The sequence below is a fragment of the Oryza brachyantha genome, chromosome 5 (genome assembly GCF_000231095.2).
Source record: "Oryza brachyantha chromosome 5, ObraRS2, whole genome shotgun sequence".
Classification (NCBI taxonomy): Eukaryota; Viridiplantae; Streptophyta; class Magnoliopsida; order Poales; family Poaceae; genus Oryza; species Oryza brachyantha.
This window is the reverse complement of record NC_023167.2, coordinates 3703476-3831860: the sequence shown is the minus strand read 5'-3', so window position 1 is coordinate 3831860 and position 128385 is coordinate 3703476. Positions and strand designations below refer to the sequence as shown.

General features: G+C 39.0%; 12 protein-coding genes across 15 annotated transcripts; 4 read left to right on the top strand and 8 right to left on the bottom strand.

The window, feature by feature from the left end:
* The first annotated feature begins 10793 nt into the window (after positions 1-10793).
* LOC102717709 (stem 28 kDa glycoprotein-like) lies at positions 10794-12391 on the top strand. The gene is made up of 2 exons (XM_015837266.2): positions 10794-11245; positions 11701-12391. Exons 1-2 carry the CDS (start codon positions 10872-10874, stop codon positions 12083-12085), a joined length of 759 nt encoding a protein of 252 aa, XP_015692752.2. The 5' UTR covers positions 10794-10871; the 3' UTR covers positions 12086-12391.
* A 7080-nt stretch (positions 12392-19471) lies between these two features.
* Positions 19472-20822, top strand: LOC102717432 (stem 28 kDa glycoprotein-like). The gene is made up of 2 exons (XM_015837267.2): positions 19472-19900; positions 20172-20822. The coding sequence occupies exons 1-2, from the start codon at positions 19518-19520 to the stop codon at positions 20554-20556; spliced, it is 768 nt and encodes a 255-aa protein (XP_015692753.2). The 5' UTR covers positions 19472-19517; the 3' UTR covers positions 20557-20822.
* Positions 20823-29035: 8213 nt separating this feature from the next.
* LOC102717153 (acid phosphatase 1-like) lies at positions 29036-31089 on the top strand. The gene is made up of 2 exons (XM_006654068.2): positions 29036-29500; positions 30493-31089. The coding sequence occupies exons 1-2, from the start codon at positions 29109-29111 to the stop codon at positions 30875-30877; spliced, it is 777 nt and encodes a 258-aa protein (XP_006654131.1). The 5' UTR covers positions 29036-29108; the 3' UTR covers positions 30878-31089.
* Positions 31090-41367: 10278 nt separating this feature from the next.
* On the bottom strand, positions 41368-42955 carry LOC102714292 (leucine-rich repeat extensin-like protein 6). Its single transcript, XM_040524302.1, has one exon. It carries the CDS (start codon positions 42733-42735, stop codon positions 41476-41478), a length of 1260 nt encoding a protein of 419 aa, XP_040380236.1. The 5' UTR covers positions 42736-42955; the 3' UTR covers positions 41368-41475.
* A 4784-nt stretch (positions 42956-47739) lies between these two features.
* LOC102716870 (nodulin homeobox) lies at positions 47740-55083 on the bottom strand. Its single transcript, XM_006654067.3, has 17 exons — positions 55005-55083; positions 54087-54218; positions 53866-54021; positions 53284-53367; positions 53054-53179; positions 51894-52109; positions 51351-51482; positions 51130-51225; positions 50865-51026; positions 50436-50727; positions 50226-50348; positions 50073-50145; positions 49824-49884; positions 49389-49499; positions 48860-49309; positions 48744-48778; positions 47740-48581 (listed from the first exon to the last, which is right to left on the bottom strand). Exons 2-17 carry the CDS (start codon positions 54210-54212, stop codon positions 48023-48025), a joined length of 2802 nt encoding a protein of 933 aa, XP_006654130.1. The 5' UTR covers positions 54213-54218; positions 55005-55083; the 3' UTR covers positions 47740-48022.
* Positions 55084-57299: 2216 nt separating this feature from the next.
* LOC102716594 (sister-chromatid cohesion protein 3) lies at positions 57300-65415 on the bottom strand. Its single transcript, XM_006654066.3, has 22 exons — positions 65305-65415; positions 65047-65203; positions 64250-64362; positions 64082-64174; positions 63764-63927; positions 63445-63681; positions 63100-63244; positions 62815-62993; positions 62018-62163; positions 61794-61921; positions 61546-61719; positions 60510-60671; positions 60230-60430; positions 60022-60159; positions 59725-59925; positions 59468-59612; positions 59202-59308; positions 58899-59039; positions 58254-58519; positions 58050-58174; positions 57691-57954; positions 57300-57544 (listed from the first exon to the last, which is right to left on the bottom strand). The coding sequence occupies exons 1-22, from the start codon at positions 65335-65337 to the stop codon at positions 57531-57533; spliced, it is 3333 nt and encodes a 1110-aa protein (XP_006654129.2). The 5' UTR covers positions 65338-65415; the 3' UTR covers positions 57300-57530.
* A 7515-nt stretch (positions 65416-72930) lies between these two features.
* LOC102716317 lies at positions 72931-73525 on the bottom strand. Its single transcript, XM_006654065.2, has one exon. The coding sequence runs from the start codon at positions 73426-73428 to the stop codon at positions 73156-73158; it is 273 nt and encodes a 90-aa protein (XP_006654128.1). The 5' UTR covers positions 73429-73525; the 3' UTR covers positions 72931-73155.
* Positions 73526-81629: 8104 nt separating this feature from the next.
* Positions 81630-85166, top strand: LOC102716036 (derlin-1). Its single transcript, XM_006654064.2, has 7 exons — positions 81630-81775; positions 83393-83528; positions 83869-83942; positions 84053-84146; positions 84255-84383; positions 84490-84650; positions 84764-85166. Exons 1-7 carry the CDS (start codon positions 81759-81761, stop codon positions 84879-84881), a joined length of 729 nt encoding a protein of 242 aa, XP_006654127.1. The 5' UTR covers positions 81630-81758; the 3' UTR covers positions 84882-85166.
* An 11168-nt stretch (positions 85167-96334) lies between these two features.
* LOC102715757 (30S ribosomal protein S31, chloroplastic) lies at positions 96335-97347 on the bottom strand. Its single transcript, XM_006654063.2, has 3 exons — positions 97122-97347; positions 96849-96913; positions 96335-96751 (listed from the first exon to the last, which is right to left on the bottom strand). The coding sequence occupies exons 1-3, from the start codon at positions 97297-97299 to the stop codon at positions 96620-96622; spliced, it is 375 nt and encodes a 124-aa protein (XP_006654126.1). The 5' UTR covers positions 97300-97347; the 3' UTR covers positions 96335-96619.
* A 2884-nt stretch (positions 97348-100231) lies between these two features.
* LOC102715479 (pseudo histidine-containing phosphotransfer protein 2) lies at positions 100232-102824 on the bottom strand. 2 transcript variants are annotated; one of them, XM_006654062.3, is made up of 6 exons: positions 102460-102824; positions 101509-101639; positions 101323-101391; positions 101014-101085; positions 100844-100916; positions 100232-100737 (listed from the first exon to the last, which is right to left on the bottom strand). In XM_006654062.3, the coding sequence occupies exons 1-6, from the start codon at positions 102517-102519 to the stop codon at positions 100687-100689; spliced, it is 456 nt and encodes a 151-aa protein (XP_006654125.1). In that variant the 5' UTR covers positions 102520-102824; the 3' UTR covers positions 100232-100686. The 2 variants fall into 2 exon arrangements, with proteins under 2 accessions (XP_006654125.1, XP_040380539.1); XM_040524605.1 differs by lacking the exon at positions 102460-102824 and having other exon boundaries at positions 101509-102207.
* Positions 102825-108414: 5590 nt separating this feature from the next.
* LOC107304158 lies at positions 108415-110521 on the bottom strand. Of its 3 annotated transcripts, XR_001550207.1 has the most exons (3): positions 110196-110521; positions 109273-109323; positions 108415-109043 (listed from the first exon to the last, which is right to left on the bottom strand). XR_001550207.1 is itself a non-coding variant. In XM_015836950.1 (2 exons), exons 1-2 carry the CDS (start codon positions 110489-110491, stop codon positions 108924-108926), a joined length of 399 nt encoding a protein of 132 aa, XP_015692436.1. In that variant the 5' UTR covers positions 110492-110521; the 3' UTR covers positions 108415-108923. The 3 variants fall into 3 exon arrangements, 1 of the variants encoding a protein (XP_015692436.1); XR_001550206.1 differs by lacking the exon at positions 109273-109323; XM_015836950.1 differs by lacking the exon at positions 109273-109323 and having other exon boundaries at positions 110213-110521.
* A 4674-nt stretch (positions 110522-115195) lies between these two features.
* LOC102715205 (NADP-dependent malic enzyme, chloroplastic-like) lies at positions 115196-119005 on the bottom strand. The gene is made up of 11 exons (XM_006654061.2): positions 118838-119005; positions 118027-118374; positions 117837-117942; positions 117383-117448; positions 117199-117294; positions 117023-117094; positions 116840-116923; positions 116588-116734; positions 116234-116476; positions 116064-116141; positions 115196-115974 (listed from the first exon to the last, which is right to left on the bottom strand). Exons 1-11 carry the CDS (start codon positions 118924-118926, stop codon positions 115591-115593), a joined length of 1713 nt encoding a protein of 570 aa, XP_006654124.1. The 5' UTR covers positions 118927-119005; the 3' UTR covers positions 115196-115590.
* Positions 119006-128385: the final 9380 nt, after the last annotated feature.

Genomic DNA, 128385 nt, shown 5'->3' with positions numbered 1-128385 from the left:
TAGAGGAATTTTATGTATATTTGATACATATTGATTTATAATATTTCAACATGTCATAAGAAGTCGGATTAAGTCAAGCAGTATATCAAAATTGTAGAGCTTGGCGAGATTTACATCTTTGTCGTGACAATATTTTTTATTTAAAATCATTTAGGGTAGAAAATATTTATTACAAAATTTTATTGTGGTCAAACAAAATTTCATATCTACATTTCAAATGACCTTTCATAAATACGAGCTCTACGTCAAAGCTGTACAACTCAATAACATATACAACTTTATATTTCATTTTTCACCTAAAATTATTACTAGTTTTTGTACAAGTGAAAACCGATGGGAAAGACTAAATGTAAAAACTAATATTTTTGGAACAATGGTTTTCACTACTAAGATACTACTAACACTATTTGACACCATAAATAATTTACATTTCTAAAAATAAAAAGTTATAATTTTTGTCAAAATCTACAACTTTCGTATATAGCTTATGTCCAACAGATGTCGTTTGTAACGTAGATCTAATATATTATATTGAGAAATATATCTGAGATTTTGTAATTAATATTTGGACCTGTAAATAATTTTAAATGAAACCCTTGTCACTAAGAATGTTGTACAACTTATGGAGCTCTAGAATTCGTATATATAGTTTGACTCAATCTAACTTCATATGACAGGTTTAAAAATTATAAACAAAATATGAACTAAGCTATATAGGAAAATTTGCACCTAGAGGGTAGGAAGCGGTTCAAAGGTAAATGTTTCCGTACCACTGATAAATGTATATCCGCTATACTGCCACCTCATATTTAGTGCCCATTTAGAAGATGGTGGAAGTATATTACAGCTGCAGCGTTGAAACGGAACGTATTACTCTCTTTATGTCTAAGGCATAAAAATATATAACTCATACATATTTTTGCTCTCGCCTAGCAAACAGCAGACTATATATATATATATATATTTAGGGATGGCAACGGCTATATATATACATGTCGGGTATGTAAAGAACATTATCATCCCCGTATAAATATAATTGTCTCACACCCGTCCCCGTTAGTGGTTGCGGGTATAGTTTTTCCCTGTCCCCGTCCCTGTTCCCGATCGGGTAAAATAAACCCGACGGATAACCCGTACCCGAGTATACGCCCGAGAGGCGAGACACTTCAGGGGGAGACGCCGGTGGCCCGATAGAGAGGAGAAACGATGCCGCTTGGACGTATGGCGGCGAGCCGACGATGGTCGTGCGATGTAGAGGCGGCGGTGACGGCGTGGAGATTATAGACAGCAACAAACTTGGTCCGGCGGCTTGGGTTTGGAGTTGACACACACACATACATACATACATACATATATATATATATATATATATATATATATATATATGACTTAGAGACATAGGCTATCGGGCCAAAATAGTTAGGCATCTTTAAGGCTCATTTTGCTATATCTGCTAAAATAGTTAGTGGGGTTACCCAACGGATAATGGGAGCGGGTAACACCTGAACGTTCCTATACCTGATGGGTATGATATTGGGCCATTATAAAACCCGTGGGTATTGATTTTGTTCCATCCCCGTCCCTTAATAGATCAAATATCCGTCGGGTATCGGGTATTGGTGCCGTTGCCATCCCTAACTCTATACATATAGAATATTCATATAGAACATGAAACTGTCTTGTGGTCATGCTATACGCACGGAGACAAAAGGTAGTTAAAGTTTGTTTTCTTTTACTAATTCAAAGTGTGTATATATATTTGAAAATTACTGTGATAAATATCACTATGCTCTGTAGTGATTATTACTCAGAATTTAAAATAATTATTTTCATATTAATTGGATTTCAGAGAAAAAGGTATAAGTGAGTTTATGTCCCTTTGAAGTGAAGAATTAAAATCCAATATTGTCTGTGAACTCAAATACCCAAATAAAAATGTGTGTATCATAATCAAGAAGACAAGAAGTTATCATCGTCGTGTCTTAGTCATATTGCTATCCATGCATCGAAACGTTCGTACGTACGTACCTATATATAACATGTCGTACAACTCATACATTAATTTGCTTGATACGAAATTGACGTGGCAACCTTATTGGTTTAATTATAAATTAAGCACATGCATACACGTCCATATTAGGTCTAACTGTACAGAAACATGCAATTCTATCAGGACATTCATACGCTTTATTTGCAATATATATATAGTTGGTTGTCACAAACAAAATCCCAGGAAGCAATGAATTCTTTTGTATTCATCTTCAATTCTTTATATTAATTAGTGATGGACTATATGATCATATCATTGGCTGACGAGATCACATCATGGGCTCCATGCCTACACAGCTTGGTGAGGAAGTTTAGGTGGTGTTTAGATTTAGAAATTTTTGGAAGAAGTGTCACATCAAATGTTTGACCGGATGTTGGAAGGGGTTTATGGACACAAATGAAAAAACGAATTTCACGGCTAGCCTAGAAACCGCGAGACGAATCTTTTGAGCCTAATTAATCCATCATTAACATATGTTGGTTACTGTAGCATTTATGGCTAATCATGGGCTAATTAGGCTCAAAAGATTCGTGTGAAGATTTCTTTCATAACTGTGCAATTAATTTCTTGGTTTATCTACGTTTAATGTTTTATTTAGATGTCCAAAAATTTGATGTGATGTTTTTGGAAAAAAAATTTGGAAACTAAACAAGGCCTTATATGACATTCAGTTGCATCAACCTATTTAAGAGCATGCCCAATAGTTTATCTAAATTTAGTCATCCATATCTTCACTTGAATGATTATAAAAAAATTTCTCTTCCATGTCTGTTTGTACTTCCAGCCGATCATTCATATTATATTATTCGTATCACACGTAACTATAATTTTAATATATATCAACTATTCATTTTTCACTTAAGCATATACTACTCAAGAAAATAATCTTTGCATCGTTATTTAGAGTAAGGAGAGAAACTCAAAATTCCTAGTTTCTTTATGTGGCTAAAAATAAATGACGTGTTGGAGAAACTACCGTACTATACTTTTTTTTCAATTTTTTTATTTTGTAGATAGAGTAGGATATGAATGAGCTCCCCGGCATGCTCTAAGAGCAGTACAGTAACAAACTATAAGCTAGCTGTAAGCATATTTTAAAGAGACAAGAGGGGAGAGAAAAGAGAAGTGGGCTACTAATTTGTAGCCAGCTGCACACGAACTACAAAACAAAATGTGTGTATGACATGTGAGGCCATGTATTGATGTTTTGTAGGTAACTATTGTATGAGTTGACTATTATATTGACTATATATAAATTAGAGTCCGTAATTGGCTATAATACTGAACTTGCTCTAACCCACGACGTTATGCTTTGCGTCGCATTTATGGCGACATTAATGACCTTTTTCTTCGCAGGTCCATCCTTAACCAACCAAATTGACACGCTGACTGTCATTCTTAATTAGGCATTAAGAAGGCTTTGCATGGCAGACAACAAGAGCCAACCAATTGTTTATTTTTGCTATATATAATGATGATGTGATAATTAGTTGTGGCTCTTATATAGGATATAGTATAATTTGTTGGACAAACCAAATGGACGTGAGAAAAATACAATACAGATGCATACATGGCCTGATCGACTAACTAGTCCAAAAGGCACGGCGAGTCGGTGGACATATTCCGACAAAAATGGACGGCTGTATGAGCGCAGCCGCGCAGGCAGGAGAGCTATTAACGTTAGGGGCCGTCATAATTATAGTGATAAATACGTATGTACATATATATTTTCTGAGATTTGATAAATAACGTCGTTAATTTTAGACACATGTTTAGCTATTACTCCAAAAGAATTATATAACTACCATTTATTTTGTGATGACTCGATTATATGTACTATAATTATTTTAAACATAAGTTACATTATATATGTTTGCACAGACTTTTTAAATAGTACCAATAATTAAACGGTTAAAAAAGCCAGCGACGTTATTTACTAAATTTCTATAAATTGAAGATTTATATGATACATGAATATATATATTGGTTTGGGAGAGGTCAGGGGAATACCAAATAATAACACACCCTAGTGTTTTTAGCACAAGGGTGTGGTGAACAAGCAGAAAGAGCGCAAATATGGCAAAATGACATAGAATTGCTCAGATCTTAAATTTATAGTTTTAATCAGCGCAGCTTCATTCACTGTGCCTTTCCGTTTTTGCATACGGAAATAGGTATGTGAAATTAACTTTTCCTTAGGCGAGCGTCCTGTTTGTATGTAAAGATTGATCATCGCAGACAGACGTAATAGCTAAGCCAGTTGCAAAAATTGAATCTATAGTAGTAATTGGGTTCTAGCTTAATTAACAAACAAATGCAAGCTCATCATTCAGGTCAAAATTACAAACGTCAGTGATAGCATATATGATTTTTGAATTCAAATATGTCTTAAAATATAACTAAAAATTTAGTAGGGTATCTATCCATGATCATTAATAATTAGTCACAAGTCCTTGATTTTTCAAGCGAATGCATTATACAGGAATCAGACACAGGAACACTTTGTTAATACGAACCAAGCTTAAAAATGTATACGTCTATCATCTAACATAGATATTGTTGTTTATTATAGGTCATAGTTATAAACCATCACAAATGAGTGCTCTCATCGATAGCGGTTCATCGCACTATACATACCTCACAGATAACATGTCATCTATAGTTGGTCACAAAACGTGGTCATCCTGTCTAGCCAATATATAAATGATTTACTTTCTATTGGTTAAAGATGAGTAATCACAAACAGATTACATGATGCTTCATGAAATGACCTGCCACAAATGCACTGATCTAAAGTAGTACTAACAAAGCTATAGCTTATCAGTCAAGCCGGGCAGACTTTTGGCTTATTAAGGTAGAGAGTCTATTAGTGTCCCGTCAAGTACATTTCTCTGCTCGTCTCATCGACTAATGCATTAATTATAATTGTTTAACTTGTCCGCATCATCCATTATCGTCACCCTGGCCTGTGACATCGCACCTTTGGTGACATTTGTAAGAAAATTGCTATACGTACGACTCAACCAATTGATCAATGGTTGCAGCGCCACTCCCTTCACTCCCTTTTGTCTAATCAATGATTATAGTATTTTAGCCATACGCAGGTAGTACAATTGGGCCGTACGTATAGCGGGACTGTATTTGTAACATCGGGATGTTTCATGGTGTAAAAAAGGCCGGGCAGAGGGAAAACCACTCTGCCAGAAGTGATGATTGGCATCGAGCTAAGCGGTATTACTGTATTGTTTCTTACTCTCGTTGTCACTAAATATAAGCAGTTATAGATCGAGTTTTTTTTACCGAAATTAAAAAATTAGATGAAATTAAGGAGGAATAGTTATGATTGATTGAGACAATAAAGTAGTTGAAGAAATTGAATGAGAAGTAGTTTATATGGATTGAGATGAATATGCTGCTAGCTAGATGTAGGCTGTATTCGGCATGGAGGAATAAGGGGGTTAGTTATCCAGTGCAAAAACACAATAATAGATTAGTATAGGGTTAATTAATTATTAATTTATTAAAAAAATATAAAGTATATTAATATGATTTTTAAAACAACTTTTTTATAGAAAATTTTTAACCGTTTAGTCGTTCAGAAAACGTGCGGCGTGAAAAATGAGAAAATCTTATGTTATATAGGGTTGAGCCGATCGCGGTCGTAGTTCTATATTTTGGAATAGAGCAAAGGTGGATGAGACAAGAAAATGTAATTATTATGTGCAGTACAGGAGAGAGGAGAAGCTCCTATGTGGCATGAATATACCCTTCATGAGTTCTGTTATGGGTTGACATATGGTATTTTTCCCATGCTACAGCATCGATCCTAAGACACTCGGTAATAAACAGCTTGATCCGGCAGTGGCGGCCCTACCTACGAAAGCAATAATAAAGCTATGTGACGCGAAATGAGATGGACATTAGTGCTACTGTGCAAGCCAGTATTAGAAAATGCCTTCGAGAGCAAGCAAGGATGCATACAATTGGCCAACCTATTAATTAATTGTATGTTAAACGCAATAATTACAGTAGACTTAATTCCATGCACTGTGCGCAGTAAAGCAGTCCTAGCTACCATACCATCCATGGAGCTCGCATTCATGGCCTGGTTCATGTGCCATTTAGTCCATGATCAAATCTCTCACACTACTCCAGTTCAAAAGAAAGATCTTGTTCAGAGGACGCGCGCGTGCTTAACCAACTCAATTAATACACTGTCTATTAGCGTACGTGCTTCATTAAGCATTCGAAAAACGATAAGCAGCTATATATACGCGTGCTTAATCATGACAATGATGAACTAATGGACGCCCATGGGGCATGCAATGTCGTGTGAATAACTAAAACGAGGGGGAGAGAAGTACAGATAGCCATGGAATCAATGAGAGTAGAAGACCTAGGATCTATGACACGTACCATGCCCAAAATCTGTTGATGTTTCTTTTCTTAATTTTGCCCGTAGATATGTCTGTCAGTAACTTAGTTTGTGGTACAGTAATGAGGGGTTGGTGGTCAGAGTTGATAGCACGAACCGCCAGAGATAGAGAAGATAGACGATTGGGCAAGAGTACCTCACCAAACCGCTTGGGCTACGGAGGAGATCGGGACGAGGGATGAGGCTAGAGGGTGGGGCTCGCCACCGCTTGGTCATGGTGGCGGCATAGATGAGCACCAGAGTTGATGTGTCATTGTCATTAATAGAGAGGGACAGTAAAAGGGTAAAAAGAAGATAATATTACTATAACCGACATCCATGCATAAAGCAATCAACTATAACAACTCGGTGGATTGTTACAATCGCTTGGTGTTGTTGTTGTTGTTGCCATGCCACCATCGTGGTGCATGGGACATTGATGGAGGGAAAGATGGCGAGGAGATCAATGAGGAATAGCACTGGGCGGAGGTGCTGTGTACATGAAGGGGATAAAGGGACTGAGGGTGCCAAGGCTAGATCCATGGGTCCATTGCCTCTAAGGTCACCACGTTTATTGCACCAAGGATGCTCGATCTACCGTGTCGGGGCCACTTGATCCGCAGTCGTGGCCTCTTGCTTTGCCACTAAAACCACTAGATCTCCACTGTCTACAATAAGAGGAGGAGGGCATTGATGGAATCCATCTAGATCCGCCACACCCATTGTCCCATTGTTCAGATTCGTTGTGCCACCATCTATAGCAGGAGGAGGAGGAGGGTGTTAACGGTGGTAGTGCCATTGGCATTGTCACGGATCCATCACACATGCTTGCTCTCACTGTACCCATATCCACCATTGCAGAGGCGGCACCAACCATTGCCACCTGTGCTTGATGCCGAATACAGGATGAGGACGAGGGAGGAGGGTGCTAGTAGTGAAGATGGAGACGGATGTTGCCAACTAGGAGGAGAGAACAAGGGGCCAACAGGAAATATGGGGATGGAGGGAGGAAGGAAGGAAAGAAGGAAACAACAGGTTTTATCTTAGAAAGGAGGGGGAAGGCCTCCATATGACTCCTCATGGTGTGCCATTACAGATGAGGTGGCCGACATCTATAACGACTTCTCAACTGGAGACTTTATAAATGAGTGATAATCCATAATGACTTGAACATCGCCTATTATTTATACATAATTTGTGATAGCTCGTTGAGGCCGTCGGTGATAATCTATTATAGACGTGAGGACGTGTGCTAGTGCATTACACTACCTAAAACCGGATCAGCTCTGGGGGCCACTAATATCACTTGTGTGCACACAATATCCTATGGAGAAAAAAATTTGAATTTTCTTGACAAGCCTTTAATCATAAAATTTTGTAGTTCCCTGCATCTATGAAAGCCCATGACAAAAATGTACATCTTTCTTGACGGGGATGTTGATCAAAACAAAATAATTGGATATTCGTTACATAGATGTGGCTGCCAGAGAAAATATAGGTTTCATTGTCGGTGGGTTACTAATTTCACTTCGCACCAATCGATAGAGTGTGGAAAAAAAGTTGGTCGCTTCGTGGGTAGCCAATTTGATGGCACAAATAGAGCATCCCTAAATTTACATGTCGTATGTGGATGAACCAAATTGTAAGAGCTAGCTAACATCTCGCTCCCACTCTAGGCTGCTTTCTCATCTCATGCCCAACTTCTTCGCTTCTTCACCCTCCAATCTCGCCACTCCTTGGGATCCATCACTCACAAGTATCTCCCTAATTTTGGTGCCAATTTGTCCCTAAGGCCCAACGGTGGCAGGACATTCTCGTGTGCTAAATAACCAATGGCGGCGTGCGTGTCTCTAGCAGCTGGTGGTCTACAAACCTGTGTAATCTTTGTATATATCATGCAAACTATAGATGGTGATGTTTTGTGCATCATGCTTTAGTAATAAACATGAACTTGGGATGTGCATGTGAATGATCTAATATAATAACATATTCTTCTATGCCCATTGATTCGATCTGATGTTGGGTGTATATGTGTATGTATATGTGTGCGCTATGTATAGTAAAGCAATTGGTGTAGGTATTTTATTACTGTTAGAAAATACAATTTGCTTGTTCTAACGTGATCTATCATATATATAGCTGATGGTTTGGTCTGAAATTTTATGGTGCATGTAACGTACGTTAGAAAAATTATTTGTGACGTGTCATCCACATCAGGATATATTTTTCCTGACGTGAGTCCATCAGTCAAAGTAAAATTTCCATAACAAGCCAGTCCTTGCGTGAAATTCACCCAACATGAATTTGTTCTTCCCCCGGCGGTTTCTGGCTGTCAGGATGTACGCAATCCAATGTGTCGAAATTTGTGGATAATCTCGTGTGTTGAAAATAGATACTCTGACGAATTAATATGCACGCTCACGAATTAAAACAGACTGAAATCTCTCACTGACACATCTAAGGAAAACAGGCGAAAAACTGGAGTAATTATCTACCTATAGATACAACTGACGATGTCTTTCCTTTTTCTCTTTTTTCATATCCTATTAATGAACTTGATTTTTGGGTGATTCTAAAATTAGCGTCTAAACTTGTTGTGACAATGTTTCTGAAATTTGTGTATAAACTTGGTCTTGTTGAAATTACTGTCCAAACTTTAAAACTTGCACTTGCAATATGTGCTAACTTATAATTAATTTGACAAAGCTATGTAATCATAGTTTGCTGCTATTGTCAAAGTTTGTTTAGATAAAAAAAGTTACAAATACTTGACAGACAAACAAACTTTGAATGTTTGGTTTATAGGACTGCATTTGAAAAAAAAAAAGGAAATCTTATTTGCATTAGTAAATTAAGACATAGTGTTAGAATTGGCAGAATACTACTCACATATAATGCGTATACTTGGGTAGGTAAACGATCTTGGATAAAAATATTCTCAGCTATAAAGTTGCAGATCATGATGAGATATACGATTTTCATACAGGGCATATGTTCATCAGACAACATTTCAGAAATTCAAAAAAATTGAATTTTCGTTTATCTATGATGGGTTGTAACTACCACCCATTAGTGGTAACATTACCTATTAAGGTGGTATTTTATGACTCGTTAGATACGAGTGCTCTCATATGTGATTATCGATCCCATTACACCCTATAACAAATAAGGTGATATCTCCGGCAGGTCATGTTTGTGACTCGTTATAGATCACAAGATCACCTATGACAATTTTGAGCTACAACCTGTTAGAGTTGCCCTCATATATGTGACAGTTTATCTCAAATAGCTCTATCTCAAATGGTTACGTTTTAACATTTTAAGAGATAAGTTAACTATGATGGGTTTGTATTGATCTGTTACATAGGCCCCGTTACTGTTTGGCTCGACCTGTAGTAGTGAATTAGTGATTCACTCATCCAACCATGCATTCCTCAAATAAATGTGTTACATTGGAAAGTCTAATTTGCATGTAATTAAGTCTAATTTGCAATAGCCAGTTTATCTCCGATGGCCTCGTAAACTTGGGTGGCTTTATGAGCCGGAGATTCCTTGCGCGTGCATTGATGCATGAAATGGCGAAAACTAGTTGGACAGACTCTAGTTGCATACGTAAACACAGCTAATTAAGCTAGTACTACATCTACAAGCCTGTATGCATTAGCCAGTCCCATGCAATGCTGAATACTAATGGCTAATGCTACTCCGAGATGTACTAGGTATTTAGGATAGAATTTGGTCCCCCTAAAACTAGGAACTTGGACAAACGTTTTCCAAATCATCCTACATACAGCGCTGCCTCCGTCTGAGTTTATAGTATCGTCGAGATTCACATATAAATGCTAATAAATTTAAAGATATATATATATATAATTAACATACGTTGCTCAATAAAATAAATCTAGATATAGATACAAATATTTTAGAACGCAGAATAGTATGTACTCTACCGTGCATGCATTATTACAGCAACAACACAAAAAAATTATTTTGTAAGTGGTAACACTTGACCACTCTTGTCTCCTTTTTAATCGACCACGCCGCTGCATCCGTCGAGCTACAATGGATCCTTGGAGAGACCGAACGGCACCGAAAGCGGCCTCGCAATTAATCGGCTTGAAGTCGATCTCACGCCATGTCCGGCAGCACAAAAGCACGTACGTACGCATGCAGATTTCAGAGCTCGCCGGTGAGATGTTCATCTCGCTCGCACGTACGACGCGTCTCGACGACGTCGACGGCGCCTGTGCGAGTGAGTGTGATGCTGTTCATTAGTCCCCACACCAATTAATCTCTCCGCTCCTCTGCTGCTACATAAACCCCATGGCCTCCTCGCTGAAGCTCACACCCTCTTCTTCGATCTCACACATCTACAGCTAGCAGCTGTGTCCTCAGCAATCTCCGTTAATGGCGACGGCGAGGCTGCTCCTCCTCCTCGCGGTGGCGGCAGCGGCGGGCTCGGCCTGCTTCTGCAGCGGCCAGCAAGCGACGCAGGCGCTGGCGCCGGCCCCGCCACCGCCTCCGTACTGCGGGAGCTTCAGGCTGGCCGTGGAAGCGCACAACATCATCGGATGGAAGACGGTGCCGGCGGATTGCGCCAAGTACGTCGCCGACTACATTTCCGGCGAGCGCTACCCGCGCGACTCCGGCGTCGTGATAGACCAGGCCATCGCCTACGCCGAGAGCATCAAGCTCTCCGGCAAGGGCAATGAGGTGTGGGTGTTCGACGTCGACGAGACCGCCCTCTCCACCATGCCCTACCAATCCAACCATGGCTACGGGTACGTAGATATACACGTACCGTCTTCATCGTCAAACTTAATCATTCCTCAATCTGAAATTAACATTTACTTTATTTTTTATATCACACTATTAACTTTTGGATATATACAAATCATAGACATTTAACCATTGGTCTTACTTGAAAAAATTTCTCCAAATATACAAACCTGAACATAAAAATCAATGTCATCATATTAAAAAAAAATAGATGGAGTACGGATTTGTACCCACAATGGACTAATACTCCTCTATTTGTTTATTTCATTCCTATATTAAAATTTAACATTACCAAATTGTAATTGACGTGCGCTCTTCTTTAATATTACAATAGTTGTAATTGACGTGCGCTTTTCTTTAATATTACAATAGCTCATGCAATATATATAATTCAGAATAGCCTGTTCAGTACACTGGTTTGTGACTACAATTCTCAAACTACGAATCATCTCCGCAGAGCTCAGCCATACGACCAGACGAGCTACCTCCAGTACGTAGCCGGGGGGAGTTCGCCGGCGCTGCAGTGGACGCTGCGGCTGTACCAGCGGCTGCTCCAGCTCGGCATCAAGCCGGTGTTCCTCACCGACCGCACCGACGACCAGAGCGCCGTCACCGCCCACAACCTCCTCCAGCAGGGCTACTGCAGCTGGGAGAAGCTGCTGCTCCAGCCGGCCGGCCTCCAGACCTCCACGCAGGCGTTCAAGACCGGCCAGCGTCAGAAGCTGGTGGCCGCCGGCTACGCCATCGTCGGCAACATCGGCGACCAGTGGAGCGACATCCTCGGCTCACCGGAGGGCTGCCGTACCTTCAAGCTCCCCAACCCCATGTACTACGTTGCCTAGCTGATTGGTCGGTGGTGGCGGTACGTGCCATTGCTAGCTCCTCGCCTGGCGAGCTGGCTATGGATGGATCTCCATGACTTCGCGTGTGTTTCGTCTACATGGTTTCTATTTGTGAACTTGTCGGTAGAAGTCAATACGTAAGCTTGATTTTTCTTGTTGATTGTTGATGAGATGAGATTTGTAATAATAGTTGCTGCGTGGTTGGGGCCATTGATTGTTGGGTGTATTGTGTTGGACGAACTGATTGTATTTCAGTACTTAGTAGTGGAATTAATGGATAAAATATAATAGCATTAAATGTGTTCACTATTGATTGGATTTATCTTTGCATAGGAAATGTCACACCCGAGTTTTGTCCTAAGCCTTAAATCGTAACAAGAAATTCGTAAACAACAATTGGCTTAATTAACTCAGGAAAAATTCCTCTAAAAGAACCTAATTTAATTAAATCGAGGCTTGCAAATCGACTAACTGGATTTAAATTCAAATTGCAGAAGTATAAAATTTGGCTAAACAAATTAATTTAAAACACGGCAAAAGTGGGGTTTTCCTTTTTCCCTCCTTTCCTTTCTTTTTCCCTTCCTTCTCAAATTGGGCCGAAGTCCAATTTTCCTCCCTTTCCTTTTCTTTTTCCTTTTTCTTTTTCCTTTCCTCCTTCCGGGCCGGCCCAGCCGAGCCAGCCCACCACTCCCTCCAGGCCGGCCCAGCCGAGCCGGCCTCTTCCCGTGCGCGCCTCCTCCCTCTGCCTGGGCCACCGCTCGGCCCAGCTCCCGCGCCCGCGCTCGTCCGCGTAGTCCGTGCAACCTCCCTCCTCCCTCGCGCCACTAACAGGTGGGGAGCTCACCCGCGCCGCGCCGGCCGAGTCCGAGTCCGCCGTCGCGCCGCAACCGCCGCCGCCGCCGAGACCTCGCCGCGCCCGACTCGGTCTCCACCTGCCGCCACGCCCTAGCCGGCGCCGCTACCCTATAAATCCCCACCGCCGCTGCGCCGTCGCCCACTTTTTCCTCCCCGCCCAAGCCGCCGCTGTGCCCCGTCGTTCGCCGCCGCCGCTCGATCTCGCTGCCGGCCGCCCGTCGTCGCCGTCCAGCCGCGTCATCGCCTCCGCCTCGACGTCGCCAACCTTCCTCCGGCTCCCGTCGCCGTCGGTGGGCACCCCGCGCCCTTCGCCGCTCCTTCATCCTCTCCACCGCCGCGCCTTGTCGCCTCGCCGCCGTCTGCCGACCTCGTCACCACGCGTCGCCAGCCGCCGCTCGTCTGCGTCACCACCTCCGCATCGCCGTCGCCGACCCTCTGCCGCGTTCGCCTCTGCCGGTGAGCGTCCCCACCTCCCTCTCCTCCTCTCCTTTGTTATCGCCGTCACCGCCGGACCACCCGCGCTGTTGCCGGGCATCGTGCGCCACCTCTCCGCCATCGCTGTGTTTCCCTCGTCACCACCTTCACCACGCGGTCGCCGTGCCGCCGCTGCCGGCACCCTTTGCCACCTCTCGCCGCCGTGCGCGCGTCACGCGCACGTCGCCGTCGTGTTGGCCGGCCACCGCTCCCCCTCTCGGTCGCGCCCTTGCGTCGCCGATTTATGCGCGGTCGTCGCCGCGTCGCCGTCGTCGTGGCACCGCCGCCGTTCGCTAGCGCTGCCGTCGCGCCGCCGTCCCTCGGTCGCCGCCGCGCCGCCCGAAGCTCCCGCCGCCGGCCGCGCTCTCCTCCCCCTCTCTGTTTCCCCCTCGCTGACGAGCGGGACTCACCCGTCAGTTGCCCCGCGCCCCTCCTCCCTCTCTCCTCCCGTGGGACCCACGTGTCAGTCTCTCCTCTCCCCTCTCTCCCACCGACAGATGGTCCCCACCTGTCAGCCGTCAGCGCTTCCTCTCTCCTCGCTGATGTCAGCAGCCCCATTAATTGCGCAATAATTGATTTAGGACTTTTCTGTTTAGCTAAAAAAACCCAGAAAACTTCTAAAATTCATAAGTAATTCATCTAGTCTCCGTTTAGGTCCATTCAAATTTCATTAAATTCATAAAATTGTCAAGAATCCATTAAAAATAATTTCTTTTGCTGTTTCAGTAGAGTTTGTGCCTGTTTTATTTATTTTTGTGCTTTGTCGCTTAGATTCGGACACCGCCGAAGAGCCGGTTTACTTCGAGATCGTCGCCGAAGTTCCGCAGGGGCCAGAGCAAGGCAAGTGACACTCATCTTTGATCATATTGAACCCATTATTGCAAATTCCCCGCTTTATTTATTCCAATATGCATTGTTGTAATTAAAGTATTTACTGTATGTTATTTTCGGGTAAACCTTATTACTACGCCGTTGCTTATCCAACTTTATTCATTGCTAAACCAGGGGTAACTTGATTAATGTTAGGCCTAGGTTAATGCTTAGCCGTGCTTAGAACAAGTAGCTCATGGGATCACCTTTAATCATGCTTAGTTCTGAATAGTTGAGATATTGATTCATTACCCGGTTCGGGCTAATGTCAACAAAAATATTGATAATGGTGGGCTGTGGGTGCATGGTTTTGAGAGTCGCACCCATGGTAATCAAGGACCGGTTCACGGGAAACCCTGGAAGTAATTAAGTGCTAACCACATGCCGAAAGGGATAAGGTGGGATTTGAAGCATGACTTCGAGCTATTTGACGTACCGAGGCAAGGGTAGGTGTGATGGAGTATGGACGGGCAATCGTGGTGTAACGAAAGCCTCTGCTGCTTCCGAATCTACCAAGGCACAAGAGGGGACTGCCCGACTTGGTGTAAAGGAGGGGGTGAAACCTGAAGTATGGTGCGATTAAGTAGGGAGGGTTATGTGACGGGTCCTATCACGGTCTCCTTTTTGGTATACCATGGTGGTATATCGGCGCACGTTCAAGTGTAGTGGAGTCGTGTCTTGTGGGTACAGTAGTGCACCTCTGATCAGAGTATAATCTATTCGAATAGCCGTGCCCACGGTTACGGGCGAGCTCCCAGCTTCACTGTGATTAGCCAACCTTTAATAACTTGAGTAAACTGGCTTTCACTCGGGACTACTGCAACGTGGTGTAACGTTGAGTAGTGGTTGGGCCTGTTGCAACGTGGTGTAACGTTGGACAGTGTTGTGGTATTTTACAACTGTTATTTACTTATCCTTTACTGTATTCAATTACCTGTATTCTTTTTAATCTCTGTTATTTGTTTAACTGCTGCTTTACTGCAACTAACCCTAGCCTGTTCTTGATAATCCCTATGCATCATTTATTGCTCTCTTGTCCGTGTCACTTGTTACTCAGCCTTGCTTAACTTTCCCCACCAGAGCTGGAAATCGAGTCCGATGGAGGTGTCTCTCAGGAGTGAGCTGATCTACCGTCGAAGTTTTGCCTGTGGACTGGAGCCGTACCCGCTGGAGCTAGTCTACCTTTTTCTTTTCGCTGCATTTCCGCTAGAATAAGTGTAATTTTCAGTTGTTTCTAAGAACGATGGTTATGTAATCAACATTGTCTTTTTTATACCCTGGCTGGTCTTGGACAGGGATGTAATACACAATTAAGTTTAGAAATTCATGTGAGGAATTTCTGGGCGTGACAGGAAACAACCTGAAAAGTGATAAGCGTGGTAAGATCTTTAAAAAAAATGGCTTCAACAACTACCACTTTAAAGCCAACTTTCCTCGTACTATATTTTTTCAACATAAACAATGAAACAAGTATTTTTTTTTACCCCAGCTATTGAAATAGACTAAAAAAACACCTTGATACAGCTTTGTTTTAGTGGTTTGGTTAGAAATGGAGGCGAATTTACTATTTATACCTTTATTATGCACATCTTGTTGATGCAGATGCCACTTTAGGATCCACAATCATGAAAATTTTCTATTTTAATTTCATATCAACGAAAGCCTACTACCCCATATCAATAAAGATCACCATGAAATTAAATATGGTTAAGGGCATTGTTAGCGTCATGGGTACGAGGGTTTTTAACTAAATACCCACGAAACTAGTATGGAAGGATGGTGCCATCCCATCTCTAAAGTAGCCCGCATGTCCGCATGCAATCTCTATGGGCTAAGGATCTGTCCGCGAAAAACCCATTTGCAGTAGTGGTTCCTCCTAGCCCACTCAATACTCCGGGGTTGTAGAGAGTCAGATTCCATAGGAGTCGATATGTGGTGGTGCTTAGTAATTCTTGACCATTGTCAAAGGGTTAGCTAGTTCTTCACATGTGTCGATGCCATTGCAACATCAGCGAGATAGAGTGTAGGAGCCATGGACCACACACCTTGATGCCAAGGCATAGTGAAGGCGTGCTAGCACACTCCCGATCATTCCATACTAATCAAACATGCTCACAGTCAGTTAAGGGCATTAAATATGGGTGATATAGTGAATCACAACTTAGCCATGCATCTCCTGAATCCGATATGTTCCATCAAAAGAAGGCACCATCACTTTAGTGGGATGCTTCGTGGTATGGCAAATCAGCAAGGGAAAATTGATCGAGGAACAGCAGCTGCAGTATTGGAAATGATGTGTTTTGATTGTGCTTTGTCGGTGCCTAGCAGGTTGTATTAGGTACATAAATCAGAGATGGTATAGGTTCAGCGCGCCAAGGCGAGTTTGGAAGAGTTTTACACTCACTAGTACAGCTAGAAGCTTGTGGAGCACAAGACTTGGTTGTTGCATGGTCCTCATGCAGCGTAAAATCTTCTACTTCCTTCGTTTCGTAACGTAGGATATTTTAGTCTTGTGTAAATTTATATGGATGCTAATGAAACTAGATATATATACAAATGATATATATTGATCACTGAATAAATGTAGAGAAAGCTAGAAAGTCATATGGCCATATGAAATAGAGGGAGTACTACATTCCAATCAAGAAAGCAAGTGTAGGATTATTATCCTTCAGGAGGCCTACACCTATGTAAATCAGGTGCATTTGTAAGCCGTGCGATCATATCCACTTTTGAAACTTGATGATGAAAAATATATAGCTGGTTTTGTAGTTAGATGTTGAAAAATGAACTTCAAGAGTTGAACGATAAAAATAGACTTAAACCCAATTTAAAATCCATTCATTTTTAGTTAATTGTCTATCACATTCAGAGTTGTGCCATTGTTTGTGAAGTGTTGTCTAAGGAACTTTTAATAAATATGAAAGATCAAATAGACTTTTTTGTCACGATATGTCCCTTTCACAAATTTGTGGGATTGATTAATCCCATTGTTTTTCTTCCATAAACACGCAGGATCAAAATTTGATATAAAAACTACACATAAGAAATTGAAATTAACAATGTAATCCTACTACGAATTTGACTGAAACGTTTTGTAGTCTAATTTTTTTTCAAAGATTAGAATGTAATCGCCTATGTTTTCTTTTTATTCAAATTATTTTTTAATTACTTTGACTGCATGCAACAAAGGAGGTCTCATACCCTGGAAGGCATAAATTAAATAGTTTTCCTTCAGACATATTTCTATATATATCATGTGACTATCAAGGAAGAATTGTTTGAACTTTCTAAACTTATTGAAATGGACTTTTTTAGTGTACTCCAAATAGTATATGGACCATTCATTATGCCTTAATCCAATATAGTTGGCAGTTGTCTTACCTCATTGGTAGTAAGATCTCAACATAAGGAAATATTTTACATGTCATCAAAACATCATTTTGGATATGCATGTTAACTATTAACAACAAATCTCATATACTATCTTTTCAAATTTAAATTATGAACTACAAAGTTTATTTATAAAAATATTTATCCACCGTCTTTCCAAATCATATTTAAAAACTATCATGAAACTTGATGCTAAAATGTTAAAATTTTAAATTTGATAGTAACTCAAGTTTGAGGATCATGCAAAAATAAATGACTTGTCATTTAAAACTGCAGTAGAAATGTTGATGAACCCATATATTTGAAACATGTTTATTTGAATAGCACGGATTTAAATTAGGAATTAAAATTGACATGCAAAACCATTAATAATAGACCGGATGGTGCTAGATTTATTTTCCTTAATTTCAGCCCTGCATGATTAATTTTAGGAAAATATCTATGTTTACTTTCCATTCCTACTTTCCCCTCACTAATTGACAAGAAAATACAGTTTTGTTTAGAAAAATAAAATTAACAACTAATGATTGAGATTTATTGGTGCTCCTAGCCCCATGAAGGTAAGATGGAGCACCTTGGAAAGGCTAGAAATGGACTTTTTGGAGGTCTAGATGCATGCAATGAAACCATCACCGCTCATATGGCTATAGGTTTTATTTGTGACTGAAAAACAAACACCTCATTGCAACCCTACAATTGTCCTCTTTGTACTGTTCTCCAACGACCAGCTTGTACACATTATCGGGTAGTAGTTTCACGGGTGATTTTTGCTGCATATATACGTGGGAAACAGATTGGTCCCTACATTCTTGATTAGCTATGCCTGTAAAGAACAACTTGCTGATCTGACCCTATGCAGGTAAGTGGTAGCCATTGAATGATACATATATACACTTTCGTGCACGCGTACGGTAGTTGGACTGAGATATCTAGCTGACCATCTTTCGGTATAGTACTCCTGATGCATGTGTATTTATTAGCCGACAGAATAATACACAATATGTGCTACGTAGTACCTCCATATAAAATTATACTTGTTCCAGTTTGATAATCTTTATCGTTTAGACAATTAACAGTACAACGGTCTTCTAAATGTATCTTTGAATATGATCGATTTTCTATTAAAATATATAACAGAACAAATAAATATTACTATTATTAAATACTCTTAACTCATCTATAACTTTTGTTCTACTGTTTTTAAACTAATTAAATATTTTAAAAGTTATTGATAGTAAAAGTTTTAAAAGTTTGACTATTTGTTTGTCTAAAACGACATGAATTATAGAACTGAAGAGATTAATGCCTACTAATTTTTTACACCGTCTACAAAGTAGAGTTTTCAATATTAATTTCTTCCATAATATACATTTAACATCTAATAAAAAATACTTTTAGAAACGTATCTAATGGCAAACCCATCCATTTAACACTAAATATGATCAGTAGCTTAGTCATAAATTTGTAAACGCCATTTTCTATAGACGCGTTATAATTTGAGACATCCATTAATTACAACAACAACAACATTATTTCTAACACTTAAACACGCTGTCTCCTGGCATGCCGTCGCACTCCGGACGATATCGCGTAATCTGCTTGAATTCGATCTCACGCCAACTCCATAGATCCGGCACCAAGCAAGCATGCAATAACGTACGTACGTAAAATGTTGAGCTCGTCTCGATGAAGTTGAACAACTAATCTCCCAGCTCGATCTCCTCTCTCTTCCTCAACTATATAAACCCCATGGCCTCTTCGCTGGAGTTCACAGCTGCCTCCTCGTCTCGCACCTCCTCTGCAGCTCTCTGCTCAATAAGGGTGGTGTGTGTAGGCGACAATGGCGACGGCGAGGTTGCTCCTCCTCCTGGCGGTGGCGGCAGCGGCGGGCTCGGCCTGCTTCTGCAGCGGCCAGCAAGCGACGCCTGCGCCGGCCACGCCCCCGCCCCCGCCCCCGCCGCCGCCGTACTGCGGCAGCGTAAGGATGGCCGTGGAAGCGCACAACATCGTCGGCTGGAAGACGGTGCCGGCGGATTGCGCGGAGTACGTCGCCGACTACATGTCCGGCGAGCGGTACGAACGCGACTCCGGCGTCGTCGTCGACCAGGCCATCGCCTACGCGGAGAGCATCAAGGTCTCCGGCAAGGGCAAGGAGATCTGGATCTTCGACGTCGACGAGACCGCTCTCTCCACCCTGCCCTACCAAGCCAAGCATGGCTACGGGTATGTGTACCCATGTCCTAAGCCAACAATTAATTGATTTTATTCATAATATTTAAACAATTTATACATTTAGAATTAGTAATTATGAAACACCTACCTTGGACTCTTGTTATAGTATTCCATTCATCAATTCTAAAACTGATAAATTACCAGTTCTAAACTTCTAATTGACATATAGATCTTCTGTTAAAAATCATAGGAGGCGTGTATAATTAGAAAATTTTCATAATTACAACATAAGTAACAATATAATTACCAATCATATCGACAGAGCTCAGCCATACGACCAGACGAGCTACCTCCAGTACGTAGCCGGGGAGAGTTCGCCGGCGCTGCAGGGGACACTGCGGCTGTACCGGCGGCTGCTTCAGCTCGGCATCAAGCCGGTGTTCCTCACCGACCGCACCGACGACCAGAGCGCCGTCACCACCCACAACCTGCTCCAGCAGGGCTACTGCAGCTGGGAGAAGCTGCTGCTCCAGCCGGCCGGCCTCCAGACCTCCACGCAGGCGTTCAAGACCGGCGAGCGTCAGAAGCTGGTGGCCGCCGGCTACGCCATCGTCGGCAACATCGGCGACCAGTGGAGCGACATCCTCGGCTCGCCGGAGGGCTGCCGCACCTTCAAGCTCCCAAACCCCATGTATTACGTTGCCTAACTGATTGGTTGGTGGTGCCATTGCTAGCTTGGCGAGCTAGCTAGAGTATACAGTTTATTGATGGATCCGTAACTTGCGTGTGTTTCATATTCTACGTGATTCCTATTCATGAACTGTCTGAAGTAGTTAACATGTATGCTTGATTTCTTACTTTGTTAGCTGTTGACGAGATGAGATTTAAATAAATTTGTAATAGTGCTTGTTTCGCAGTTGGCCATGGATTGAAGGATGTATTAATGTATGTATTTCAGCAATAAATAGTGGAATTAATCAATGGATTAAGCTGCTTCTTAATTACATTAAACGTACGTGTTTAGTATTTATTGGATCAGTCGTCGCCTTGCATATGAATCAAGGAGAAAAGTGATGGGAGTGGTAAGATCTTCAGAAAATGTATTAACAAATTCAGTGGTCATCACTCTTTTATGAAAATTTTAAATTTATTCTAATATGCCCACCTTAGCCACACATAGCTCTAATAAGTACTCCCTCCGTCCCACAGAAAACCAACTTTCCGGTTTTTGTGTCCAGCGTTTGACCATCCGTCTTATTTAAAAAAATTCAAGAAATTTTTAAAAATTAAAATTATTAATATTGTTTGTTGAATAAGATGAAGAATTGTATCTAAAAACTGAAAAGTTGATTTATTTTGGGACGGAGGGAGTAGAAATTTAAAGCCTTGAACTTTGTTCAATGTCTGTTTTTCACCCTCCTCAGCAAAACCAGTAAATTTTCACCCCCTAAATTTCAAAACCGGACAAAGCAACTCCTTGATTCAGATTTTTGTAATGGCTTTGTTTGAAATAGAGGTGATTGATTTTACTACCTATACCCTTATTATGCATATTTTGCTAATGCAAATCCCATTTAATTAGGTCCAAAATCATGAAACTTATCGACTTTTAGTTAATATTAAACAAAAACTATTACAATGTCAACCAAAACCACCATAAAATCAAATAGTGCTAAGGGTTTGTTGCCAACATAGTCCCAAATATCCACACAACCATGCCAGAATGATGGGCACCTATAGATGGCCATATGGGCCGCCCGGTCCAGCATGACCCAGGAACGGCCGGGCTCATGCCGAATTCCATCGAGCCGGCACGGTCCAATCAATACAATGGGTCATGATGTGTCGGCCCACAGGCTGCACCTAATGTCCAAGAACGGCCAATAACACTAGAGCCATGTCGAGCTGGTCCGAAGGCACGATGGCCCATTGTGCTTATTTAGTAAAAAAAAGGTCTATATTCCCTACCTCACCTTTTTAGGCTGCATGAATAAGTCTATTTTCCGTCCCTTTTCTTTGGGCTGAGTCTTGTATGGCTAGAATAAGTCTATTTACAAACCTTCCCTTTTGTGCTAAGGCTTATATAACTAAGTTAAGTCTATTTTAGGTCCTTTAGTAATTTTTTTTCATCCTTACTAATTGAACCAGGTTGTGTAGGAACAGCCCATCTAATACGACCCAAGTAGAGGTGATGTCCCGATCTTCACGTCGTAGGATCAAGAACTGATAGCTAGCCTCAAAGAGACCAAGATAACTAACTACAAACAACCTAGATAACAGTGCAACCTAACGATGGTACTCGAAGCCAAGCACCATCTCTAGCTATCACGGCATCCTGAATTGATGGTTCGCCAAACCGCACTCTAAGTTACCAACCAACACAACCTGAAATCAATCGAGCAAAAATCCTCAAAGGGACTAGGAGCACCAATTGGGGGGCGTCGAACGCCACTTCCATAATCTCACAAGGAAATCACAAGAGCAAAGGGGTAAGATCTCTCTCTGGATTTGTTAGCACATAACTGAACAAAGGATTCTATATTCTCAATGTCAAAATGTCTTCCAAATGATAAAACATAGGGAATATTTATACTAGGAACAACCCTCCTAGATAGGAACGAAAGGTATTGGGAGTTTACTGGACATAGGCTAGCTCAAAGGTCACAAAAAGTTAATTCCCGAGAAGACTCGCATGTCTATTTGCTTCTGAGCAGCCCTCAATGATTTATCCATTACTCCTTATTTGGAAGTTGAAATGACGAGCCTTTTGTTAGAGGTGAAACTAGACTTGATTATCTTTCCAACCATATATATTAAGCTTGATAAAGTTGACTGACTGGTTGGGTTGCACATTCCTTGGAAGTTAGAGCAAATGTTTGGAGACAATGTACTCCAAAAAGAACATGTCATAAATGGTCGTGGTCTTCACGTAACATATCATCACTGTGATCTTGTACCTCATCGTCAATGTCCATCAAGTAACTATGCATGTGTAAACCTAAGTAATAGCAAAGTACTTGATTTAGATAGTATATAATTCTCGTCAATATTAAAATATGTTTCAGCTAGTAGCGAGTTCACCTCTTGTTGTAGTTTCTTTGTACGGCTATGTGTGGTCGGTTCTTGAAATTAGACCTCACCAGAATATATGTATAGAGCGTGTGTGTGCCCGCATGCTTGCAATTTAAAATTGGTCGATATGTAATTATGTCACTCCACATAGACTAGGTTTATATTCATATTTATTTTTTTTCTCAACTTCTATAAGTTGCCTAGTTTCGCCGCCGGCGCCATTTCTAGTCTAACATCAATGGATCCTTATTTCGTGAACGATTCTTCAATTCATGACTGTTTGTATAAGTTTATCTTGACGTAATTGCTCGGTTATGTTTTTCCTTGTTAATCGTTGATGGGGTGAGATATAAATTTGTAATAACGGGTTGTTCGTCAGTTGGCTATTAATTGATCAATGCGCTGTGTTGGGCAAGCTGGTTGTATTTATTATAGTAATTATTAACGGTATTAATGAATGAAGATTGTGTCTTAAACTGAACATGTTCCATGCACAATATTGGATTTGTTTATTTTTATTACAATACTCCCTCTAGTTGATAACTAATATCGTTTTGGACAAAGACACATTCTCCAAAATCTATATTTACTATGATTTCATGTTATAATATACAAATTAAAATAAATTAATAATCTTTATTTCTATTAAAATATTTTTAAGGCTTATCCATACGTGTTTTTTTTATTTTCTTCAAACTAAATATTTTAAGTTATTAATAGTTAAAGTTCAAAAATTTAACTTCAACCTACTACCCAAAACAATGTGAATTATCAAACTAGATGGAGTACTTAATAATGGAATTAATGGTAAAAAACAACACATGAAGAATAAAAGTAACTATATATCTCAGTTAAATTTAATCTAACATTTTCATTGTACGATTTTAGGCAGCCGGTCCAGCCTTATGTGATTAATCATCACGAGTTTGAATTGTGCTAGGCAACTTGTATGGGATTTTCTTACTCATCGCAAGCATGGAGGACCTACAATGAAGCAAGTCAAAATCGGCTACTTTTGGTTTAACCTTGCTTCCTATTGTATCTTATCAGCCGTAGAGTCAAATTGTGATACGCATATTATCAATTGATTCTAAGATTTAGTACTCGCATTGAAGCAAAGCAAAACTTGATCAGCGAGCCACATCAACGGATTTGGCATCAATAGTACCCTTGCAAAACATATATATATATATATCCATGAACACACCCTTCAATCATATAGGTGGTATATAGGTGGTGTTTAGATTGAAAAAATTTTTAGGAGAAGTGTCACGTCAAATATTTGATCGAATGTCGGAAGGGGTTTTCGGACACGAATAAAAAAACGAATTTCACGGCTAGGCTAGAAACCACGAGACGAATTTTTTGAGCCTAATTAATCCGTCATTAGCACATGTTGGTTACTGTAGCACTTATGGCTAATCATGGACTAATTAGGCTCAAAAGATTTGTCTTAAGATTTCTTATATAACTGTGTAATTAGTTTTTTGGTTCATCTATGTTTAATGCTTTATTTAAGTGTCTAAAAATTCGATGTGATGTTTTTAAAAAAATAATTTGGGAACTAAACAAGACGATAAAGAGAGTGGTTGCTATCACTGTTGATGTCGTAGACATGTTTTTCCAAGAAACAGATCTTATTTAAAATGAACACATCACATCAACCCTACAAATTGTCCTTCTTGCACTGTTCTCCAGCAACCAGCGGCATAACCTTTATGGCTTTATTATGTGTAGGATTTCCTAGCAATTTGCACTGCATACATGGGAAATTTGAGGCTACTATACTCACAACGACATCTTTCTGTAAATATAAGACGTATTAATATTCTGTACTACCTCCAACCATATTCTTTGACAATTAAATTCTTTTATAATATATTACTACCTCCATTCCTAAATGTTTGATGCCGTTGACTTTTTTATACACGTTTGACCACTCGTCTTATTTAGAAAATTTATATAATTATTAATTATTTATATATCACTTCATTCGTTGTTAAGTATACTTTTATGCATATATATAGTTTTACATATTTTGTAAAAAATTTTGAATAAGACAAGTGGTCAAACGTATATAAAAAAGTCAACGGCGTCAAACATAACTTATATAAAATAAACATCATATGAAGATATGTTCAAAACGAATCAAATTGTACGATATGCATCAATGCATGGCACATAACACAATATTGTCAGTCAATATTTTGACTCTGTAAAATGCAATGATGTCTTATAAACAAAAAAAATGTGTTATATACGTACGTCGTCCTATATTTTAGAATCAAGTCATCTTATATTTCAGAATTGAGTTGTTATGCACGTAATGAAGAAGAGATAATCCCTTGAATACCACCAAAATTTTAGCTAATCCCTTATATGCCTCTGAATTTTTCTTACATCTTTGTATACTCCTAAAATTTTATTTCGATACTTTCATGCCTCTCCTGTCAGTTGATTTCTTAATTTCTATAAAATTAATTATTTTACCCTTTATATGAACTATGAACATAGAAATTTATGAATTAAATTATCTAAAATGTAAAAATTAATCGCATGAGACTATTAATAGTTATAAGTTTATTGTGGGATACATTATGTATGACAATTAATTTTTAGATAAAGAAATAATAAATATTTATTTATTTTATTTTTCAAAAAGTCATAAAAATGAGGAGCACTCATACAAAGATAGGACCACAAATGATCGTGATATTTTCTTAAGAATACTCCTGATCAAAAAATATTATCCTATTAAATTTCAAATAAAAATTTTAATTTATTATATTGTTTTATTTTTAAAATTTATCAAAATTTTCCGCACTAATTATTTAGTCTCATTAGTTACTTGAAATGCACACACTATGCATTCAAACAAAATTTTCGATCGTTTTTCAAGCTTAAATTCAAATCTAAATCATCAAGAGCATTAAAAACATTTGCCATAAACTTAACAGTGAAATGAGGGAAAATATAACGGCAGAGGTATGGAATGGATCAAGTTGAAATTTCAAAGGTATGGAATAGATCTGGTAAATTTTAGAGGTATAGAAAAGATTGATTGAGTTTTAAAGGGTATAAAGGGAATTTAACCGAAGAAGAACATGACTGTATGCATGGTGTTAAATGTGGCCATTAAGTGACCTATGCATGCATGGTGGTTAGCCCGAGATACGTGCCTTCCAATCTTTGAATTATAGACCACTGAGTCATATACATGTGTATTTATTATCTTGGATGACGTCAGTCTAATATGGTCCTCTCTAATGAATGATTTGAGGACATATGTAAAGGATGATGCTCACACATGTTAACACTCACATGGAGTCCACATGGGACAAATGCAAGATAAAAATGAGTACAAAAGCACTCTACGAATAGAAATAATTAATATAGTAGAAAAAGGTGGTATACTACATAGTTTCAGGAATGTTAATTTCCGTGTTGTGCACTACAGTTAGCACTTATTATTTCCAAGTATCTTCTAGTTCAAGCAAGCGCAACAACCGTTACTACAAAATACCTAATGCGGTGATGGCTTATGGGTATCGGTTTATTTAAAACCCATACGTATTGATGGATTCATGCCTTCATGGGATGGAAAAATACAGAACCAACACTTTTGAGTAACTCTAGGTACTAGATATAGAGAAAAGGCAACACCTATAACAATTGAATCAATGGGTCACAGGGTGGGGATCTCTTTTAAGTGTCAATCTGGCCTCTTCCACTCTGTGCCACTCCCATCACTCTCCTCTCCTCTTTGCCACGCTTTGTCTTACTCTCCTCATCGCCGACAACGCTGACTTGAGGTGACTACTGCGGCAGCTTGAGGCAGCGATGGTGATGACTCTACTTGGTATTCCCCCTCCTTCCACCACCGGCTACTGCCTCGACCTAGCTCGTAGGGTTCATTAGTAATAGCGAGGGAAATGGGACCAATGCCAAATCCAACGTCGAGAGCTCAGGGGGCCACCTAATCTAGATGCCTAGGGGTCATGTGTCACTACCCTCCTCAACTTCATGTTATTGATCATCATGCCTCCCTCCCTCGGCCTCTACCTCGCCAGATCTGGTTGCATGGAGGTTGAAGGCGATAGTTATGCCACGAGCTCACCTTATCTTGCACTAGACTAGGGCAGAACTAAAATAAAATACAGAGGGGTGCTACTCACTTGTTTTTAGTGATTTGAACCAGATTTAGGCTGTTACAGGTGTCTGAATTTGAACTGGGATGATGCAACTGGGTGGCTGGGAATCCTCCAGGCTCTACATAGCTCCGCTGGTGCCACCGGTAGCGACCGATAGATGTCTCCAACAAATAGTACCCCATGGATCTCCCCCTTCCTAACCCTAATATGATCACAACCTCCTTGACAATCGGTGCAATGGCGTTGGTGATGAGTTCAGCCTCTAGTGAGCGGTAGTGGCAACTATTGACTCAGTGTTGACAATCTTCAAATTAAGTTAATTTGTAATTCTTTCGTGATGAATGTTTTTATTCTATTACTCTATGATAATTCTGATTTGTATCGGAATTGGATGATTTGACGTTGCCTAAAGCATATATCGGGTCGATTCGAGCCAAGCTCAGAACTTTTCTTTTCCTCCTAGACACATACATGTCAGTCTCCCACTTCATAGATGCCGCTATCCAGGTACCGGTTGCCAATCCAGCACCTATGTTGGGTTGGCAATCAACACCTATATATAAGGTGTTTTGTTCTAGAGTACGTGTGTTATTGCTAGTTGTTTGTACGTGTAAAACCTAGAACTTAATTACATATGTACTACCTGGATACTTGACTCATAGATAGTAGCACTACGACGGTAGAAATATAGAAACTAGCTGGTATTACTCCTATACCATATTCAGCTACGTGGGGACAATTAATCGTCGTCTCTACTTCGCATTTATGCGCCATTAAGTCCATCAGATCTCTTATATGTACTGCTCCCTGATCAAAATAGAATTAAAATCGTCATTATATTGGGCCATGCTTAACCAACACAATTAACACACTATATATAGCAATACTTCATTGGGCTTTTGGACCAAAGGATAAGAAGCTATATGTTCAACTGGTCCAGAACCTTACAATTGGTTAGTGATGAATGATGACACTGATGACTTAATGTCCATGGTAGAATTTCATCGGAAGAAGACGGAGGGAGAGAATCACAGGCCCAAGGAGAAAGGAGATCTTTTTAAAAGAAATCACTCGATTTTTTCTGATCTTTCAAGCGATGGTTTTTACGTGATGTGTGATGGGGAGAGGATAAGCAGTAGATTAGTATACTTGATAAGGAAAACAAAGAAAGAAACTTAGGGCTCCATAATCTCAACCATACGTACACGCCGGACTCTATCCATGCAATCGCCAACCGCATGGACAGTTGGACTGCTCCCTATCTGACGCACGGCTCGATCAACTTGTGTGAATTGGACGGTCCTACACGTACACCACATTGTCCATAGCACTACTTGATTCATTAATTCCTACTACGTAGGAGCACTATTCTATACATGCAACCATCGTCTTAATTTTCGCTTCTGCTTATTTTTATAAGCAAAAAATTTAATTTTTAACCTTAAATTTAAAATTAATTAAGGTTATTTTATCGTACTTTATTTTTTAGTATTTGTTTTACATCACTAAAAACAAAACTTTTATTTACCAATTATGCTCCATTTGCAATTATACCATTTTTTTTTCTTTTTAAAAGCCAAAAGATTACTTTGTAAAACAATAACACCAATAACATTATTTCGAACAGTGACCCCTGTTGTCGCCGGGCGCGCCGTCGCAGTCCGGTCGGCCAGCTGCGGCCCCCCCTCCGGCCTGTCCTGATGAATGCATGCATGCACAGCTACCCATGAAATTAATCGACGTCGCTGCATCCAACTTGCTGTGATCAGAAAGCTAGTTTTTTTTTTTTTTAACACCAAGCTAGGTGCAGTCGCTGGCCAGTGAAATGCATGAAATGTTGAGCTTGACGCGTTGGCCTGTGATGATGTGAATCCTCAACCAATCAACGCAGCTCAGCTCGATCGTCTCCTCTACTATATAAATCCCATGGCCTTCCTTGTTGCAGCTCACCGCCTAGCTAGCTAGCTCCTCAAGCCTCTTCTGCATTGCAGTTTACATCTCACCAATTAGTAGGCTGGTGTAAGCGAGCGGCGATCATGGCGACGGCGGCGAGGTTGCTCCTCCTGATCACGGTGGTGGCCAGCGTCTGCTTCTGCAGCTCCCGCGGCGAGGAGGTGATCGTGGGCCTCGGCGACGAGCTGGCGACGGCGCCGCCGGGCGGCGGCGCGCCGTTCTGCGGCAGCCTGAGGCTGGCCGTGGAGGCGCGGAACATCGTCGGGTGGAAGACGGTGCCGCCGCAGTGCGCGGAGTACGTCGCCGACTACGTGACCGGCGAGCGGTACCAGCGCGACTCCGACGTGGTGATCAACGAGGCCATCGCCTACGCCGAGAGCCTCAAGCTCTCCGGCAGCGGCAAGGAGATCTGGATCTTCGACGTCGACGAGACCGCCCTCTCTACCCTGCCCTACCAAGCCAACCATGGCTACGGGTACGTACCAATACCCTACCTCAAGTATACTTATTATGCATTGCATGCACAACCAAAATACGCATACTTATTATGAATTGCATGGACAACCAAAATACCAAATGCATGTATTTATCTGACACTACGTATCATCAGTAGGCTAAAAATTAAGTTAAGAAATATGCACCATAGTTGTTTTCACTTTAGCTTATGCATATAAGCCAAAATTAAATTTTAATATTAAATTTAGAGTTGATTTTAGGGTTTTTTCCACCGTAGTTTATTCTTTAGCATTTGCTTGTTAGATCACTAAAAATATGTATATATATATGCAAATACCACTATACTCTACCTATAAAAGTAGTAAATTAACTGTTTGAACTAGATGTAGTAAACCATGGTTGTATAAAAAACTGACGGAAGAAAGATTTTCTCTGGAACATTTATATAATCACGGAAAAGTGTGTCTATATGTTCTAGAAAAAAATGTTACTATATAGACCAATGGTGCGTAATTAGGCAGATCGCCCAAGTAACATTTTTTCACATGTTTCATTTGTTAATATAAAAAACTATGGTTTATTCGAATCATCCCTTGCATTAATGTGTGTTAGCAAAACTATGTATCCAAGCATTTCTCCTAGGATGTATAGTTAGATCATATAAAAACGATCGCCGTACAAAAATATATATTTAAAAAGATATCCTGGACTCTTTAATTTCCTATTATTTATAAGTTATTATGAATTTTAATAATTTCTAAATTCAAAATTAACAAAGATGAATTGTGATCTTATTTTAGTATTTTATCTCTTTACTTCCGTCATTAGAAATTATTAATTAGGATAATATAATGCGTGGTTTCTTTTAATCTAAACCACTATAGTTAAAAAAACAAGCAACGAATACGACATAGTACTAAACACTTTAATATCTCTAATGCCAAAAATATATTACATAATATATGGATAGGCGACTAGGGTTCTTACACTAATTGCTAACCCTCCTCCCAGAGTTCAGCCGTTCGACAACCCGAGCTTCCAGCAGTACGTCGCACAAGGAAGCGCGCCGGCGCTGCAGCCGACGCTGCGGCTGTACCGGCGGCTGCTCCAGCTCGGCGTCAAGCCGGTGTTCCTCACCGACCGCACCGAGGACCAGAGGGCCGTCACCACCAGCAACCTCCTCCAGCAGGGCTACTGCAACTGGGAGAAGCTCGTGCTCCAGCCGGTGGGGCTCCAGGCCTCGACGCTGGCGTTCAAGTCCGGCGAGCGGCGGATGCTGGTGGACGCCGGCTATGTCATCGTCGGCAACATCGGCGACCAGTGGAACGACATCCGCGGATCGCCGGCGTGCGGCCGCACCTTCAAGTTCCCGAACCCCATGTACTACGTCGACTAAACTCTCGGCGGCGCCGCCGCCGGTGAAGTTCACAAACATGGATCTCTGTAGTTCATGTGTACGTACTGTTTCGTTTATTCTCCTTGTGTTTGGTGAAGTGTTTCTTGTAGTAGTTTAATCTTATTCGATACAGATGCTTGTTTATTCGGTGAGGTCGATGCGATTTAAGTTTGTAATAACGCTTGTTTGGCAGTTGGAGATTGATTGATCAATGTACTGTGTGTCGAGCAAGCTTCTTGTATTTATTAGAGTAAATAATAATGTCCGGAGTTAATGGGTCAAGATCGATGGCGTACGTCTTGCAGTGGACATGCTCCTAGTAAGTTGATTGAATTTATGTTTTCTTTTAGAAACAGAAAAGAGATTTTAGTGGTCAAATCTTCAAAAACAGTAACGAATATTGAGCCAGCGTCTCTCTTTAAGGTTTTTTAAATTTGTTCTAGTCGACAATCGACATTACTTTGGCCGGATATTCGCATTAATAGTGGCAATCTAAAATCCATCCTTTTAGAATTGCATCACATCTTGGAGATAGAGTGCTGATTTTAAGCCCTTAACGACTTAATCTATTATTATGATGTCTGTGGAATTTAAAAAATGGAGAAAAAGATAAGATAGATTATTCTTGTTTCACAATATGTCCATGCAAAAACATAAGAGCATATACTATAATTACATATATTCCTCCACAAATATGCTGCAGGACAAATTTTGTTCTGAAAACTTTATATGAAGGGTAGAAAATCCCACCATAAATTTAACTGAATGTTTTTGTAGTCTGACATGTTCTCTCACTACTTGGGAACAGGTCATCCTGTTTAGATCCTCATCTCTAATATTCTAATAGATAAATAAACCTCTAAGAGATGTGTGGTCAGTGGTGACTAAAACTATGTGTGACATGTTATAATTATGACACATCACAGGTGGTTGATGGACACCTGTGATCGAGGAGTTACGATCAAACATGTGCATTATGGTGAAAAAAGAAAATCCAATTTTGCAAGTCACCACCCATCGGTAGGGTACATTACTGGTTATAAAAAAGCCAAAAATGTTGCCTGATTGCTCGTTGCTATCAGGAAAAACCATGATACACCAAATTAAGAGATATGTCTGAATTTTAATGGCTCAATCGACTGACAAAATTCTGATGGAATCAATTTAATCCAACATGAGAAACAGTAAACACATTCTTGCATCAAAGAACCAACTATATCAATTATTACAACGCACTTAATGTTTCAACAATCTCAGCATCCACCTTTGTTAATTTCACCATCCAACTCATATACCTTGTGAGCCATGCACATGTGGGTTAAGCTTCTTGGTCAAGTAAGATGCAGATCTAGCACCCCCTCCCCACCTCAGGAGAGCCAGATCTAGCTCAGGGTCTTTAGAGATCGGATGCAACGGAGATGGAGCCAACGCTCAACGATGGAGGATAAAGAGCAGGTGCATGGATCTAGCCACCAAGAAGTCAGAGGCTGGCCTGCAGGCAAAGGGGTGGAGTTTACTGTCGGCGCTCAGGGCAGAAGAGGTTGCGGCCAGTAGCTGCAGCGAAGGAGGCGGCCTTCGGCTCTTGAGGTGGAGGTCAGTTGACCCACCAGTGGAGGCAGAAGCTGGTGTGCTGCTGGGGATCAAGAGAAAGAGGAGAGACAACCGGAGAGAACAAGAGAGAGGACAAAAAAAATTTTTGATTGGATATTGGGGTATTGGATGGCAGTGAAGATACAAGGTGTTGCAACCTCATTATCCATGATGGATTAGATCGGAGTCATTTGATGCTATTTATGACCTCTGCAGATAGAATTTCCAAACTATTGTAGATAGGAGTGCTCATCTATGACGGGGAATAACTAATATCCATCAAAAATGATGGTTTGTGTATCCAATCTCAATTCTAAGGGATCCCCCTTTAGATATGAGGTCATGTACAGGCTAGGTCAGCCTGTCATGGATGCATTGTTACCTATAGGTGAATATGTGGTAGTGACTATTATTTTCTTTGAAATATTTGTACTTTCTTAGACCACATGAAACAAATCCTCAAGGACTTAAATTTGTTTCCATTGGAGACACAAGATTTAAATTAGTTTCCATTAGAGACATATTTATTTTGTCACTGAATATCGATATAAGAGATGCGAGTAACAGCACCCTTGAATGGTATACACTCAAAAACCTGAAACACCTGCAAAGGGCCAGATGTTTTCTAAGAAACATATAAATAAAAATGAACACCTTGGATTTATCCACAAAGCATCCTCTTTACACTGTTCTCCAGGAATCATGAGCTTGCACACATTATTGTGGTGTAATGTATGGTCTTTTGTGCTCCATGGGCCAAGACATACTATCTCTATTCGTCCCATGTGTTATTGCTTTGACGTGCACTTACAATGCAACTTGACACTAGTACACGTAGGGTATTGCTTGTAGTGATTGATTTGTGCATGGATCCATGCATGGTGGTTGGCTTGAGATGTGGCTTCTCGTCTTTGAGTACACTTAGTAGGCATGTGTATTTACTTTATATAAGAACGCTGACCTCATGATCTTAGTGGCCAAATGGCCATTTGTAATGAATGATCGTAGGACAGGTAACAAGATGGAGCTTAACACCCTCCTTCCCTCCCACTCCAAGGGGAAAAAACAATATAGAAATACTCCCTCCGTTTTATAATGTAAGATATTTAACTTTTTTGTTTGCAATGTTTGATTATTTGTCTTATTCAAAAAAATATAGAAATATCATTAATTTTGCCTGTGACTTACTTTATTATCAAAAGAATTTGACTTGTCATTTTTTTTATATTTGTACTAAGTTTTAGAATAAGACGAATAGTCAAATGTTAGAAAAAAAATCAAGCATCTTTCATTATAAAACGGAGGTAGTAAGTAGGAACACATCCACTGCCATAAAACCAACTTTTCCTTGATGGTGTGAAACTGACGGTAATAGGAGAATGCCACCACGATAAATCTTCTCTGCAGGTCACCATCATTCTTTTTTGTGTCAGCAGACCATGAGGACAACTTAGGGGTCATCTTTCCATTTTTTTAAGGTAAAAGCCAAATGGCTTATTTATAAACAAAAAATAATCTATAAAAAAAACTTTTATGTAAGTGTTTTCAGTGACTAAAAAGAATATGCTAAAAAATAAACTACGATAAAAACCCCTAAAATCAACTCAAAATTTAAGATTCAAAATTTAAAAATTTATTTATATGTATAAGCAAAAACGAAAATGATAAGGCTAAACAATCCTTATAATTGTCCACCGTGATCCTCCAAACCTAACAGCTATCCATGTCGACCCTCGTGCCTTGCAAGGGAATTGTCGGAAGTAGTTGGGATTCACTGTCAATGATTAGTCCTGATTGACCAAACTAATTCAACAAACCAAAGATAACCTGACATGTACCTCAGTGATAAAACTATCATTGTAATCCACCAAACATCAACATTCTTCACGTTCAAGATGCGAGGGAATAACCGAATAAGTCATCCTCGGCAGGCTGCAAATTTATGTCCATCATGAATATCAAATAATTATTTTATCCGCCCATCTACATATATACTCTAGTGCTTGGTTATAGTTACCCTACATAACCAACCTCTCTCGAACATAGTTGGTACTTGGCACACAGTTAGTTGTCTGGATGGGAGCAAAACCTCTATTAAATATCTACTTTATCCAACCGATATTTATTGGATGGTACATTTAAGAGCAACGTGATAATAGGAGTGTCAATTTTCAAATTAAAACGGTGTGATCCTAATTAAAGAATAGTAGGATAGATGAATCGATCTGGCCCATTCTAAGGGGAGACCGATTAATGTGACTGAGAGGGCCAGAGATGGTCGTGGGTCAAGTCGCAGATAATTTGTTGCCACATGTAGTACATAAATGAACAAAATGACACTTGGATTTTTTAGACCTTAAAAATAAAACTTAATTTATTTTGTTGACATAGTTTGTTTAAATAAAACTTGGTAGATTTAGTTGGACTATAGCTAGCCCTAAATTACTCGTAGGACAACCCGTGTCCATCTCTAGGAGGGTCCGTGTACAATAATACTAAAGGAGCTACGATTACAAGCATGGGAGTAACAAAAAATGGCAATGGCAAGACGTACTCGTGGTGATCTTTGTGGCCTACTCGATCGTCTTCCTTCCCGGCGGTGGTATGCATGCAAGATGATCTGAGTTTACGACGCCGACGAGAGAGACCACCCTAATTAAATCACTCTCCCGGTTGGCGCCTGCCTGCCCTGCTAATTAAATTAAATAATACTCCATGTACGTAGTTAAGCACCGCTCAAGTGGACACAGCATGCAGCTTAATTTCATGCATGGGCCAGGCAGAGTTTATTATCACATGGGCTAGCGTATAGAATGAATGATTCAATATCAACAGGTGACTGTAGCTATCTATATGCATCGCTAGAATTGGGGGCCTGCATGCAGAATTAGTAGGAACAGAAAATGGTTAATTGGCATCCATGTCAATATATAGGCCCAAGACTATGCTTCTATAGGAATACTCTACTCTACTATAGTACTGCTCAACCGTACGTGTATATATATACATAATTAGTACGTATATATACCCTGCTATTATTCCTAGATGTATGTCTTTGGTATTGTATTATACGTGCATGTTTCTGCAGGTATATATAAGAACAGTTTGTTCATCCATGTCAGCAAGTTTGCCCAAATTCCAAGCAGTTGCGGGTGCAGCTCCGAAATATATTTTTATTGCAATGACATAAGAATTGAGAAATGGATTGCGATCAATAAACTAAGGCATGAAAGAACATCCAAAATGATACCTATAAATTGTTTGAAAACAAAACACAATAATGTATGCACCGGAGAACAATCATCACCATGTATCCGGTGTGTCTTAAAGATGAACGAGCGTAGTCACCGGAAGAAAAACTATATGGGTATATTGGGTGATTATTAAGATGTTAACGACTAAAGAAGCATTAGACAAACGTACGGGTATAGAATTCTTCCTACCAGAGTGTTTAAATTCTGGTACCAATAATTATATGCGTAGAAGGTGCATTTCTAATATATGATTTTACTGAGGTAGTGGTTTAGGTGTGTTTGTGATGTTCCTCAGTTTTTTTCTTCTGTTTGTGCTTATATTTATAAGAAAAAAAAATTGAACACTTAAATTTAGAGTTAAGGTTGATGAGAATATATATGTGTCATTGCTTGCATATATATATATATATATATATCATGTGGGCCGGATAGAAAGAATACATGATGATAGCTCTTCTAATTGCTCATTCTCAAATCATCCCATCTTCTCCGATTCAATAACTCCCATCCCACCACCAAATTAAGATAGCAAAAATCACCTATTAAGATTCTTTTTTGGCTTTTGTTCTCTTAATAATTTGGTGATGATTCAACGGTCCAAATAAATTTCAAGCATCGTAGCAAGTGTTGCACACGGGGGATATATAATATGGCACAACGGCGGTGACCTCGGCTTTCCAGTCTCGTGCAGAGGGAAATCGCACATGCTGTTGCGGCCCACCAAGAGTTTCCCTGTGGACCGGCTGTGCTGGGGTGGTGTACGTGGAGAGTTGATGGCCCGGTACCTCTGATCCTGGACCAGGCCCTGGGCCCACGACAGGTAGGGCCCATGACAGAAATATACGATTTTGAGTAAAGTACATGGCCGCCGGTTCTTAAACTTATGCCGCGGTACCACTTAGATCCATAAACTTAGAAAATACACGTTTAGATCTATGAACTTGTTTTAATGTACCATCCAGGCCTATAAACTTGTTTTAATGTACCATCTAAGTCCATGAACCATCCACGTCCATGATTTTAGACGTTAAAACGAGTTCATGTATCTAAACGTGTATTTTCTAAGTTTATGGACCTAAATGATACCGCGCCATAAGTTTAAGGACCGACCATGTACTTTACTCACGTATTTTTTACGACCTCGTCCCAAAATAAACGAATTTCTGTATTTTTGGATAGAATTTTTGAATCTTAGTTTTATTTGAAAAATTTTTATAATTAATATTTTTATTGTTACTATATTATATGATAAAGCATGAATACTACTTTACGTGCGACTAATTTTTTCAATTTTTTAATAAATTCTTCAAATAAGACGGATGGTCAAACGCTGAAACTAGAAAACAATGTTTTCTTTGGGACATAGTACGTAGAAGAGATAAAGATAACTGATCCAAGCACGCCTATTCAGGAGCTGTAGAGGCTTACTCCATCCATCAAAACTAGTAGTCTACGTTTAGTTAATGAAACCTTTTCTTTGACAACTTATTTCTATTAGACCATGTATTTTTAAAAATACGATGTAAATAATCTATCTGAGAAATCCTGGTGATCAGCAGAAAAGAATGGGGGCATGGTGGCCTCCTACGAAATGCCCCTTCAGCCAGTCATGCAGTTGGCATCTATTCCCTATATTCAAAAAAAAAAAGATCAATCTCAGAGAATGAATAGACAATTGGGTGTTCAGATTTATCCGTACAAGTAGTACGGATTTTTTGGAATTTTAATTTTATTTATTAAATAATTCACAAAATTGATTTACAATTTTTCATTTCAAAAAATCAGTACGCTCAGTGGTTACCAAGCAAAAAATCAAACAAAATATGTTCATGTGAGGATTCAACCTTTGGTCTTCAGAATAGAAAAAAGTGACGGTGACCACTAAGTTAAGGTAATACTCATGATTAAACTTATGTATCAAACCACGGTTCAATCGAAAAGTTTTTGGGCGCGAGCCACATTTTGCATAAAAGGCAAAATGCAAAAAATCACTGAGCGTCGTCATCCCGTTCACCGCCGTCCGCCGCGTCGTGTGCCACGTAGTCTTTCTGCTCCTAAAGAGCGGCATGAGGTTAGATCTGTGATTTTTTTCAAAATAAAAAAATCAATTTTGTGAATTGTTTAATAAATAAAATTAAAAATCCAAAGAAATCCAAGTTGTACATGAGGGGAAGCAAATTTCACATATGGGTCGAGCAGTGGTAGTACTTCGGCCTAGCAGGGTGAGTAACAATCAGCATGTGGGCCTATATTTTGGAGTTGGACCAACAAGAATTTATTGGGCCCAACGCTTGCTTGCTGTCAGTAGCATGCACATTACAATTGGTGTAGCATGGAATCTACTTTAAAATTAAAGTAGTTGAATTTTACCAATTTTACTACCTATTTTGAATTTACAATTGATACCAATGAGTTTATAGTGAATTATTGTTAATTTTACAGTGAAATTTATTCAAATATTGCAGTGGATGGTTACCAGCATTTACAGTGATATTTATTGGGCCTTCGTCACACTGGATGATTTCAAGTTGCCAAACAATCCGTAAGAGCTACATTAGCGCCCACATTTGTTCTCTGGTGAGCAAAATCTTGCACAATCTACGAAGCTTCAATTTCCTTCCAAATAAAACTAATCGATCCTAAATTTCAAGGAAATCCCGTGTTTGCAAAATAAAACGATCTTAAATTTCAAGGGAATCCCACGTTTCAACCAAATCCGCCATAAAAGATAAAGAAAATTCCCTACGTATCTCTAGAAATTTGTTCAATGCTTTATATATCCTGAATTTTATCAGATATCTTACGTGTCCTCAAGTTTTCATCTCAATCCCTTATGTTCCATTTCCGTTAGTTGTCCATCGGTTGACTGTTAAATATTTCTAAAATAATTGTATTGCTCATCTCTCATACTTATGTGCTGATTACTCTATAATTTTTCATGTCAAAAAATTGACTTATACTAAAACAGAAAAGGGACATAATTATTTAGTGCCAAAATTTTCATGCTGATTACTCTATAATTTCATTTATTTATTTTTTAAATTAATATTAAATCCATACATTATTCTCAGTTTAATATTGAGAACTAAAACTATATGTTCTTTAGGTTTAAATTGTTGGGAAGATGTGCGAAATTCATCAAATTTAATTCAAAATGTATTTAAAAACTTTAAATATATTTTTAAATTTTGATAAAATAATTTCATCACCTTTGTTTTTTACATTAAATCTTTTTTCACTACATATTCGTCGAAAAGTAATTTTCAAATTTGATGCAGAGCATGATTTTCTTACAATAAATATTTTTTGAATTCTTAATGAAATTATGGTTCATTTTTTTAAAATTCATAACAAATATTTAGTAATTTATCTGTTATTTTCACAACCCAAATATTTTATACATCAAACATTTCTATATTTTAGCAATATGCCAAGGATAATAAAGTCATTTCTATAATAACTAATGCTCAAACTAGTGATTAACTAACGGGATGGGTATATAAGGTATCCAAATAAAAACTTATGATATATAAAAGATCAAGTAAATATCAAAGACGTAAAAAGGATCGGATGAAATTACAGGGGCATTTAGGGAATTGGCCCTAAAAGATAGGGCTTCGTAGTAACTCCGTTTGATCGACACCAGATGTTCACTTGAAAACAAGGACGTATGAATGCACGAATGATTTGAAAATTGGAAATCGGAATATGTAACTTGAGTTATTATAGAAGTGTCATAAATTCTACCATTTTCAAATGGGCCTCAATGTGAGTTTGATATTTGCCACGGCAAAGTGGTAGTATAGTGCTCCAGGAAAATGTCACTCGACAGTAGTGATTGGTATTATCACTCTCATCTTTCATTATGTTTATAAACCAAAATTTAAATTTTTATTCATAAATTTAGAGTTGACTCTAGAGCTTCTTCATCGTAGTTTATTTCCCAGTATTTTGTCATTTGTTTGCAAAGAGCCTATCACATCAGAGGAGTTCGACAGGGCTAACACCAGTGTAGCTCAGTTTTGATAGGACATTGTTGTTCATCATCTTTTTGATATGGCCCTATCAACCATGCAAAGTCCGATATAACCCCATTTTCATAATTTTTCTAGGATGTAGAGGCTTGCTAGGATGAATGAGAAAAGAGAGAGGGAGGGAGACATTTCAGATAATAAGTTAATTATCAGATTTAACCTAGCTAATTTCAGGTGGGAAAACCGATGTTTAAAGCATTCTTAACCGCTCATCCAAATTTGTCATGCACATTACCATTTAGATTATCATTTAAAATAGATTATCTATTCATATCAGTTATCACTCCACCGAAACATACATATTGCATCATCGATATATACTTTATTAATATTTTATAGCAATATCCTCTTATACTGTTATTGCTCTCTCCTCTTGCGATTCGATGGTGAGATATAGATAGAGTAAAGAGAACATCTATACTTAAAGTTTCTCTTTGTGATGTTTTATTTTTGAAAGATGGAATGGAGTATCTGCTAAAACAATATTTTTTTTCCCTTGCATGCTCTATTTTCAGCATAAGGGATGCTCTACTAAGCAATATTTTTTCCCTTGGCCACCGGCATTGTCGTCTCATGAGATCGTTTATTAAGAGCTTCTCATCAAATCTTTATACTGCCTAATACAGCACAGTTACTACTGTCCACTCATTCAAGATATATGTCATCTGTTGATTGTCCAAAAACAAATTTTAACCGTGAATCTCTTACACTATTTTGCTTACCGTTACAAAATCGTAGTAAAAAAAAAGTGCTTCCAAACAGAAATCGAACAATATCATTATAATGATAAGAACTAAACATTATTGAATTAATAGCTGGTCAAAACTCAATATGTTTTTAGTTGTCCTACACTATACTAAATATTGGCTAAATATTCAATATCAAATTCCACACTTTTCGGTTGACAAAATGAGTAATTACAATCTTGTATAACTGATATTTATTGAAGTGGGACTTTATTTACTACTACACTCCCATATTGCCAATATCCAATTTTCTCCGATGTAAAAACGGTTGATGGATCCAAAGAGCAGAGCAACCCCACAGGTAACAACAGTACACCAGTACAATGCAAGACTGTAGGAGTTCTCTGCATTTTTCTGCAGGCTGCAACACATCACATGGCCGGGGCTGCACCTGCACTGCACGGCTACACGGGTGAGCTGAGCAACAAGACGCTAGCAGTTGGCGCCACCACCTCGCATTCATGGCGCCATTAAACTCATGCCACTCTCTCCTCTCACTCCAGCTCAAAAGCAAAAAAAAAAATGCTCACACCTCCTATTAATGCTTAATCGATGGCTGATTGTTTGGTTTTGGAAAATTTATAAACAAAAAATAATTTATAAATAAAACTTTGATATCTGTGTTTTTTACTAATCTAAAAGCTTAGCTAAAAAATAAACTCTGATTAAAAGTCACTAAAATCAACTTCTAATTTAATTAAATATTTAAATTTTGATTTATAAACATGAGATGACAAAAGGACGAGGTGCGTTGGTCACTCGAATTCTTTAAGCAACCAAGAATTGAGCCAAAACAATTGATTAGTACTAGTAATTAGCTACGATGATGATGATGATGATGATGATGATGGTGGTGATGGTAGTGAGCTAATTTATGGTCCATGGGATTAATTTTCGTGACAAAAAAAGGGAGGGAAAAAATACAAGACGCGCGATCGATTGGTTGATCGATCGTTTGTTTGTTTGTTTGTTTTTCAGGGGACGGTGACGGTGACCACGCCGCCGGCGCCGAACGACGGTAATGAGCCACCCACGGTGACGCCGACGCCGACGGAGACGGAGGCCTGGGTGGTGCAAGGGACGGGGCGGGCGACGGGGATGCGCAGGCAGCTGAGCCCGGCGTCGCCCGGCGCGCCGTCGCACTCCGGCGGCGGGCGCTGCAGGCCCCGCCCCGGGATGCAGTTGCCGACGAAGTCGAACACGCTGCGGCCGGCGAGGCGGTCGCAGTGCTGGCTGATGCCGGAGAAGAAGTTGAAGGAGACGGAGAGGTTGGTGATCCGCTTGAGGTCGCAGACGAGGTCCGGCAGCTCGCCGGTAAACTGGTTGTGCGCGATGTTGAGCACCTCGATGCCGGAGAGGCAGGAGAGCGTGGTGGGGAGGTGGCCGGAGAGCGAGTTGTAGCTGAGGTCGAGCACCTCGATGTTGGGGAGGAACCCCAGCTCCTCCGGGATGCAGCCGGTGAGCTTGTTGTTCAGGAACAGCACCTCCCGGACCCGGCCGCCGGCGCCGTAGCCGTACGCCGTCGGGACGGGGCCGGTGAGGCGGTTGTTGGCCAGCGTGATGACCGTTGCCGGAGACGACCAGAGCGTCTCCGGGATCTGGCCGTCGAACTGGTTGTTGTTGAGGAAGAGCGCGTCCAGGTTCTTGGCGAAGGCCTCGGCGGGGACCTGGCCGGAGAAGGCGTTGAAGCGAAGGTCGAGGTAGACGAGCGACGGGATGAGCAGCGTCGCCGCCGGGAACGGCCCGGAGAAGAGGTTGTTGCTGAGGTCGAGCTCGGTGAGGTACTGGAGGTCGCGGAGCGAGTCGGGGACGGCGCCGGAGAGGCGGTTGCTGTTGAGGTGGAGGAACGTGAGGTGGGCGAGGAGGGAGACGGCGGCCGGGAGCGTCCCCCTGAGGCTGGCGCGGTTGAGGTCAATGCCGGCGACCACCGCCCGCGCCCCCGCCGCCGCCGCCGCGTCGTCGGGCGGCGCCGAGCAGTACACCCCCTTGTACGCGCACACGTTGGGCCCCTGCCACGACGCCAGCGCGCCCCGCGGGTCCTCGACCACGGCCGCCCTCACCGCCTGCAGCGCCGCGTACTCCTTCCCACCGCCCTGGCCCTGCGCCGACGACGCATCCGGCGAAGGCGGATCGCCGTTGATCCAGACGCCGAACGCCGCGGCGAGCTGGGACGACAGAACCAGAAGCAGCAGCAGCAGCGAGAAGACATGGAAAGGTGGCAGCTTGGAGGTCATGGCGTCAAGGCGGCTCGCTCGGGAGGAGCAAAACGAGATCTTTCAGGTGGATCGCGACGAGACGGAGGGGGAGGGGACCGGCCGGAGCGGAGAGCGGAGGAGGAGGAGAGTGAGGAAGTGAAGAGAAGCGCAGCTGCAACTGAGCTGTGTTGTGCCTCCCTGTGCATGCATTGATTGATTGATTGTTTTGGAGGAGAGGACGGACGACGGACGGGGCGGGACTGTTTGTTTTGCCTGCTTGATTTCTTCCGAGCGTTGGATTGGATGCATTTTGGCAGAAAGGTGCCTACTCTCGTCTCCTCAGCGACAACTGGAGCTGGGGCCGGAACAGGATCCTCTGCATCAGAGAAGCTTCAATCCTATCTATCCATCTTCATCCAATGGCTAGTATATTTTTTAGCTTTATCGCTTGTTTCCTCTTCCTTGTGCTATCTATCAATCAGTACGTACATGACCATTCCATGATATCGATATTTTAACTTCTTATGTAAAATTACTAATGGTAAACTTCAGCTTATGTTTAATTTGATCTAGCAAATATATAGCCTACTCATGCACGGTATATATTAATATACTCTGATCATTCTTATGGTTAATATCGTTCTTATGGTTAATATCATTGATTTTTAGACACATATTTAACCATCCAATCTTATTTATTTTTTTGCAAATATGAAAAAATTCATGCTCAAATTTTCTTAATGATAATTATGTAATAGTTTTATTTTTAATATGGTGAGTGGTCAAATGTATGTTTAAAAACCAACATCGTCAAACATAACAAACCGGAGTACATCATAACGTTTGGTGAAGGCAAAATATTTCAGACACCAGAGAGGTGGACTTGGTGATGATGTTACAACCGCTTATAAAACAAACTTTAAATTTTATATCTTAATTTTAGAATTGAATTTGTCATATATTTTCATCATGGTTTATTTTACCATTTTTCAATGGGTCACTGTGGGCACATGTATAAAGTTTTTTTCCGTAAATTATTTTTTATTATAAAGATAGGGTTATCCTTTTCTAAAAAGTGAAATGATGGGAGCCCACATTTGGTCTAAGGTCTTAAGAATTATGCGGTTATCTTCCTTCCTAAGATGCATTTTGTACTTAATATCTCAATATTACAGTTATATAGTACTATTTTCCTATATAAATTACCATATGTACCTGGGGCACATTCAACGGTTTATTTTTGGCTCATTAGTCGCACACAAAAAAAACAATATGATTGACATGGTTAATTGAGTAATAATTACTAGAAATTAAGAAATGGACTTTTTAAAATCAACTTATTCATAGAAGTTTTCACACGAAACACATCATTTGATGACTTAAAAAAATATGTGTCAGTGAAATACAAGGAGTAGCCAAGCTATTTTTGGCAGACCAAACGAAATACAAATATTATGATTAATGAGAAAATGAGGACTAGTAAACTAGTTTATTCTAATAACGGTACAGTAGAACAACAAAGGTAATAGAGAAGTACCAGATCTAGCTGCAGCCGTTGGATGAAGATTGAATGGTCTAGATTTGAGCTAATGCCACCCTCTGCATTAGCTTCTCTAATGCAGAGGATCCGGTTCCTGTCCGGCCTCCCTCTGTTGCAGCTGTAGGGCTATATGTATAGGTGGTGTTAAGTTACCAAATTTTTTTTTTTGTTACATAATTCACATCAAACGTTTGACCGGATGTTGAAAGGGGTTTTTGGACATGAATGAAAAAACGAATTTCACGGTTAGCCTAGAAACCGCGAGACGAATCTTTTGAGCCTAATTAATCCGTCATTAGCACATATTGGTTACTGTAGCACTTATGGCTAATCATGAACTAATTAGACTCAAAAGATTCGTCTCAAGATTTCTTTCATAACATAACTATGCAATTAGTTTTTTGGTTCACCTATGTTTAATGTTTTATTCAGATGTCCAAAAATTCGATGTGATGTTTTTGGAAAAAAATTTGGAAACTAAACAAGGCCATACTTTGGCCACGTTTAGGCTATGTTTAGTTTCCAAAAACTTTTTTTAAAAACATCACATCAAATTTTTAGACATTTAAATGAAGCATTAAATATATATAAACATTAAAACTAATTACACAGTTATGGAGAAAACAGTGAGATGAATCTTTTGAGACTAATTAGGACATGATTAGTCATAAGTGCTACAGTAACCAACGTGTACTAATGACGGATTAATTAGACTCAAAAGATTCGTCTCGCGGTTTCCAGGCGAAATCTAAAATTTGTTTTGTAATTAGACTACGTTTAATACTTCAAATGTGTGTTTAAAGTTTTGATGTGATGTTTTTGCAAAAAAATTTTACAAACTAAACAAGGCCCTAGTTTGCAAATTTTTTTGGAGAAATGTCACGTCAACGCGTACGGTCACACATTTAAAGTATTAAACGTAGTCTAATTACAAAACAAATTTAGATTTTGCCTAGAAACCTCGATATGAAATTTTTGAGCTTAATTAATCCGTCATTAGCACATGTTGGTTACTGTAGCACTTATGGCTAATCATGTTCTAATTAGGCTCAAAAGATTCGTCTCATGATTTTTCCCATAATTGTGTAATTAGTTTCAGTGTTCATATATATTTAATGCTTTATTTAGGTGTCTAAAGATTTGATGTGATGTTTTTGGGAGAAGTTTTTGGGAACTAAACAGGGGCTTTGTTACCCATGGAAGTGTGTAACTATGCCGTGTAATTGTAGTTTGGAGCTCTGCTATTTTAGATAGAGAAAATCTAAGAAATATCATTAATGAAAACGAGTTCTAAAAAAAAGTCACGATATAAACGAATTTATTCGAGAAATATCATCGTCGTTAGAGTTCCGTCCATTTCTACCACTATCGCTAAATACATTGTTCATACTATAGCACTTAACAGAAAAATATTGACGAAACCTTAACGGTAATAGTATTTCTTAGATAAATTCGTTTGTATAATGGCATTTTGCAGAACTTACGTTCGTCGATGATAAAATTAAGTTTTTATCAATGGAATTTGTTAGATTTTCTCTTTTACATAATCGTGGAGGACTTACCCCAGTAACCAACATGTTGGTTGGGATAGGATTTCAAGTTTAATTTGTAAAGATTTATGCCTTCGTATCATTTTAAGTACTGCAACACCTAATGAGAGAATTCTTTGCGGTGTTGCGGTATTATTTGGCTTCTATTGTATTGTCACTAATATAAGAACCATCACGGTTCTTCAAACCAAGTTCTCACCAGGGTTCAGCAAACCACCACCAAAACCTATGTGGCTATCATGATTATCGCGGCGCAAAACTACAGAAAAACCGCAATGGTCAGACCATCTCGAACCCTATCGCTTGAGCAAGAGGGTGCTAAGGCCATTGCCCGACGCCCACCATCAGGGCACGCTAAGAAGGCCCCCTCAATCTTGTTGTCGTCATCATCATCGTTCACAACAGTCGACGAACAATGTCAATAGAGTCTAATGGCCACTAGTCGCCTATTCTCCTTGATGGGTGAGGACCACCACCCGGAAATCTTACGACATAGGCGATGAAGGTTTACCAGTCACGTCCACGTCCTAGAGGACATGGCTACGGTTAGCAATTTCCACTACGGGGGCAAGGCACATTTTGGCCCCGCGGGGATTCGGGGCTAGGGCCTCAGTTTTGGTCGGAGGTGAAGGCAGGGGAGGGTTTATACCCACGGAGACCCAAGGAGGTCTATTAGACTTTTAAATTTAGTAAAATGAAGGACCAAAAGACAAAAGCTCAATAAAAATCTAACTAAACCCTAGCTTACACACTCTCTCTCCCTCACTATATCTCTCTTGATCCTTCTCCCTTTCTAGGCGACAGCATCGACCCCGTGTGATGGCGGCGTCCGAGCACAACGGCGCGGCATGGCCACAGGGTGGTGCAAGGATATGCTTCGACGCGGCGAAAGGGGGGCGTGACGTGACGACATGGCAACTGCGTGTAGCGCAATGATTGAGCGACGCGGCGGCCACCATCTTCACGTCGTCTTTAACGGTAGGTTCTCTCTGTGCATGATTCCTCGAAGGCGTCAATGCCCCGTCTGAGTCTAGGGATCCATCGAGGTAAGGTTAGGGAAGGATTTCGCCCCATTTTCTATTTCAGGGCTAGGGTCAAGGATGAAGTTTGGAGTTGGAACTAGGGTCGTTCTTGCCCAACCCGATCCCGACCCGCCCCGTTGCCAACCCTAGACATGACTTATGAGAATTGACAGTCTATCACGTTTACCACTCACTCCCAATGCTACCGGTCACATCATGGATTCCATTAAGAGAGATAAGGCGTGTACATTAAATATCTTCCCTAGAAGACGTAGGACATATTTATTGGGCTCTATAGCCATATTCTCTTCATGATACCATGATATTCTCTTAAGGCTATATAAGAAAAACTTTGTCAGGAGTTCGAGCTCTTAGTTCAAGACCTCTCAATTTATAACTCACCAAATCATAAGAACACCACCAAAGCCAAAGTAGAATATTACATCTCCACGTGGCCAGACCTATGTACTTGTCATAGTCTGTGCTCTTTCTTAACACAGTTTCACTGCACCTCATTCGAGCTAGCGACCTCTACCATGACCCCTGGATCAAAAACTCAAAAAGGGGTCACACGATCTCTCGCTGATGGACGGAAGGAGTTCATCCTCCAACATGTATGAACATGTTGCAGAGGATCAATGTAAAACAGCATGTCTCATGATAAGAATTAGGGTATTCGGTTTAGAGAAATGCTGTAGAATTTAAGGAACTAAACGGTTTCGTGTGAAAATCCGTAGCCCAAATCTTACCGGTTTATCTTACCGACAAAGCCAAGCCAGAAAAGCTACTAATGTACTAGTGCAATACGAAACTATCTGTAAGAGGTAAATTTCGACTAAACAATCTGTCCTAATGCAATATGACAACTAAGTGAGATATTTATTTACTGGGGAGAAAACGCATAATAAACAGCAGCTACTTGGAAAAAATTTTGCACCTAACAGAAGACGAATAGCATAATTGAGTAACTTTGGGTGTATTTCTAACTAAACAAGTCCAGCATTCGATCGATGGATACAACAGTCATCACATCAGACAGGGCTACGGCTTGTACATGATATTAATTTACTTGAGCAGCTCAGTTGCTTGCCATAGAAACTGCTCCAGAAGATTCATGGCTTCTGATCCTAATTTAAACATGTTTTTTTTTTCTACTTCTTGTACTTTCTTGGTGTCACAGCATCTTTCTACGCACTACAAAGAGAAGTTCGGACTTACTGCACCACTGGAGAGAGTCTGATGACATCCCACGCTACCCGCATCACGCCACCGTTCCTTGATTCTGCCTCTTGGAATGTTCTTCCTGATGCTTCAGTGGGATGAGGCAGCTCCCTCCATTTCTCAATCTTAAGCTCAATAACATCGACGACGCAAACACGACTATCTTGCAGGCCCTTCCCTTGTATCCTCCCCTCAACTTGGAAGATCTTACCCCTGCCGACCTCCTTCCCATCGTTATCAATGAGCGAAACAAGACGCCCAGGTTCAAACGAGAACGATCTTGTGAAAGGGCGACTGAGCATGATATTTTGATTGAACTCTGCTTGCGATGTTGTCTCACTGCCATCTGGGCTCACAAATCTGCTGCCCTTGGATATACCTAGAGCACTCATGACCCTCGCAGGTGGCAAGTAGCTCTCTTCGCCAGCACTTTCTGAGGAGTCACAGAGGTGGGGAGTAACTGGTGTAGAAGGCTTATCTGCATTCTCACCCTCAGATAGTACACCTCTTTCTTTCGCAATACGAGCAAGCTTAGCTTTTCTATTGTTCAGCCTGGAATTTAAAGAAAATGGTTGTCACAAGCAAGCCACAGACTGAGTCGTAAGAACAGTACAGAATTAAGGTGTGAACTTAACGAATAAAAAGTTAGTTATGCTATGCAAGTAATGGTAAAATGCTAAGGAAAAGGAAGAACAAATAGAGCTTCAGGGTTACCAATTCTTTAGTTGAGATGATGTGATCTCCGAGCCCTGAAAACACATTTTCATGAATGATACAAGTATATCTAAGATTTTGATCTAATAATAGAATAGCCAAGTGAAGGACTATACCTGCGCACTCAACTTATCTGACCATGCCTGCAGCAAAGCGGCATTCTTATGCATCTCAGGCTCATCAACCAGAGCCTTTTCAATTTCATTTATTTGCCTATCATTCATAATGGTCCGCTTCCTTCTCTTAGGTTGTCTCTCATCATACATGCGAGTGTCTCCTTTCTCATCATCTTGAAGACCATTTTCCTTTGTATCTGGTGTTTTGAAATGGTCCATACTGCTGGATGGAGGGTCAAGATCCATTTTGCCGCGCTGGAGCCCTGTACCAATACTAGTACCTCCCCCCAGAAAGCCTGTGCTAGTTCTTGCAACACCGAGATGGACTAAGTCCTGACCAACTGAATTCTGCAGGAACCCACCATTTAAAGTGGCAGTGCTTCTCGGAGTCTCATCCCTGGCATTTCCCTCTTGCTTCATTGAGGGTGTTGGTGTAGGCTCTTCCACATTCTGTGAATTACTTTTGTTGCGATCAGATGAATTACCACGTCAATGGCTAACATAGTGAACAACTGAACTATATACCTACCTTCGAAAGGTTATTCATACTGGAATCTGGAGCAGCAGTACTTGTTAGCAAGGGTTGCTGCACTGGCTTAAAATCTTCATTGCTTTCTGATGACGGATCAATCTTTACTGCCTAAAGCATCCCAGGATGAGGTCAGATCGAATCATCGAACATTTGATTTTAAGTATATTGCTTAAAGTATGAAGCGACTATCTGGTGTAAGGGTCAAAACTATTTTTCCAATCACCTACCATACAAAAAAATGATTAATATTGTTGATTAAAAAAGCTTGCCAGAATGCAAGCGATATACTTGGACAGTTTAACCATTATTGTTCGAATTGACATTTGTAGGTGATCCCTCAAGGAATAGAAGGGAACCAGAGACCTTAAGCACAATGCTTTGGTATGCTGGTGGTCACTATGATTCTAAAAGTATTGTGAAAAGTAAACAAACCTGGGGTGTTCTCTGTCCAACATGTGATTCACACCAAGTGTGCAACTTATAAGCGAACTCACTGCAAATAGGAAAATTCATGTTTTGCATAATTATCAGTGAAGTATTTCAAACATAAATTATATGCTTGGTGCAACAAATTAAAACCAAATGTTTGACCCACAGAATTAGCCATGAAACAAAAGTTTGTAAAGACTTTCTACATGGGATGCTAAGTAACATGGCAAGTAGTCAAAATGCTTTAACTACCTTAACAATTGCACGTCTTCCTCGTTTAACAGGTTATTAGGAATTAATGACCTAGCATACTCAGACAAAGATCCTGCCAAGCCCACAAAAAACAGGTTATACGTACAGTATAATAAATAAACATAAATTGGATAAAAGTGTAGGCCACTGTACCCAAGTTTCTGCAAACTGTAGTGGCATTAAGATCATCTGATGTTGGATGATCAATTGATGATCTGAGATTCCCTGATACCAAGTACTTCTGAAATTTCTGAAGAAAGAGGTCTCTTTCTTGCTCTGTTAACAATGATAGTGGAACTTGCTTTTAACAATAAATCAACATAGCAACTTAGCAACTTCTAGCAGAAAAGAAAAGGTACTGACCTTCGCATATGTTTGGAACAAAAACATGCAGATTTGCAATTATTTTCACCACACAAGATGTTCTTGTCTGTGCATAAGCTACAGAAGGCATACTGATAGGGCGAAAAGGGCATGAGTAGTTAGCTTTAGCTTCAGTCAACTTGTTACCAGCAGCTGCCAGTGCCAGCTCAACTGCACCAAATGGATCATAATCAAGATTAGCGTCTTCTTCTATCACTGGCAGATTGACAGAACACCAGTTTGAGACAAATTCATCATGAGGAATAGCCAAAATTTGGGTCAGAAACGGAATCTGCAAAGGAGATGAACAGGAGGAACTTGATTAACACATTATGTTTGCTAGAGAAAAAAAAAAACATTTTTTTCAGTTGACAAATAGAAAACCAAATCAAGATAAAAGTATAAGTAGTTACTCAGTGCAAGTCTTACAGTATTAGTTATAAAGGAAGATCTGAAGTTTGAATCATCAGAAAAGACATCAACTAGACGCAACGCACTGATAAGCACAGAACCCATGGGGAAACTCTTATCATGAGAATCCGAAGTAAGTTTTTGTTTTCTTCCAAACGCAGTCTTCAGCAAATCAAGAACCTGCATGCAATGTAAGGATTTGCCAGTAACTTAACAAAATTTCCTGAGCCAACAGGAACAGACTTAACATTTCAAAGGTTGTGATCAGCCTGGTAGAACTAACCTCTAGTGCCAAGGTTTGACCTAGTTGCATGCTCTTTGGTGAAGTGGCGACTTCATCAAGGTAAGAAACAGTTTCAGCTTCACAAAGTTGGAGCAACTAACAATAGTTTTGTACCAAGGATTTAGTTAGTAACCCAGTATTGTGTAAACACTACATATAATAGAACTCATTAATTATTTATATGAAGCAAAATCATGTACCATTACTCATGACCAACTTACAATAGAAAGAATCTTAGCCTTCAACCTGGATACAGAAGCAGCAATATCAATTGATCCCTTCAGACACTCCGCAACATCTAACTTCAATATAGTTTGAGAGAGTGACAGTATACCTCCATTCCTAGAGAGTTCCTGTGTTATGAAAGATGTTCCTTCAGATCTCAGCTTCCAAGTTCCAAAATATTAAATATAACAATATATAGTAAAAATTTGAGGATTTTATTCTACTACTCATATTTTTAATAGAATGAACAAATGTGTAGGCTTCAAAAAGAATATCTATGTATGGTTCTCGAACAAGACTAGTGATCTGTTTTGTGGAATTATCAAGGGAGTAGCAAGAGCAAAGCATGTAAATTAATAGAATACTGCAACCGGAGAACAAAAAAATATTCCTCAAGGTACACACATTTTTATCATCAAATCAGTATAATATAACATGTATAGTTTATATGTTATAAAGGGAACAGATGAACCAGTTAAACGGTTTTTGCCTCAACAGTGAAACCAAAGATAAATGGCATTTGTAAACATATGAAAGACCTTGTTTTTTAAAATACGATCTCGGAACAACTTCTGCTGGCACAGTAACAAAAGAAACTGCAATGATGCTTCACACTGTTGGCAGATGAAGTGTGTGAGTCGTGAGTCAAAAGGGCCAACAGAAAAGGTGTCGGTGCTCAATGTTGACAACCTGTAACTCAGCGACCTAACATCATCATGGAGGCTATCAAAGGCCACATCCATAAAGATATCAACCTGACAATGAAACATCAAACATTAACATAAGAGATAAAAAAAAAACTTGAAGGATAAGTGCCTAACTACCAAATACATGTATTGCTGTCTTGCTGGAAACATAGCAAACATTTTATGATCAAGAGTCTGCAATAGTGACACAGCTCAGACTTTGTTTCCTTTTAAAAAATCTTTCTAACTGTCATCTATAAACACAACTACACAAGTGACATAATTCAGTCAAATACTATCACAGTACAAGACTATCTTATGAAACTTAGTATGGACTATGTATTTTTGTATCACGTAAAGCAGTAGGATAGCTTGAGCCTTGAAGTAAAACATTATCTTATGAAATGTTTTAATGAGGCAAAAGATGGAACCCTGTAATCATATGGCCCATACAAAGAAATATACAAGTTTGACCAGTGCTACTGTTAATAGCAAAAATATATTGGTGTACTAGCTAGCTGTTAGCACAGAAACTTTTTTTTAAAAAAACACAACAGAGTGCATTAACAGAACGACTGTTGATATAGTTAGTTTGCATTACAAAATTAAATGGTAGCTAGATTTATCATTGATGCGTGATTGAACCAAAGAAGGCCATGTCAGCATAGGTTAGTTCAGATGAATGTTTTTTTAACCTTAAAAGATAAGGGCACACATTCCACATCATATTAAAGACTATTGTGTCACGAGGACAAAACCAACAATGACATGGTATTATCATGTACAAAATCAACTTGCACTGCCGAGAAACTATTATAGACAAGCTGGCAAGGAGGATGGTTCTAAAAAAAATCAGGTCCTGAACTAAAGCAAGATAAACGGCATCAAAAATCAATAATATTTCAAGGATTAATTTCCAAACCATCATAAAATTCTGGAGACTACATCTTATGCTTTTCTTTAGGAATGAAAGATAAACTAAGTTAGACATATACTAACTTAACATGTGTTACCTTTGGATGTGCAAGCAGAATATGGACAAGTTCATGCCATTGAGATGAAAAGTAACTTGTCAACAGATGAAGAGTGGCTGCTACAAGTGATGAATGTATAAAAGGAGAAACACCAAGATGATTTTCCTAATTTAAAATAATAGCTGTCACCGTAAATTAGTACGAAATGATAACCTCAAAAAGCATCAGTATATAGCACTCAATAAATAATTCGGTGGCACGAGACGAACCTTCTTCCAGTGCGAAAGAATAGATAGCACAAAAAATATCAGGTCCATGACTTGTTCAGACAATTTCACATCATCAAGAAGAACCTACAAGAAATAAACAAACATTAGTCTCAACACTAATCGGTCAGTTCAGTTTTAACAGATATTTAAATTATGGCAATGACTAGATGGAAAAGAAGAGCTGCATTACATAACTCACAATACTAGGAACGAAATAATAATCCCTCTGTCCCAAATTATAGGGCACCCATAATTTTAGGAAAAATCAACACCTACAATCTGACTAATATTTAGACCAATAATTTATATGTTTAATGAAATGCATGTCATATCGTTAGGTTCATATTTGAAAGTGCTTCCATGTGATAATGACTCTGTAGCCATTGATAATATATTATAAAAGAAAATGATGGTCAAAGTTCTGCATTGGAGCTGTGTAAAAAACTTGCACGCCCTACAATTTGGAACAGAGGGAGTACACAGTAATATTGTCGATATGATGTGATTCACTAGCTTACATGGCATGAAAATAAACTCAAAGCATATCATGATTCAAGAGGAAAGAAAGGTTGAATTGTTAACCTGCTCCAGCCTAGTGTGGCGAGCTGCTAACTCAGACAAGCTATGCAAGAAGCGCATTCCACGTAGGACATACGCTAAATCTGAACCTCTTTCAAGTTCCAAACAAACAGCAAGAAGGTGGAGAGGAAGCGAGGACACAAGCTTTTCCATGTCCACCTGCAAAGAGAAACATATGTCAGGGAAAAGAAAATCAAATATATGTAAATATTATGCATGTGCACCTGATTTGTGCCATCATCTTCAGTCTTTGCCTGCAAGACAAAGTTCTCTGACTCCTTCAGCATCTCACCGAGTTCTCTAGAAGTTAGCCCACTGAGTTCCTCAACGACTGATACCATGTCTATCATCTGAACCTAAGAAACAAAATGAGAGCTTGTGTAGTTAGAGAAACTACCCCACAGCCCCCCATTAGTTTGCACAGGCAGTGACAAAAAGCATCGTGCGCTCGTGGCTTGCAAGTGAATTCATTCGGCAGTTGACGGAAATGATTGAACTAAGCAATTTCAAGGTTTTGTAATGAAATATGAACAATTCCCAATGTAAGGTCCACATTGCTATGGTGTATACACAGGTGAAGTCCTTAAGCAATGTAAGGTCCACATTTGCTTGGTGTATACACAGGAGAAGCCCTTAAGCAGAGATGGATACCGTCTACATAAAATGGGCAATCTTTATCTACCAAACCTATATTTGACCGCGACATGAATTGTGCCAGACAAATGAAAATGCGCCGACGGTCATTGAGAAGCAGCCAAAAACCGCATGTGTGAAACATTTCATACAGCAAACACCTAGATCAGCTCCTTCCGGGATTCTATTGCTGCATATGCAGGTTGCGAATGCAGACATGAAAAACAAAAACCTAAATAAATAAATAAATAAATAAAAACTCCACTCCTCTCTTCACTGAACCGTCGCGCACGCTGCTACGGTTCACAAGCATCAGAGCCGGACACGCCGCGGGGGATCTAGATGGCTCGATTTTTTTTCCACGCATCAAAGGAGGAAAAAAACACACCGGCGGAAAATAAAAAACTAGATGGTTTAGTTAATTAATCAGCGGGATCTCCCAGTCTACGCCGCAGCCGGTGCATGAAGCGACGGCAGCGAACGACGACGGGCGGGAGACGAACGGATACCTTCGACCTCGATCCGAAGCTCCGAACCGAGACGGGCGGCGGCGCCGGTGGGACGAGGAGGCCGGCCGCGTCGCCCGCTCCGGACCTGGTCGCCGCGGCCGCGCGCGCTTGTGGGGAGGGGGAGGGAGGGAGGGAGGCTAGGGGACCGGGTCGCGGAGGAGGAGGGGCCGCGCCTGCTCGCCGGCGCGGCGAGGGGGATCGCCGGCGGGCGTGGAGGAGAGAGAGAGAGAGAGAGAGGGGGGGGGGAGAGGGTTGGCGAGAGCTGCTGCTACGAACAGTCGTCGAGTGTTGTTTTTACGGTTTTGCCCTTCTCCGGAACCTTATTATATTATCGGTGGTGAACACCGCCCCGCCCAAACCCACGCCATGTTTAGCGTTTTAACCTCCGAGTTTTACACCAAACCGTCCTAATGTAATAATAATCAAAATACTTGCATTCGATGTGAGATGATTTATCATACGCCAACGGCCATCCATCCGCATATTGCTCTACTATGTTGGAGACTATGTTTTTTGAAATTATTAGTATCTTCTCTGGCCATCGTTGTTATCTCTCAATTCTTCTGCAATCACCATCAAGGTAATAAGCTTAAGTTCATCTACTGTAGACGTGGACATCAACCAGTTAAAAAAACAAATGGTATGCATGATCGCTGTTGAGGATTAATACTTCCACTACGATGAGTATTTATAGACTGCCCAAGCCCTTTATACTATTATCACCAACATATCTCTATATTTTTGAACTACTATGGTGATGACATCCTTGTAAAGCGGGCCAATCACGGTAAGAGAAAGTGTTTTGGTCCTCAAAGGAACGAGATGATGACGATGAGTTCGAGCGTGACGATGCGTTCAAAATATTGAAATATAGTGTTTTATGTGATAAAGCGACATGTTTCAATTAAATTTTGATTCTTTAATATTTTGATTTTTTTCCTTTTTTTGCTATTTTATTTTGATGTTTTAGTTGTTGGACCTCAGTATTCTTATTCATGTGAGAGAAATGTTTCAACCTGATTTTGTTTCATCTTTTTATTTACTCTCTCAATTTTAAAATAATTGATGCATTTATTTTGAAACGGATGCAATATTTTATAATATTACACTTCACTTTGCAATATATTTTATAAGTGTATATGTAATACTACTCCTTAGCACAATTTTCTCACATCTCACTAGTATATTTTTAAATGTTTCAACAATTACAAATATGACATGATGTTTCAGATATGGTTAAATCGGTCCCCTTTTTTTTTCTCAAATCGAACATCAACACTGTATCTTTTATTTAACCAGTAACATATGGATGTATTGCAATATACTTATGTAAGGTAGACATACATTAAGTCTATAGGAGAATTTTAACCAACTGCTTATTTTTGGTTTTGTTAGAGGTCGTGGTACAATATAAGGGAAGGAAGATTAGTAGTAGAGATGATGTTAATTTTACTCAGAAGCGTAAACTAAGAGCATCTATAAGAGAGGTCTAAAATTGATCCTAAAAATGAATTTTGAAAATTAAGCTAAAAAATATCTCCATTTTTACTCATTTCTAAAAAAATTTACTCATTCCTAGTACAAGTTATCCATTTTTAAATTCCTGTTGAAGGGTGTAATTTTTATGTCCAATATTTACAAATTTTTAGAAAGCAAAATATTAGTATTCTCTTATAGATGCTCTGGAATGTCTCGCGGTAGCAACACTAAAACAGTCTCAGTCCCCCAACTATTAAGCTTTTCCGGGGCTAAAAAAACCAGCTTGCTAGATTTGATTTGCCCATTTGACCTTTTGATGCTAGGGCGCAATTTTGCCCAGGGATAGATTTGGTACTTCTCAAAAAATAACTTATGCGGCTAGTTTCATCACACTACAGTGGTGGTTGAGATGTCTAAGATTAAGAGTATAAACGATTATATTAACTACTATAAGGTGGAATTTTTGTTTTAGAAATATCAAATGACAAGCTTTTATATATTTTTATATTTAGTAGCTTGAAAAATGTCCATAAAAATCTAAAATCCCTCGTGGGACAAGAAGCGGCCTTTGACAAGTTTCATCAGCATTAACAGGTGTGTAACATGCTTTCAGAACAAAAACACCAGTTCCTCGGTCCTTACTAGTAAATTTTCCATCTGGGACTATGAGTGTTTTTTAAACAAACGGCAAAATGGCACTAAATAGCTAACTAGAAAGTCCAGTCATCTCAGTAGCTAACAGGAAAGTCCAGTCAATCATAATGGAATATGCAAGCGTCTAAATATTATTACTACACAAGATAATATACACGGTTAGGAATAAAATTAACACATAACTAGCACGTTGTTTACAAAAGGAGTGGGCACCTAGGTACAAATTAATCATCTACAACGCCGTAACATGTAGAACAGACAGCATCAGCGGTTGCTTTGCACGGTCTGAGCGTCCCCATGACTAATGGGACAACACTCGTCAAGTCGTCCCCTAATCTGTTGCGTTCATTCGAGTCAGAGTGCAGTCATGTGTAACGACGTCAGTGCATGCCCTCAGCTGTTGCTTCCTGAAATTGCATTCTGTCGTTAGAAGCTGGAAACAGCTCAGAAAAAAAAAGGAGATGATGGAGACAGAGAAAGTATCATGGTTGGTGCCAAAACATCATCAGCGGATCCTATTTTAAGCGGTAAGAGCAAAATTCTGACCCTTTACCTGATGCCCTTGAAGGTCCTTTCTGACCGCTTGTTCCTTGTTGAGAAACCTTTAGTGATCTTAGCTTGGATGCAGAAGACCTAAACGTGTTGATCAAAGGCTGATCTGCATCATCGTTGTCGTCGTCTTCGCCATGCCCTTGGTCAGAGTCACTAACAGACTCTTCATCACTAGACTTGTGTCCATCAAAAAGATTCCTCGCAGGTACATCTCTAACCTTCCTTGGCCGACCCCTACGCTTTACAGGCTTTTCCTCCTTTTCCTCTGGAGAGGAAACAATAGAATCAGCCATAACTATAAGAGGAAAACTTTCCAGTTATGTAACGTAACAAGGGAAGTTCAGGCAGAGTTCAACGCACCCTGCAAAACCTCATTCTTTGCATGCTTATCACGTAGATGCTCTACAAACGTAAAGTATGGACGCCAAGCACTTGGATCTTCATTCGTATTGGTATCTTGAGTCCTCTTCTGTACGTCCATCAGTCTACATACAAAGAAATAAATGAAGATTGTGCATAACGTAAATCAATGGAGGGATCATAAATGATGAGTTAATGCCATACATGTCTGGTATATCTGACGATGGAAGTTTAGAAACAAATGGCAGGAGAGAAGCCTCGAGGAAAGACAATTGCTTTGGAAGGTCCTCAAAGGCATAAGAAACACCATCTTGGATTATCTTCAAGATCTCAGACTTGTTTTTATTGCGCGAGGCACCAACATAAGACCCCGCAAGCCGGCTAGCAAGATCTTGGCATTCTGAATAAGACTTGCCAATGAGGGCTTGATTTTCCCCTTCATGTACATGGGCCATATACCGCTCATATGCCTAGTTAAACAAATTGTAATACAAAGTGAGCTTAATATTGTGCACAGAAAAGTAATATCCTTGGTCAAAATACTTCGGAAATACAGTACATGGTTGATAAGGTTGGAAGTTTCTTGAAAAGTTTATTTTAAAAATTGTAAAAAGGTGAAGCAAATACTCCCTCTGTTTCAGGTTATAAGATGTTTTGGTTTTCCCTATATTCATCTATGAACCAATGAATATATCTATATTCATCTAGATTCGTTAGTATCCATAATTCCATATAAATCTAGGGAAATCCAAAACATCTTATATCTATAAAAATCAGTAATATAATATAATTATTAAATAGTTAACATAATAATCAATTATTGTGTGTATTGAAGATGGGACAAAATACCCTTTTCAGTGCCTCAAAAAATAAGGCAGACATGTTGCTATCAGCATTTTTCCGAAGTGAGCTGATTAGATGTTTAATTATCTCTGTAGTACTTGCTCCATGGGATACATAGTGAGAAGCAATCTCTGGGCCCAGGTAATCCTGCACGCGAAAAAAAAATTGCTAAGTTTACTTGTCTGTCAATAGGAAGCTACAAAGGTAACCAAATTATGGTCCAACAGAAGATAGACGCCAGCCATGTAGCTAGGCAAACATTGCTTGAGGACCTAACAGGTTATTACAGTCAGGAAACGCAGCAGAGACCTTTGAAACTGTATCAGCTAACACTAGCTTTGCAGCTGCAATCATGACAGCATCCTTGTTTGTGTCTTCAATGTATTCTTCGTTTGCATCTTCATCTTCTGTTTCATCTGTTGATGAACACGATCAATTTCAATTGTTAGCAAGAAGCCAGAAAACATAATAATTAAAAGAGTAGCACCAGCATGATGAAAAGGCTTTATTTAGAAATTTATATTTATAAACTATACTATGATGAAGTATAGAAGTACGTGCAACATCAAAGCAACCTGATATGCTGAGCTGTTGTTCGCACAGTTTCCAGAAATTCTGGACAACATCTAGTTGTGGTAGATATCCCAAACTCTCAAGCCTTGTTGAAGAATATTTTGGCTTCTTAAACAAGCACCACATCTCTGCAGTAATGACACAGACCTATAAAGAAAAGGCAATATTAAGTCAGGCGTACTTATTTACAGCCTGCAGGGAAGCATACAACACTAACAAACAGTGTTCCTTTCTTTATTGTTTAACTCAGAAGACTTACTCTGCAGGAAAGTATAGTGGTGCTCCTTCCCTCTTTCTGATAAGTAGGCAGAACCACCAAGTAATAATAGAGTTTTTCAAAAAGAGAGCTTTGCTTGGATAGAAGATCATCAATGGAAGCCTCAGATGGATTTTCACCATCAATTGCATTCAGGCACCATGCTAATTGAACGTACATGTTGAGGAGGATAAAGCTTTTTACCTAATAGTACACGATCATATTAACTAATATATGGTACCAAAAGTGAACTCATGCAAGACTGGAGTACAGATACCTAAATAATGATATGGTTCATACCTCATTATCCATATCTTTTAGATGACTAAGGATTCTGTACATGTCCTCAAATAAACCATCATTTGTGACAGGTTTAGACAGCTGAAGCTCATAAAATCGTTTCAAATTAACCAGGAGGGAGTATTCATCATCACCTGCCTGCAATGTACACAGCAACATGTTTATATTCACGGTTTTAGTACACACAAACTGAATAATACATGCATACCTCTACTTCCTTGATTGCAGTTTTGACTTTCAAAACCAACTCGTCTTCAAGATTCTTAAGTTTGTTTTCAGCATAATTTTGAAGATCCGCCTGGCAGTTAGTGCAACAGAAAGTAATTGCCTTGATGCAAGACCTCAAGGTATCCTTGTCACCATGTTTAAAGAAGGCATCCGCAATGAGATCTATGGCAGCCTTGAAATTCTGAACCAAAATGTACATGAAATTGTAAACAAACCAAGGACAAAGTTTGTGCAGAGGAACAAACAGCTGTTCAACTGACCTGATCTTGCCTTTTTAATGAGTACAGCTCAAGTTTCATAAGCATCATCATATCAATTAGAGGTGAGATCTTAGCTTTGTCAGATATGTATTTTCTTAAAAGCTGTGGATACTTCTTCAGCAAAGCAGTAGTTATTTCATGCTTGCTACTTTCCAATATTTCCTGCAGAACAATAATGCTCAGTAAAAATTCAACATATACATGAACAAAAACTAGCTTCGGCAAGGACTGAAGATGGGCCCAGAGCTCCATAAGCTGGAGTAGTCAAGGGGGAAGGGGTATAAACACGAAGGTTTGGTGCATTTGCAAGGTCGAGATATTTTTAAATAACTCAGTGATCAACAAGGTAAATTAAGAATTACCAAATCTTTACTAAATACAAGAGGCGGCCATGCTGGTGTTCTCCAGACCCAACTACACCAGTGGACATCTATAGTAAAATATATTGATGTGTTGAATTCTCTATCCTATATATATGCAGATGACAACTGGTATACTGTGAATTACGCATGCAATCCTCAAATTTAAAGTCCAATATTTATTTTATTTACGAAGGCAAGAATCTATAATAGTTATTTTGGAACTGTTGCAATGTACAGGCATATAAGCTAGTTAGGTATCATATTCACCAGCAGTATCTGCTTCAGTAACCATTACTTAACTACATAGTTTTCATGCAGTTGTAGTTACAACAATAAAACACACAAAAAAAAAATTGAACTGGTCTAAAAGAATTCCAAGAGCAGACTCAGAAGTGCAGTCTACATGACTAGCAATTATCTAACAATAGGTCTTTTAAAAGTTTTAACTTATTAGACTGTGAGAATAACTTTCAAAGTCAGTAACTGCAATCCTGGAACCAAGTGTAGAACATTGATTGTATCCAATGAAATAGACCTACATTCTGCACATAGCACTTACAAACCATAAAACACCACTAACTAAACAAGCAATGCAGCAGACGATAAGATCAAGAAATAAACAATCAATTAATTTACACCAGCAATATATGATATAACAGAAATGAAATTGGCACCTTCTGGCCTTTATTGTAGTACAACTTTCTATTGTCTGTTGCAGGAACTATCCTCTCCCCGACAGCCTTCTTTGCAGAGGCTCGCAGCATCCGAACTAGGTTGGTTCCATCTAAGTCAGTAAGCTCAGTTAATGGATTTTCATCCAGAAGCATGGATATTATACACTTCCAATCCTACAGAAAAGAGCATTGCAGTTATAGTGTTTAAGTCATACTGATAATAAAAATAGAAATAAAATTGAGTATACTTTCATAGCCTTCATGTCATCCCAAATATCATCAATGACATAAGAGCTCAGGACTGGATCATCGGAAAATTCCCTCAGAATTTGCAGCATTCGACCAATATGAACTTCTGATGAATCATTGTTTCCATCTGGAATTAGATATTATAATCAGTATCTGAATTAAAGAACTAGTTCGATAGCAAGACAAGGTGGCATAAGAGCAGAACTACTTCAGAGGCAAGTACCTCTTGCTCCGGACTGGGAGGTCTTGATGTTTTGTGCTATCAGATGATCATAAACTAATTCCCCTATTGCACGCCTGATCAGTGGAGGCTCATCAATAAGCAAATCGTATAGTGGACCTAAATCATCATCGCTCAAAAGTTGATGCCTGGAAAAAAATAAACAGCAGAAGTCAAATTGATTTCCGTACGAATAGGTTAAAACCATATACCAACTGATCCATCCAGCCATATCCACACCTATGTTTCAGTTTTGAATAATTAATATGCAACTCTTATGTATGCTTTTTTTACTAAAGAGTGCATATTTAAGCATGTATTTCTGCACGTATTTTATGATGATTCCAAATCCAAAGCTTGTGTAAATGCATGTTGAAAGTGTTTTTACAATGGTGCTTGTTGAAAACATTTCTGAATGTTGATATCGAACTGCGCAACATTACATCAAAAAGCTCATTTTAACACCCATGTTTACCACATGCCACTGGCCTATTCTAGTGATAAACTATCACTTATTTCTCTATGGAAATCGATGATAGCCTGATAGGCAAGCTAATTCACCAGTTCCTAGCTAAAAGTCCATCATTCCATTATGCTGGAAAATGCCCACGAAGAAACTTACCACTTGAAAATTTAGTTCTCATAGCATAGTGGCATACAACTACAAAGACCCTAATAGCAAACCATACCATTGAAAGTTACACAGCCCAAAATACCATATCTTAGGAAAGCTCTGGTAAAAGAAGGTTCCCAGTAATGACCTACACTTCACATGCATTGGATTTTTTTCCCAAACTCACCTCAGTAATTGCTTGATGAGTCCTATAGCTGACACAGCTACCGAAATATCAACATCATCTGCAAGCTGGATCATTCTACTGTAAAATCTCTCAGTAAAAAGACCAAGAGAAGGTATGTTTTCATCCACTTCATACAGGCTTTGTAAGGCAAGGACAGAAGTTCTTCTAACTCCAGCATTCTATAAAAACAGAAAAAATGCACAAAATGACATAATAAAAATTGTGCACGTCTCGTTGGTCAGAGAAGAGGTTCAACAAAAAACACAGAACTAAAATGTATGTTACCTTGTCATTAAGTGTCCAGCCTAGATATTTTAGGTATATATCTTGTAAGAAAAGCGATGGGTACGAGACGACCCAAACACCGAGTGATTTGATGCATGACATCCTGATCTCAGGGTCAACGTCACGATAGCGGTGCATGAATAACCTGCAAGTGGTAAAAGAATATGGTGGACATGCTATACTAGACTGGGATAAATGTACAGAAAACTGCATGTGCAAGTATTTTTTTTTCTCCTGATAATTGCATGTGAACCATATCTGAATGGTATAAATATCTGAGATATAAAAAAGCAGATAGTGTATATTAAAATGCAAGTTCAAGTGATTTGAAATAGAATATCTCACCCACTGAATATTTTCCGCATTAATTCCTCCAAGTAAGTAATGCTTTCATGAGTATGAGCTAGCCTTTTGTTGAGGGATTCAACAATCGGTCCATCACTCTGTTTTTTCTTCTCTGCATTCAACTGTCTTTGAGTGGTCTCACGCTGTCCACTGAGAGTCTTAGCAACAGATATGAAGGAAGTCACAAGCTGGAGCCCAATCAATGAGGCTACTTGGCGATAAACCCTTGGAGGAGTACTGAAATTCACCACAGTGCATTAGATGAATGCATCCAAGTGTCCAAAGCAAAGAAAACAATAAGGATTGCCAGATAAATTACCATGACAAAGCAACCACATAGTCCTTGATTTTTTGGAATAAGATATCATCAAATAATGGGCCATTCTGACACTCATGGACCAGGGTATCCCAAAAGGAAACAAGATTTTCTTTAAAGTTCTTAAGATCCTTCTGTTTAGAGTTGTAATTATCTTCCACCATACCCTATTTTTCAAGTTAAGGTTGAATCCAAAAGAGAGGATTACATAACATTTCAAGATTAGAACAGATAGGACAAACATAGTATGCACATTGAATAATCAACAAGGCTGCAAATAACGATTCCCCATTTCTGCTAGGAAAAATCACAGTAGGATACTTTTTTTGCTAGCTCAACAAGGGAAAACACAACGCTATCCACATCTGCCTCATCCAGGTAGTCTGCATAAAGCTCATGCCTAGCTCCACAAGCCTGTCATTATAAGATTCACTGGTTTATGGAATAGGCAGCCAAAATAAACTGCATTAAGAAGTTAACAACTATTACCTCAAACAGCATTGATAATATCTGAAACACCACAGATTTTGGGTTCGATTCATAATCCTCGACCAATTTTTTGGCAGCAAGGCTGATAAGTCTGCCATTATGTTTGATAATATCTGCAAGTTGCAATTTTTTTTAGGAATAAGCCACAAAATAAAGATAAAGTAACGTGTCGAATTAAGTGCCTAGGTCACAGATTTTGATTTGCATGCTACTATTATAGTATTTTAAATCTCGATGTATTGTTTCCACAAGCCTCTGGCATCATGTTGGGGCAGACACTACAATACTGACAGAACTATGGTGAGGGCAACCCAACTGAGTCAGCTCATATGTTTATGAATTATGACTCCATATGCAGTTCAAAATTGGCTTGCCACAGAATGATTTACATATTTGTGTGTGTGCTAAAAATTTGTAGATTTTACAAGAGGTGAGTAACAGGTGACAGTACCGAGCTAACTCAAACTTCAATCGAAATCAATGGTCCTCTGTTCAGCTAACAACCTAGAATGACTGGTTAAAAAAAGCAGGCCGAACAAAATTCTCCAGACCAACTACATAACAGAAAAAAAAAATCTAAGAGTTTGATGCCCTAAACTAAAGTAGCCGAACCCCAGGTCAAGCTTAGGAACCACCAATACACCACCCAGAGAGCCACATAGAACCTAATTCACCCTGCACCACTGTGAAGTAGCTCCAGATCAGCTCAGAATCTAAACGCTAAGCATTGCATCAGCGAAACCGACGAGGGAATGGTAAACAGGCCATAGAAGAGAAGAGCAAAGTATGCCGCGAACCGATGAGGGCTTGGTCCTCCAGCGCGGCCGCCGCCGCGGCGCTGGCGGCGCGCTTGCGCTTCGTCTGGGGGCGGGCGTGCCCCTCGGCCCCCGCGTCGTCCTCGTCCTCCAGGCCCGCGTGGTCCTCCTCCCGCGGCCGCGGCGGCCGCCCCCGCTTCTGCGTAGCGAAGAACACCCCCACCAAAAAAAAAAATCAAATAAAAATATAGAGAGAGGAAAATTCGCAAACCCAGCTTGGTGGGAGGGCGCTACGGTTACCGGGCGGCGCAGGGAGGCTAGGGTCTCGTCCATCTGGAGAGTGAGGAAGCGAGGAGCGCAAACCCTAGAGAGAGAGAGAGAGAGGAGGAGGGAGATGGAGTTTTTGGAGGTTGGGAGGGAAATGAAAAAAAAAAGTCAGACGGGGAGGGGAAGGCCCGAAGAGGGGAGTGAGAGGAGAAAGAAAGGGGCCGAAAATTTTGCCTGGACAGCTACGATTGCACCGAAGTTTTTTTTTAATATCAAATGTATCCTATAAACCTATACAAGTGATCCTCACTGACTTATTTTTAAACTTTGTGGTTGCTCCACGTCATCAGCTTACAGTCATTATTAGTAGATCATTAAGACTTAATTAGTGCAAAACACAACCATTTGACTTCTCCATGCACAGCTGGTTTTTTAGGCCCAACCATGAGACATTAGCTTCATGCGTTCAGCTGTTTTTTAGGCCCAAAACTGAAATGTTTAGCTCCATTTTTTAGGCCCAGGCATAAGATGTTTAGCTTTTGCTTCACGCCCAACCGTGAGGCAAAAAAACAGAACTCCCAGGTCGTTGCTCTCTTTCTCTTTCCGTATTTCTCTTTTGCTTCGTCACGCACAAAACTCCGTCGCCGCCGGCCACCATGGATGCATTCTGCTACGTCCTCTCCGTCGGACCTCACGCCCCCCGACCCCCCCCCCCCCCCCCCCCCGTCTTCTTGCGTGAGTGGTCCAAACAACACTCCCCCTCCTTTCCCCATCCCGTCAGTCGTCCAGTGCCCCCATCCTGGTAGTCGGCGAGTTCGTCGCTCCGGTGACCCCTCCACTCCTCGGTGGCAGTTCGGCGACTTCTCGCCTCCCTGGAGACCCTTCCCTTCCCGCCATTCCCTCTCAGGTCGTCCCTTCCCCTTCTCCTTCTTTGCTCAGCCTTCACACCGTTCGCCTCCTGAGACCACGGCCATAAATGGGAGCCACTGCTGCTTGATGGCTGCCATAAATAAATTAAATCCCTGTCTAACGGCCAAATCATCCCCCTCTTTTACTAATCCTTCAACCCACAAAAATTTCACCTCCTCATCCACCCTTCACCATCTTCGATTCAACCGAGTTTTCACGGCTACGAGGTTTTGAATCATTCTGCGAGCTCCATAGGTACTCCTTGAAATACTTCCAATTATTATTTGGTTGCTATATCCATTTTTGATGTTTCTGTTACACATTCCTATGCCTTTTTTATATGTACAGAGGTATATTTGAAATGCTTCCAATTATTATTTGCTTGCAATATCCATTTGTGATGTTTCTGTTACACATTCCTATGCCTTTTTTATATGTGCAGAGGTGTATTTGTTGTTAATACATAGATGTGTTATGCCTTTATTTATGTACAGAAGTCATTTTGCTGTTGAAAATCCATAAGAAAATATAGAAGACAAACATAGACAATATAACTAAATAAAATTTAGAGTAAAGCAATCAGACTTTTTACTCCCTTCAAACCACTTGAACTCATGCTTACTATTCAGTATTTATCTTTTTTATATCATTAAAGTTCTCAATCTATTCCTCGCAAAATTTTAAGGTACAAATGGGAATCTCCAAGGCTTCAACAGCACCTCCCTAAGGTTATACGCTTATCCCCGGTTCAAGCAGCAGGAAAAATTTACAACCTAGATGAAATATCTGCAATGTCTGTCTCAGCCTTTCAGGTGAAGTTGATCATAAAGAAATATCTGCATAGTTCAAGACTTTTACCACTAATGAGGGAAGGTTTAGTTGGTTAAAGAGGTGGTTCGTGAAGGAAGGCTTGGATTAGAAGACTACTGATTATTTATATTCATGAATTTATTATCTCTATTTTACTTTGTGAGACCATTTGCATTAGAAGGACTACTATTTATTATTTTGTACTTGAACTGATGCATTGGCCATGTACTACGGCACTTTAATTTCAATTGTATGAACTTGTGGATCTCTTACTACTATATTCATCCACATGATCTTTCTGTGAATATTTGCGTGATATCATTTGTTGTACTGCTTGTAGATTAGCATGTATGGAAGTGATGATGAGGATGAGGATGAAACTGTTGTTGTTGCTAGGGGACAACTAGATATGGTGAGAAAAATTGGATCTGTGTTGACAACATTTGGAATGTTCTATGCTGAAACTTATCTAAACAAGTCAAAGTACAGAGAAGCTAATTTAGCGGGTCATGCCTGGGTTATGAGAAACCTTAATATTCCACAAGATTGTTATGACATGTTTAGGATGAGTAGGCCACTGTTTGAGAGGTTACATAATTTGTTAGTCTTTTCTTATGGTCTGAAGTCAAGTTGTAAGATGGATTCAGTTGAAGCCTTAGGAATGTTTCTATGGACTATTGAAGCTCCACAATCATTTGTCCGGGTTAAAAACCGATTTGAGAGGTCAAAAGAGACAATCGGTAGAAAAGTCAAGTAAGTATTACAGTGTTTACCTCCTCTCAAAAGATCTTGTGAAACCTAGAGATCCAAACTTCACAACAATCCACCCAAGACTACTTGGTGATCGGTTTGAGCCTCATTTCAACAATTGCATAGGTGCAATAGATGGAACACACATACCAGTTGTCGTGCCTGCATCAAAGGTGGTTCAACATGTGGGTAGGAATAAATATCCCACTCAAAATGTGTTGGCTATTTGTGACTTTGATATGAGGTTTACATTCATTGTTGCGGGATGGCCTGAATCGGCACATGATATGAGGGTGTTTAATGACGCTTTACGCAAATATGCTGCTATATTCCCTTATCCCCCACCTAGTAAAGTCACATTTACCATTTTAACAATCCCTTCTCACATGTTTCAATGATAAAATGATGTCTCCTAATGTATGTTTATGTTCACATGAAAATTTTACCTGGTTGACTTGGGCTATCCTAATCGACTTGAATTTCTAGCTCCATATAAAGGGACCAAATATCATTTACCAGAGTTTCGAGCAGGTCCGCGTTCTAGTGGCAAGAAGGAGGTGTTCAACCACTTGCATTCATCTCTCTGTAATGTGATTGAACGCTCATTTGGTGTATTGAAGATGAAATGGAGAATTATATTGGACTTACCAAGTTATCCGATGCTCAAGCAAACAAAAAAAAAATACATGCATGCATGGCACTTCAAAATTTCATTCGAGATAGTAAATTGAGTGATGAGGAGTTTGACGGGTGTGATAACGATGAAAACTACATGCTGGTGCCCTCAACTCAACGGAATGCTAGTCAATTGGGAGATGAGGAGAGGGACGCAAATATCTTTCGCAATAATATTGCATATGCTTTATTCACTAGGAGATAGTGATTTGGTTGTACACATACTCATGAATGTTTTAATTACAAATATGTAGCAATTTTTATTTAGCTAATTCAAATTTTTATCCAGCTAAATTCAACTTTTTATTTGTTGTATACATACACAAGAATGGATAATGCATCCAAAATAGTTAAGGGCATTCCAAACTTTAGTCATGCAAATCTAGTAATCTAGTCTATCCAATAATCTGATAAACTACAGCTTATTCTCCACTAGCTTATTATAATCTAGCTTATAGTAATCTAGCTTAATAAGCCAGCTTAAAATAATCCTAAGTGGAAACAAACGGAGCCTAAAGCAAGGAGTTAAACTACAACTATTCAATAGCATATACAACAACTAATTACCTGGTTGCCACAAAAGCTAAGAACGAAAAAGATTGGAGAAATATCATTGTGAAGAACCAAGAGAATTTTTTCTCCAAGATCAAATCCTTGAGATGATTCTACTCTCCGCTGAGTAGCTTACAAAAGACTTGGGTCTCTTTCAACTACATCCTCTATATGTTGGAGGAATACACTCTACACTAGATTCAAACAATCAGAGTATCAAAGTGGAAGAGAGTTAATGCAAACCCATTGCTTAAGAATTTCGATGTCACCGCCAAGCCTTATTAGGTGAGGCATATTTATAGTACCCTCGAAATCCAGTCGTCGAGGATTGATATATTCATTTAACGCATACTCCATTAAGCACTAACGGAATATCCGTTCTTAACAATAATTCAAGACCAGCCCATGAGCTTGATCCACATGCGTGCGAGCCTAGGCACGGTGCGAAACCACTCGGCCATGCCACGCGCCCGGCTTGCCTCGATGAGCGCACGTGCGGTGCTCCCTCTACTCTCCTCTCAATCAGTCAACGGGTACTCTCGTATGCCACTCTAACACTAGCGTATGCTGAATTTTATTAAAAAAATATCATTAGCATGTTATCAAAATAGGGTTAATAAAATTATTTTAATATATATATATATATATTTCAGTTATTTTTCTATTAAGAAATAGGAGAGAACTGGTGGTGGAGTAGATGACAGATTAACCACCACCACTGCTTCTCTTTTAGAAGCATAGATAGGTGTGGGCATATGGGCTTTTAATATGATTGATGGGCCATTAACCTATTAATTTATCAATTTTCCAACAGAACCAAATTGACTAAGAAAAAGTAAAGGAACTTCCAACTTCACCGCATACTGCATAGCTAGGGTGCAGGCAGGGCAAGATATCAACATAAAACTTTAAAAGTAGATTTTAGTTACTAAAAATTTTACTGCAAAATTTTAGTACATTGAGATACATTGTATCTTTAGATGTTGCAAAATTTTGGTAGGTGTTAAATTTTTATATTAAAAAAATATGATATCTCGAGGGAAAACAACTCTCAAAAGTCAAAAGTATCAAGTGTCTTTCTCAAAAACTGTCAGATGTCACGTGAGACGTTTGACCGGATGTCGAAAGATGTTTTCGAACATAAATAAAAAAAACAAATTTCACGGTGGAAACCGCAAGACAAATCTTTTGAGCCTAATTAATCCGTCACTAAAGCACTTATGACTAATCATACACTAATTAGGCTCAAAAGATTCGTCTCACGATTCCTTCCCTAACTTTGCAATTATTTTTTCATTTCATCTAGATTTTATGCCCTATTTAAATGTCCAAAAATTCGATACGTTATTTTTAGAAAAAAAAAAGAAACTAAACGGGGCGTATACTTCATCTGCTTGAACATTTAATTGGAATGAATGAACGGTCGAACTAACTTACAGGTGTAAGCCAATGATAGTTGGTGCAGTTCATCCTTAAAAAGAGATAGCTCCTGCACATATGCAATGTTCCATGTGAATCATTGTCGGCCTTGTTTAGTTAAAAAAAATTCTCAAAAATATCGCATCGAATCTTTGACATCTGAATGAAGTATTAAACATATATGAAATAAAAAACTTATTACACAGTTACAAAATAAATCTTAAGACGAATCTTTTGAGTCTAATTAGTCCATGATTAGCCATAAGTGCTATAATAACCCGTATGTAATAATGACGGATTAGTTTCGCTCAAAAGATTCGTCTCGCAGTTTCTGGGTGAGTCGTGAAATTTTTTTTTCATCCGTATCCGAAAACCCCTTCCAACATCTAATCAAGAGTCTAGCTAATCAAACATCTAACTTAGACATTCTTTTGATCAACTAAAGACCCCTGCGTGTCTTTTGAGAACCAATGAAAAAAGTCTCTAATTAGATACAACCATAAGTACGTACATTTCAGCTGTACACTTGTACTGGGTTCCTGGCTATCCTTGTCAAGTGTTGAAAAGAATATCTCAGGGTGATGGGCCATGCTACGATGGAGTCATGGACCATTAAGGCTGCGTTCCTTTTAAATCAATATTCCGTATTTCTCACGCGCACACTTACTGAACTGCTAAACGGTATATTTTACGAAATTTTTCCATAAAAAAATTACTTTAAAAAATCAAATTAATCTATTTTCTATTTTTTATAAACAATAATTAATTATTCATGTTTTTCGCGCCGATTAACAAACACCACCCCTCGCACCCCCAAGTGGGAAGATATCATTAGCGCTTAGCGGTCATCTTACTGTTTATTACAAGCATAAGCAAAATAGCTCGATTAACGATTAAAGATAATTTATAGATAAATTTTTTATATGCATGTACTTAGTGATGTAAAAGCAAATACTAAAAAATAATAAAAAATAAACTATGATAAAAAAACTTGAAAATAAATTTTAAATATAAATTCTAAAATTTAAATTTTAGTATAAGCGAAAAAGATGGGTTGCATGATCCAGCTCTTCTTTGATTGGGATTCGTTCAGGCTCACACAAGATCACAGTGTTCACTCACTAGAGTTTAATCATGTCAATTGGGTGCATAATGGTTAATCCATGTGCTTTGCAACTAGTTTTCCTCAGTATTAACCAGACTAGCATATATGGCTGAAGCTTCTATCATGGAGTAGATATTTGCTTCTCATTTTTCTGTACTTCACTAAGTTCTGAAAATGCATGTGGAAATATTATTTATTTTTTTGCGTGTATAAATATGAGCATTATTTCACACAACCTTTTGTGTCTAAACAACCTTTACGATCTATGTCTACATATTTCTCATGATTTTGTAAATTTACAACTGGAATGGAGTGTAACTACTAGACCCAGGGATGCCTGGAACTCTCTGTTATCTTGTTTACTTTCAGTTATCAGCAGACGAATTTGAGCCAAAAAAAAATCCATGATAACATCACAGCTGTTGATTGGTATCCTAAATATGAGATTGACCGTCTCAACTAAGAATTGGATATTGCAACATTATGACTTAAATTCGGTGAAATCCACAAGCTTTAACACGTCCATGGCAACAAATTGGAGTGGCAAAGTAGCAATCACAGCCACTGCTCTCTTTTAAAAGGTTCAATGTTGCTATAATAAGCAAATAAAAGTCTAACCCAAAAAAGAAATTAGAAGCAAAGGGTGGCTCAAATCAATGAAGCTGTTCTGCTGCATTAGTTGAAACCTAAAACTTCCAAAAAGGAAATTCCAATCCATACAAGAATCAAATTGAAATTTGTAAACATCCTACAAAATTCTGGCCCACAGGTTGGTGGAGTAACATGGTAACCTCACTCTTGCAATCTCTCTCAGATCATTGATGCAGGACAGTGAAGAAAGAGTCCCAAAACCAGTAGCAGTACCTTTCAGTCCTCACAAAATGTGCAGTAGGAATAGAAAATGTGTAGTAGTAGTAGTAGTAGGAAAGAAACTAGGAATAGAGTTTACTGGATAGACCACAGAGGATGGATAATTATTTATTGGATTCAGATGATGACGGATAATCGTTTTCTTTAATCGGGCTTGATGATGAATCATTGGTTGGTGGACCATGACCATGAGAGCGACTTCACTACTGTCAGTTTGTGGATCACACTGCAGATACTGATTGGATTAGATCAGATCAGATCACCGTTGCTAGTAGCTATTAGCTCCATTTCACGTTATAATATGTTCTGATAATTTTGTAGATTATGATAAATATAGATCCATCTATAAAATATATTTATTAACGTAAAGATGAATCTTTGTTAAGGGAAAATATCTTGTAATATGGAACCCTTCCTCTTCTCATTCTCAAAGTAGGAAGGGGTTCAGATTCATGAAACTTTCATCTTCCAGCCAGATAAATTCCAGATATAGATTCATCACCTGGAACTGCAAATTTCTTCAGATGAGTGGGACAAGGCAGAGAGAGAGAGAGAGAAAGAAGAGCAAATTCAACCAAGTGCAGGATTCCAATTGCGATTACGGTTGAGATGAAGATAAAAGCGGTTCATGCCCAGAACCGAAGGCTCCCAACATTAGCCAAAGAAAAAAAAAATAAGATAAGAACAGATCATATATGTACATGGTCTCTAGTGATGAGCACCAAGCACCCACCCTCCAAATTATTCAAGAAACTGATTGCGAGCGGCCGATCGAGGACACTACGGGCTGCCTGCTACTCGTCGCCGCCGCCACCGACGACCTGGGACTTCTTGGTGCTGGTGGTGGTGGTGTCAGCGGCGGCGGTGGTCTTGCGGTGGTGGGTGGAGTTGTTGGGGGAGAGGAGGTCGAGGTCCTCGTCGGCGTAGCCGTCGGCGCCCTCCCAGGTGAACTTGCCGCCGCGGCCGCCCTTCTTGGGCCCGCCGCTCATCCCGGAGGCCGACTTGCGGTCGCTGCGGTAGTCCGCCGGCTGCTTGGACGGGTTGCGGCTCTTCTTCGCGCCGTCCATGGCGAGTGGGGGAGAGGAGATGGTGAGGTTGAATTGGAAGGGGGGAAGGGGAAAGAGAAATATCTCCTTGGGGGTTTGGGTGGCTGCTTGTTTTGGGTGCAATTTATATTTATAGATGGGGATATAATAGATGAAGACGATGATGGTAGATTATTGAGAAAAATAGGTTAATCTACCATGAACCCCGGTTAGGGGTTGGAGTGCCGCGTGGTATTATAGATGGTAAAAATAGGTTTAACTTTTAGCTTTATTTATTTGGGCTTGCGTTGAAAAATGGTAACGTATTTAGAAGATTAATTTGCCGGTTGCACGGCGTACTAGAGTAGTCGTATTGTCAATTTTTATGAGTGCTACCCTTTAATAATATAAAATAATCTTACCATAAATAGCAGCAGCCAAATAAACATCTAGCTCAATCAGTCATTTCTAACTTAATAACCTCTTACAGCACCATTTTGACAAAACTAGAAAAAAACATATGAATAGAATATCGTGCACAATAAAAATCCTACCGAACTTCAAAATGGAGAGACAAAAGGGGTGATATTTTGGGTTTTTATATAGAAAAGTTAAATGACACATTTATAAATAAAATATAATTTATGAATAAAACTTTTATATATATATGTTTAGCGATCTAAAAGCTAAGGCTGAACTTTGGTGAAAAATCTTCAAAATCAATTTCAAATTTAATGTTGGAAATTTAATTTTTGGCTTATAAATATAGGCCTAAACGAAAAGAATGGGTGAAAGGAAAAATGTTGTGTTCTTTTGTGATGAAAGGTTATTTGGTTTTTGACAACTATTTAATAGCATAAACAGTGAAACTAACTATTCAAAGTTGAACATCTACTTTAAAACTGTGAGATAATAAATTTTTATATAATTTTTGTTAATAAATACATAGTTCAATGGTTAAAAAAGTTCATATAATTCCAATAAAATATTGAGAAAAATATGCCAAAAGAACACACCATCATTACCGTTCAATCGTTTCTTCACTGCGGTTATCACGGTCTATCATGACAAAAACCACACAAAACCGTGGAAAGACCATGATAATCACACTTCGTCGGGTGACAGTTTTGGTCTTTCCGAGCTCTCTGCAGTAACATAAACACTGCTTATGGGTCTTCTACAAAGGAAATAAAAACACGAGTTAGGGCATCACGTCTGTGTTCGCTTGGAGTGAGCTAGCTGTATAGAAAATCAACCCGTACGATTTTGTAAACATAAAGAATCATACAGTAAGTACTCGTGTGTAAGGAATGAATTGCTCCAAATTTAGGAGGTGTTTAGATTGAGAAAATTTTTAGGAGAAGTGTCACGTCAAATGTCTGATCGGATGTCGGAAGGGGTTTTCGGACACGAATGAAAAAACGAATTTCACGGCTAGCCTGGAAACCGTGAGATGAATCTTTTAAGCCTAATTAATCCGTCATTAGCACATGTTGGTTAGTGTAGCACTTATGGCTAACCATGAACTAATTAGGCTCAAAAGATTCGTCTTAAGATTTCTTCCGTAACTGTGCAATTAGTTTTTTTATTCATCTATGTTTAATGTTTTATTTAGGTGTCCAAAAATTTGATGTGATGTTTTTAGAAAAAAAATTTTGGGAACTAAACAAGCTTTTCCCTCAAATCTTTTTCCTTCTTTTTGGTTGTTTAAGTTGTTTTTCCGTAGCTTACGAGTATACTTAAATCTATTTGTCTGTCTTTTCACTTCTGCTTATATTTATAAATCAAAATTTGAATTTTTAATTTTTAATTTGAAATTGATTTTGTGGTTATTCTTAAGTTTATTTTCTAATTTTGACTTTTTGTTCGCTAAGAATATGTATATAAAACTTTTATTTATGAATTATTTTTTATTTACGATAAACAAGCAATCACCCCTACTTGATGGCTTTCTTGTAGCCCAAGGATGGTGGACTCAAAAACGAGTCAACGTGGCAGAACTAAGTACCTCGCAAGGAACAAGCTTGCTGTCGGCTAATGGATGATTAGATCTTGCTAAACACGAACAATTAACCCTGACCATACACATTCTCACGAACTTTCGAATACTCTAAACTGAAAATCGTGCGTAGCTAAAACGACGATGTAACAATAAAAGAAGTCTTTAATTAGGTACGATTACTCTGTTTTCTTTTCAGCTTATTCATTAGAGTATCGAAACATTTTCTTTTTCGGCACTTTAGGCACGGTTTGTTCATTGTTAGGGTGATTGTAATATAGATTATTAATGATGTGTTTATCGGTTGGTTCAATAACCAGTGGTAAAACGTATAAATAAATCAATATATGATTAATTGATTGTTAACTATAAAAAACTTGAAAAGTGGATTGATATGGTTTTTTAAATCAACTTTTCTATATAAAATTTTCACAAAAAACATCATTCGAGAAGAAAAGAGCCGTGGAAACTGGTTTAGTTAACATGGGAAAAAACACAGCATAAGTCAGGTTAATATACGCTAAATTATTATAAGTGGATGTAGGTAATTAATGATAAAGTAAACAATTACTTAAAATATCCAATGATGATGTGATTCAGAAGTCAAGACACCCAATAATATGGAAACAATATTCTTGGAGAAGTTTATCAGCTCACGTTAATATTGTTTGGGTGTCTCACAGAAAAAATCAAACGATATATTTGTAAACGAAAAATAATTTTTAAATAAAATTTTTATATACGTATTCTTAGGGATAAGTCTGAAAAATAAACTATGTAAAAAAACTCAAAATCAACTCCAAATTTAAAGTTAAAAATTCAAAAATTTGCTTATAAATATAAGCATAAGGATAAGTGAAAAGATGAAGTTTGTTTCATATTAATAATTCATGTAACAATAGTTTATTCGTATAATTAAATAGATAACCCATAATAACCAAAACCAGTGTATATTTATATCCCACGGTGACGGGGCAGGTGGAGGAAGGCAGGAAGGAAGGAAACCGGGGGCTTTTTGTGCAGTGGAATGGATGAGATGGATCCGGGGGACGAGATGACGTGGGGATAAGATCGAGAGAATCGGATTCCGCCCGTCCTCCGCACAACCACATGCACATGCCAAACACGCCCGACGCGCCTGCACTGCAGCACGGATCCAAACAAGGCGACGCGATTCATGCCTACTCCCTCCTCCGTCCCCCCTAAAAAATGCCAACACGTAGAAATCATGTTCGCAACGTCACGATTATCGTCGTAATCATCGGTAAATATATATAATGGGGATTTAAAAATGGAAGAAAAATCTAAAAAGATCGTAGTGATATATACGATAACCGTGACATATTAGGTGGTCTTAAAAAAATATATGATATATTGGTATTGTAAAAACTACCACGATTATTATTCTAGACACTGGGATTATCGTTTTTACCAAAATTATGACGATAATCGCTAACTATCGGCACAATTTGATCCAAAAAAACCGCGATGATTTTAGTTACAATTTTGCTTCGATAGATTTATTTACAAATTTTGAATCAAAATCATGTAGTTTTCGGGTGCTATTATCACCGATAATCATTTAATCGCTGGCGTGTAGTTTTGGCTTATGAAATGATAAATGAAACCCGTTTAGGAGTGAATCTCAATAAGTATCCAAGTTCGCACATAAGATTTTTAAGACAGCGAGTATTGTGTTTATTTTTGGGTGTCACGAACAGTCCCCCGCTGCCATGCAAAACAAAGCATGGGATTAGTGCATGATTAAATAAGTATTAGCTAATTTTTTAAAAATATTAATATAAATTTTAAAATCATTTTTCCTTTGTAATTTTGTTTTGTAGAAAATATAGTATTTAATAATTTGGGAAACGTGCATGGAAAAAAAACTAGAGGTTGGGAACCTCTGGTGCCAAATGCAGCCTTTCATCGTTTTGAATAGATTTTTAACTCTTTAGTAGTTAATTTTATAATTTTATAGTTCACACCATTAAATATCTAACGAAAATAAATCATCTTTCATATTTCATCCATGAAAAAACACAGCCCACATGCTGTACGAGTCACTCCAAACTATGCCCATTGAGGTGAATCTTACTTTTTAGACTTGTTTGGGGAGCTTTTTTCAGCTCTAGCTTTTTCTAAAAGCTGCTTCTGTCAGAAGCTGCCCCAAACATTATACAGCTTCTGAGAATCTATATTCTTGAAAATAAATTAAGAAGCTAGAAGCTGAAGAAATTTAGTTTATAAGTATTTTCAGATTCTCACAAACTGACTATCAAACAAATAGACACTTCTCAGAATAGCTCTCCAAACATGCTCTTTATCCAAAACGAACAGATGGCCAAGTGCGCGCCGGCCTCCTTGTTGTATCGTCTAATCTCATTTTATTTACAAAGCTTCGTTTCACCTTGCAGGTTTTGTTTCAGTTAGTAGGATATTAGTGAAATGTTGTATATCATAATCCACTTCAAATGGTTATCACAGGGACATTTTGTTTCACATATTCTAGTTCGGCGTGGATTTTCGGCCAAACAAGGCCTACATGTTTTCCTTATCCTAGGACCTACCTATCAATCTTCCATGCGTCTTTTGATCCATAGATGATTATTGGCTTTTTCCTGCTATATTTACAAACTAAAAATAAAGTTATCAATAAAACTTTTATATATATATCCTTAGCGATCGAAAATCCAAGGCTAGAAAATAAATTACGGTGAAAAAAATCTTAAAATCAACGTTAAATTTAAAACTAAAAATTCAAATTTAGCTTATAAGCCTAAACAGAAGCGAAAAGGTTGGGTTGTCAAGCGCTACTAATATTAGCTTAAGTAAAACCTTTAGCCAAATAAGCCCCCAAAGTACTGTCATATCGTCTTTCGGTAATTTGATACAGCATTCACGATAAAGTACATATGTATGCATATGTTTTTTAGATTGAAGTAAGGTTGTTACCCCACTTGTGAGCCTTCTGCCTCTGTAACTCCTATGTAAACTCTATTATCCATTTCCTTGAACCTTTCGTTTGTAAGAGTTTAGAAGAAAACCCTCTCATTATTCATGAGCATACTTACCAAACTGCTAATAATTTTTTTCTATAAAAATATCTAAAAGTTATTTAAAATCATATTAATCCGTTTTTAAGTTTATAATAACTAATACTTAATCAATTAATCAATAATGAGTTATCTCATTTTACATCGTTTTCTTCCTTTTCACCCACTCTTAAACTCATAAACTCACCCTAAATACGTATGTTCAAGATATTATTGTTGAGACCTTGGAACTTGGAAGCTTATGAAGGTGTACAAAATTCTATGTAGAGTCAGTAACAAGGTAAGACCGTAAGAGAGGTACGTGGAGAAGCAAATAGTGAAGGACTAACAGTCATCGAAAACTCATAGTCATAGGTGGTGATATACTGTAGAAATTGAGTAAAGTATATGTATATGTAGGTCTATCAACTCGTTTTAATGTACCATCCAGGTCCATGACTTTAGATATTACCTAAATGTGTATTTTCTAAGTTTACGAACCTAAGTGGTACCGTGCCACAAGTTTAAAGACCGGTCATGTACTTTACTCGTAGAAATTTATCAACAACACGGCAAAGTACCTTAGGGGTTGTTTGGGATGAGAGACTAAAGTTTAGTCCCTTGTCTCATCAAATGTTTGGATACTTATTATAAATAGTAAACATAGACTATTAATAAAACCCATCCATAATCTTGGACTAATTCACGAGACGAATCTATCGAGCCTAATTAATCCATGATTAACCTATGTTATGCTACAGTAAACATGCTCTAATTATAGATTAACTAGGCTTAAAAAATTTGTCACGCAAATTAGCTCTCATTTATATAATTAGTTTTATAATTAGTCTATATTTAATATTTATAATAAGTGTCCAAACATTCGATTTGATGTGGGGCTAAAAGTTTTGTGCATCTAAACACCCCCCGTTAACAACTTGCTGGTAGTGGTTTTTCCCCCTTTCCTTCTGTCATACAAAAGGACGCATCATCGACTTTACTATGAGTAGTTAATAATGATGTCACTTCACTTAAAAGGATAGAGCTAGAAGGAAGAATGCTATAACTATTCCTCCTTACCTTCTAGCATTTGAATTTATTCCAAAATACAAGTATTTAGTACTACTTGATTGATCATTCACTTCTTATTCAATATTCTTCCCATTTGATCTCCACCTAAGCTCAACTTTCATCCATTTAGCACTGGTCTTTTTTTCTTAAACTTAATCCCCACTAAACAACCTAAAAATACTTATATTTTGGAACAAAAGTAGTATAAAAGAGAAGTAGCTAGTCGGAAGACACTGTGCAATAAGAGCAGTAACAAATCCATCCTCAAATATAATCATTTTTAGTTTGTTTAGCAAGAATTAAAGTCAAGACAAAAATGATACAATAACCCTAAATAAATAACGAATCGATAGGAGTGGAAGGGTAAGTGGAAATAAAATAGAAAAAAATAAATGAAAAATTGATGGAACAAATAATATTGTGTACCAAAATATTTATATTCTGATACAAGATTTAAATCATATAAATAATTATATTTTGAAACAGAGTAAATAATAATTAAGATCTCATAGCATACTATTGTAGTAGCACTACCTCCATCTTTAGCCACAAATAGTAACCTATGGCACACTAGATGAAGCATGTTATAGCTGCTAAATGCCCTACGAGAAGGGAGATCTATTAAAAAGCTAGGGTTCAAGAGTCAACACCCCATTAACACAACGTGAACTGATATTACGATTCGTTGCCCAATAGTGAGCACTTGTGCCTACCTTTGTCGCTCGTCGTGAAGTTTCAAGAGCTAGGGTTCAAGAGTCAACACCCCATTAACACAACGTGAACTGATATTATGATTCGTTGCCCAATAGTGAGCACTTGTGCCTACCTTTGTCGCTCGTCGTGCATGCTTCTCCTATAGGCCACATCAACGCTGGTGTGTGCGGAGTAAGGGAAGAAATGGTACTCACATATGACATGAGATACGACGAGTGCTAGACCTTGCCCTATTGAGCTCTTTGCCACTGTTTACAGTGAAACCCAATTTACGTACTATTTAAAGAACACTGTTATCCGTCTTTTTTTTCATTTCCCACTCAGGTGTGCTCATGTAACATGAGATTGATCTAATCTTTTATCTACACTCTATTTTCTTATTCCATCCTCAACCATATGATCCGTTCTCGCATGTATCCCTAATTTAGTAGACTTGATATATATATATATATATATATATACGACTATTCTCAATATAAGTTTTATGTGTTTTAATCTTATTAAATAAATGAAATGTCACATACAAAAACAGTGACATGGTATCAGATTTGTAATGAAAGATGGAAGTCGATTTTTTGGTGTAAACAGTTACCTAAATCATAAATCTAGATTAAAAATGCACTAATAACAATTTGTTTTATCTTCATATATCTAATTAACTCCTATGAATTACTTAGTGGTTGTTTGGATCCAGGGACTTTTTTATAGTGACTTGACACATCGGATGTTTGGCGTTAGCTAGAAGTATTAAATATAGACCGATAACAAACTAATTGTATAAATAAAAGCTATTTCATTAGACAAATTTTTAAAGCAATTAAGCCATGATTAGTAAATGTTTACTATAAAATCATATTCGCTAATCATGGACTAATTAGGCTCAATAGATTCGTCTTGCGAAATAGTCCAGAGTATGAGGTGAGTTTTATTAATAGTCTATATTTAATACTTCTAATTAATGTCCAAGCATTCGATGTGATGGGGAAAAAAATCAGAGAGAAACAAATAGACCCTTAGATGCAACATTTAAGTAATATATTTGCCCATAATCCACGAAGTGAAATTGAATTTCATTAAATAAAAGACAAGAGAAGCAACAAGGAAGAAGACGCTCACTGTACGTACGGCTGTACCGATGTGTGTCACCAGCGCGGTCAGCACGCCAATCACGAAGACCTCCTTCCGCCGTAGGATCAAGCGGTGCCACTTTGATCCAACGGCCATCAAGCCGACTGCCACGCCCACCCTGCCACCTCAGCACCCATCCCCACACACACACGTGTACCCGACCAATCGCCTCCCCACGCGTCGTCCACGTCGACGCATCGGAGCATCCTCGACCGTCCGATCCACAACCCACGGTCGATGCCCCCCCAACTCTGGAACCTTCGCCCCGGCGACGGAGCGCTTCCTCTTCCTCCCTCCCTCCCTCCCTCTGTTTCCCTTCTCCCCCCGCCGCCGACGACGAGGAGAAGGACCCGCGACTGCGCCGACGTCGAAGAGAGGCTTAGTCTACTGCCGCCGCCGCCGCCGCCGCCGCTGACGACGACGAGATGTCCTCCCCCGGAGAGTGAGCCCCCCTCGGAGACTTTTTTTTTCCCCTTCGATCTGTTTCTGTGGTGTCTGATAGTCTGACGCGGGCGTCTCAGATCGCTTGACTTGGGGGTTGGGGATTGACGGAGGAGGAGCCGGAGCTAAGTTTACGGGGGGAGGTGGGGGGGGGGTAGATGGTTGGTTTGATCCCTCTGTGATGTGATGGTCTCGCACGAGGTCAAGGTTGGGGGGTGCGGCGGGGGTCGTTGTGGCGTGTTTGTAGTGTTGTTTGCACTATGGATTTAGTGGGTTTAGCTTGGGTTCCTATGGTTCGGAATTATTAAGTAATCGCGTGTAGGATTTGGGATGTTTGGATGGGGGGTGCTGTGAGCTGTGACCACGGTGTTTATAGATGTAAGCTTTGTTAGTTACTTTTGCTGAGTTTCTGAGAAGTAATGTTAGAATTTGTGGGAGCTCTGAAGTTGGAGATGGAGTTGATGGACTCCTTGGCCTCGTTTCATGCAAATTGATGGATTATTTTTCTGCAGTCATGGGGGTTCACACACCTTGTAGAAACGCAACATGTGCCTGAAGCAAATTGATGTTTTGCTAGGGAAGGTTGTCTCTGATGCTATTTGCATTGCTCCAGATCTCCATTCTGAGTCCACATAACTTTTCTGATTTGTAAATTTTGGAGCCAGAAGCACAATTCTCGATTTGTTAAACGAGTAAAGGCCTAGAATGCTTAGTTTTAGTCTAAATTCTCCAATTCTCCAATGCATATGCGCGTACTATAAAGATAGTGCATAAATTATATGCTCTAGGACTTCACTGTCCTAAAGGTGCACAGTTGGATAGCTGTAAGCTTATTTGTCGTTATAATAGCAATAGCTCGTATAAACTCTGGCTTGATGGTATGGGTTGATATTTTGGTATGCTCTTACGGTAGATGTCTAGACAGTGATGGTCATTGAAGGTGGTCGACTGATTTGGTGTGAGTTGGAAGTAATTGAAATAATTTGTTCTGCTTCTCAAATGCATTTAGCTTGCTAAATTTCATTTTTCCTATGTGAAATTCTTAACTGAGACTTTGTGCTCTGCTATGGGTTTTGACATTGCTGCAAGTTTGAGTTGATTTCTAAATTGACAATGTCTGACACTTCTGTTATAGGATTTGCAATTCGTATTAGTCTGTTTCAAGCCTTGGGTATGTGTGAAAAGTACTGTTGGTCTGTACGTACAAACTGAGTTGCTATCCTTGGATCCACATAGTGCTTCCTGGTACACGCAAACCAGGCTAAGTTTGGAATTTCATTACTTTAGACCATGTTAGCATATAACTAGTGTTAGGTTTATAAGTGTGGTAGGTACGGAACATCTGGTAATTTTTGTTCGGTCCTCCACTGTTGGTGTTGGCGTGGCAGTCACTCTAGCATTTTGGTTTACAATGTAATCAGAGATTTTGAATGAGGTCATATGCGACAAACTGTCCATTTCGTTTGATAATTGCACTTGTTTATGCTCACTCATGCATGCAAATTTTGCTAGTTAATCGAGTTTCTTAGCTACGGAGTAGAAAATGAACATGTAAAATTCAAAACTCTTTACTTCCGTGCTGCTTCTGAATATTCAATTACTTACTTTCCCTTTTCAGGTACTACAACTCACTTCCACCAATAAGCAAGGCATATGGAACATTGTGTTTCTTTACCACTGTACTGTGTCAGCTCCAGATACTGAGCCCATCTTTTCTTGCCTTATATTATCCCTTTGTGTTCAAGAAATTTGAGGTCAGCACATGTTTATGTTTTGTCTGTTCTCTTATTTGCCAGTACAGATTATTTTTCCCTCTGTTTTTGCACAAGAAATTTTAAATGTAAATTAGGACTGAGGATTTGTTTGTGTACTCCCCTCCCTCTCAATCACTAGCTAGTAGTTACTTGTGACATGCACCTCCTATACCTTGTTTAGTACTGTATGGCCACATCATGTTCTATGAACAAATCTGTTAGCATTTGGCAAATGTAATCAGTATTGCAGTTTGTCCTATGGTTATGTTGGCAATTTGCAATGCTAATTTGTTGTACTGCTATTTTTCTTTCAATTTAAGAGCTGTTTTGGGCCTTACAGATATGGAGGCTATTTACAAGCTTCTTTTTCCTGGGCAAGTTTTCCATCAACTTTGGGATTCGCCTTCTGATGATGTAAGTCTTTGTTATATGCCATTGTAAATACGGCTACTGCCAGATTGTTGCAGAAGTAAATATAAGCTTCCAACCATTTGTTGAAATCAATTGTGCATTTGGGCATGTAGAGCAAGATATGGTGTACAATTAGAAAAAGGTGCATTTGAAAAGCGCACAGCTGATTTCTTGTGGATGATGATATTTGGTGCCATATCACTACTGGTCAGTGTTATATCTTTTAATGTAGTATTTTCTGCAGCTTAATCAAAACTTAAAAAGTCAATGCGGTGAACTCACATACTACATATGCATCTATCTTTCTTGGATCAGGCTTTGTCAGCTATTCCATTCTTAGATATTTATTTCTTGGGAGTACCTATGGTCAGCATGCTTCTTTATGTCTGGAGCAGAGAGTACCCAAATTCTCAGATCAGCATGTATGGCCTTGTCCAACTGAGGGTAAGTCATATTAGCATCAACATGTATGTCCCTTTTCCAGGTCGTCAATATTGGAACCTAGTCTTATGGAACGACGAAATTTAATTGTGGTTAATATTTTCTGCAGTCCTTTTATCTTCCATGGGCAATGCTTGGATTAGATGTGATATTTGGCTCAGAGATACTGCCTGGCCTTCTGGGTATTATCGTTGGACACACGTATTACTTCTTTTCAGTGTTGCACCCGCTAGCCACCGGAAAGAACTACCTGAAGACACCAATGTGGGTGTATCCTTTTTATTGGTTCATAGCCAAATCATTTCAATCCATGTTCTATAGCTACTTTATTCTCGATCGTATATTCGTATGTGCTGCTCCATGGTTCCTTAACTGTTGTACAGACATAAGATTGTTGGTCGATTCAGATTAGGCGTGCAGGCGAACGCTCCAGTCCGACCGGCGGCCAACAACACCGGCACAGGGGCCTTCAGAGGAAGGAGCTACAGACTCAGTCAATAGGTCTAACCTATATAGGACACATACCCTGTGCTGCAACGACTATTCAGAAATGAAATGTGGAATGAAGCTGAGTGACACCAACTGGTCAAGCTGGACAGACCTGGACTGTTTAACAGCTCCAGGAATTTGGATTACCCCATCTAACACGAATGCCGAATCTGAAATGCTATCTGAGTAGCGAGTACTAACGATGTATTAAAACATTTGCTTTGTGCGCAGGAAATGTATACTCCCTTGGTTTCCGGATATTTCTGGCTATGATATATATATTCTTACGATTGGATCCTTTGCACTTTACAAATTTCAACATATGTTTCCCCAAGGTTTGTACTGTAGTAATTATATGCGTCTGCTTCTGGTTTGCTATGCATAGCAGGGTCGAAGAAACCGCAGTTACATGGTGCGCCGTGGTAACCGTGCTCTCTGCGGGGTCACGGGAACGGTAAGTCGCGGTAGGACATACGAATTTAGGCTGAATTTAGAAAAAATAAGGAAATTTGAAACACAGAATGTATGTAAAAGAGATTGATTTGTAGTGATTTTTGGTAAAAAAAAGTATATGAAAAAACAAAATTGAACACAAGAACAAAGTGAAAACAAAAAAAATTGGCAAAAAACAAAAAAAAATGTCACTTGTATTCTGTATTATATATTAATGGCATATAGTTGTCACTTGGTAGGGTTAGGGTTAGTTAATAGTTACTATTTAAATTATCCTGGTTAAAGGTTATATGAAAACTGAAAATGATAGTTATCACTTATTAGGTAATAGTTACTATTTAAATTATACGTATGTATACATTTACTTTCTTGTAAGATGTACATGGAAAAATAGACAGCATAACATTTGTGCTACTTATTACTTGTTTTATGGTGTACTCATATACTTTAAATTCCATTTGTGTTCTTATTAATTATCACTTATCAATTGTTATACACATAAGTAGTGCAATGTCCCTAATTAAATAGAGGCCATGACTATTTTTTTTCAAATAACATGTCATAATTGTTACAACTATAGCATATTCCTTATTTTATATTTTTTATATAATTTTATGATCTTATTCTGATTATATTAAGTTGCCATCGGATTTCACTCTTCTCGCTTTCCCCCCGAAACCGCACGGTTTTACGCAAAGCCACGTGATTTTGGCCAAACAAAGTGTGGTTTTTGCCTTTTTGAATTCAAAAATTTCAAATTCAAATTTATCCCAGTTTTCACGGTAACCATGTGGTAAATGTAGCACCACCGCCGGTCGAGTCGGAGGCTTCTGGCAGTTATGTATACCCTGATACAGTTTGAAATCCATCTACTCGTCATGTCATGTTATGTTATTATGAGTACTCATTGAAGGGCTTGCTGATTTTATGATCCAATTAGTTTCTTTAATTTCAAATTAATTTTATTAAAATGCACCATTCAACATATTTAAGTAAAAAATATATAGAATAAAAAACCCTAATAAAGTTTCCATGTGTAGGTGGACGCTCACTGTGCTAGGGAATCAATGCCGACTTGGCCGGAAGAGAGTATGTGCTGATGACGATTCCGAGACATTGGCCTGGATGAAAGATTTTTTATTTTATTTTTAAAAATATTTACGGTACTATATTAATATTGAAAAAATTGTAATTGTAACCTCCTTGCGCTCAACCACCAGAGGATGTGCTATATAAAACACCATTTGGAGGAGCACTAGGTGATGTGGCAAATGGTGAGGGGCCCGCAAGCGAAGGTCGTTGACGGGGCATTTTTTTGTATTTTGGCCTCTTGGCACTCTTGCATAGGGCGGCAAGGGGGCCAAATGGAAAAATCCAAGCGCACGGGCGGCGAGGTGGCGAGCAAACGATGAGGAGACGCGCGGGAGGCGAGGTGGCTAGCAGACGATGAGGCTTTTTGCATTCAGCCCCCCTTGGTGTTATCTGTAAGGGCACTAAGGGGCCAAAACGCAAAAAAAAATCCCCATGTCAACGGCCGTCGCCCGCGGCCTTCTCGTTGTTTGCCACGTCACCTATTGCGCCCTTCCAAAAGGCGTTTTATATATCGCACACTATAGTTGGGCGCGAGGAGGTTAGAGTTGTAAATTTTTAATAGAAATATAGTTTCGTAAATATTTTTTAAAATAAAATATAACGTAAAAAAATTCCCGGATGTAACCCTGGATGAAGGAAGAGACCATCCGTTCCTGTGATGACGTGTCCATTCTAACTCTGACACGGCATCCAACTCTGACTCCGACCTTCTCATTGCAAGATAGAGACATGATTTAAGGGATCGATTTCTTCGTCCCTCTCCACCCAAATCCATTTTGCAAATCTCTAACCTTTCCACGAAAATCATCCTCCTGGAATCTCTCAGTGAGGCGAGACGGAGCGAGGAGATCAATCGAGGGAGACGATGGCCAATGTTAACGGTGGGCTGAGGTGAGCGCCCCCAATACCAAAAGGATCAATCTTTTCCTTTCCGAAGACGAGAAGGGGGCCGTGGCGACGCCGGTGGTCATCGACAATAGAGGAGAGGAGGCCCGACTAGCTCAGCCTCAGAAGATGTGGCGGCTACCACAGGAGGAGGTGGAGTGGATCCTCGCCTAGTTGAACGAGCATGTCTACTGTGAGTTTTTGGACTTGAAGCACGACAACCCATCACTCCTGACGTCATCGAAGGAGAAGGACGAGGACACGATGCTCCTCTACGATTGCGCACGCCAGTACTACAAGGACAAGGAGGTGTTCGCCAAGTTCCAGGCTTGAGTCCGCGGTGAGTACGCTCATAGAGGATTCGTGGAGGTGGACTATGACTACTTCAGCAAGAGGGCGAAAGCCAACAGGATGAGCGCTCAAGCATGAGAGGAGGTGTTCGATCGGAGGCATGGATCTTTCTTCAGACAATTAGGACGACAACTTTAGCAAGCTTCTCAAGAGGAGGATCAGGAGCTGCGCCTGAACTCTAAAAAAACCCAATATCTTCTATTTCACCTAGAACCATTCATAGGAGCTCCTTTTCTCTTAACTTGTTCTAGGTTGTAACCATGGCGCAACAATTTAGTGAATGAATACAATTCCTAATACAACAAAATAACTTTTCCTCTCTAGGATATGACATTGTGCTTCTACTCTTATGTTTGGCACAAATTCAAGTCTCTTTTCTTGATCAATTGTCATTCTCCTGAGTATTCCATGTACAATTTTGACTAGCTAGAATTCTTCTGTACTACTTCGAATATTACCCTATTATATGGCCAGCATATTATTGGTTGTTACCTTTTTTTTTTCCTCTGTTGTTGCAGGAAGCCTCTTAGAGTTTATAGGTTAAGTAACTGCAAAGGTCGTATCTTTTGAATAAGCTATTGCTAAAATTGTTTAAGGCTATGAATGGGTTGATGATGATGCATCTAACTTGTGAGTTATACTATTTTTGATACTCATTGTTTGTGGAAGTTTTTAATCCTGTGTGTAGGAGGAGTTCCTGGATAAGCTAAATACATAAAATTGTTGCAATCAAATCAAAATAAGAAAATAGAAGGCTTCTAGCCTCCTTACCAAATTTATCATCCACCTTGTTGGTTTCTCTGGGAAACTAGATTGGATAAGCGACATGATTGGTCAAAGACCACAATGGACTAGGTTTTTTTTTTTTGTGTGAAGTTGCTGGTTTTTAGTAGCCCTGTAATGTTCAGAAAATGAGCTATTTCCATCGCTAGTTATAGTTTTGATGAATATGGCATTGTGTGTTTGTGGAAGGTGAATGAAGATTCTGATTCTGTCAAGCTGAAGATCCTTCCTCCTAGCTGCTTAGCACATGTTATCTACATGAATACATAATTTTTTTTGCCGTTCCTATTTTTCTTGTTCATTTCCATGTTCAAGGTTGTCCTGAGTGAAGTTCATGTTTGGTGTGTGCCGGGAAGAAAAAGAGTGCATCTAGAATTGCTTCAGCAGAAGGACCAAGCCTATGGTGACTTACCATAGTAACTAACATAGTCTTTGTTTAGTAGCTAAAATTTAATGCTCCTGATATAATTCTTGTCATATGGCAACGACGTTAAAGAAGATAAGAACACAATACTTGTTTTTTATGTGCACGCACTGCAAGAGTTTATGGAAAATTTCTTAGCGAACAATAAGATTAGAGAAGGTGGTTTTGGTATTGCATATTAGGGAAGGTAGCAGCCCAAAATGCAAGAGAAAAGTTTAAAATGTATTATTCAATAGTCTTCGAAAATGGACTAAATGACCCGAGACAATCTGTTTAGGGAGTAATATCAGATGAACAAGAAGTAGCTATGCAAAACTTTTAGGAACAACTGGCATGGACTAGTTCTGCTACAAAATAAAATCCCATTACTGTTAGAGCTGTAACACAAGAACCTTGTTATGCTACATGGGTTTTGTTTGCATAGAGGCATGAACCGCCTCCTATTCAACTACGGCGCCAGTAACGTTGGCGCTGTGAAAAGGTACATTAGCACATTAAGTTTTTTCGGAGATCTGTTTGTAAAATTAGTTTTTAGAATGACCAAAATGTAAAAATTCTAGTACAATAGAGCTGCCCTGATATTCTAAAAGAACAAACAAGAGAGAGATGTAACAATAAATCACAGCTAACTAAGCTATGAAATTGCATTCAGGGAGTGCAGATAAGACAAAATCATGACATCGTGCCCTGCCACCCATTGTCCATTATACATTAATTTATATTTTTGTACCATTATATTTTTTACAACAATATTGAAACACATATGATTCTACAGAAAGGATAGATAGACTAGTGCTACCTAATGAAATATCTTAGGATTTCCTAGTATGCATTTCTTAACATGAGCAGCAAGCAGACGCTACAAGTAACTCAGTTCTAATATATATATATATATATATATATATATATATATATATATATATATATATATATATATATTTGTTTTCCTGTTAAATGTCTTCCATCTTCTCCAACTCCTCAACTAGGTAGAATGCTTGGTAGATAATGTACTCTTCCTGTAAATATAAGGAGCACATCATTTCAACATGCATAGCTATATATATTTGCGTGAGTTTGTAAACAACTACTTTTTCTTTGGCCACGTATCGGCTAACATATGTCCTACAACTTATCGATATAAATCCACGTGAATCAGGATAAGAAAAACTAGAAGCACCAGATTAAAATGCATTGTGACTCTTCCTAGCATTCACTCTTAAGATTATGTCAAAACAACATTAGTGGTGGTTATAAAATTCAGGCACAAAAAAGCAAAAATATAAGGATAATTCATTACTTACTAAAATTTTATCTATAATTTTGGATTGACTGATAATATAAATGAGAATCTATAGTAATTTCTTTGATGGTACAAAAAAAGTGTCAATAGTTAGTTTATTTCCAAATATACAATAGTTCATCAGGATTACTTGTCTGCTACATTTTTTAATTACCTTTAGTCTCACCTAATTCTCTAACTTGCAAAATTTCTTTTCTTTAAATATAAGGATCTGATTATGTCGTTTACAAACCATCATGTTTGAGTTTTTCACATCCATCCCATATGTCTAGACCACAAAATATCATATATTAGGTTAGACAATAATATAAATTAATGCATAATATCTATTCTAAATAATCGTACAACTTAGTGGCTTCTAAGTTAAAATCTTTTTCTCAGTTGTGAAGAAAACCATATGGCAGGTGATGTTAAAGGCAAATGTAGTTCAAAATATATTTGGTTCTGGCTTAACCCTAGTTTTAAGAATAGATGACTTTTATTAAAGGTTTTGTTCAACTTTATAATAAACTAGTACCCTCCTAGACTATATAACTAATCGAAGTTAATTCTTTCTATCTTATCTCTAATTCTCGTTATTAAATCCCTATAGACAAACTATTTATAAGAAATGCAATCAGAATGATTAACATCGTACTGACAAAACTGCCAGCGATACCGCTCTTAATATTAAATGGATGTTGTAATAAAATAATATATATCACATTGCTAGTTTTTCCCTTTATCTATATAAGCCATTTAAATTTAATTTTCAATCAACAATTCTAGATATAAGAAGATATGCTAATGAGTTAGGTAGCTAGATTGACAATATTTATGTTATAAGTATGGATTAAGTTTATTTAAACTTGTATTTGGATGTTGAATTTGTGAGAAGTTATTACACATGCACCCAAAACCTTCAAAATGTTATGTATCCACTCATCATTTTTTAGACACCTGACTTAAATAATTTTCAGGTGCTTAAGCAGCACAGTCTGACACTTGGACTTTCTTCAAAACAGTCAATAAGGATCTTTGAAGGCATAGACATATTATTGTCTTAACTCTTAACAATACTAATTGAAGTCCAATTACCACAAATGTAATATATCTATCTAGTGTTCCAAAAAACAACTTTATATTACAACAATCAAAACTGTTATGACTCAAAGTCATGAACATGAGTGAATATGCGACATGAGTACATGCTCTTCACCTACTCAAGTTGAACTCAAACATGAAAATGCTAAAATACACTCGTATTGTATTGTCTGATTAACCTTGTCTTTACAAGGTAGGGGTATGGGCTTTTATAGCCTATAAATCCCCTGCATAGTTACAGGAATTCAACAAAATTGTAGTACAATGAGTCAATGACACGAGGGTTAGGATATCATATCTACAATTCAACAAAATTGTAGTACAGCGAGACCAACCATTATTATTATTATTATTATCATTCAATTGTAGTACAACGAGGCCAACAAAATTGTTTCAAACAAAGGACAACCATTATTATCATTCAATTGTAGTACAGCGAGGCCTTGAGAAGAAACATATGTAGGAATGACTGATACAAAGATGATTTAGTGAAGAGACACCATATCGTGAGTGTTGTGAGTATAAATTTTGCATGTTTTTATATCAAGTTACTCTAGTGCAGAACAACATAAGAAATAAGAGTCCGGTAGCCCAATTCAACTGATGAAAGATTTAAAATTGTCAAGTGTTTAGAAACAAGAGGCGTCCTGGGAATCATTCGAGGTGTAGTTTCACTTGAAGACAATGTTTGCATTCTAAGAACCCTTACATTGCACATCAGAGCATTTCTAATCCATGGGTCAGCATACTTGACCTCCTGGACAGAACCATAGGTGGGAACTACACTAGCCTGGTGACATTAGCTGGTGCAATGTCTAGAGCTTGAGCTCCTCGAGAAGCTTGGGGTTGGGCTCACGTAGGAGAAGAAGATTGTCAACAAACTTGTAGAAACTGTCAGCACTGATCCACCTCCTATCACCCCTGGTGCGCAGTATAGGCGCAAAGTACCACAGGTTGCACCAACGGCGAAAGAGAATGCAGACACACAACATCATGCGTAGTCAGGAAGAAGAAACCTTGTGTAGGAGGTCGTTCGGGAGGGCGCTAAGGAAGTCCTCGACACCGCTCCCAGTAGCCACTCCCTCACATCCTCCACTATTGTCATCCTGCCTCATAGTCATTCGGTCGAACAGGTGGCGAGCGCTCATGCTGCGTGATTACCCAGAGAGGTGAGAGTATCCAAAAAACAACACGAAAACAGAGCAGCAATGAGGTGATCTCGGCACGTCGGCGCCGCCTCGCTTCACTTGCCGAAAGGTATGTGCTCCGGCCGACCACCACTCACCACCATCGCCCGCCGCGCTGATAGCTGATAGAAGGAAGAGGATGCCCACGGCCTGCGTACTATGGCTATCCTCGCAAATTCTAGTACGACCACAAATATAAAATATATTGTCATGTAAAGCCTCAAGAGACGCCCACCACACACATTACCAAGCCCAATTCTGGCTAACAGAATTTGGCCCAACAAACGATACGTACGCAAAAAAGCCCAATTACTGCCATACTAGCCCATACTTGTACTTTTGGGCCATAGCTAATCTCTGCTGTAAATTTTGGCCCGTAGCTTTTTGTGCTTTGGACCCATAGTTCTGCCAAAAGAAAAAATAGACCAGAATATCTCTTTACTTCCTATAAAACCTCCCAAGAAAAAAAACGAAATATCTTCTACCCTCTGCACGACCTCTCTCCCTTACCAAAAAAAAAACAGAGTCCTCCCTACCAGCCGAGATTTCTAGAAAATTGGAAAGCAAAAAAGAAAAGTAATCCCTCTGATTTTTTATATGACGTTATTGATTTTTAAGTCTACATTTGATCATTCGTCCTATTCACAGAATTTATAAAATTATTAATTATTTTTAAATAACTTTAAGTATTACATTGACATAACTTTATATATTTGGATAATTTTTTAATAATACAAGTGATTAAACGTAGATTCAAAGTCATTGGAGTCATATAAAAAACGGAGAAAGTAACATTTTGGCTGGAGAAACAGAAGCAAAGTGAATACTCCAGGCATCATCTCAGCGAGGCAGCGATTTGAGCACAGCTCTGCCCTCCTGCCGCCACCGGAAACCGTGCACATCCGCAATGACAGCGGCGTTGGAAGGACGGCAAGAGCTGTTGGTACCAGGGTCTGACGAAACCATGGTTACCAAGCGCTCTAGGAGAGCTCGATAACTGTAAGCCGTAGTAGGGGCATATGAGTTTAGACTGAATTAAAATTTTTAAGTAAATTTGAAATAAAAAATATATATCATAGAGATTGATTTGTAATGATGTTTGGTGAAAGAAATATATGAAAAAATAAATTTAAATGTAAGAACAAAGTGAAAACAAAAAATTGACCAAAAAATTGCTCCGTGCGAAAACGACCCAACTAGGCTCATCCGTGATAATCACGGTTTTTATAGCCAAAGCCGTAAGGTTTGGGGCGGTAACGGCAGCTTGCAGAAGCTAGTGTCGGCACCTTAATGGCGCGGTCACCGCCCCAAACTGTGATAACCATCCATTATTTGACGGTTTCTTATGTAAAACCGACGGTTTGTAGTTTCTGCTTTGGGTATTTAAAATGTATCTAAATGCTTTAGGTATTTTTAATGCTTTGAGTATTTAAAATGTATCTAAGTGCTTTGAGTATGTAATTGATATGTATATATTTTATAATATTTGTTTATAGGTAGATGTTACTTTTCAGTCTAGCTATCATGTTATAATAATTATTTTAGATATAAGGTTGTATGGAATATGTGAAACAAAGTTGTTAGTCCATTACATGAATGATTTATAGCCATCTGGTAGGGATGTCAACGAATCAAGCTCAAGTGAGCCAACCTGTCTAGGCTTGAGCTCGAATCGAGCCTACCAAAACTTTGAGCTCTTAGACAGGTGGCTTGAGCTCGGTTTGAGTATATGATATAAGTTGTTTTGATTTTTTTGACAAAAACAATAATTTTAAGTAAATCATATTAAATAAGTTATAAATAAGATTTAAAATTAATATATTAATTTATCATTTAATTATATAATAATTTATTCTTAATGTACTATAAAAAAACATATATAGGTAAGCTAGTGAGAAGCTCGAGCTCGGCTGAAGAAAGATCGCGAGCTTTGGATCAGACTCGGCTCCTTAGGAGCTCGAACCAAGTTTAAGATGAGCCGAGCTCGAGTAGCTCACAAGCTTCGAGCTTTTTTGACAGTCCTATCATCTATGTATATGTTTGTATGTTATAGAGTTAAGATTATATGGAATATGAAAATCGTAGTTATCACTTGTTAGGTAATAGTTATTATTTAAATTATCTATCAGTATATATTTGTACTTTTTAGGAAGATGTATGTAGGAAAAATGGATGTTATAATATTTGTTCTACTTATTACTTGTATTCGTATACTTTAAATATTGCTTGTGTTCTATATTAATTGTCACTTATCCCCAGTATTATATATAATTATTGCAATGCCCTTAATTAAATAGAGGTAATGCCAAAATTTCTTTTTTAAATAACATGTCCTAACTGTTATAGTTATATAACATATTACTTATTTTCTATTTTTTCAATATAATTTTACTCTCTTTTTTTTGAAGTTTTTACCCTCATATTTCACTGTTATGGTTTTCTCCAGAAACCGCATGGTTTCTACCTAAAACCGTACGGTTTTGGCCAACATGCCACGGTTTTCGTCGTTTTTGAATTCAAAAATTATAAATTCAAATCTGTCACGGTTTCCACGATAACGATAGCTTCGCCGCCGGTCGGTTCAGAGGTCTCTGGCGGTTGCATGTACCCTGGTTGGGACGGTGGGATCTCTTCCGACAGCGACGATTGCAAGCTTCTCAAGAGAATGTCTACAAGCACTGAGAATTTCCTGACACGTACACTGCTCATAATGTTTGTTTTAGCAGCCTGGAGCCCTGGATACCACAGATGGTACTGTTTTATTTGGGGGCTTTCAACTATTTGTCATTCTTTGCCATATACGTTATTTCATTTATTTGGGGTACCAAAAACTAATTTTTTATGTTTAGAGGCTAAATGTACATTTCTGTTACCCGGAATTTTGTCTGCTAATTGTTGGCTTTCCCTTTGTTCCAGCAGCGATGAATTCAGACAAGGATCTGAACCTCTCATATTCCATGTAGATCAATGAACTACAAACGCGAGCTTACTCGACTGTCATTGCCACCACACTATTCATACAAACTAATCGATTTCTCATTCTTACACTATATCCACTAATTAACATCAGCCAAAGAAATTTCGATGTTGGTTGTCGGTGATTTCAATAATACTCTATATTTGGTTCTCAAATGAACAGTATGTACATGACACTCTTCCTATCAATAGTATTTTTAGCGAAATATAAACTGTGTGAGGTACATCTCTTAGTAAAAGTACCACAATCTGATTTCAAAGGTAAGTTTACTAGTCAGTGACATGGTAATATTTCGAATTGAACATCTTCAATACAACAGAAGCAACATCGTTAGGACATGCACTACTGTTCTCCGACAAGAATTTAGACAACTATGGGGCCTGCAGACTGTTGTAAATTATTTATGGTGAGAATATTTACTTGTTTTTAGAGAGATTGAGAACAATTTTCACTAAGATCCGGAACATGGCCTTAAGATGCAGATTTGCAGGGCCTTAGAGGTGTGCACTTATCAAATTCTAGGCATATGTGGGAAAATGTCCATTTTGTTACTTAACCAAATTTTGGAATAGATATCAGGGTTATTTTTATGTTATCAAATTTTGGTGGGGTAGGGATATTATTAGAGCATGTTTGGTTTATGGACTTGCCAAATTGTGGTATGGTTTGCAATGGTAGCAAACCAACATTCTGCATAGACTATATCTCATCACCATTTTCTTGAAGCCATTGCTAGTTCTAGTTGGAGTCACAATTTCTCATGTCATAGCTCATAACGAACTCAGCAAACAAAACAACAAAAAATTGACAGATTTTCAACATATTAATCGTTTAGTCCCAGTGACCCAACCTGATTCTTAAGAAATGCTTCCCAGATCATCAGAACAACTTCCAAACATATCAAAAAGTGCTCAAATTCAGTGGCACGGCTAGACAAAATGAGACATGGCATCTTCCCTGGTTTCTAGCAAGAACATGAAATTTTTCATGATTGTATCTGTATTTGTGTTCTGCATTACTACTGCTTCAATCGGTAGCGCATACAAAATGACTCTAAGTAGTACCATATATATTACAAGGAATAAGCATAGGCATCCACATTACGTAGAATGAGACCATATGTAATGTAATTAATTGAAGGAAACAAGTGTTTGGTACAGGCTAGACAAGGGTAAGCTCAAGGAAACAATAATTCAAGTGGAGAATTCAGACAACCTATTCCATGATGTCATCATCGATGTCGATCGGCGTGACCTCGCCGTCGTCGAACTGGTCCTTCCTGGGAGGCGCCGGCGGCGCAAACAGCCGCGCAGGACCAGTTCCCTTCTTCTTGTTACGCGGCCTCGCCTGAAAAGAAAATGAGCACACGGAGCAGATGCTAAGTCTGAACAAGTGCAGCAGCAGCAGCACAGGAAAGCATGAGACTTGTGTGCTGGAGGCTCACATTTCCATACGAGTGGTTGAACCTCTTGCCCCTTTTGGTCTTCTTGTCCCCTCTACCGCAGTAAACTGGTCATGCCAATCGGGAGCAATTCAGTTCGATTTACAATTGGTTCAAGCTTCCTTTTTTTTCTCTTCGAAAAAGTAGCAATTTTGAACTAGCAATTCGATATGAAAAGAAGTTTCATTTAAGATCAACGAGGCGATTTCACCCGAGATGCATCTGTATCGATGAACAAAGAGAGCCAGAGAGGGAGGTAGGGCACGCGAAGGTTACCTTCAAGAACTGGAGTGAGCGGGGCCGAGAGGGCGGCGCCGGCGCCGGCGCGAGGGGAGCGGGCGTGGGAGAATGCGGCGGCGGGGAGAGCGCAGTAAGAGGAGATGGCGCCGTGGTGGTGGGAGGGGAAGGTGGAGGCGGGGGACGCGGCCATGGCGTGGACGGCGAGGAGCGCCATGGGAATGGGAGCGGGAGCAAGGCTTGTCGAGTGCAGGGATGGATAGAGTTGGATAAGCTGAATGCATGCACTGGAGGAGATAAATAAAACTGGAGGGGAAAGGCAGCACAGGCCCATGGATTGGGCTCTGCCTTGGGCCTATGGGCCTATGGGCCCGGCCCATGGTCTTGGCTCTCTGTAATATTTTTTTTTGCCCTCTTGTTTTTTTCTTATAATTCTTATATTTTTTTTAAAACACACAGGAGATATGCCTATCGTTTAATTAAGATAGAGGAAAAAATTATGGATAGTTTTAGAGACTCGGAGATAAACTCCGAAACCCACTCACTCAGAAGTACAATACCAACATACTACCATAAGAAGCAAAACAAACTTAGCGGACTAGCGCTATAGCCCTAGACAAAAGATCACGAAGTTTAAGCTCTTACTAAGTAGCAAAGGGCCCCTTCACTAGAAATAGCTACATAGTTGTATTCTATGCATGTAAATCACCCAAGCAACTGAGATATAAAGGGGCTGCTATGCTACGGTTTACCCTTTATACAACGTGATAAATTCAAGACACAACGTGCTCCTCGGCACCGACTCCCTGCCCCCGCGATTCCTTTCATCCGTGTGCTTCTTGCCACCGATTCCTGCCATCCCCGCGCGCCTCCACATGCTTAACCTCGCTCAACGATGCCGGTGAGGAGTGTGTCTACTGTTGGCAGTTGCATGAGTAGGAGCTTCCGGCGATTCCTCCTCTGTCTTATGCTCCTCCGAGCACTCCACCTCGCTCAATGTCATTGACGAAGAGCTCGTCTGCTGCAAGCCGATGAATGGAGCAAGAGCTGTTGTTGGTTCCTACTTGGTCTCATACATGATACATGTGATATACCATGTTATCTGAAAGATACCATATTACCTAGACATGGTACCATGCTTGGTACATTGAGGTATTATACATGTTACTTAGGATACCATGTTAATTGGTCATGGTACCATGCCTGGTACCTTGAGTTAGCATATATGATACATGTGAGATACCATATTACTTGACCATGGTACTAAGTTGGTACCCTTCAAGTATCATCCATGTTATCCACTATGTTATCTATGTGATTTCTATTAGTCTCAACTGGTTTCAAAACAAAGGGGTTGTTTAGTTTTCAATTTTTTTTCAAAAACATCACATCAAGTTTTTGCACATATATTTAAAATATTAAACGTAGTCTAATTACAAAATAAATTTTAGATTCTGCCTAGAAACCGCGAGACGAATCTTTTGAGTCTAATTAATCCGTCATTAGCACATGTTGGTTAAATGGTTACTGTAGCACTTATGGCTAATCATACAGTAATTAGTCTTAAAAAATTCATCGCGTAATTTCTTACATAACCGTGCAATTAGTTTTTTGGTTTATCTATATTTAATGTTTTATTTAGATGTCTAAAGATTCGATGTGATGTTTTTGGAGAAACTTTTTTGAACTAAACAATGCTAAAGTAAAAAAAAAACAAAATACGATATCATACTAGTAAATATCAAACTGTACTTGTCACTTCAGTTTCAGTATTGCAGAGCCTCCTATGGCCGTGAGGAAGAGCATGGGGGAGAACTGACAGCCATCGCATTGTCTTCCCAACCATTCGCCGGCAGGGATCTTGCGAGGCCCAGAGGCCCACCCATGCCTCGGCCACCCCGACGAGGACGACGGCGACGAGCACCACGTAACAGGAGTAGAGCAGGAGGTTGTTCCAGAGGACCAGCCCTGCCGGCGACCTGAACAGCACAAGATCGATACAGTGCCACGGCGACTTGCCCGACGCCGCCGGCGAACAACGCCCGCCGAACCTTCGTCGCGTCCTGTCCCGCCTCTATCACTCCCAGCAACCGCGATTGCGTTGCGGCCGTCGCGGAGGCCGAGCTCGGCATCGCTACGGAGCGCGGAGGCGGCGGCGTTGCCCATCCGGCGATCCTGATTCCAAATGTAGCCGCATCCCATCGATGTCTGATTGAACGGTAGTAGACCGTAATATATCATTTCCGATAAAGAAATTGAGCCCCCCTTTTCTCATAAATTACTCCCTCTCATTCAAAATATGAATATATTCACCTTAGGGTAGAGATGGACAGAAAGCTCATGGCTCGTTAGCTCGCTTGACTCGTGACAAACTCGACTCGGTTCGGCTTGACTCGTTTTATTTTTCTAACGAGCCGAGCTAAGCGTTTTAGCTCGTTAGAGATAACGAGGGCTCGTGAGCTGCTCACGAGTAACGAGCTAGACCAAAGACACACGATTCGTCGGTGTTCATTGATTCCACCCCGAAATACATTCCTGTGATTATTGGTTCAAACTTTAATATTTATATACAATTTCATATGATTTGCATGTTTAAAATGAAAATTTGCTTGTATAATCTATTGAAAATTATTTAGATTAACTTTTCATACATGACTCACAAGCCTAACGAGCCAGCTTGAGCTTTATAACGAGACGAGCCGAGCTAAGTTTTTAGCTCGTTACGATAACAAGCCGAGTCGAGCTAGCTCGTTATCTTAACGAGCTAGACCGAGTCGAGTCGACTCGTTATCCAGCCCTACCTCAGTGGTTACAATTTAAACTTTTGAAAATTGCTTATTCACCTCTATCTTTTCGCTTATGCTTATAAGCCAAAATTTAAGTTTTTAACTATAAATTTAGAGTTCATTTTTAAGTTTTTTATCATAGTTTATTTTTCAGCATTAGATTTTATATCACTAAGAATATGTATATAAAAATTTTATTCATAAATTATCTTTCGTTTGTCGAACAATCACCACTCAGATTGGCTTTACATGCACCTGGCTAGAAATGCATAGATGTCTATGCATTTGAATCAACGCCATAAGAATGCTAATCTGTGTTACAAACTTTAAATCATAAAAATGCTTATATTTTTAATATGGAGGGAGTATTATGCATCTCGAACCTGGACCCCATTTTGGATCTTGGCCTTGGGGCATTATTAACAATGTGAGTACGTGACTAAAGTGCCTGTTGAGGGTACAAAGTTTTCCATGATGGCTCATGGCCAAATAAGTTAGCCCCAAAAAACTAGTCTACACATGGGTAGTTTCAAATATTAAAAGCTCATATTAGTATCATGACACTTCCTGCTACAGTCATTGGCTAACAACACAAGTTCATGGCACTCTCTGCAGACATGCAAGGAGAGCACAGGCTTACATACTTCATACAGTACATATGGAGCTACAGATGCAACCCACACACAACAAAAGGGCAGTATTAAGCATTAGCTGATAGGCAAAAACTTTTCAGTGATAATATTTTCAGGAGACTGATATAGCTGCTATGTATATGTTCTTCATTATTTTCCTTGTGACTGCCTTCCATGGCATTCTTTTTACTTCCTTGAGCTCACTGCATATTCACTGGGACCAACTTGCCTCAGTAACTGCATCACCAGCACGAGCAGTAGACAACCAAGTTGTTTAGCCATGTAGCAATGATGGAAACAAGGTAAGCAGAAGGACTTGAGAGACAAAGGATGTTCAACAAACCTGAAAATATGATTCCAGCTTCTGCTTCAGAGTGGCATGCTCCCTCTTCATCTTCTGAAGAGACCTGCGGCATCTGGGCGAGGACATGGGCATATCACATCATGAGAGGAAATTACATGATGATTGGATGGTGCGCGAACATATATAGGAATATCCAATGAAATGTATACCCTTCCAGATTCCTGTCATTGCAGTTTGCTTTGAACACAGAGCACTCGTTCTTCATCCTCAGTGCGCCAATGCTGCGGCAAACACAGGCCAACTTTAGTGAATTTGAACACATAAAGCAGGCAAAGGTGGTAAAGCTTTTGGTGAGAACATTCCTATTAACAAACAATATTCCTTTATTTCACATCAATAACCACTCTTAAGCTTGTATGTTTCATATTGGTTAAGACCTAAGGCAGGATTTTGCACTGATGAGACCTGCAAAATAAATTGTTCACTGTGGGTTCTGGGCATATGCCCCAGTTCTATACCTGGATCCGCTGCCTTTGAGCTGGTGCATGAGAGAATCTAACCTGTAGAAATCCTGTGGGTATTTATCACTGCATGAAAAGAAATGCAAAGTAAATACAATTATCATGCATTTCAATTCATGAGTATACATTGCATGAAAAAAATAAATTATTTATTCATAGCATAAATGCAGACATATTACTTACATTGCTTGTTCTATGTTTGTCAACAGTCTGGATGAATCTTTGAAGAAGAGAGCAGCAACTTCCTCAACAAAATTGGGGCTTGATTCATCCTGCAGTTCTTCCAACTGATTAAATTGTTCATCAAGGTAACCCTGCAGGAAAACCACGAGGTGGATTAAAAGGCAAAACAAGGAAACAAAGAAAAAAAAAGCTTTTGTGTAATCCATATAATACAAACAAGTGTACTAGTTTACAAGGGTAAATCCATATAATTAGTCAAAGATAAAAATAGACAGTTCCAGCAAGTGTATTTAGGCTTCAACCTAGGTTACCTAGCTATGTATAAAGGGGACCAATATTTGCCTAGGAGATACTAATGTACCATCAGAATGATAGTACTCTATGATTAGTCTATAAAGGTTGAAAACCCTTACTTTTTGTATATTCTCAAAGGAATAGTAGGAAGGAAATTAAGAAAGTGGTTTGCTATTCTCTACTGGCTATTACATCCTTGGCAATCCACTTGAATTCATTAGTGTAATGCATGCATATGTGATGTGAAAAAAAGTTGTATAACTTTTAGATGAGAAGATGGGTGCCAACTGCTAATTGAGCACTGTCGCACCATCTCAACTACAACAAAACTGAGTTATGCAGTTGCAAATGAAATTCAAAAATTGAACAGAGTGCATGAACGACATAAGCTCGACATGACCACATATCTGAACATTGATTGATCATGGTTTTCACCAGAGATTTAGTGGACTCTCAGGGGATGTCAAGGGTGCAACCAAGCTTTGTTATATTTAAGACAAAAACCAAAGAAACTAATTCCATGTCCTAGTTAACTATCTTAATCAAATATTACAATTCAGGAACTGAGGTAATAAAAACATGGGAAATCAATGAGTGGAATACATTAATTCATTACAATCCCAGTTTTCGAAGGAACAGAAGGTGAAGGCATGAAACCTGATCAAAAAGATTTTTCTTCATAAAGATGGTCTGGCGACGCAAATTTGAATACTCCATATATGGCTAGGTTTAGGGGTCAGTTCAGTTCAAGCAGATAGAGAGAGCTGAGACACAATGAACCATGCACAAAGATGGGGCATATATATAGAGGGAAAAAGATTTTTCTTCTAACATGCAAAACCTTTATTCTACATTGATAATGCCCTCCTCTGAATAAAGCATAACAAAAGGACAGCACTTTTCTCTGTCATGAAACTGTTGAACAATAACTCAATGCAGCAAGTTGCTGAGCTCTGTATTTCATTTGGTTTCTGTAGTTCATATCCTAGACAGCAAGAGAGATTTAAGAATATGAGGACACTGCACAACAGAGGTATGTAGAACAGTAGCACGTAGAACAGAGGTTTGTTCCTAAAGAAAATGTAGGGATGCGATAAATAACATTTTAATAATATTATAATTCTAGTTTATGTATTTCTGCAATTACATTATTCATAGAAAAAGAAGCTATTTCTACTATTCAAGTTCACAGAGTATGTAGTAACTGCAACAGAGTTGGGAAGAAGCCTATCTGAATGTCACACAATGCAAGCCAACAAGGTTCGTTAGTGGCTGCTGATCACATAATGTTTCAAGGAGGACAGATTCACTAAATCTAGCAATTTGAACTTTCGAAGATATCTTATAGTAAACATGAGTTTTTTGGAGACATTTTCATGCCTCCCTAGAATGACATCAACCGTTGAAATTCGGTGTTGAGTATTAACAGAAAGTAGATATTCTATTTCACTAATTATATATAATCAGAAGTACAAACTCCCATCTATCTTCCACCAAACTCTGCCTCTGTACAAATCAGTTGATTTCATTGAACAAAACTGAGGTTGCATGTTATGCAGATCAATATCGGCATATTTAAACTAGGACTTCTACAATTGGCTATGAAGGAAATTGAAGATGATAGGACTAACATCTTGGAAAATAAATAATGAACTTCCCTTTTCCTACAATCGGTACCCCCAGATTCTATTTCTCAGGGGGAAACAGAATTATACAATCCACCAGCATTTTTACTCAGGGTCACCAACTACCACAACATAGAAGAACCTCCTTGAAGTAAATAACTTTCCATCATTGACGAGTTTACAGCTATGTCATTCCGGTGTTATGCTTAGACTTATACTGATCGAACAGAAACTGATACTTGACACTACAGAAATAAGGGTAAAGCAGCCATTAGCCACAACCTTGTGCACAAAACCATGTATATAAGAAAATCAGATAATGACTAGAGAATCATTTCTTTTCTGTGTGTTTGAGAATGAAAGTGACTTACAAAGTGGAAACTGTTAAAAAGCCACTTCAAAAAAACATAGGAACATCAGGAAGCTAGGAACTCAGAACAATGCTAAGTAAATTAAAATAAAAAGGTACATCCACAAACAACAACTCTGTATTTTCAACAATCCTCATGTTTAATATCTAGGATTAGCAACACGCTTTTCAATCAGTTAGATCTGTGCCCTTCCTCTAGCTAAATTAGATCAATAAATTTTTCAAAGAAAATCACATGGATAAAACCATCTAGAGGTATCTAAAATGTAAGACCACAAGGCCTAGACAGCTCAGGCAGATCTGTCATCTGATGAACCAAAGAGATCAACTAGCTGCTCCTTTTCGCCACATCTCACATATCCTGAAAGATTGTCAGAAAAAGCTAACAGCAAAGAATGCAAGTGAGACATAACCATCAAATGGCCGAAGTAGGCATCCTACTGAAAAGAATGAAGAGAAACAGTGGCATCACTGTCCTTTCACACTGAAACCAAATGGAAAACTGGATGATAAAAAGGAAGATGCATGGTGGGCAGGAAATTCTGCCTTTATTCCACTTCATACAGAAAAGGATGGATAAATCTTTCTAGTAGCTACCTCCCGTGGTTTTTCAGTTATACTTATTTATTTTCTTTAGCTGGTCCCATCCACTACTTCCAATAGATGCTGAAAAGAGGAATAAAATGTATAATTGGAGCAGCGATAATGACTTATTGGTATCTCAGCTGGATAGTGATAAGAGAATCCTAACCTGGAACAGTATATTAAAATGACAGATACTGGAAGCTGGCATATGGCTAAATGGCTAGGTGCAGCTGTGCACCTAGCCCAACAAGGTTCAAATCCTACATTTGATTCTAGTGCCCACTAATGTCAGGAGTACACACATGCTTGTGCTTTTAGTGAGTATGTATGGGCCTGCACTCTAGGGTGGCCCATGATGGAGTTTGAAACGTGTGTGGAGGGCATGCACACGTCATGGTGTTAGTGTGGTGTGTATGTGGGGGTGTGCATCCAATTGTACTTTAAAAAAAATGACAGATACTGGTTTAAATGGTTAGCGTCATAAAAGTTCTTATCTTGGCGAATCATGACAACAAGATGCAAAACAAATAACAGCCACAGAGCACAAATCTGATAACAGAGTGAGGTGGCAAAATCATCACCTCCCTATTCTGGCAGTTGCAAGAATAGTTGCACTGTTTCTGCTTTTTTTTTTGTCTTGCTATGCATATTTCTAAACGCATGTTAACAGTTACATAAATAACGAAACAGATATGGAGAAATGACAGCTATCAGAAACTACATACCAAGCAGAGTGTTTCCGCAGAAAGTAAGAATTTGTGTGGGATGATATTTCATATTTATATTTACAAGATTGAATCCTGCACTACACAATCCAGTTAAGAATGACAACATAAAAAATCGAGCAAAGAGCATTTATACAGATGGAATTTTTTGGCAACACATCTGCTTATGGCAGTGGTGCAGGCCAAGAGAGACAGGCTATTCCTTGAAAATTTTGGATCTCACAAATCCATTAATCAGTGATTTAGAGCAACTAGACCATCTTTAGAATGAAATTGTATGAAAAGAATTCCAGCAGAAGTATTCAAGAGAAAAAATAGTAGAAAAGTTACTACTTACTCCTTTCGTTTCATATTACAAGTCACTAAAGTTTGACCAAGTTAATAGAAAAATATAGAAACATTTTCAATCCAAAATAAATATACTATAAAAATATATTCCCTCCTTCCTAATATAAGTGCATTCCTAGCACTGTAGAGGCAAATTAGTTATAACAAAAAATGACTTAAATGTCCCTCATTAAATAAGGAGATTTACGGAGTGAAAGGTAGGCAGGGATAGAATGGATAAAAATTTGAATATGAGATTATTAATGGGGCAACTAGTACTACACAAATGCACTCTTTGTGTGATAAATTTGAATACCAGAAATACAGTTATTATGGGGACAGAGATAATATTCAATAGTGGATTTAATAAAACTAATTTGGTGATGTAAATGTTAGTATTTTTTTCTATAAACTTGGTCAAACTTAAAGAGCTTTAACTTAGCACAAACCAAAAATTACTTATAATATGATACAAGGGGAGTATATATATTTAACAGTGCAACCAAATGAATGACAGATAGGTCAGTATACAGATATACTACTCATTGAGATTTTTTTTACCGATATTTTCCATCTGCATGTTACATAGTGAAGTACATGTGCACTTCATGTTACTAAGATTTTATGGCAAGTAAACATGTAACATGAACTCTACCAAGTTTGTAACTATATTGTAATTACTGTATTTGAAACAATGGCAAGAGATAATGCTCGTCTACAGAACTTAAGGATTTGACCTTCAATAAATCAAATCAATTAGTGCTAATATCAATTATGCACTTATGCTTATTGTTACACTTTGTGATGATCTAGGTTATAGGCATATAATAACCCTATTTTTGTCCGTAATCGTCCTTGGACAAAACAAGAGGTTAAAAGGATTTGTTCGTAAAAATAGAAGGCAAATTGTAAATCATGCATTACACCATACATGTTCATATGATCATATCAACACCTTAGGAATTTAAGAAGGTAACTGTTGAAGATGATCTATTGGAAAATATGTCCTGGATCATCATCATTATCACCTAATAGACCAACCAATTATGGTCATGTCCTTCGATTCATTATTTGATGGTTTGATTATACATCTGTGAGAGTTTTTACACAGTAAAGTTAGGTTTAATTTGGCAGTGCATTTGTGTTGAATCTGCAATTTTATTATTTATAACAATTTGAATAGTTAATAACCATTTATTTGGAGCCACAACAAAATGTACTGCTAGAAGTGGTAAAGATTCTCTTAGATAATTTTATTCCAGAGCACAGCAGCACTAAAACTGGTGCTTTCTGATGTTATTTTGCTTGCACCTTCATAATTAGCAAAAGATAGGATAACCGATAACAATGCATAATTCCAAATATCAAAGACAAAATGGGAATTTATTTTCGATACTCTAAAATCATTTCCTTTGCTACATAGGAAATACGAAATAATATAGGAAGATGCAATGCATATTCTACAGCAACACCTATACTCCTGACTGTTGACAAGTAAATATATTATATCTGACAGTTAGCATACATAAAGAACATAACCAAGGCACATGCTCAACTCTAATGTTTACAGCAGGATAATGCCAAGAGGATGACATGCAAATGCTGGAGCACACCAATATATATAATTATATATATCCATAAAGTTTGATATGGAAATATGGATATTGCATGATTGTGTATATTTAATGACTTGCACTAGTGCTGCTATTCCTCAGGACAAGCCTCATCATTGAGAAGATGGTTCACACAACATGCTGGCCGTCTTTTACCAACAGCCCCAAGAAATTGGAGAGAGAGAGAGAGAGATTTGGGGGTGGGGGGAGCAGATGTTTTTTTCAAGCCAGCACTACTATACGAATAGACTAACGGAGGCTAGAGAGCATGGAAAAACTAATAGCAACACCAAGATACCTACTGTAAAGCCCTCTGCCATCAAATTTGGGGAATTTAAGCTGTAAGACTGGTTGCTTCCTTCCTGTTTGCAGCATTTGAAGGACAGAATGTTAGCACTGTCGAACAGTGGTGCATGGTGCTCTTGAAGAATATATGTGTATTTATCCCTAGTGTGGAGCATATGTTACTAAGGCTAGCTGAATTCAGATTCCTCATGCTGCACTACATGTAAAGTTGATGCCTAGTGAAGTTAGCTCCTTCTATTCTCCAGTATGTAAGCTTAGCATCTGACTTGAAATCATGCATACACTGGAATTGTTCAACATAGGCTGCTTCTTGATAACAAGGAGCAGTTACCCACCTTACAAAGTATATAAGACAAGCAGCAGAACACATCGCTAATCACCGTGCTGAGCAGTTAAAGTATGAATATCACAATATTTTCAAGTCATGTCAAACAAAATTGGATGTTCTTTCTGTCTTACATGTCTTAATTGTTTGTCTAACTGATAATTCTTCCGAGCATGGATAACCACAAGAAATGCATTAGTCCTTGGCTCCATAAAGTCATGACATATGCACCTGATTTATCTAGATTTCAAGATTCTGGGTTTTGGATCTCCAAATTTCGAGTTGATTGGAATCTTCAAAGTCGTTGCTACTGTGCTTGGGTGACACATCATTGAGGCAAAAAGGTGCTAGATAGGGTTTTTTTGTGCACATCATTGGCAAAACTAACCCAGTCCACTGATTTGATAGGTAAGTTGAAGTGCTATGTTGAATTGCTTACAGGTTAATAGACTTACAAATAATCCCTGTACAGTGGCTACAAGAACCTTGTTTTCCTTTCCAACAGCATAGCAAATTAGCAGTATTGCAGTAACAACTGGAATGAAACATTGGTAAGGCCATCCTTGTAGACAAATGGCACCAGCAGTCTAATATTGCTATAGCAAAATGCCTTTTAATCTTTTATACATGTACTAAATGCCTTCCATCCTAAGTAAAAACAGCATGTTTTGAAGTAAGGTTGGTGTTGGGTTCTGCACTCTTGTTTCATGTGCACATAGAATGAGATACCAGTTTATGGGCATATAATCGTGCCTCCTTTGTGCAATGTTTATTCATTTTTTTGAATGTGTTGTTTCACCATGGTTGTCCATTCAGGAAATCAAAGTGTAGCTATTACATAATTCCTCTCTAGTCTCTACCCTACAATCCCAACTTTAGTACTGTAAAAAGATGGATTTTGAAGCTGTAGTATGTCATTTAATACGGAACATGTTGGCCAATGGTAGGACATGTGCGACATGTCAACTCTTATGTTATCTCTTAGAGCTGAAAGATGCTCCACCTCACCTGGTGAATTCTTTGAGACAAGATGCACATGATATATAATTACAATGGTCAATTGCAACCTGTAGCTTTTTATGAACTAAGACAAGTCATCAACTCATTGCTACAGATTCACACAACTGATAATCAGCAATCCAACACTTTTCACTTTCAAATCTCCAATAAAACGAATAACGCAATGACCAAAATTCCGTTTGCTGACCTGTGTGGAAAATGTCTGAAATCCATTTGGTGCAGAGGTTAATCATGAATAGTGTAGTGGGATTGGTTTCCAGAGAGGCTTGCAAACTTGTTAAGCTCCAATCCCATCTGTCGGTATCTCCAGTTGCTGCCTTTGCAGGTGGACGCACATTGTTTCCCCTGGGAAGAAAAACGCAACCAATGATGCCTTTGCAGTAGCTATGGACAGCATCACACACAAATGACTTAAAGAAGAATCACCTCATCCTTCCCCACGAAAAGAAAAATGGCAATCAATGATGCTTTTGTATTAACCATGGACAGCATTACGCACAAATGGCATAAGAAGAATCAACTCATACTTCCCCACGGAAACAAAAATGGCAACCAATTATGCTTCTGTACTAACCATTGACAGCATCACACAGAAATGATATAAGAAGAAACAGATCATCCTTCCCTGCAAAAGAAAAAATGCAACCCACCATGACCATGCATTTATACCAACGAAGGAATTATTCTTGACTGGACAGCCTCTTGCACAAATGGCATAGGAAGAATCAGCTCAACTATGACAATATTACTAGATAGGGCGTTTTTATCATTCTTGAAAAGTACCTTGAGATACCAACAGTTTTAATGCAAAATTACGATACCTCAAGGTATATTGTACGTCAAGTTACCAAAATTTTACACTGAAAAATATCATACCACGAGGTACCTTTTCAAGGATGTTAAAAAAGCTCTAATAGATAACAAAGACACACCATCCATATTCAACAACAGGGTACTACTGAATTTCTCTACAGAGTAAGATCAATTCACCTGCAAGAAACCTTCTTTCCAAAAATATAAACAAAGAGCAATTTTGCAGTCCTTGAATAGGTACAAAGAGATACCAAGATTTTAGTACAAAATTTGGTACCTCCTAGTAGCTAAGGTACCAAGAGGTACCAAACTTTATATAGAAAAAAGTGATCGACCGTAAAATTGCTCATAAACAAAACAAAGAAAAGAAAAAAAGAAGATACATTCAAGAACATCATATTATTGTAGACTTCGTTTACTGGCTGACAGGGATAACACAACAATATTACTCCATCCACTTCATATTATAAGACCTTTTAGCAATGCCTAGATTCATCTATTGTTTGTATATATGTCTAGATTCATTAGCATCCATATTAATTTAGAAGGTCTTACACTATGAGTACTAGAATTCCCTAAAGAAGCATTCCAAATTTCATTGACGAAACAGAACAGAAGGAAACAACCAAATCTAAATGAGATGATATTTAGACAGCGGCTGACAGAGAGAACGCAGTAACTCACCAACATTAACAACAAACCTCAGTAAAAAATCGCAGGGAAGGAGCGAACATTGGGGAATGGGGATTCAGCCGAACCCCCGCAACCCCAAATACTCCTATCTTTTGAGAAAGAAACACCAGCTGCTGCCGCTGTTTGATTCGAACCGATAGTGGGGGCAGTGAGGCAGGTGGAAGGAGGCCGGCCGCCGCATGGCGCCTCCAGAACCCGCTCGACGGCCGTGCCCGCGAGGAGGCGGAGAAGGCTAGGGCGGGGTAGGGAGAGTGAGGAGGCCGTGCTAACGCCACCTCCACCTCCATGGTTTCAGTTCAGGAAGACGGGCAGAGCCACAAGTCTCTCTATTTCGTCCACGATGAATTTGGTAAAGGAGTGGGGGTTTTTCTGCAATTTTGCACTAAACATATTTTTTTATAAAAATACTCTCCGATAACCCCTTAATTGAAGTTTATCCGTTTTGAATTTAGGATCTTTCTCAACCAACAAAAAACTTGTATTTGATATCCATAGCTCGTCGAGTATGAGCTTATGTACGGTATCGACATTTTTTTTAAAAAAATTAGAGAAAGGTATTTGGCCTCTATATCCAACCGGCAACTATTTTATTTTTAAATTTGAAAACTTAGCCAAGTATCTCAAATATCCAATCTGAAATTCATGCTACTATAAAAATTTGAAACCAGCTTGGGCGTCCATCTTCTGTGTATCCTCTCTTAATTAGCTGTAGCTGTTGTATTAGACCAAAGATGACCAAATTCCCTTGTTTGTTTTGTGGAAGGTATCATGTGGGGTGGAGAGGCATAAGTCATCTATGAGGTGATTGTTTAGCTTTTTATGAAAAATGTTAAGCGAAATATTTGTAAAAAATTATTTATAAATAAAACCTTTATATATGTATTTGTAGCGATTTAAAAGATAAGACTGAAAAATAAACCATGGTGAAAATACCTCAAAAGCAACTCCAAATTTATGGTAGAAAATTTAAATTTTGTTTTATAAGGATAAGTAGAAGCGAAAAGATGAGTATGTATATATTCAGTGTTATCTCAGATCTTCCTAGTTTGTATAGGAACGGTGTTGTCTCTCTCGAAACCATGACATCAAGGGGGTGTTTGGATCCATATGGATTTTTTTAGTCCCTGTCACATCGAATATTTGGATACTAATTAAAAATATTAAATATAGACTATTAATAAAACTCACCTCATATTCTGAACTATTTCGCGAGATGAATCTATTGAACCTAATTAGCCATAATTAACGAATGTGATGCTACAGTAAACATTTGCTACTCGTGGATTAATTAGGCTTAAAAATTTGTCTAATGAAATAGCATTTATTTATGCGATTAGTTTTGTTATCAGTTTATATTTAATACTCCTAATTAACGTCCAAATATCTGATGTGACAAGGGATTACGAAAAAGTCCCTAAATCCAAACAGCCACCAAGTCATACATCTATTGTTTTTTTTTAAAAAAAAGCCATACATCTATCATGCCCATTTCCTACTGACATTACTGCTGATGCCTTGAAAGCCTCTTTCTAATCTCTCTCGGTGTCATCACAAGGAACCGTCATTCCTACCCATGGTTTTGGATCCCACTGGCCATGGTAGACCATAGCTACCTTAGCACGGTATCTTCTCTCCAATGTATGTTCTGAGTTTTTTTTTTCTTTTTTCATATGCTTTGTGGGCTTAGTGCTGCCGACGTCTCAAGGTATTCTGCATCTTATCTTAAAGTTAAATTTTGAATATTAAAACTTAAATTTATACTTGAATTTAGGTTTTCATCTTAGTTCCTTTGTTTTTATACTGCTAAGAATATATACATATATATCTATAAAAGCCTCTAGTGGTGTAGCAGCCACCACCACATACTCTCATTGCATTTTTTCAATTTACCCCCTTAATTTCGTAATATTAAAAATTAATCAAATCTGGATGAATATCCACATAAAATCAAATTGATACGATATTTCCTATGTAAAACGATGGTTATATATTTCATGAAAAATATTTTTCTATTTATTTTAGGAATAACATAATATGTTTTTATCCTTTGCAAAGCACAGACATTTAGCTAGTATATATAGCTTCAGCTAGTGTGTGTAATGTTTACCAATAAATTATTGTTTAATCATTAATAAGAGGCCCGCTTATGCTTATTAAAAGCAAAACGATGAGGCTGTGAGACCTATGCTAATTAAGGTTGAATTAAGAGATAGTTGTATCTGGTTAAGAAGATGAGAAAGTAACTAAAGAAATTAAATGGAAGAACAGATGATTTGTTGAGAGGAGGATATAGGTGGAGTAGTTGTATTTGAGACAAATGTGTATTCTAGAGATAGATATATTTTGATATAGATGAGATAACAATACGCTAAATATTAGTTTTATATTTTTACCAATTCGGCAATATAAGATGTAGAGGGAGGACAGTGTCCATTTTTCACTCCTACCTCTGCTTATAAGTCAAAATTTAAATTTTCAATCTTAAATTTAAAGTTAATTTGGGGTTTTTTATTGTAGTTTATTTTTCAACTTATATATAGAATAAGTTGTTTGCAATTGTTTTTCATTCTTTTAGACAATATCTAATCATTTGACTTATTAAAAAATACTGCAAATACTCAAAAACATATATTGTGCTTAAAGTTTCTTAGAGATAAAATAAGTCAAAAAAAATCCTTCTAAAAAGAATTGAATAAGAAGAATGGTCAGTTTTTATATTCAAAAGTTAAAGTGTCTATATCTAGAGGAAGTTGTATAAAAGTTGGAACTAAGAACTTGAACGTCTGCAGTGTTGGATTTAGAGGAGTTCTGAAGGAGGGTGAAGAAGACAAAACCAAGTATATATATTGCAATAATACTTGATTTAGCATTCTTCAATATAGAAATGGACGCTAATTTAGCATTTTTAAATATAGAAATGGACGCTGGCCTCAGCGCCGACTTATAGAGGAGAGAGATGGGCTGAGTCCACTTATCATAGGTCTATTGTATCCCACTAAACTTGAGCCGTGTTCGGCTGTGGCTAATTTATCTGGCGCGAAAAATATAGTAATAGATTAATACATAATTAATTAATTATTAGGTATAAAAAATTAAAAATAGATTAATATGATTTTTAAAGCAACTTTTCCATATATATTTTTTTCACAAAGTCCAGTCTCAATGCTTAGTTTCACTACGTAGTTTTCAAAACAACTAACTCGATGAAACGATGCAAGAAACAACTACTCACAGTGCAACGTTTCATTGTACCATTTCTAAAGCTAAATAAAATATTTAATTACTGCTGAAAGTTTGATTGCATGCAGTGAGTGTTTGATTGCATGAAACACCTCAAGCTCCTCAATACAAGTTTCATTGCGTTACTGAGGACTTGGTAACGGTGTCCAAAGGTTTCATGGCTATGAAACTAATTCTCTCTCCTCATAGTTTCATGCAAATATTCTCTTTTGTGCTGATATGTTACTGAATTAATGTGCATGACATCTCCATGAAACCCCCATTGAGACTGGCCTAAGGGGTAACGAACAGGGCCTTGGTGCCACTATTATACCACTAGCAATATACCCATGCTAACGCTACGGTGTCATAATATTTTCAATCATATATTATTTAATTTCCTTAGGTAAATTAATTTTTCCTATGATAGATCTAATTACACTTAACTCGATTCAAGTCATATATCAAACATACATGTGCTAATGTATGGTGATATTTAATAATAATAATCAAAGGACTGAAGTAAAGTTTATGTTCTAGACATTGCATAATTTTATCTATCCATAGTCATATTTAACAAAATGAATTTCATGGTCATATGTATACCATCCACCATGTTATTAAGGCATACTAAAGATATACTAAATAGAAATCTTTTTGAAGATGCGCACATCGGTCCTTAATACAATGCAATTAGGATCTATCTTCTAATTCATGTGAAATGAAGTATTTAGGCAAATTTGTGCAATTCTAGTGAACAACGGTTTGTTTTATCACAATCTTACATGAATAAAAATTCTTGTATACAATTAGTTATAAATCTTACGTGTATGTGTGTATATATAGCATAGTTACAGGAGCTATATACTGTATAAAGGAAGTTTCTAAAATGTAGAAAGATGTTATCTATGCATGGCACATACAAACTTTTCAATACAAGTTTATATTTCATAGAAAGTTTCTAATATATTTTATTACTAGGGTAGATTAGATGATACATGCGCATATATATTAAATTTGGACACAAACAAGTTGCTTATTTATTGAATGAATGACTTATGATAGTGTATATTTGCAATAAAATTTAAAAAATACAAACGGTCAACCATAGGTCCAAAATTTAGCAATGTCTAAAAAACCAGACGGGGCAGTACAAATATTATCGTGTCAAAAAATAGCTCTTGCAATTACCTATGAATTCTGAACACACACATGTTTATAATTTAAATACTATATGTACGTATATATTGTAAAAATTATTTTATACTAGTTTCTTTTTTATTTGACACTGTTGAAAGTGGGTAGATGGAACGCGCGTGTGATTTTAGAAGCCAGTAAATAGAAATAGAGTAGATAAAACGTGGACCATCCGATTTGATACAAGTAATTTCTACCGTTGGACTTGTCCATAATGAATAAATCAGTTTGTACACTATCATTGGTAGGTCTCATCCGTCCTTATAGTGGGATCCATCCATAGGACATTCCAATAGATTTATACGGCATATAAGGCAAAGGCAATTTTAACGAGGTGGACAACTTTTAGTTCTTGTTTCGCAGGCCTCAATTCCAGCCCATTCCCCGTTGATGGGCCAAGATTAATTTTCATCTTTATCTTGACACATCTATAGCTCGTTGTTGCCAGACTGATAAAATGGAGTTGAACATGATTATAAAGGATGGCCTGGCAATAAACTGCATCTCTGTTGTCTTACCCAGTGTTCTGTTTTAAAACAAATATGCCAGAATGATAAAATTGAGTTGAACATGAATAGCTGTGCAACATCTCTGCTTTCACTCTGTTTATTGTTTTTGAACAAAATGATACCGACACATATATATAAGAACTGAACCTGGGTAAGAAACCCAAAAATGTGATGACTGATGACTGCTACCATTACACTGTATGTATAAACTGAATATGAATTAACTCAAATGTAAATCATGTAATTGCTATTACACTCTACCAAGTATAACTCAAGCTGTCAAAAAAAAGAAAGAAAAGAAAGAATCGATGTATGCATGTATGCAGTATACGTGATAACGTACGTATGTATGTGTGTATGGGTACACGAAATCAAAACTCGTCTAATGGCGGGAAGATGTGTTGGCGCCAAGAATAATTCGGATAACGTTTATTGCTTCGTCTTCGTCTTGGTCATCGTCATCAGCGGTAGCTGCGGTAGGCCGGGGTGTACATGCAGCTCTCGGCGTACTTGACGAGGTCGTCGGGGCGCGGGAGGCGGCTGGCGAGGCCGAGGTCGTAGGCCTTGGCGGCCACCTTGGCGGCGATGTGCGCGGAGATCTTGCGGATGTTGGTGAAGGGCGGGAAGATGAGCCCCCGCGCGAAGTTGTCCTCGCTCACCTGCTCCGCCAGCGCCCTCGACGCCGCCAGCAGCATGTCGTCGTGGACGCGGATGGCGCCGGAGATCACCACGCCCAGCCCGAACCCCGGGAAGATGTAGGCGTTGTTCGACTGCCCCGGCACGTGCGTCTTCCCCTCGTACTCCACCGCGTCGAACGGGCTCCCGCTCGCGAACACCGCGCGCCCCTGCCATCCCCCCAAAAAGAAACAGATTCAGCTTCTTCTTCTAGCTTCACGGCGTCGCCATGGCCGCCGAAGAAGGCTCAGGCTCTTACCTGGGTCCAGGTGTACGCCTCCTCTGCGGTGCACTCCGAGTGCGACGTCGGGTTGGACAGGGCGAAGATGACGGGTCTCTGCATGCGATCACCATTGTCAGTTCACTTCGATCACGAAGAGCAAAGCTGATGTGAGAAGTTCCTTTTTTTTTTTTGCGGGGTTTAGTTACCTCGTTGAAGGTGGCCATGGCCTCGACCACCTCCTTGGTGAAGGTCTTGCCGACGCCGGAGGTGCCGATGAGCACGGTCGGCTTGAGGTCCTGCACGGCCTCCAGCAGCGTCTTCACGGGTTCATGCTCGTGCGCCCATGGCTGCTTGAAGTGCTGCAGCGACTCCTTCCTCGACTCCACGATCAGTCCCCTCGAGTCCACCAGCCACACCTTCTTGCGGCACTCCTCGATCGGAATCTCAGTCTACATCAACAAAAACACACATCAATTACACAATTCATAGATTAACTATCAGTTCATCAGTGAGCTAGTGATGTTAATGCAGAATATGGTTCAGAGTGTTCGTTCAATTACCTGCTTAGACATCTCGAGGGCGATGAGCTCTGCGATGCCAGTTCCAGCCTCACCGGCACCCAGGAACAGGTAGGTGTGATCTGCAAGTGTTCCACCGACCACCTTCAGCGCAGCAATCAGACCTGCGAGGACCACAGATGCTGTTCCCTGCAACCCATCCATCATCACATTAGCAATTATATATCTGCAATTGATATAAGATTATAGGGCCATGATAGTCTTTGTTAAGGTGAAGATTTCAGTCTGAAGTACCTGAATATCGTCGTTGAAGACCAGGTGGCTCTTGCTGTACTTTGCAAGCAAGTCAAAAGCATTGTGGTTGGCAAAGTCTTCGAACTGTGAAAAGCAAAATTTGGAGCATTTTTTTTAAGCCATCTCCTGAACTGAATTCTGATAAAGGCCAAAACAGAGTGACTCTGTGTGTGTGAGACTGACCTGAATGAGCACTTTCTCGCCGTAGTTTTGCTTGACTGCGGTCATAAACTCCTCAAGAAGCTCGTGGTATTCCTGTGAATTAACCATGAAAACACAACTAAGACCAAGAACTAATCTGCGGTAATTGCAGGTGAGCAACGTGTGCAGAGAACTGCTCTGATGGCGGCTAGCTTTACCTCGCCAGTAGCCCGGCGTTGCTTGAGCCCAATGTAGAACTCGTCGTTGAGCAGCGTCTCGTTGTTCGTACCGACGTCAATCGTAATTGGCAGGCACTGCAGCATACAAATCCATTTCTAGTCAGCAAATCGATCCATCGACTAATGCTTTGATCCATCCTTTGATGGTGACAAGAACACTTACAGCTGACGGACGAACTCCTCCGAGGGCAGTGTAGAGGGACAGTTTGCCGACAGGAATACCCATCCCCTGTACAGAACAACAGCACAAAGCCTTTCAGTTAATGGCAACTCTTCGGTGTATATGTATAGTATTATACTACCAGTAAAAAAAATAGTTTTGTATTTTGTTAGTTACTTAATTAGTAATATTTTGTAATTTTATTTTTTTAATAAAGTTCACAATAAAAGGACGATATTACCCCTTCAAATTTCTACTACACTTAATATAATTTAATTACAGCTATCGGATAAAAATAAATTAATGGTATAGATTAAATTCTACTACCAGTCTACCCCTTCGGAGTCTACCACTTCAGTTAAACATGCATCGTCACAACAATAACAACAACAAGGATGATTCTGACATCTGCATGACAGCAAAATCAGTGCAGGAGATGGGGGAAAAAATGCAGTACCTGACAGCCAAGATCACCAAGGCCAAGAATGCGCTCGCCGTCGGTGACGACGATCACCTGGATGCTCCTCTCCGGCCAGTTCTTGAGCACCTCAAGGATCTTACCCCTAGAACCCAAAGAAATCAAGCTCAGCCACCTCATCATCACAAGCAGAACATGCAAGAACAGATGAAGAGACGCTGTCACTGACTTGTCCCTGAGGCTGATGTACAGGCCCTGGGGCCGGCGGTAGATGCTGCCGTACTTCTGGCAGGCCTCGCCGACGGTGGGCGTGTACACGACCGGCAGCAGCTCCTCGACGTTGTCGATGAGGAGCTTGTAGAAGAGCCGCTCGTTGCGCTCCTGGAGGTCCATCATGGCGATGTAGCGCTGCAGCGGGACGGTGTAGTTGCGGAGGTTGTGCATGAGCTTCTTCTCCTGGAGCTCCTGGGAGACGATGGAGGGGGGGAGGAGGCCGCGGAGGTAGTGCGCGTCGCGCTCCGCCTCCGAGAAGGCCAGCCCCTTGTTGTGCCGCGGGTCCCTCAGCAGCGTGTACCCACTGCAACCCAACCCCACACGCGATCGCAATCGCAATCAAAATCAAAATCAAAATCGTCGCAACGAATTTGCTGCACATTTTTTGTTGTTGTTGTTCAGATTTGCTGCAGTTTTTTTCGCGGAATTCAGGTTGCTTGAGAGTTGAGACAAGAGTGAAAAAAACGGAAACTTTATGCTCAGAGTTGGATGGTTGGCAGCAAAAAAACGGAAAGAAAGTAAAAGTTTGTCGCAAAAACTGAGGACATATGTTAACATTTACAAATAAAAAATAATTTGGAAATAAAACATTTATGTATATATTTAGCGAGAAAAAGCTAAGGTTGGAAAATAAAAAAGCGATGATAAATAAAACATAATTTTAAATTTAAATTTAAAGATTTAAATTTTAGTTTATAAGCACGAACGTAGACGAAAACGAAGCGTGTTTGTGGAAGAAGATGAACGGGGTTGGGTGACGGACGGACCTGGCGACGGAGAAGGACCAGGGGGTGACGAGCTGCTCCTCGGTGGCCCTGTCCTCGCCGTACGCGTCCTCCACGCCGCCGCCGGCCATCTCCCTCCCTCACGAAACGAAACGCGGATCCGGTTTTGGAGAGAGAGAGCGAGAGAGAGAAACTGCGGTTCCGGATTGGTGGTGTGTCTATGGATGAGGAGACGGGATGGCGCGGGCCATTTATAGAGCGCGGGAAGGGAAGGGAAGGGAGGGAGGCCGCTCCCGCGCCCGCGTGTGAAAGGGAGGAAAGGTCGGGGGGACGGGTGGTGGTGGCGACGACGACGGCAATGGCATTCATTCACTCGCGGTCTCGCTTTTCCATGGGTGGGACGAACCAAACGGGAAGGTGCCGTGGAATTGGGATTCTTGGATTGGAATTGAATAGCGTTGGGGGAGGAATGCGAGTAGTTGACGGATGGAGGATGCTGCCATGCTGGTGGTCGTGGGCTCGTGGCCGTCGCCGGCGGCCGGCGAACCGGCCGCCGGCGGCGACGAGTTTTTGGTGTTTTTTTCCGATGGGCGGAGGTGGCTCACGTCGACACCTCCCCTTTCACGTCGTCACTGTCCGTGCAGCTGTACTTAGCCCATTGTGCTCGAGTTGCACAGCCTCCTCTCGTCAGATGTCATTTCGCTTATGCTCATGCTTTCAAGTCGCTAAATATATATATATATATATAATCTGCTAATTATTTTTAAATCACTAATAAACAAAAAGATGACTACATATATATTATTAATAAGCCAAAAGTTACTACACTGCTGCTAGGTGTTTCTTTCTTTTTTGCGAAGAGAAAGATGCGAAGAGAAAGAGTGAAGTAGAAATATGTGCACATCTTGATATTAACAAACGGGAAACCCAACAGTGTAAACATTATTAGTAATTCCACTTTACTAAAAACCATCATATTTTTTAAACCAAAAATAACTTGTATCATGAATACTTTCTAGGAATTACATCATAACTTAATATTTCATTTAAATATTTTTATGTAAGATAAAAACACAACGAAATGTGTTTTAACACTAAAAAAAATTAGAATTAGAATTATGTGTTATTTAAGAGTTTCACGTTTGTTTTATTCACTTGGTATATATAAACATCAACGAATGTTTACTTATTACCAGAGATGGTAAGTTTTATCGGATGTGAAACATGTTGGTATAACATTGCTGGTCTAACGTGCAAGCATCGTGAACACCTGTATCGCAATTCGCACCGCGCCTCATCGACTCACCGCGTGCCGCGCATATCGCCGCTGCAGGTACTCCTGTTTCGTGGGAGCATGTGGGGCCCACTGGCCACGTCATCGAACCCCGACTGCATCCGAGCACGCGACACGACTACACGGAGGGACGTTCTGTTCGCGGTCGCACGCACCCGGTCAGCGGCACACTAATGTACTACTTTTCGTCCCGTTTCCTAACATTATATTCCGTTATTTTTTTACGACTAATAAATAGCACTACTTCCGTTTTATAATATAAGACTTTGTAGTCTTTTATAAATTCAGCAATGGATGAAAGTATATAATTTATATATATATATATCTAATGTAGGCAGTGCTAGAAAGTCTTACATTATGAAGGAGTAATATATTTTTAAAAAATTATTAAGAAAATACTTTTTAATTGTATAATAATCTATTCTTTACTTTTAACATAATACTTCATACTGATTAGTTATATGTTAATGAATTCTTCCGTTTTACTATCGAAGAGGAGCTGTTCCAAGCATGAGGTTTGAACACCGCACAAGGCTATATTGCGTCGCTCTTTTCGACTTCTACTCGTTCGTTTTTTCACTGCTAATTTTTGCAAATATTTTATATAGGAAAATTGTTTAGAAATTTATATTAAGGAATTTATAGCTATATACTTTATTAATCATACGCTCAAAGTATGTTCAGACGCAACCTAAAGCTCTTCCCAATATTTAGGAGTACGTAATTATGAATCTATCTAAAACTAAAATTTTAAATCTTTTTTTGTCCAATTTGTGCTCTTTTTAAGCCACCAACACTATACAATACAGATATAAAAACAATACAGACAAATCATCCTTATTGTTTCGTCCAGTTTTTATTCACTGTACGCTTATTATAAGCAAAACAACCATTAGCAATTTAAAACAATAATTTATAAGTAAACCTTATGTATACACGTTCTTGGTCATATAAAAATACAAATGTTATAAAATGAAATTCAGTCTCCACTTTTTCACCTGTTTCGTCAACGTCGCTGTGGTACGCACACGAATTTTTCACAGTTTTGAGAGAGCATATTCAGGGTTTCCGACATGAATTTAAAATTCAACGTTGACCTTTCAATGGTCCAGGGGTGCCTGCCAGGTTAGCTCTGCATGGTCAAACGCGAACCCAGTTCGATTAGACTTGCACCTGGAACTTTTTATAAAAGGGATTTCAGACCATGTTCCCTTCGCCGCGTCTCCGGTAGTATACCTTTTTCTGTTACGCATATGGTCATTACTAGAAAACGTGTATGGTACACCAACCAACACAGACTTGTGGTGAGTGTACAAGTAGTTCCGTATTGGGTGACAATGGTACAACTTTTAGACAATCTTGAACATTAAATTCGAAGTTAATTCAAAAAAAATTCATCGTATTTTATTTTCAGAGTTAGCTTTTAAATTGATAAGCATGTATATAAAATTTTTATTTATAAATTATCTTTTATTTGTAAATATGGTGTTTGATTTTCTCAGAAAAGCAAAATGATGAGGCGTCTAGGTCTAAAAAGGAGTGTGCTAAAATTTAATAGATTTTAAACTAAAAACATACCGGGGCAAAGTATAATTTTGAAAGGACCCAAGCTCCATTACCATGCCCTTCCTCTAAAGTCTCAATATCAACAAAATCATCCGTCCCACACGTATCATTTTATATCAAAATAACTACGGTACCGTATACAATATTTTTCTTAAACCCCAAACAACCTCTCCCCTAATTCTCTAAAACTCTAATACGATAATCACGTTAAAGATGAAGATTTATAAGACAATTAAAGTTAGTAAAAATGGAATAGTATATTTTAGGACCGGTTGAACACCTGGTCCGGTGCCGTGGTTTGGTGAGGTTTTGGTTGCGGCCGCCAGCACCGACCCACCGTTTTGACCACCAGCTGACCCGTTTGTTCGTTCGGTCGGTCGGCACGCACATGTACATGTACATGTATTGTAGTACTAGGAGCGCGTGCAGAGGAGGCTGGTTGGTGGAGCTGCCTTCCCCGGGTCACACCTGAATGACATGAGCGGTCAACTAAAGCCACTTTTTGAGATAGAAGACAAAAGCCTGATCTGATGCCGCTGTTAACCCCGTCTCCAGTCTCCACCATCGCTTCCCTTGCCTACAACACTTGTGAGCTTCTAATGACGGAACTTGTATAAGAACATCTATATCAGACAGTCTAAACTAGACTCTTTAAATATTTATTTAGTCGTTTTTTATCTCATTTGGTTACTTAAATTTGTTTTTTACTCTAACAGACTCCATATATTCTCTCTTCTCCATATATTCTCTCTTCTGAGTATGATATTAGGATCTCACGTGCCAGTCTCTTTTTTCTCTATCTCCCTCTTTTTTTTCTTTCTTTTTCATTTCCTTTCTCTTTCTCGGCCGGTGAGGCAGGCGGTGGCACAAGGAGCCGTCGAGTGGCGGCGCGGGAAGGCGGAAGGTAGCATCGCGGTAAGACGGCGCAACACGGGGCGGCGGAAGGCGGTGGCACGGCCGACCGTAGGGCGGGGAGAGGCGGATGGGGCTGCAGCGGCGCCAGCGCAGCGTCGACTCTGGTGGCACGTCGTGGGGAGGCAGCGCAGCGACGACTTGCATGCTCGAGCGACGATGGCTTGCTCTCCGACCTGGATGGGTAGAGCAGTAGTGTAGCGTGGGGCCATGCATGGGACCCATAGATGACAAGTTTGGTTTGGGTGACAAAATTTAGCAAGTGGGAGGGTTGGTTTGACCATCTGGATGAGGCTATTTTTCACAAAACTCTCCAAATTTTGACGTGGAGTGTTAGATAGCTAGTTTGTTGGAGATGCTCTAACTTACCTCCCTCGTGCATTTACGTCTAAGAGGATGGGCTATATCAGGCTTGTGACAGTTTGAGCTTGTAGCGCAAATTTACGTCACCTCCAAATTCTGATTTATATGGCTCAATGCATTCTTCGTATCAAAATCTTTTAGCGCACAATTTTTTTCATTTTTGAGATTTTAAGTATTTGTTTGAGGCTTTTAAAAGTGACTATATAATATTAACAAAATAATCAATGAGTTATGTATCATTTAAGAAATCTTTGCAGTAGAATTATCAATACAGAGACTATCCTAGAAACATTTTTTAGCTGGGTTATCCTAGAAACATTTGAGCCTCGTATTTTCAATTATGTCTACACTTATAAGCTTAAATTTAAATTTTAAAACTTAAATTTAAAATTGATATTTTTCATTATAATTTATTTTTTAACTTTTACTTTTAGATCGAAACAACATGTACATAAAAGTTTTATCTATAAATTATTTTTTAATCGTTAATAAGCCATTCCGTTTATGCTTAATAAAAGCCAAAAGACTACCTTCATCTTATGAAAGTAATGGATGAATTATCCAGTAAAATTGGCCGGATTAGACCATCTGTCTTTTCTAACGTTGGCTAGTAATAACTAACTACTAATATAAGAGATTTTGACTATGTAAATACATAGCAAATGCTTTAGGAGATGCTTTGTTGTTGTTAATTAGTGAGTACTCTTTTCGATCTGTTATGTCTGATGCTGCTGACTTCATGTATATGTTTGATCACTTTTTTTATTCGAATTCTTTTTACAAATATACAAAAATATAAGTCATGCTTAAAGTTTGCTGCATAAAAAAATAAATCATAAAAATAAATGGTTTTTATTTTTTAATAAGACAAGTGTTCAAATGTAAATTTGAAAGTCAAAGATATTAAACATACAAAACCAAACAATGTATCGTATAAGATTATGGTAAGATCATGAATAATTATTACATTTTTTAATTGCAATTAGTCATGGTAAGATCAATAATAATTAGAGTTTTACTCCCATCCTGCCTTTTGTACCACGAGGTACCAGTACCTCGAGGTACTAATATCTCCACTCGTGCTATCCATCCCTCGACCAAGCTGGTACATCGAGGTACCATGCAATCGTGATCGTTCGATGTATCATCACCAATAGTCAGGATTTTAGTATCAACTTGATCATGAAGTTGATAGCACTGATGAGGATTTTAGTACCTTACGGTACCAGTACCTCGGGGTATAAAAGAAAGGACGAGAGTAAACTCTAATAATTAACATATTTTGTTATTGGTTAACAATTTACTTCTATCCACTCTCACGTCCATCAACCAATAAAAAATCATTATATATATACCCAACCAAACAACAAATATTATCCTAAATTACGAGCCTGAAGCCAGCCAGTCCGGTAATTAACCACCAGTGATAATTTGCTGTAGATGGAAGCAATGCTTTACTGGGATGGATAGCGCTTCGATTTCACACATTGCTGGTGTCCAGAAGCTCAGTAGCTCGAACAGATGCAAGCAAGCAATTGTTGATGCGTGGACTCTAAGGGAGAATGAAGAGCAGAAATTTGCTCATATTTATTCTCAGGGGTACTAGTGAACTTAGCAAGATCTTCAACAAATTTGATATCTCCCATGGGAGACAACGATTGAAGTTTTCTGCTTTTGTCTATATTTTTGGAATATCAAACGGGCCAGGTTTGAGGCGAAAATAAAATGACTTTCGACTATTTATTTTTAAACAGACCTACTGTAAACAAGATCATACCTATTTTAAGGTCTACAACCTGCTTAATTAGTGTTGCCTCCGTTTTATATTATAAGTCGGTATTAAGTTTTTCAAAGTTAATTTTTTTTAACTCGGTCGAATTTACAGAAAAATGTAGCAATAATTTTAATACAAAACAAATATACAATTAAGTATATTGGATTTAGTGAAACTAACTCAGTTTATAATATAATGATTACTATGTTTTTTCAAATAAATAGTCAAACTTATTTAGATTTGAGTTTTATTCTTTAAACAAAAAACTAGCTCCCGACCTCCTGATATCTTGGAGAGAAATTGGTACATGTCCCTTTCAAAAGTTTGCATTGCTACCAATGGCACATTGACAGATGCATCAGTGCAGGCCAATACCATCAATGCAAACCTAATCAGGGACCAATGGTAATTAGTAAGGTTAGGTTTACGCGCACACCCAATGACCCAAACCGTACGCCAGCTAGCAACGCAAGGCAAGCAATGAATGCGTCATCCGATATATCCGACGCTTCACGGCGACGCACGCACACTGTGTGTGGCTCCCTGACGAGCCACGTCAGCACGCTGCCGGTGTGCCTAGATTTTGATCCCAGCCATTGAATCCGTGAGAGCGACGCGCAGCCGCTCGATCGGCCAAATCGATCCGATGCATTATCCTCCCAACACATTGGAGATATCATCATTACATTTGCTCGTCTCCATTAATATAGGTGTTTAAGGTGATGCCTATCAGTGGCTTTTCAAGCTTGACGAGGGAGGTTATCCAGTCCCAAATCCGCACAACTAACGTCACAAACCATCCTCCATGTTCAGTGGATAAACCGAGCGTCGCATCGCATTAAAAGTGTTGTGTCTCTTATCGTATAAGGCTTGTTCAGTTTGCAAATTTGTTTTGCAAAAACATCACATCAGATATACCGACGCACATTTAAAGTATTAAACGTAGTCTAACTATAAAATAAATTATAAATTTCACCAAGAAACCGTGAGACGAATCTTCTGAGCCTAATTAATCTGACATTAGCACATGTAGATTACTGTAGCACCTATGACTAATCGCATACTAATTAGGCTCAAAAGATTCGTCTCACGATTTTCCCCATAATTGTGTAATTAATTTTAATGTTCATGTATATTTAATGCTCCATTTAAATATCTAAAAATTCAATGTGATGTTTTTGGGAAAACTTGTTGGGAACTAAACAGAGCCTAAGAATACGTGATACTTCTAACTTGTATTATCCGCACAAGTTATCCCCTTCACGTCTTGCCATATAAAGGCACTTCGTAACATCTTATGCTCGCTTGATCGTTACCAATTATTTTTACCTTCTAGCTACTATTCATCATCAACATATCCATCCATATCCTTATCCACTAATGTCAAAACTCAACCAATTCATTCCAACTCATCTAAATAGTTGGTCCCAACATATTTTATTATTAATCACCAAAACTTCCCATACACAAAGTTAGACAACTTGATATTGAAAGCACCTCGAGGAACATCAATGATACCTAGAGCTAGAGGTGGACTTAATAGACTTTACATAAATGTGCAAAAACTTTACAAAGGACTTAGTTCCGATCGGATAATTCGAATCGGGTTGGACAACCCGAGTACACACATAGTCATATAAGTCCAATAGGTTTCAGATAATTCAGTGAATCATAGAGAAAATCATAAAAACACATCTGCAAAGGAGACTGAGACAATCCAACTAGGGTAGGACAATCCACCCTACAAAGGGAACCAACCCCACGACGAGATAAACTATTAATACACATTGAATTCACACGAGCTATGAGTTGTTCGGAAGAGATAAACTATAGAGAGGAATATTACCCAATAGTTAGAGACAAATATAAAAAATGCAAGGTAAAGTGAGAAAATGAGACATTGATTTGTTTTCTAACGTCCAAAACCAATCATTCCTACTCTCCATAGAGAAAGCTCGTACCGAAGTCAGTTCTCTTTCAACCGCTTCACTCTCCAAGCAGTCACATTTGTTGAAGCCTTGGTCCCCAAGCCACCACTAAGGGCAAACTTGTGCTCCAAGCAGCAGTCTCAGTCCAAAGCTCGAACACCATGTGACTCTCCTTAATCGGTCTCACTTGCTCTACCAAGGCAAAGCTAGAATTCCACTTTCTTTAACCTCCTTAATTAGCTTGTAAGCGGGTTGGCGGGTCGACCCATTTACACCCTTAGGTAGAGCATTTCCAATCTTTTCCTGGACATACAACACACATCTTCGTTGATCACCAGCTACTCCTTCACCGATTACAGAATCTCAAATTCACCAACATGAAACGAATACACTCCACACCAATATCTCTAGCAGCATACAAACTCTAGCACGCTCTTGCGATAGTTAGAGTAAACTAGCCTTCAAATTTTTATACTAAGCATACTTTCAAGGATAAAACTCTTCTAAGAAAATCTCCAATAATCTCTAGAAGTTCTTGGATTAGCACTTAGCTTGTTCAAGTTGAAGAGGGGTCCAAAAGTCTTCAAACAATTTCATAACACCGCTCTTATATAGTCCCAACTCCTCCAATTATTAGTTGTTTCTAGTCGTTTTATAAGTCTACCACATAAGTATAGCACTAGACAATCTAACATTGCTCTTATATAGTCCCACTCCTGCTTGAGATGGATTGTTCGGTCAACACCAGACTATCGGACACAACACCCAAACTATCTAATCCACTATGATCTTCAGACAATTTTGATCTACACCTTCTAGAGCTTTGTCTCACTCACTTCAACTTCAATAAGGATTGGATTGGTGCTCAACAACTTATAACTTCTTAGGACCTCGATTAGTTTCTCGACATTACGCCAAAAACTTGCTCCTTCAATATTGTATCGGTCCTTTATTACCAAGCCCTTGCTTTTCCTTTTCAATTTATGCTTCTTTGTGGTAGCCAAGACATACAAACCATTCACAATATATTGCCATCTTTTGGCACTCATTGTATTTCATCACAATGATAACACAACTCCATCTTCGACATGTTTATTGGACTAGTCTCTTGCTTACCAACTCATTAGGCACATTAGTCCCTTAATCGTTTGTCAGTAATCATCTCAAAACCCACATAGAGGCTATATGCACTTTTAGACCTTTCAGTAGTTTATATGTATTGTAGGTGAATGGAATACAGTAAGTATAATATATGGGAAGCATTTAATCTAGCATATGGAATAATCTCGATGGAAGAGCTAAATCTACGGTCAATGACAATTGTCAGTGTCTATAGACAATACCTTCATGTCAGCCATCTTAGTGTAGCTTGGACCGTCTAACTTTTGGTTTGATGTCCTTTTGTTATACTATTTATGTCGTGCTTTACCTATTCTCCAAGTATAACTCTAGACAATAAATCCTAACACGCAAAGAGTTGTCCTCAACATACTTGGGATAGACTACCATATCATTTTCTTATCTGGGACAAACTTATATCCCTAACCATGTTCCTATCGTTATTAGAGTATTACTTTCCATATATCCTTAGGTATGCGGTATTTCTAACTGTCTTATAGACATCATCGTAAAATATGACATATCTATTTACTAATAGTATCCATGATCCATCTAATATATTCGGTGGGGGGGGGGGGTGGATGAGCGAGCTAGGTCTTCGCTATGTTGCCCCTACATGTGCATTCGTCATTAT

Bases quoted from the DNA above. Each gene is read 5' to 3' on its own strand.
- LOC102717709 (XM_015837266.2), top strand. From the start codon at position 10,872: ATGGCGACGGCGAGGCTGCTCCTCCTCCTCGCGGTGGCGGCAGCGGCG. The intron at 11,246-11,700 runs GTACGTAGATAT...TCATCTCCGCAG, and splicing joins CAATCCAACCATGGCTACGG to AGCTCAGCCATACGACCAGA.
- LOC102717432 (XM_015837267.2), top strand. From the start codon at position 19,518: ATGGCGACGGCGAGGTTGCTCCTCCTCCTGGCGGTGGCGGCAGCGGCG. The intron at 19,901-20,171 runs GTATGTGTACCC...TCATATCGACAG, and splicing joins CAAGCCAAGCATGGCTACGG to AGCTCAGCCATACGACCAGA.
- LOC102717153 (XM_006654068.2), top strand. From the start codon at position 29,109: ATGGCGACGGCGGCGAGGTTGCTCCTCCTGATCACGGTGGTGGCCAGC. The intron at 29,501-30,492 runs GTACGTACCAAT...CCCTCCTCCCAG, and splicing joins CAAGCCAACCATGGCTACGG to AGTTCAGCCGTTCGACAACC.
- LOC102714292 (XM_040524302.1), bottom strand. From the start codon at position 42,735: ATGACCTCCAAGCTGCCACCTTTCCATGTCTTCTCGCTGCTGCTGCTG.
- LOC102716870 (XM_006654067.3), bottom strand. From the start codon at position 54,212: ATGATAGACATGGTATCAGTCGTTGAGGAACTCAGTGGGCTAACTTCT. The intron at 51,027-51,129 runs GTTAGTTCTACC...CATTGCATGCAG, and splicing joins GTCAAACCTTGGCACTAGAG to GTTCTTGATTTGCTGAAGAC. The intron at 48,779-48,859 runs GTATAGTCCTTC...ATGTGTTTTCAG, and splicing joins CAGATAAGTTGAGTGCGCAG to GGCTCGGAGATCACATCATC.
- LOC102716594 (XM_006654066.3), bottom strand. From the start codon at position 65,337: ATGGACGAGACCCTAGCCTCCCTGCGCCGCCCG. The intron at 65,204-65,304 runs GTAACCGTAGCG...TTCGCTACGCAG, and splicing joins TAGCCTCCCTGCGCCGCCCG to AAGCGGGGGCGGCCGCCGCG. The intron at 63,245-63,444 runs GTGAGATATTCT...TACCACTTGCAG, and splicing joins ATGCGGAAAATATTCAGTGG to GTTATTCATGCACCGCTATC.
- LOC102716317 (XM_006654065.2), bottom strand. From the start codon at position 73,428: ATGGACGGCGCGAAGAAGAGCCGCAACCCGTCCAAGCAGCCGGCGGAC.
- LOC102716036 (XM_006654064.2), top strand. The intron at 83,529-83,868 runs GTCAGCACATGT...TGGGCCTTACAG, and splicing joins TTGTGTTCAAGAAATTTGAG to ATATGGAGGCTATTTACAAG. The intron at 84,384-84,489 runs GTAAGTCATATT...TATTTTCTGCAG, and splicing joins ATGGCCTTGTCCAACTGAGG to TCCTTTTATCTTCCATGGGC.
- LOC102715757 (XM_006654063.2), bottom strand. From the start codon at position 97,299: ATGGCGCTCCTCGCCGTCCACGCCATGGCCGCGTCCCCCGCCTCCACC. The intron at 96,914-97,121 runs GTAACCTTCGCG...TGGCATGACCAG, and splicing joins GCTCACTCCAGTTCTTGAAG to TTTACTGCGGTAGAGGGGAC. The intron at 96,752-96,848 runs GTGAGCCTCCAG...TTTTCTTTTCAG, and splicing joins TCAACCACTCGTATGGAAAT to GCGAGGCCGCGTAACAAGAA.
- LOC102715479 (XM_040524605.1), bottom strand. From the start codon at position 101,714: ATGGATTACACAAAAGCTTTTTTTTTCTTTGTTTCCTTGTTTTGCCTT. The intron at 101,086-101,322 runs GTATAGAACTGG...TGTTTGCCGCAG, and splicing joins CTCAAAGGCAGCGGATCCAG to CATTGGCGCACTGAGGATGA. The intron at 100,738-100,843 runs GTTTGTTGAACA...CTGGTGATGCAG, and splicing joins AGCTGGAATCATATTTTCAG to TTACTGAGGCAAGTTGGTCC.
- LOC107304158 (XM_015836950.1), bottom strand. From the start codon at position 110,491: ATGGAGGTGGAGGTGGCGTTAGCACGGCCTCCTCACTCTCCCTACCCC. The intron at 109,044-110,212 runs GTTTGTTGTTAA...TTTTCTTCCCAG, and splicing joins CCCTGCGATTTTTTACTGAG to GGGAAACAATGTGCGTCCAC.
- LOC102715205 (XM_006654061.2), bottom strand. From the start codon at position 118,926: ATGGCCGGCGGCGGCGTGGAGGACGCGTACGGCGAGGACAGGGCCACC. The intron at 117,943-118,026 runs GTCAGTGACAGC...TTTGGGTTCTAG, and splicing joins TACATCAGCCTCAGGGACAA to GGGTAAGATCCTTGAGGTGC. The intron at 116,924-117,022 runs GTCAGTCTCACA...TGCTTTTCACAG, and splicing joins GCGAGAAAGTGCTCATTCAG to TTCGAAGACTTTGCCAACCA.